At 37.5% G+C, this 123,702-nt stretch overlaps 1 protein-coding gene across 3 annotated transcripts; it reads right to left on the reverse strand.

Annotated features, from left to right (window-relative positions):
- Positions 1-22,233: 22,233 nt before the first annotated feature.
- On the reverse strand, positions 22,234-101,158 carry GABRA4 (gamma-aminobutyric acid type A receptor subunit alpha4). 3 transcript variants are annotated; one of them, XM_005892919.3, is made up of 9 exons: positions 101,130-101,158; positions 100,528-100,646; positions 85,288-85,355; positions 84,140-84,360; positions 83,897-83,979; positions 81,422-81,565; positions 79,834-79,986; positions 71,040-71,299; positions 22,234-24,646 (listed from the first exon to the last, which is right to left on the reverse strand). In XM_005892919.3, exons 1-9 carry the CDS (start codon positions 101,156-101,158, stop codon positions 24,113-24,115), a joined length of 1,611 nt encoding a protein of 536 aa, XP_005892981.1. In that variant the 3' UTR covers positions 22,234-24,112. The 3 variants fall into 3 exon arrangements, with proteins under 3 accessions (XP_005892981.1, XP_005892980.2, XP_005892982.1); XM_005892918.2 differs by having other exon boundaries at positions 101,062-101,147; XM_005892920.3 differs by lacking the exon at positions 79,834-79,986.
- Between the last annotated feature and the right edge of the window lie 22,544 nt (positions 101,159-123,702).

The following is a 123,702-nucleotide window of genomic DNA, read 5'->3' on the forward strand; positions in this document are numbered from 1 at the left end:
GCTCCTTCTCCTCATGCCCTCAGTCTTTTCCAACTTCAGGGTCTTTTCCAATGAGTTGGCTTTTCACATCAGGTGGCCAAAGTATTGAAGCTTCAGCTTCAGCATCAGTCCTTACAATGAATATTCCAGGACAAAACGTAGTCCGCTGGAGAAGGGAGTGGCAAATCACTTCAGTATTCTTGCCTTGAGAACTCCATGAACAGTAAGAAGAGACAAAAAGATATGACACTGGAAGATAAGGCCCCCAGGTCAGTAGGTGTCCAATATGCTACTGGGGAAGAGGAGAGAAATAGCTCCAGAAAGTGTGAAGAGGCTGAGCCAAAGCAGAAACGATGACCAGTTGTGCATGTGTCTGGTGGTGAAAGTAAAGTCTGATGCTTTGTTTTAAAGAACAATGGAATATGAAGAAGAAGCAAACTAGAGAGTTAGGCAGAAAGCTGTAAAAAAATGAGAGGTGAATGATATAGGTCCTTAAGGAGGCATTTATGAAGACTTTTGGAGGCAGGGAAATGGGAATGACTGTGGAATATGGGGAAAGGGATAGGACATAAGAGGAGATTTTAAGTGGTTCATTTTTATTATATGCATACACTTCAAGGTGTTTAAGAAATCCAAGTGAATAAATTAATTTACTTGGAAATTGATTTTTGAGTGCTGTGCTGTGATTCTACAACCATTCTACTGCAAATGTATGATTGCAGTAGAATCATACACTTGAAAAAAAAATCAAAAAAAATTTTTTTAATGAAACAAACAATGGAATTTAGTAGGAGATGTCATAAAATAATATATCTTCATCAAGAAGTGATTCAGGTTAAAAATAAATATCTAACTACATTAGTACCACATGAATGCTTGAGAGATTATGATTCCTGGCAAGTTTTTATTTTTATTTTCTTTATAGCTAATACTGTGCAGGATATTAGACAGAAATGACTTCTCCATTTATTTAGGTCATTGGAACCGCCTGTCTAAATTTGTGATACTGAACCTCAAAACGTGGAACAACAGGCTGGTTCCAAATAGGGAAAGGAGTCAAGGCTGTATATTGTCATCTTGCTTATTTAGCTTATATACAGAGGACATCATGCAAAATACTGGGCTGGATGAAGCACAATCTGGAATCCAGATTGCAGGAAGAAATATCAATAACCTCTCATATGCAGATGACACCACCCTTATGGCAGAAAGCAAAGAGGAACTAAAGAGCCTTTTGATGAAAGTGAAAGAGGAGAGTGAAAAAACTTAAAACTCTACATTCAAAAAAAGAAGATCATGGCATGGTATCCGGTCCCATCACTTCATGGCAAATAGATGGGGAAACAATGGAAACAGTGAGAGACTTTATTTTCTTGGGCTCCAAAATCACTGCAGATGGTGACTGTAGCCATGAAATTAAAAGATGCTTGCTCCTTGGAAGAAAAGCTATGACCAACTTAGCATATAAAAAGCAGAGACATTACTATGCTGACAAAGGTCCATCTAGTCAAAGCTAGGATTTTTCCGGTAGTCATGTATGGATGTGAGAGTTGGACCATAAAGAAAGCTGAGCACCGAAGAATTGAAGCTTTTGAACTGTGGTGTTGGAAAAGAATCTTAAGAGTCCCTTGGAGTGCAAGGAGATCTAACCAGTCAATCCCAAAGGAAATCATTCCTGAATATTCACTGGAAAGACTGATGCTGAAGCTGACACTCCAATACTTTGGCCACCTGATGGCAAGAATTGACTCATTGGAAAAGACCCTGATGCTAGGAGAGATAGAAGGCAGAAGGAGAAGTGGACCACAGAGGATGAGATGGCTGGATGGCATCACCGATTTGATGGACATGAGTTTGAGTATGCTCTGGGAATTGGTGATGAACAGATAGCCTGGCTGCTGCAGTCCATGGGGTCGCAAAGGGTCTGACACAACTGAGCGACTGAACTGAACTGAATTGAACCTCCAAAACTAATTTTAAAATTTCTTTGTTTCAAATTGCCACTTTAACTGGCTCAAGTGCCAGTTCACTAAGGTCTGGAGTCAATTAGCTAAATAAAGGGATGGTTAAGGGGCTGGTGCAACAGGAGCAGAAAAACATATCTCCACTGTCACAATCCCAAACTTTGAACTCCCTTTACTTAACTGTGCTGCCATTTTTAGCTAAGGTTTAGGAAGAAGCCACCCTGCCCCAGTAATTCTTTTCCCTGGAACCTGAATGGCCTCTAATTTTTATACCCTGTTGACAGCAACATATGTGACCCAGTTCTCTCACAATCTTGTTTCATGTTTTAAAACAGAGAGATGTATCCTCAATGGATTTTATGGAAAAACAAATGTTTCTTCTCTGAATTGATCTTTAACTATTAGGTAATGGTGGTATACACAACAGCACTCCACATGATGCAAGCCAATGGGGGATAAAGCTGGGGTTGTCTTTTTCATAGGTTGGAATTCTCCAGTGATTATAATACTAATTGTTCAAATACCTTTTTTTTTTAACATTGTAATATTGAGAATCTAGGGCAAATGTATCTAAATTCCACAGAGGTCATCAACTGCCAAGAAGTCATGAAATGTTGGTATTCATTAAATAGGCCACTGAATAATGTTAATATATGTGATAGATTAAAGATGGCTATAATCCTTTGACACACATCCCACTGAGAGGTAAGGTTTGAGTCCCCTCTTCTTGAATCTGAAAGGACTCCATTTTGACCTAGAGAACATGGCACAAGCACCATATTTGTGCCAGTTTGTAGGATGGACATTGATAGACGTGCTGCTTCTACTTCCTATCTCTTGGAATGCTTGCTCCAGGGAAAGCTAGCTGCCCTATATAAAATCTAATTAATGAAACTGCCTTGTCATGGGAAGGCACAAAATGGCCACATACAGACAGGAATCCTCAAATAACCACCATAATTGTGGGCCTCTCAGTCCAAGAATTAGGTCTGGGAGTATAAAAACTTCCCTATGGCCCCATCTTCACCTGCCATTTGACTGCAACTGTATCTGAGACTGCAAGTGAGAACCACTCAGTTGAGCCAAAAGAACAACAAAGGTAAATAATAAATTGATGTTTTTAAGCCACCAAATGTCAGGGAAGTTTGTTAGGCTCAATTGATAACTGAGAATAAAACCCATCATTTATTGAGCATTTAACTATGAGCCAGGTATTTTTCAAAACATATTCACATGAATCAACTCATGAGGTGAGTTGATTCACATCAAAATCACTCTTCAGGTGATTATTCTTATTTGACTGATGAGACTAAACAGCAATGAGATTAAATGACAAGTCTAATGTCACACACTACTAAGTGATCTATGAACCTAGAGCCCCTGAACTAGCACTATATTAACCTACTTCTAGGTAGTAGATTGTCACCTTAAATATCTTAGTTTGTTGTCTCTCATTTACAATATTGTGTTTGTATGTATATGTGTGTCCCTGCTTAATAATTTGTGCCAGCATGCATTGACTTAATTAAAAATATTTTCAGCTTCATCATATCAGATGACAAGACATATATAAACTCTGAAGACACTGTAAATCTTAAATTTAAAAGTAAAATCATTAGTATTGATACAAAAATATACCTATATCAGTACACATATGTTTCCATTACTTACATAGTTCCAGACATGTTTCTTTCCTCAAATGAGTAAAGTAAGTGAATAAAAATCACGGGTATATAAGTGCTCATCCATCCATATATCATGTAGACTTAAAAGTAATATAAACACATTGAAAGTAAAATACTGGATCAGCCTGGCATGCTACAGTTCATGGGGTCACAAAGAGTCAGACGTGACTGTGAAACAAACATTTCATTTTATTTTCTTCTCTGCCCTTACTCTGTCTTTATTTCCACAGTTTCTTTTCTATCTTTGAGTGTGTGTGCTCAGTCACGTCTGACTTTTTGTGACACCGTGGACTGGAGCCTGCCAGGCTCCTGTCCCTGGGATTATCCTGGCAAGAATAATGGTGCAAGTTGCCATTTCCTCCTCCAAATGGGCAGCAGATCTGAACATTGTTTCAAACAAGATATACACATGGCCAACAGACACATGAAAAGATGCTCAACATCACTAATCACCAGGGAAATGCAAATCAAAACTGCAATGAGATACCACCTCATACCTGTTAGATTGACTATTGTCAAAAAAAAAAAAAAACATAAAAAGTGTTGACCAAGATGTAGAGAAAAGGGAATCCTCTTGCTTTGTTGGTGGGAACATAAATTGGTGCAGCCACCATGGAAAACAGTATGGAGACTCCTCAAAAAAGTAAAAATAGAATGACCATATGATCCAGCAATTCCACACATGGGTATTTATCCAAAGACATGAAAACAAAAATTAGAAAAGACATACACACTCCTCTGTTCATTATACCACAGTTTATAATAGCCAAGACATGGAAGCAGCCTAAATGCTTATCAACAAACAAATCGATTTAGAAGATATGAGATATGTAATTATATATAGATACATATATCAATCTACACACAATGGAATATAAGTCAGCCATAAACCATAAAAAAGAATGAAATCTTGCATTTGGTGACAACATGTATGGACCCAGAGGATATTATGATAAGTGAAGTAACTCAGACAGAAAGACAAATACTATATGATTTAATTTATATGTAGATTCTGAATGACAAAGCAAATGAAAAAATATAAAGGAGAAAAAAAGTTGTACGTACAGAGAACAAAAAGGTGACTGTCAGAGGAGAGAAACATGAGGAGAAAGGTACAAATTTCCAGTTGCAAAATAAATGAGTCATGATTATAAAATACACAGTATGGGAAATATAATCAATAACTTTGTAATATCTTTATATGGTGACATAACCACACTTTTCATGGTGATTATTTTGAAATGTATAGAAATATCAAATCACTATGTTGTATAATAGAAACTAACATGTTTCAGGTCAATTATACTTCAAAACAAGACTGAGAAACAAGATCAAAAGAAGGCAGAAAAAGAGGTCACATTTGTGGTTACCAGGAGTGGAGAGTGCGGTGGAGTGAGAATTGGATGAAAGCATTCAAAAGGTACAAACTAGGTACATAGAATAAACAAATAAGTACTAGGGATATAATGTAAAACATAATAAATGTAATTAACATTCCTATTAATTCATTATATTTATAGAAAATTCTTAAAGAGATGGGAATACCAGACCACCTTACCTTCCTCCTGAGAAACCTGTATGCAGGTCAAGAAGCAACAGTTAGAACTAGACATGGAACAACAGACTGGTTCCAAATTGAGAAAGGAGTACGTCAAGGCTGTATATTGTCACCCTGCTTATTTAAATTATATGCAGAGTACATCATGCAAAATGCAGGATAGATGAAGCCCAAGCTGGAATCAAGATTGCCGGGAGAAATATCAATAATCTCAGATATGCAGATGATGCCACCCTTATGGCAGAAGGTGAAGAAGAACTAAAGAGACTCTTAATGAAAGTGAAAGAGGAGAGTGAAAAACCTGGCTTAAAACTCAACATTCAAAAAACTAAGATCATGGCATCCAGTCCCATCACATCATGGCAAATAGATGGGGAAACAGTGGAAACAGTGACAGACTTTATTTTCTTGGGCTCCAAAATCAATGCAGATGGTGACTGTAGCCATGAAATTAAAAGATGTTTGCTCCTTGGAAGAAAAGCTATGACAAACATAGACAGCATATTAAAAAGCAGAGACATTTCTTTGCCAACAAAGGTCTGTCTAGACAAAGCTATGGTTTTTTCAGTAGTCATGTATGGATGTGAGAGTTGGACCATACAGAAGGCTGAGTGCCGAAGAATTGATGCCTTTGAACTGTGACATTGGAGAAGACTCTTGAGACTCCCTTGGACTGCAAGGAGATCAAACCAGTCCACCCTAAAGGAAATCAATCTTGAATATTCATTGGAAGAACTGATGCTTTAGATGAAGCTCCAATACTTTGGCCACCTGATTCAAAGAGCCAACTCATTAGAAAAGACCCTGATGGTGGGAGAGAGAGAAGGCAGGAGGAGAAGGGGATGACAGTGGATGAGATGGTTAGATGGCATCACCAACTCAATGGACATGAGTTTGAACAAGCTCTGGAAGATGGTGAAGGACAGAGAAGACTAGCATGCTGCAGTGAATGGGATGGCAAAAGTCGGACATGACTGAGCGACTGAACAACACTGCTATTTGTTGTAGATCAACGTTAAGAGTTCTCATCACAAGTAAAAATACGTTTTCTATTTCTTCAGTTTTGTGTCTTTATGAGATAATGGCTATTCACTAAAATTTTTGTGGTAATCATTTAATGGTGTATGTAAGTTAAATCATTATACATACACCTTAAATTTATACAGTCATGTACATCAATTATACTTCAATAAAACTGGGGGAGAAGTTTTCAACATTAAAAAAGGGTGTTTTCATCATAGTACACAACCTTACATTGGAATTATATGAAGGAATTTGTTTTATCCTACTTTTTTTAGATAAATATTTTATCATTATGTATATAAAAAGTGAAATCTATTGTTGGCTTACTGTCCTCTTTGGCAATCAACTAATTCAAATTATTGAATGAAACAAATCTATCAGTTGCTGAGAGGAGCATTGGCAAACCCCAAGGGTTTAGCAATGACTTCAGCCTCTGAAGTTTGAGGAGTTTGGCAGACACCAGAGAAAAGCTCCTTTCATCTCTTAAGTTGTTTGCATGCTATGGCAACTACAGCCTTAAAGACTTGAGAGTGAGGTTTGTTTTATGGCCCAGAATATGGTCTATCTTGAATCAAGCCCTGAGCCTTTGGAGTGGGAGCACTGATTCCAAGACCCTAGACTTCCAGAGAACTAACCCTAGGGAGTATCAAATATCAAAAGTATCACACAAAGGAAACCACTTCAATACAAGACCAGGCATCACCCAACCAAGACCTGCACATCACCCTGTGCAGGACTCCTCATCTAAACAACAAACAAAACAAAAATACAAATCCAGTCACCAGTAGACAAGATTACCACCTCACTCAGTCTTGCCCATCAGAAGAAAAACAAACAAACAAAAACTCAGCACAAATCTCACCCTATATGAAGCTTACACAAATCACTGGACAAACCTTAGGAGGGCAGAAACCAAATGGAAGAAAGAATTGAACTTTGAAGCCTCAGATAAGGAGACATCAAACACAGTAAGTTTTAAAAAATAATGAAAAGTCAGAGAAATACTACACAAATGAAGAAACAAACTAGAAACACAGAAGTCCAAATAAATGAAGAGGAAATAGGCAAACTCCTGAAAAAGAATTCAGAATAATGATAGTAAAGATGATTAAAAACATTGAAAACAAAATTGAGAAAATGCAAGAATCAATTAACAAAAACCTAGGAGAATTAAAGAATAAACATACAGAGACAAACAACACAACTACTGAAATTAAAAATACTGTAGAAGGAATCAATAGCAGAATATCTGAAGCAGTGGGACAAATCAGTGAGCTGGAAGATAAACTGGTGGAAATAACTTTTGAAGAGCAGAATAAAGTACAAGAATGAAAGGAACTGAGGATAGTCTCAGAGACCTCTGGAACAATATCAAATGTAGCAACATTTGAATAATAGGGGTCCCAGAGGAAGAAGAGAAAAACAAAGGGTATGAGAAAATTTTTAAAGAGATTATAGTTGTAAATTTCCCCAACATGGAAAAGGAAATAGTCAATCAAGTCCAACAGGCACAAAGAGTCCCATAAAGGATAAACCCAAGGAGAAACACACCAAGACATATACTAATCAAACTAACAAAGACTAAACACAAAGAAAGAATATTAAAAGCAGCAAGAGAAAAGCAGCAAGTAACATACAAGGGAAATCCCATATGCTTAACAGCTGATCTTTCAGCAGAAATTGCAGGCCAGAAAGGAATGGCAGGATATATTTAAAGTACTGAAGGGAAAAAATCTACAACCAAGATTAGTGTACCTGGCAAAGATCTCATTCAAAATTGATGGAGAAATCAAAAGCTTATCAAACAAGCAAAAGTTAAGAGAATTCAGTACCACCAAATCAACTTTACAACAAATGTTAAAGGGACTTATATAGCCAAGAAATACAAGAGAAGAAAAAAGATCTACAAAATCAACCCCAATTAAGAAAATGACAATAGGAACATATATATCAATAATTACTTTAAATGTAAATGGATTAAATGCTCCAATCAAAAGACAGACTGGCTGAATGGATACAAAAACAAGACCCATATATATGCTGTCTACAAGAAACCCCACTTCAGACCTCAAGACACATACAGACTGAAAGTGAGAGGATGGAAAAATATATTCCATGCAAATGGGAAGCAAAAGAAAGCTGGAGTAACAATCCTCATATCAGACAAAAAAGACCTTAAAGATTACAAGAGATAAGGAAGGACACTACATAATGATCAAGGGATCAATCCAAGAGGAAGGCATAACAATTGTAAATATCTAGGCACCCAACATAGGAGCAGCTCAATACATAAGACAAACACTAACAGACATAGAAGGAGAAATTGACAGGAACACAATAATAGTAGGAGAATTTAACATCCCACTCACACCAATGGACAGATCATCAAAACAGAAAATTAATAAGGAAACACAAGTCTTAAATGATACATTAGATGAGATGCATCTCACTGATATCTTCAGGAGATTCCATCCAAAGCAGAAGAATATACCTTCTTCTCAAGTGCACATGGACTATTCTCCAAGATAGACCACATCTTGGGTCACAAATCAAACCTCAGTAAATTTAAGAAAATTGAAATCATAACATGCATCTTCTCTGACCACAATGCTATGAGACTAGATATCAATTATAAGAAAAAACTGTAAGAAACACAAACACATGTGTTTAAACAACACATTTTAAAATAACTAACAGGTTACTGAAGAAATCGAAAGGGAAATAAAAAAATTCTAAAAACAAATGACAATGAAAACACAACAACTCGAAACATATGGGATGCAGCAAAAGCAGTTCTAAGAGGGAAGTTTATAGCAATACAATCCTACCTAAAGAAACAAGAAAAACATCAAATAGACAACCTAACTTTATACCTAAAACAATTGGAAAAAGAAGAACAAAAAACCCCCCAAAATTAGTAAAAACAAAGAAATCATAAAGATCTGAGCCTAAACATCTGAAAAAGAAATGAAAGAAACAAAAGTAAAGATTAATAAAACTAAAAACTGGTTCTTCGAGAAGATAAAATTGACAAACCTTCGGCCAGACTAATCAAGGAAAAAGAGAAGAACCAAATCAATAAAATTAGAAATGAAAAAGGAGAGTTTACAACAGACAGTACAGAAATACAAAAGATTATAAAAGACTATTATGAACAGCTATATGGCAATAAAATGGATAACCTGGAAGAAATGGACAGATTCTTTAAAAAGTTCAATGTTCTAAGACTGAACCAGGAAGATATAGAAATCATGAACAACCCAGTTGCAAGCACTGAAATTGAAGCTATGATCAAAACTCTCCCAAAAAACAAAAGCTCAGGACCAGATGGCTTCACAGGAGAATTCTATCAAACATGTAGAGAAGAGCTAATGCCTATCCTTCTAAAACTCTTTCAAAAATTGCAGAGGAAGGAACACTTCCAAACTCATTCTACAGGATCACCATCACCCTGATCCCAAAACCAGACAAAGACAACACAGAAAAAGAAAACTATAGGCCAATATCACTGAGGAACATAGATGTAAAAATCCTCAACAAAATTTTAACAAACTGAATTCAGCAACACATCAAAAATCTCCAACAGCATGATCAAGTTGGGTTTGTTCCAGCAATGCAAGGATACTTCAATATACACAAATCAATCAATGTGATACACCATATTAACATATTGAAAGATAAAAAAAACCATATGAGCATCTCAATAGATGCAAAAAAAGCCCTTGACAAAATCAGCACCATTTATGATTAAAACTCTTCAAAAGATGGTCATAGAAGGAACCTACTTCAACACAGTAAAGGCCATATATGATAGAAAGAAAGAAAGAAAGTGAAGTCGAACTCTTTGCAAACTCTTTGCAAAGTCCAACTCTTTGCAACCCCATGGAATGTAGCCTACCATGCTCCTCCATCCATGAGATTTTCCAGGCAAGAATACTGGAGTGGGTTACCATTTCCTTCTCCAGGAGATCTTCCCGACCCGGGGTTTGAACCTGGGTCTTCCACATCGTAGGCAGACGCTTTACCATCTGAGCCACCAGGGAAGTCTCATAAATGATAAACCTACAGCAAACATTATTCTCAGTGGTGAAACACTGAAAGCATTCCCCCTAAGATCAGGAACCAGACAAGGGTGTCCACTTTCACCACTATTATTCAACATAGTTCTGAAAGTCCTAGCTTTGGCAATCAGAAGAAAAAGAAATAAAAGGAATCCAGATCAGAAAAGAAGTAAATCTCTCACTGTTTGCAGATGACATGATATGTACATAGAAAACCCTAAAGATAGTATCAGAAAATTACTAGAGCTAATCAGTGAATTTAGCAAAAGTTGCAGGATACAAAATCAATACACAGAAATCATCTGCATTTCTATATACTAATAATGAAAAATCAGAAAGAGAAATCAAGGAATCAATCCCATTCACCATTGCAAAAAAAAAAGAATAATAATTAAATATATAGGAAGAAACTTACCTAAGAAGACAAAAGAACTGTACACAGAAAATTATATGACACTAATGAAAGAAATAAAAGACTACATAAACAGAAGGAGAGATATTCCATGTTACTGGGTAAGATGAATCAATATTGTGAAAATGACTATAATACCAAATGCAATCTACAGATTCAATGTGATCCCTATCAAATTACCAGTGGCAATTTTCACAGAACTACAACAAAAAATTTCCAAGTCATATGGAAACACAAATGACCCCAAATAGCCAAACAGTCTTGAGAAAGAAGAATGGAGCTGGAGGAATCAACCTTCGTGACTTCAGATTATACTACAAAGCCACAGTCATCAAGACAGTATGGTACTGGCACAAAAACACAAATATAGACCAATGGAACAAGACAGAAAGCCCAGAAATAAACCCATGCACCTATCAGTACCTTGTTTTTGACAAAGGAGGCAAGACTATACAATGGGGAGAAGACAACCTCTTCAATAAATGGTGCTGGGAAAACTGGACAGCTACATGGTAAAGGATGAAATTAGAACACTTCTTAACACCATACAGAAAGATAAATTCAAAAGTGGATTAAAGACCTAAATGTAAGACCAGAAACTATAAAATGCTTAGAGGAAAACAGAGGCAGAATACTTGAAGACATAAATCAAAGCAAGATCCTCTATGACCCACCTCCTAGAGTAATGGAAATAAAAACAAGTAAACAAGTGGGACCTAATTAAACTTAAAAGCTTTTGCACAGCTTTTAAGCTTTTAAAAACCTTGCACACCTACAAGCAAGGTGAAAAGACAACCTTCAGAATGGGAGAAAATAATAGCAAATGAAACAACTGACAAAGGATTAATTTCCAAAATATACAAGCAGCTCATACAACTCAATGCCAGAAACACAAACAACCCATCAAAAACTGGGAAAAAGACATTTCTCCAAAGAAGACATACAGATGGCTTACAAACACATGAAAAGATGTTCAACATCACTCATTATTAGAGAAATGCAAATCAAAACAACAATATATGACCTCACACCAGTCAGAATGGCCATCATCAAAAAGTCTACAAACAATAAATGCTGGAGAGGGTGTGGAGAAAAGGGAATGCTCTTGCACTGTTGCTGGGAATGTGAACTGATACACCAACTATGGAAGATGGTATGGGGATTCCTTAAAAAACTAGGAATAAAACCATCATATGACCCAGAAATCCCACTCCTAGGCATATACCCTGAGGAAACCAAAATTTAAAAAGACACATGTATCCCATTGTTCACTGCAGCACTATTTACAATAGCTAGAACATGGAAGCAACCTAGATGCCCATTGACAGATGAATGGATAAAGAAGTTGTGGTGCATACACACAATGGAATATAACTCAGCCATAAAAAGGAACACATCTGAGTCAGTTCTAATGAGGTGGATAAAACTAGAATCTATTATACAGAGTGAAGTGAGTCAGAAAGAGAAAGATAAATATCATATTCTAACACACATACATGGAATCTAGAAAATGGTACTAAAGAATTTATTTATAGGGAAGCAATGGAGAAACAGACATTGAGAATAAACTTATGGACATGGGTAGAGGGGAGGAGAGGGTGAGATATATGGAAAGAGTAACATGGAAACTTACATTACCATATGTAAAATAGATAGCCAATGGGAATTTGCTGTATGGCTCAGGAAACTCAAAGAAAGGCTCCATATCAACCTAGAGGGGTGGGATGGGGAGGGAGATGGGAGGGAGGTTCAAGAGGGAGGGGATATATGTATGCCTATGGCTGATTCATGTTGCAGTTTGACAGAAAACAAAATTCTGTAAAGCAATTATCCCTCAAAAAAATAAGGTAAAAGAAAAAAAAAAAAAAAACCTATGAATTACCAACCAATATGCTATGATCCTGTTTGTTATAAGGCAATAAGCATGTGTGCATGCTAAGTTGCTTCAGTCGTGTCTGACTCTTGGCTACCCCATGGACTCTTTGCAGGCTCCTCTGTCCATGAGATTCTCTAGGCAAGAATACTGGAGTGGATTGCTGTGCCCTCCTCCAAGGGATCTTCCCAATCCAGGGATCGAACTCACATCTCTTACGCCTCCTACATCGGCCGGTCGGTTCTTTACCTAGTGCCACATGGGAAGTCCATAAGACAATATACACATTAATTTTAATCCTGTTACACTGATGAGATAAGATTGAACTTGTGATCAAGGAGCCAAGCCCCTTCACACCATTATCTAAATGTAGTTAATTTATAAATTAAACACAGAAATTAAAAACAAATATTATCAAATAATCATAATTCCATATGAAAGTTACTACAAAAATAGATGTAGGAAATATGGGGAAGTGCCATGAATTAATTCTACTAATGAGAATGAGAAATGGACTTCCTTGTGTTTCTTACATGTATTTTTGATGTTAGAGCTAATACTTATAAGAGGTCATCAACAAGACAAGAGCATAAGAAAGGCAATCAGAACAAAGGATTTAGGTTGAAAAGAGACCAATGCATATATGTCCAGAGAATTCCATGTTGTCCTGGGTGGCTGGATGGTAGAATAGGTGGAAGGAGAGGATAAAGGCGACATCAGAACTGGAACCTGAATGTCATGGTCAGTATTAATATTTTTTCACACAGGTGATGAACCAGCCAATAGCAACTTAAAGTGAAGTGAAGTGAAAGTGGCTTAGTTGTGTCTGACTCTTTGTGACCCCATAGACTTTACAGTCCATGGAATTCTCCAGGGCAGAATACTGAAATGAGTGACATTTCCTTCTCCAAGGGATCTTCCCAACCCAGGGATTGAACCCAAGTCTCCCACATTGCAGGCAGATTCTTTACCAGCTGAGCTACCAGGGAAGCCAGAGGTAAATGTAAAATGAGCTGAAATATTCTGACATCAGCATGTAGAAGGGTGAGACTATATAGACATTACAGACTATATAGACATTAAGATCAAGGAGCTTAAATAAGGCCATCACTTAGGCAGAAATGCAGGAGTAATTGTGTAATGAAAAATGGATTATGTATCACTCAACTTTTATGATGAATGCCAGCATTTTAGATCTTCTCTTTAAAGGATGTATTTGAATAATTCAGTTAGCACAAGTCTCTACAGGGCATTTTCAATTCTATGGTTTATTCTTAGAGTGGCCAGAAGGTATTATTCTATTCACAATGCAACCTTTTCCAAAATAAAAAGCGATAGCTTTCCCCCTCACATTTGCTTTTCTGCTAAAAGAAACATTAAACCAAGTTTTACTTCTGAATAAAAATGTATTGGTCTCATTTATGGGGGAGTATTATATGATGTATTGGTTAAACAATTATGCACACAAAAATAGAATGATGCCTATACCCTTTCCATTTTGCATTCAGGAGAAAAATATTTTTTTAATCTCTTCTCTCTATGACACTAGTCGGAACACCATAAACTTGAGGGAAGGAGTTTGGGTACCATAAGTTTACAGTAACGAGCAAGGAGGCAAAATATAGGAGACTGAAGGAAGAAATGGAAATGTATCAGAATGTTGGAGTAAATGCCAATTCAGAGATTTCCTTCTGTTAAAAGTACCTATGTATAAGTCTGTTTAGTTTTCAGCTGATAGATGCATGTGGGCATTTTAACAATATTATAATTTCAAAAGCAGACATAAGGGTCTTACTTAATAAATGATACCACTGATTAGCATTTATCTTAATGCTAATGATACAGATTCCTGAATTCATTTGCTTAGAATACCAAGTTGATGAATGTTACCCTAAAGAGTTTTTAAATGAGAACATAATCCAAAACAACATTAAATGAATGACATTATTTTACATTCTCTGGAATAAAATGAGAGGGATAACATTTAAGAACTCACATGATGGATGCATATTTGACATCAAGAAAACATATGAGAATATAATAGCAAGAATTTAATATAATTTTCCTCAGGAGAGAGATTAATTTTCAAAATGCACAGAGAATGATAATACGGATTAGGTAATATTGTAAACAAGCTCACAATTACTGAATTGCCCCAGGGTGTATTTTCATATCCACGTGGCCAGCATTGAGCTTCTGCTTCCAATTAGTCAGAAAGAAAATTAACCTTTAAATATAAGCTATGTAGAAATTATTCATAGAAGATTCAAACAAACAAAATTGGTATAATTTAAACAACTGATGCCATAACAATTGAAAAGTCATAAACTCTATATGTGGCATTATCACCTTGTGTTTCAGAATAGCTTTGTTTGTTTGATTTTGACTTTGACTTTTTTTACATTAGCTGTACTTCTCTATGATCAATATTAACTGTAAAAGGCAGGTATTTTCTAATGCAAATTAATTTCAATTGGAAATCGGATCTGGTGATCAATATAACTTTCAATTTTTTTTTTTAAAGCAGAACACAAATCACTACACAACAAAGGGGCTACATATTTAAATATTGGGCTTCTCAGGTGGCTCAGTAGTGAAGGATCCACCTACCAATGCAGGAGATGCAGGAAACATGTATGCGCTCCATCCCTGGGTGGGGAAGCTACCCTGGAGACGGAAATGGCAACCCACTCCAATATTCTTGCCTGGAAAATCCCATGGACAGAGGAGCCTAGAGAGTTACAGTCCATGGGGTCTCAAAGAGTCGGACATGATGGAGAGACTGAACAACCACTCACACAAATCTAAATATTAAAAATTTAATAGAAATATTCTCCCAAGAGTAAAGAATTGCCTTAGTCAGATTAGGCAGCCATAACAGAATAACATAGATTGTGTAAAGAATCTGCATACAATGCAGGAGACCCGAGTTTCATCTCTGGATCCCCTGGAGAAGGGAATAGCTTACCCACTCCAGAATTCTTGCCTGGAGAATTCCATGGATAGAGGAGCCTGGCGGGCTGTAGTCCATGGGGGTCACAAGAGTTGGACATGATTGAAGAACTGGGTAGCTTAAACAACAGAGATGTATTCCTCACAGTTACAGAGGCTGGAAGTCCATGATCAGGTGCCCACATAGACCAACAGACTGCCAAATTCTTAATGTATCTTCATGTAACAGCAGAGAGAGGAAATAAACTCATCTGACTCTTATAAGGGCACTAATCCCATTCATAAGGGTTCCACTCTTACAACCTTATGTAAGCCAAATTCTCTCTCCATAACCCCATCTCCTAACACCATCACATGGAAGGTCAAGGTTCAACATATGCATCTTGGGTGACACAAATATTCAGTCCACAACAAGAATCACATTTAACTGAATAAATACAGTTAAGTATGAAGGGACTAAATTAATATCTTGTAAAAGTGAAGGAGGTCCAAACCAGTCCATCCTAAAGGAGATCAGTCCTGGGTGTTCATTGGAAGGACTGATGCTGAAGCTGAAACTCGAGTACTTTGGCCACCTCATGCAAAGAGTTGACTCATTAGAAAAGACCTTGATGCTGGGAGGGATTGGGGGCAGGAGGAGAAGGGGACGACAGAGAATGAGATGGCTGGATGGCATCACTGACTGCATGGACATGAGTTTGGGTAAACTCCGGGAGTTGGTGATGGACAGGGAGGCCTGGCGTGCTGTGATTCATGGGGTTGCAAAGAGTCAGACACAACTGAGCAACTGAACTGAACTGAAAAGTAAACAACCAAAACAAAAATACTATGTAATTTATTAGTATGCATTCAGATATGCACATGTGCTTGTACATCACGGAAAATTTGTGGTCAACTTTTTATCTCTCAGGTGTTCTCCTTTTTAAAAGGTATAATTCAGAAAGCTGAATTTTTCTTCAGAAAACAGTTGCTTTAGAGTAAGAAGGGTTACATAAAAAGTGCTTCAAAATACATTATATTTTTTAAAAATTTCATTAAAGACCATCAGAACGTTCAAAGTGCTTCATCTCATCAAAGTAATTACACTATTATTCTGAGCTATATATTTAAAAACATAAACACATATTTTTATAAGTTAGCATTGTTTAGGTTCTCAGAATTTTATTTTGTTTTCACAAGTTAGTATTAAACCATGGACAGCTATACATTATTTTGACTTAGAAAATTTGATACCTCTTTAATCAAAACCAGCTAGTTACAGGCTTTTATTGTGCTATATCAGATCTCATGGGCCTTATAAATTACCTTCAACCACATCACCCACGAATAAATTCCCCAATTATGAGAGCTTGGCAAAACTATAACCTAGATGATGGTATGGGTTATGCAGGGAATTAAAGGTAAGAAAAACTAGAAATACTCATGATACGGGCAGGGCTTCAAAAGTGACATATCTTGTCACTAACGGTACTGTGACCAATTTAAAGAAAACATATTACAAACAGAAGAAAAGTTCTTAAGCACCCCCCCAAATATTCCAAAGATATTTATATTTATTGTTTTAAATAGAAAACTGCATTAGAGAGATACAATGTTTGTATTTTAATGATTCCAGAGTTCAACTCCAAAATATGTCTCTTAAGACATAAGTATCTGTGATCAAATTTTATGGAAATTTTAATCCTTAATATTTTAAATACTCACTCTCCAGTGAAAATTGAAAACTGAATTATTCACCATGCCATGCTCAAGTATATTCTTTTTAAGAAGCAAAGGAAAAGTACCTCTAGTAACAAGTTAAACTTTGAGAAGCAAGGGAAGTTTGCTTAAAGAGAGTTTTAAAAACTCATCTCCTGATGAATTATTTAAAATACTAAACCAGTATTTGATATCCCTTTTTCAAAAGAAATCTGCCCAAGCAAAATCATAATGACTATGTGCTCTTCCTTGTATTATACTCATTAAAATATATAATATGCTTACAGGAATAAAATCATCAGTTTCACAGGGGCAAATGTGGTTGCTAAAAGCTCCAGAACTGGGTACTTTGTAAGAAAACTGCATCCCCATGAAATCAAAACATGTGTATCTATTACAGAATTTTGAGCTGTTTTAATACCACACTTAACTATCTGCTATTCTGATTAAAAAAGAATAATGAAGCTCAAAGGAGGACAAATTTAGTTTTTTATGATAAAATAAAATATGTGTTATTACTGTTCTTTACTTTCATGATAAGGAATATTTTCAATTGTACAATTAAGGAAACAAAATCAGTCAGAGGGCAAGCAGATAAGCTTTTATTCCTCAATTTGTGCAACATTCCAATTGAAAAGCCAGACAGAATACTTAATTTCTTCTTCAGTTAATTGTTAAGAGGTTTTCATCATTAAGGATAAACCAATGGAAAATTTAGCTTCTTATTTACTATGGCCATTCAATGTCTTATAACACAGAGTACAGTTTGGCATGAACACTTTGGATTTTAATTCAATTTACAGTAACGCTTCCTTAAAATCATAGACCCTTACCTCATCGACCAATACTAATTTATATGTATGTTAAAAAATGAAAGCTCTGGTTTATTGTATATTAAATTGGAATACAGTGTATGGAATCAGTAAAATGACAACAAACATGTTCCATTATATCAGCAAACCTGCAAAGCTGGAATGTAGACTACTGTTCACAAATATAGATGGCTGAGAAAGACTATGTCAGTCAATGGTTAACTGCAATAATATTTATTTTCTAGTATTATAGTTTCTTTTCCTTCCCCAAAGGGAAGTGTTTTCTATCAACACTGTCATAACAGATTTAATGTAGGTTGAATACCTGATTCCAATGACACCTGATAAGCAGAAGGGAAAACCAGGTAGCTCTGGTTGTCAGTAAATGATATCAGCAAATGATAATCTGGTCAACCTTAATCTAATGGAAATAAAAATGATAGATGGATTCAATTTAAAAGGGTGAAATACAGACATTTATAATGCACTTTGCTCCTAAGAAATCCTTCCCAAAAATATAATAATGAAAAACTGGGATGAAAAACACATCTATAATTACAAGTAATTGACCATAAACTATAATAAATAGCTTTCAAATGGAGAGACATTTGTACTTACAGTAGAAAGAATATTGACTGGCACACATATCTTAACAGGATGTGGATTTCACTGAATGTTACAGTCCTACACTGTCCTCCAAAGACTGAAATAACCATAATATAGAGTGTGAAAAAGTAAGAGAAAAACAATCCTGTCTTCATGAGTTTCCAGTTGTTTATTCCCAGATGGTAGAATATGGGGGTAAAGACAAAATTGCTGGTAGACTCTGATAGCTGTGACACAGACTGCAGCATAATACGGACCACTGGCATTACAGTGGGAAAGCTGGGGAAAGCAGCAATAACCACTAAAATACTAACAACATGGAGAAAGTAAAACCGAGAGTTCTACACTATGAGCCACATTGACCCCCGCAAATGTCAACAGCAGAGAAATAATATGGTCTCTAGGCAGAAGATAAACCAAATCTGGGGAGATGAGCTTGAAACCTGAGATTTAAAAAGCTGCTGTGGGCTAATCATTCTCCTACCACTTCCCACACTGCTGCTGCTAAGTCGCTTCAGTCGTGTCCGACTCTGTGCAACCCTATAGACAGCAGCCCACCAGACTCCCCCGTCCCTGGGATTCTCCAGGCAAGAACACTGGAGTGGGTTGCCATTTCCTTCTCCAATGCATGAAAGTGAAAAGTGAAAGTGAAGTCGCTCAGTCGTGTCCGACTCTTCACGATCCCATGGACTGCAGCCCACCTGGCTCCTCCGTCCATGGGATTTTCCAGGCAATAGTACTAGAGTGGGGTGCCATTGCCTTCTCCAACTTCCCACACTGTAGTTGGCTAAATACCTGACTTCATTCAGTGATTAACAGAAATCAGCCCAGAAGGCAAAGAACAAAAACACAATGAAAATGCAGATGAGGTTCATACTAGAGAAAACATTTTTGGGGTGGAAATGAAGGAAAAGTTTGTATAAATAATTCTCTATAGCCTCAAATAAATTATAGACATGATCTCATTAAGAAAGTCAAAAGCTCAAAAAGAAAAATTTAACAGAGACTATAAAAACAAGAAGAGAGAAATGAAAAATTGAAATGACACAGAGTGGGAAAGGAAGGGAAAAGAAGAAAACCAAAACCATTATGAAGTTGAAAATTACAACAGAGGGTTAAAAAACAAACACAAACAAAACTAAACACTTTTAGAGAAACAAAAGAACACTTTGAAAAAATGCGATTTAGACCCATAATAGGGGGAAAAATCCTGAAATAAATTCTGAAATCTGGGGTAAAAAGATATGGTATCTTTCAAACCTTTTGCTTTGACTATCTAAATTTCAATAATTTCTTCGGTCTTATCCTTGTATTTCTATCTTAAGTTGAGATAAAGATAAACGGAATATTTTAAAAATTATTTAAGAGCATTCATTTATGGAACATTTGGCTCAAATTTACAGGATTCTGTCTTTTAATCGGTCTTTCTAGTCTTCAATACAAACACTTGTACAAAAGTATCTGGCACAATATTCATGAAATATTAACAATTTCTCTGCAGTGGGATTTTGAGATGGTTCTTAATTTTCTGTGATACCTATATTTATTTTTTAAAAATCACATATTTTTATGAATGACAATGAACTCATTGGGGTACAAAAAAAAGAATTAGAAGGCAAAGACTGAGAGAAAAGAAAAATGAGATATCACCATTCTGTTACTAATTCTAGATTTATGGCCGTCTATTTCATAGCTCTTACGGCAATTAGATAATTTCTCTGAAACAGAAGCATAGCATGTTCATTTTCATCTTATTATCCTGCAAGATTTTCATTAAACTCCCACTAATCCAGGATCATATCTATTCTCTTTAGTAATTTACACAAAACTCTCTCTGTCCCAGCAGGTCTTTCCAACATCAGCAACTCTCACTTCCTCATGTTTACCTTGCTTCCCAGTACTGTGAACAATCTGTTGAAAGAGTTTCCTCTTGAAGTTCAAAATCTGTATCTCTTTTCATGCCTCAGAGGGTGGTGAAAATATGCTTTTGTTGTTTGTGGGAGTAGGCAGAGGGATAAGAACTCCCAGTTATTCTACAAAATTCAGTTTAAGATCTCTGTGAAGCCTTCCCTGCCATCACTCTTTTTTTCTCTCCATCAACAGACATACAATTACTTGCATTCTTTTTTCACTGTCTATACCAGTGCCATGCCAAGCAATATTAGAGGCTGATGCAAAAAGATAAATTATTAATACCAATCCCATATTTATTTAAAATTTAAGCATTTTGTTCATCATCAATTTTTGCATTAATTTTGATTTTAAATGATGGAAAAATGACCTTTCAGAGTTCTTTCCAGCACTTTGCTTTTATCTTGGTCACTAACTTCTCTATGATTCATGTCCATTTGTAAAACAGGGTGATTCTACTCTCTGCCAACTCAAATTCAAGGTTTGTGAGGTTCAATTTAAAGTACACATTATTCAAATACTCTATATATACACAAAATGCAAGCCCTTTTCAACTGTGGATTAATCATGTAAGTATATATTATCATCCCTAGTCATACCTGGAAGTTGGAAGTAATTACGTAGCAGTTAGTGAATATAGATCCTGTTACTGAAGGAAACAATTCTGAATTTCATCTTTAAATGACAGAGATAAGTACTTCCTTGGTGGTCCAGTGGTTAAGAATCTGCCTTGCAATGCAGAGGATGTGGGTTTGATTCCTGGTCAGGGAACTAAGATCCCACAGCCCGCAGCACACTGAAGCCTGTTTGCCACAAATGTATAGTCTGTGCACTGCAACAAAAGTTCCTGCACAATGCAATGACGATCCTGAGTGCCGCAAATAAGATGCAGCCAAAAATAAAAAGATAGAGACATAAAAAGGTACCATTTATAGTCATTCTTTTCCACAAACTGCCAGGATTTGGGCTCTCCTAATAACTTGTGATATTTTCTCATGGTGAAATGTGACTGGTTCTTCACAAGAATGTTCCATTAATGCATCTCTGAGTTATTGAAAAGATAGAAAAGATCATTTTAAAAAGTTAGCTTTGAATTAATTTGATGGAATTGAGTTAAGAAAAACAAACTGTATATTTTTACTACTCACATTGTGGGCAATAGAAATAATTCCTTTTCACAAGAATGATTAAACATTCTGGTCAATTTATTCTTCCATTTAACAACTAAGAATCTTTGGTTAGTTTTGTCCTTTCTCTTTGCTTGGCTACCTGAATTATTTTAAAAATCTTCTTCACATACAAAGGTAAAGACAAAATTATGAATCCACCTGTATCACTGATCTACAAATCTAAAACCATTTCTTTTTATTCCCTAAAAATCTGCAAGAATTGATAGGAGAAGAATTTCTTTAAAAAAAAAAAAAGAAAGCCAATGAACTATACTTAAGAATAGGCCAACTGACAAGCAAGGAGCATTTTCCTCACCAAAAAAATACAGTCATTTTGTTGGAATAAAGAACAATCATAGCTTCTGACCACAATTTCAAACATCATCCTGAAGGCTATAAATCTACTCACATTCATGAAATAATTTATTATCAGCTTTTTTGTTATAAGTATTCTTTATTAAATATATACACATATACAAATTTTACTGGGCTTCATACTACTGGCATCAATTTGTAACTGAGGAGTTTGGATTGGATGATTTCTAAAATATTCTTCAGCCTTAAAATTATTGATGATTCTAAGAAACACCTAGAGACATAGCCAAGAAGGAATTCTCAGATATGATTCAAATTAATATTTAGTATTTGCACGTTTTATAGGTCTCATATACAACCATTTCAAGGCAATTCAACAACTAAAAAACTAATGCAAATTAATATATATATTTTCTAAAAAAATAAGAAATACTGTTGACAAGGTGGCCATTTCTATCAAAATAGTCCCCAAACATCCAGAACACATTCATTCACATACCCCAGATCAGGAAGAGAGAAGTACAGAAGAAAAATCTTGGAAGTAACACAACAAAAAAGACTAGGCCTAGATTTAGAGGCATAGGACTGCTGAAAGAAAATTAATTAAGCTGTTAAGCCTACCTAATAAAAAAAAAGGAAAATCAGCACATGAAAATCCTGATAAACTGCATAACAGCCTCAGTAGCATCTTACCCCCAAGTCATGATTTTTTTTCCCTTTACTCCATTCTTTTACTGTTCTTATAATTTTAAAATACTCACCTTTGTTATGAAACTATATAAAAACTCCCCCAAGAATAAACATAAAACTTCCCAGATATATGAACTATGGACACAAAAACTCCCTAGAAGCTTAGTATTTCACCAGCTGATATAGCTCTATGTTGGGAAAAGTATCTAAAAGGCTTTGTACTGAATTCCTGATTCTGATGATTCTGTGATTCTAATCAAATTCTATTCTGCTTCTATTCAAATTCTATATGTGATTCTGATCAAGTTTGAGACAGGTAATCTATAGGGTCCTACAGTGCCCAGATTACTACTTTGAGGTACACAGTGCTTTTCACTAAGAGAACAATCTTTACCACATTTTAAGTATACATTGAAGTCACTTGCTGAAGTTGCGTTAATGTGTACTAATCTCAAAAGTGGCTATGTGAATAATACACTTGTAATCCTCTATCAATATAGCAGAAATGAATATTATGTCATCAGACTCTAAATAAACCTCCTACACTAAAGAAAGCAATGTCCTCTGCTAGTTGATGGCTCATTAGCATGCACTCACTCTCCTATTTGAGTAAAAGTGCAGGTAAAGGTGAAAGAGCTTTTCTAGAGAGACAGTGTCTAACATAGTGCCTGGAACATGGTAGGCTCTGAATAACTATATGTTGAAAGGATATATAACTGAATGAACTATTATCAAAAGGAATTCATACAATAAGTTAAACTTTGGCTCAAAATACAGATTTTCTAGTCAACTGTTAACTCTTGTTTGGCCAGCACATGGCAGGAACACATTTCTCCTGGTCTCTGTCTTTGTTGCAGCAGAGGTTTCACTCTATTGGTCAGTATTTGTTGTGTTCCATTTGCCTTTTAAAATTGTTTCATATAAGAGGAAAAGTCCTTTTCTTGCAGATACTAAGAGGATCTCCAGAAGTTACTGTGGCATATCATATCCAACGATTCTGATTAAGAGCAGTGCCACTGGGAAATTTAGGGTGGTTGGTTGATATTCATAGTGTGCATTAGAAAATATCATAGACTATTTTCAAAATTCAATGCATAAATATGCACCATGGATCTCTAATAGCCCTGTTTCGCTTGTCCCAACTTTTCAGGATAGTCTGTATTCCATCTAATTTGAATACTGAATTGATTCTATTTAAATCATCTTTCTGAAATGAAAGATAGCTCACTTTCCCTTCACTAAGGAATTAATTAACTCTCCCAATGACTGGCTTGAATTTTTTAAATGGAAAAATTACATGGAATTTTTATTTTAGTAAAGAACAATTGTTTATCTTTAAAAACATTTAAAAAGACATTCTGTGTGAAGTTCATCATCTTTTAGGAAACTACTATAGCAACAAAATTACATTAGACTTTCTGATTTCTCCATAGTGTCCTTAGATAAGTAAACAACCCAATAGACCATATTAAATGCCCCAAATGTTACTGGAAAGAGAATGCGGGCATATTTGTCTATTTTACTTGTGCCAGATCCAGAAGGTGGTGGAGCAGAGGGAGTAGTAGTGGCTGATAACTTCCCCGAAGTCCCTATGCTATTAACTGTGGTCTTAATTCGCTGCAGTCTTGATCCAAACACATGCTGGGTAGAAGCAGATCCAACTGGGACTTGTCGGGGCACATACCCAGTTCTACTAGGAGTAGAAGGAAGAGCAGATGGAATTGCTCTTGCGGCAGATATAGTTTCAGCTGCATTTGCACGGCTAAATGGGTTTGGACTGGAAGCTAAGTAAGACTGTGGTGTGGCTTCAGAAGATCCTTGAACAACCGTGGAAGACTTGCTAGAATGGTTTCCCACATCAGTTCTGCTGCCAACATCAGATTCAGAGTGAACCAAGGCGTTGGCTCTTTTTCTCATGCTCAAATTGGCATTTGTGTTCTGAAAAGGTATATTAAAAATTATATTGGTTACATAATTTTATGCAATTATACAAAATTTAAATGGATCAAATACTTACAAATTAGCTGTTTTCATAAGCCTTTATTAATGTGCTACAGTCATTCAGCTTTTTGTGAAAGCTTAAGAATATCTAACTTAAAAAGGACACATATATATATTTGAAACTCTGAATGAAGCATCTTCTATTTCAAAATATTTTCCATTCTTATGAATAATTAGAATTTAAATCTATGGAAAGATTAGGCTTTTAGAACTTTGAACTAGAGTTATACTTGACTTGACTTTAAGGGTTCATGATGATAACTGTACAACATCTTTCTACAGTTTTACTGATATGCTGTATACATTTCAATGAGTTTAGTAAATGTTTGCTTTATAAACAAGAATGATATCTATTTTTGTGCACAGAATAAAAACAATAGCCATCTATATGTGTATAATATTCCTTTAAAAAGACAGGAACTCCAAAACCTTACTTTCTAAATCTCTGGGAATTATTTTCATAATCTTACATTGACATTATTATATAAAATCTAGAAGTCCTAATGCATTTTAGTTTTTCACCACAATTAATAATGTGAATAGAAAGGAAAATAATTTTTAAATAAACTGTTGTATTATAATATAAATATCATCACCATATCATTCATTAATATCTGAGTTCAAACTATTTACCAATAGTGTTTAAATCAAAATGGAATTCACCATTTTCCATAAAATGATTTTATGTATAGAATAAGACTGTATCTGAATACAGATGGTAAGCATTAAAATTCTTATATTTTGACAGGCATGATAAATAACCATAGAGCCAACTATAGATTGTCCATACTAATGAAGGAAAGCAATTGCTCAAACAATTCCCAAAATAATCATGTCTATCTTTAGAAGATACTGTGACTTTTTGCAACAATCTTTCCTCTTTGATTATGTTTATTCTAAGTTATACTAAAGGTATATTGTAATTGCTTTTTCCACCCTCTTTTACCACCATTTTATGAAATAAATGGTGGGTAAGGAGATGGAGAAGTACAGAGGAGAGAGACACATGATGAAGAAAAGCTCACAAGTGGATGATTAGAAGGAGCCAACTTGCAAGGAACTTTATGGATAATATTATACAAAATTACTTGTGAGCTCCCTTTACAGAGAAATATTTATTTTACATGTAAAATATTTTTCCAATACTACACTTATTGAACAAGTTGAAAGCGTTCAGTCCATACATATCTCATAGACTTGTGAATTATGGCCTCAAGTTCCCTGAGTAGAGAGAGAAGAAAAAGCCTTACAACAGGCAGAGCCAAAGCAGGATCTGAAAAGGTTTAGGAAGTATTTTTCATGTCAGCCTGGAGTATTCTTCTAAACAGGTTGCAGCTGAACTCATGAAAAACTGTAGTTTCACATATGTCACATAATTTGAGTGGAAACAAGTGAAACCAAAATTAACATCAACCTAAAAGCTAAAGGTATCATTATTTGCCTTGTGCTTTTCCTGTACAAGATACATTATAAACATCACCTGATTTGCATTTCTCTGATAATGAGTGATGTTGAGCATGGCATTGAAACATGTATAATATCATGTATGAAACGAGTTGCCAGTCCAGGTTCAATGCAGGATACTGGATGCTTGGGGCTGGTGCACTGGGACAACCCAGAGGGATGGTATGGGGAGGGAGGAGGGAGGAGGGTTCAGGATGGGGAACACATGTATACCTGTGGCGGATCCATTTTGATATTTGGCAAAACTAATACAATATTGTAAAATTTAAAAATAAAATAAAATTAAAAAAAATAAACATCACCTGATTAATCCTCAGATTTTGAATCCCTTTTACAGAATTAATTTTAAGATGTTACATTCAAGATGAAAAATATAAATAATAAGGTATATCCACAACATTTAAAGAGTTTATACTATCATTGGGAAGATAATATGCACTCCCACACACATGATGCAATCAAAAATATAAGAAAAAGTAAAATAGAATGAAGGGTCAAGCTGTGGCAAAATATTAAATATACTAAAAAAAGAAGGGAAGAAAGTAATAAAGGGCTGATTGGAGAAGCAAGAGAGAAATACATCTTTTCAAATACAGCATGATATTTGCATACTGCCTTCTTCCACCAAAAATTGGGTTGCCCATAATCTTTAGAAACTCCTATTTTCCCTCAGACTAAATTCTAAGAATTGGAGATTTCTGCTTCTGGCCAAAATGGAGCAACAGGAACTGAATTTACTGTCTCATAGGAAATGACAAAAAAAAAATTTGTAAAACAACTGTTTTTTAAGAGATTGAGCATTAGAGAACACAGGACACAATCACTGAGAGAGAAAAAACAAAACTCAGTTTACATGCTGTGGTGGAGGAAAGAATACACGAGCAATCTGACAGACCCCCTACATTGAGGAGATGAAGCTGAGAACGTGATGAAATCAAGGTGGCTAGAATTCACAGGAAAAAATAGCAGAGAATTTGATACTGGGAAAAAAAATACCCCAAAATCCCGAAGAGTCCCCAGTGAGAATTTTGCTTGCAGATCCACTTTTGAGCATGAGTTAACTACCCAAGGCAAAAAGAACCACCTGACAGGATTAGAAAAAACAGTGCACAGCACATACCAAGCCAGGAAGAGTGCATGTTCCCTCCAGACATAGTGGAAAATCTCAACATTTAGGTAGCATTTGGTGGAGTCCTCAGAAGAGCCTTGCCTCAGTAATATGGAATAGTTAGCTCCACAGACTGTTTCAATCCTGCCTAATGAATTTTAAAAGTGAGATCTTAAAAGGCGAAACTATAAGTGACTAACTGTGCCTCAGAAGGAAGCACAAGAACATTTGTAGGACCCTGTCTTCCTTTCTTCCAGATTAGAATCCTTCTGAAATATTCTGAAATACCAACTGTGAGTTATGTTCTAATATAACTGATTGCTTCCCACGTGGCACTCGTTGTAAAGAACCCGCCTGCCAATGCTGGAGATGTAAGAGATGCGGATTCAATTCCTTGGTCGGGAAGATCCCCTGGAGGAGTAAATGGTAACCCACTCCAGTATTATTGCTGGGAAATCCCATAGACAGAATTGCTTGGCGGGCCCCAGTCCATGGGACACAACCGAGCATGCATGCAGTTCACAGCAGTAGAAAAGAATCACAGAAGAAGGGTTATGGTGCATGAAAGTCACAGAGTGAGTGACTAACTGAGTCTTCTGCCATGTTGTACAGCCTCTGGATACTCAAATATGGGGGAGACATTAAAGAACTTCATAAACTACACCTACAGGAGTTAGTCAAGTATTTTAATAGTCAAGTATATTGTTTAAAAATTATTCAAGACTTGGAAATCAGAAAGGAATACAGCATGTCCCTGCAATGTCATTGTGGAGCATGGTTTAAAAAGTCTGCCCAAGGATTATCAAGTCTCGTGGAGAGTATACTTGAGTTTGATTCTGCTATTTAATATTGAATTTGACCCCAAACACTGTGAGTTACATATTAACTTCTAGATTACTGTTCAGTAGAAAGAAGCACCAAAGGTTATGGCTTTGACTCCCTGAAGGATATTAACTAATTCTGTATCTAATCTAGCAGTCTCATTCTAGTATTCTTTTCAAATGACAATAATAATGGTTACTTATAGGCATTCCTCCCAAAAAGATTTTGAGCCAGTTTTACTAATAAGTGAAGCAACTTATCAGCAGCAGCAGCATCAGTATCCCCCTTAATTAATGAATTAGACAAAACCTTGACATAGATTAATTCCATATTTGTATGACTCATGTTTTTGATGTTTTGAAAATTATATTGACACTACCCACTACCTGGCAAGTTTTAAATATCAAAGTAATATAAGCACAGACTTGAAGAATATGTCTCGAGAAAACAGTGAGTTCAAGTCAAAGACGCAGAATCAGTCTGTGACTGGAAAAAAGAATCAATGAAGCATGAGACTTTATGAAAGTAGAGGAAGCAGTATGAAGTATGCCACTAGGATTACCATCTGAAAAAAAATCAAATCTTTTTATTCCCAGTTTTACAGTATTAGTGAACTTCTAGGATAGAAAGCTATCTTATTAATCATAGTAAGCTAATGCACATAGCAGGCATCTACTTCATTTTTAATAAATTTCACTGAAATGGATATAATACAGAGTCAAGATTCCTTTTCAGATTAAAGAGCAAGTTTCAGAAACTTTCTATCTGACCTTCAGATGACTATCTCTTTGTTTATGCACATATGTCCATAATATTGCAGATAACACCTAAGGTGTATAAATTATCTGGACTTGAACCCAGGTCTGACTAAGAATGCCTAAGAAGTCTCAATACTCTAAATATCATAACCTACAAAAGCAGAGAAGAACTAGACTGATTCAAGGCTTAAATCTTTGCTCTTTGCCAGGCAGTCAAATGATACTGAAGTTATTTTGCATTGATGTCTAAAGGTCCTCAATGTAAAAAGTAGTTGTCATTTTCCCTGATGACAAACTCTAAAAGGATTGAGAAATCTGCTGACCTAACTGGCACAGGACTCGCTAGGAATAATATCCACACAGCCTTCAAGTATTGGAGCCACCAATGTGTCAGTCAGAGTGAGGTTATGTTTCATGCACAGGGTTGAGTATGTCTATCAGTATTCAGCAGATGTACAGTGGTTACAAACAAGAAAAGCACCTAAGCTTCACTTGAATTTTAAAAAATGATTTAGTTTGAGATCATTTTGTCATTAGTCACAATAGCCTGAAGCAAGGGAAACTGTCGGATAGAGATGTGAGGTGGCAGATTTAAACATTACCAACAAATTAAAGCAGCAACATGCAAACAGGAGCAAATCCAAGCAATTCGTCAATCATGACTGTGATCTGACACGATTTCTAAAGAAGTATTATCAACTGCAAAGAGAAAATTCATCTCAACTTATTACTCTAGCAGCAATGAGATAAAGTGACTATGCAGAACGCAAGCCACATTCATCTTGCTTATTTGAAAAGCTAATGAAGTTTAATAAAATGTAATTTAACCCTTCTAAATTAAAAACAAACAAGGCTAATAATGAACAGGTTTATCTTCTAGAATATCAATGAGTCACGTACCAAAAAAAAAAAAAAAATCCAATCATGCAAAGACATTTATTCAAGGCCTGTTCTGACAGGGCTTCAGGGGTTAGACACACATCTTATTTAATAAAGAAATAAACAATAAATGGTAAGAGCAGATGAAAAACTAAATCCCAAGGTAATGATTCATGGAAGACCCTCAGTAGTGTTTTTTTTTTTTAAATGTTACCGAATAGAAATGAAAAACATTCCCTACAAATAAACATGTTAAATATTTCATCAGTTGTTACCAGGGGATTCCAACACACACTGAACAACAAAATGTAGAAATGAAAATGCCGAGTTCTCTATTTATTGTATTTCATTTCCTCCCAATGTTAGCTTTTAATTCAGTGTTTGCATTTCCATAAGCTGTAGAAATATTACTTTCAATATCAGGCACTGGGATAAGAAATTTATGTTTTCAATTTGGAATTACCAGAGAATATGGTCTTACAGAATTCATTCATGTTGTCTTGCATATTTAGAAGTTGAAAGAAGTAGGGTTTCTTGAAGATAAGTGATCTTTGGTTAGTTTTATTTCACAGTGGTTCCTAGTGCTTCTTTTTATTTGCCAAGACTTTGTAGGTTAAATAGATGGCTGTTGCTGCTGCTGCTGCTAAGTCGCTTCAGTCGTGTCCAACTCTGTGTGACCCCATAGAGGGCAGCCCACCAGGCTCCCCCGTCCCTGGGATTCTCCAGGCAAGAACACTGGAGTGGGTTGCCATTTCCTTCTCCAGTGCATGAAAGGCAAAAGTGAAAGTGAAGTCGCTCAGTCCTGTCCGACCCTCAGCGACCCCATGGACTGCAGCCTTCCAGGCTCCTCCGTCCATGGGATTTTCCAGGCAAGAGTACTGGAGTGGGGTGCCATTGCCTTCTCCGACCCTATTTGGAGGACGTGTTATTTATTAGTTATGCTACCGCCAGTCATCAGGGATTAGAAAATGGGAAACGTTGGCTAAACTGAATTGTGAGTCATCAAATCAGACTGTCCTGGACTCAAACACTGAATTTGCCATTTATCAGCTGTGGGATATTTGACAACTTACTAAATCTCTTGAAACCTCAAAGTTCTTACTAAAGCAGGAGTAATAATGGTCCTTCCTCATAAGGAATAAATAAGACAATGCATGCAAGGCACTCAGTACCTAGTAGGCATCAAAGGATATTGTATAGAAATAATTCAGAAGGCAGATAACAAGATCCTGTTTCTGAAATAAAAAGATATGTCATTCAAGAACAAATCATTACAGACAACAAGATTTTAGAAAATTTTTTCTATGTTTCTATAAAAGTAATGTGCCTGCTTTGAATAATCAGAAAGGTAGAGGGAGCTGAAGACAGTCTGTGATGAAGTCAGCCATGAAAAGGATGTTGCTGGCAAAAATTAGAATAAATACAAGGAAATATAAAATGCAATAATGAAATTAAAACAGATTTTAGACATAATAAAGGTAAGAATTAATTCTAGAGTAAATCCTATGGTATAAGACAAATATAAAAAGCTCATCTGGGAAAACAGCAACAGCAGTAATAATGGTTAATTTTTACCGAGTGGTTCTTCTGCACCTGACACTTACCTAACATGCTTTTAATTAACCAACTACCACAACCAATCCTGGGCTTCCCTGGTGGCTCAGACAGTAAAGAATCTGACTGTAATGCAGGAGACCTGGGTTCGACCCCTGAGTCAGGAAGATCCCCTGGAGAAGGGAATAACAACTCACTCCAGTATTCTTGCCTGGGAAATCCCATGGACAGAGGACCCTGGTGGCCTACAGTCCATGGGGTCACAGAGTTGGACATGACTGAGTGACTCACACAGCCAATCCTAAAGGAAATCAACCCTGAATATTAATTGGAAGGACTGATGTGGAAGATGAAACTCCAATACTTCAGCCACCTGATGCAAAGAGCCAGCTCATTGGAAAAGATCCTCATGCTGGGAAAGATTGAAGGCAGGAGGAAAAGGGAGCGACAGAGGATGAGTTGGTTGAATGGCATCACCGATTTGATGGACATGAGTTTGAGCAAACTCTGGGAGATGGTGAGGGACAGGGAAGCCTGGCATGCTATAATCCTTGGGGTTGCAGAGTCGAAAATGACTTACTGACTGAACAACAACCACAAACACAACCATATGCCAAAGCTATATGTAAGAAAAACAATAGCCACAAGTATTTCAATGTCCAGAAAAGATGTGAATTATATTTTTTAAAAAGCGTCTCATGTATTAACATATCAGTTCACTGATCTCTTTCTGAAACATTCCAACTACCAGTAAAGTCTAGAAACTGGTAACCAGGGAAAAGACTGGAGGAACTGTTGTAATCCAACCTATAGGATGATATTCACACTTCACTATGCTATGAAAAGACATACCCAGAATGTTGGCTCACAATTAGAACTTTGGCAACTCAGTTTGGCTGGCCCACTTTCTCAATATAATGGAATATTAAAAAGAGTTGTATCTGTGGAAATACTGGTCTGGCATTATAGTATCACTCTTTTTATTTTTTTTTATTTAAATGACAGTAGCCAAAGGACTTTTTTCCACATTTAAATTAGAAGAAATGAGACAATGAAAGACACCAAACTGGGGATAGCAGAAGGCAACAAATGTCAAAAAAGGTAAAGAGTGAAACATTAAAAAGTTGTAATCATTGCTATGGACTGAATTATGGCCCCTCAAAATTCATATGTTGGAAGCCTAACTCCTCAAGGTCCTATACTGGAGATAGGATCTTTAAGGAAGTTATATTAAATGAGGTCATAAGAATGAAGCCCTGATCAGACAGAACTAATGTCCTTACGAAAGAGAAAGAGACACCAGCAAACCCTTTCTCTGTGTCATCTGAGGACACAGCAGGAAGACAGTCGTCTGCAAACAGAAAAAGAGCTCTCATCAGAAACCTGAATGGCCAGAACCTTGATCTTGGATTTTCTAGTCCTTAGAAATATGAAAATAAATTTCTGTTATTTAATTCAACTGATCTATGTTATTTGGCTATGGCAACCTCAGGAATCTAAGATAATCATCTAACTTTAATACATTTAAGACATACATCTTAATATTTTAAAATAATGAATGTTAACTTTTTCTCATAGGAAAAAAAAAAAAACAAAACCTAAACAGTTCTCTCTTCTCAGGTATTTTGTTTCTAGTTTGTTCTCTCTTCTCCACTGAGTGAGTATCCTCTTTTGATAACCCCCCAAATCCTAGGTTGAGTTAAGATATGTAGAGAAATTGAGATGCTTTTAACAGGAATTAAGCATGGATTTCTTTGTAACATTTTTAATTTTGTCCTTAACGAATGAAAACACTTCCATATATCCACCAGGGGGGCATCGACATCATCTTTCTAAACTGGTCAAAGTTGCTTAGATATGAATTCTCCACGATATCTCTTGAGTTCCTTTCAGTTTTCCTTAATCCTAATCAGAGGACTTGAGTCAACCAGGATTTTCATTTAAGCTTCTAATTTGGACTTAGCTCCAGGTCCTTCTTTAACTACTCAATATTTTTCATAAAATATTTTTATTTTCCTTTCAGATGATGATTTTCATGTGACAATGTATGTACATGTATCGTGGATTTCAAAACATACATGTGTTTAAGTATTGAAAAAATGTCATTAAAAATAATTTATAACTTTTGCTCATATTTTATATTAAGGATATTTTTAATACTTAAAATTAAAGGTAATATATGTAGATACCTGATAAAATATTACAAAAGAAATCTTACCATGGTTTTTAATTTCTAATTTGGGTGTCCAAACAAATTCATTTTTTTAATAAACCACATCATCCTATGAAAATGATTTGTTTCAGCTTGAAAATATTCAGAAAATTGTATTTGAACTTAGAAAACATTTGGACAATGCTTTTCTTAATATAGACTTCATATGATTTGATCAAAATGAAATTGTGCTATAATAAATAGCCACGCAGAAAAATTCAGATCCCTGCCAATCCTATAGGAGGCTGGCATAGCAAGCAGTCTGAGTCACAATTTTATCTGCATCAGCAAAGACAACAGGGGCAATGTCTAAAAAGAAATAATTTATCAGGACTAGATCTGCAGTGTACTTCTGCTTGGGGAGAAAGTTCTAAAGCTGAAGAATTAGCAGCCAAGTCATTTAGTAAAATCACAACCATTCTGCATTAAGGAAGCCTTTGATGAGCCAAGAGCCTTACCTAAAGGAAGCCGACTTTCTCTGGAACATTAGATAATGTTTACCCACTGAATCTAAACATTCATGATGACTTTAACAGATTTATTTTTAGGAAAAAAGGCTCAGGTTGCATGCTTCCTCTCTCGTTGGAAATGAGTAACAGAATATCTACATTTAAGTTGAAAAGCAATGAAGGACTTATCAAAGGCACTGATCTACCCAATTCATTCATTCATTGAACAATATGTATTGAGTGTCTAAATTTTCAAGTATCTTGTTGGGCATGGGGAGTACAGAGGTGAAAAGGCACAGGCCTTACAACTTCTACCAGGAATTATTAAGAAGTTATAATAAGCAATAAATTCTATCATGGAAAAAATTTTTAATTAGGGAGTACATGACATAGCCTGACTGCTGGGAAAGTCTCTTTGTAAAAGTAACACATAAGCTGAAATTTAGGGATGATTAAGTCTTAACCACATTCCTGGATGGCAGTTAAGACTTGGTAAACTTTGGTAAACAATCCACCTGTCAATGCAGGAGACACAAGCTCAGTCCCTGGGTTGGGAAAATCTCCTGCAGAAGGAAATGGCAACCCACTCCAGTATTCTTACCTGGGAAATCCCATAGACAGAGGAGCCTGGCGGGCTACAGTCCATGGGGTCGCAAAGAGTTGGACTAGACCGAACACGCACGCATGCACAAGTATTAACCATAGGGAAGAGGGATGCTAGAGGAAGGAAAATTGGCCTGCCTGCTGGCAGGAGGACAATTTTCAAAGATTTCTCTCTATGGTGTAAGGATAAAGAAGGCCAATAACCTTCTTTGTCAGTTAAAATTTGAAATCCCTTGAGGACGTTCTAAAATCTTCCTTTTCTTTTTTTACCCTTGTATTTTCTTGAAATAGACTGTTAAAGCAATGCTTCACATTCACGGGCTACTCTAAATAATTAATGTCTGATATTAGCACTTGCCAAACAGAAGTCTTGAATCTTTATCAACATCTCTACCATGTATTGAGCACTTACATAGACCAAGCCCTACACTAATAACCTAAAACATTATCTACAGCCACCCAGGTAATATAATAGTATTAATATTCTTATTTTCCCAATAAGGACACTGAAGCCTTGGAAAGTTGGTTACTTCTAAGACCAGACAGTCAAAATGAGCTACAGTCATAATCTGCATCCCAAAGCAACAATTTTAGCCACTTCAGGAAGTTGCTTACAGAATATATGTTAATTTGCCATGTTAGAAAGCTACCATAATGGAGTTGGAAGAAAGCATAACTTATCTGAAATATGTGCACACAACCCAAACCAGGTTAAGCAACATTTATAAACAGCTTGGTTTTTCAGATTTGGATTTTAGTTACATTAATCCAATTTCTATTATAAGGTAACTACTGTACTAATGTTTGACCCACATTATCCCACAAAAAAATCTTCCTCTGATTAATCCTTCCTTTCCAGTATGTGTAAAAATTGTAAAATTCTTACGAATTTTTCTGTTCTTCCTAATATTTGCCCTACTTCTTTGGTGCTTAGTTGTCATAATATGCTTACAGATAATAGTTTCCCATATACCTTCTATAGTCTACAGTCAGACCCAAATAAATATTTACAAATAGGTCCACATTTTGGTGATTTACTGTATAGAAAATTTTATCTTAACCACAAAGGTAAACTAGCAGTGCAAAATTTCTTTTTAATTGAAGAAAACTTCTCTTTGGGTTGTGTGAAAAATGAACCATCACCGTCATTCAAAATACACATCTTCTGTATGATGAACCATTTTTATGAAGTTCTTCTGCAAAAAGGAAGCTGTGTTCCAACTTCCTTCCATAGACTTTACGTTCGGTTTGAATATATAATTTTCGAAAGATGCTTATAAAATTGCTACTCAAAATTATGGAAAAACTAAAACATCTCCCCCTCGGGTTCATAGGACACTGCAATTTCAACTTTAATTGTAATCCAGGGAAGATATCAACATAAACACTAGCTCTAGTTTCTGACTTGAAAATGATTCTTCAAACTGTGCTTAGTTGTTCAGTTGTGTCCAACTCTTTGTGATCCCATGGACTGTCAGGCTCCCATCCCTGTCAGTCTCCTCTTGTCCATGGGGATTCTCTAGGCAAGAATACTGGAATGGGTTGCCATGCCCTCCTCCAGGGGATCTTCCCAAACCCAGGTCTCCCACGTTGCAAGAGAAATTTTTACCATCTGAACCACAAGGGAAGAGAACATGTAATTATCTGCAAATAATTAAAGTAAATGAAGTTCAACAATGCATGTGCCAAATTATATATAAAGTAAATGTGTGCACACATGTGCATGTAGCAGAAAAGGACTCATTAAGTACCTATTGCATATGCTTTTGTATTTTAAACATCAATCCCATTCCCTAGACTTTATGAATGGAAGCACAGTCAATTGGTCATAAAAGCGTATGTTGAATTACCTTTTAAACACAATTCATTACAAATCTCCATCTATAGTAAAACAGCATATTCAGTCAGCAGAACAAATTGATATTCTACCACAACACCAGTTGTCAAACAGATAACCCCACAAATCGCTGAGGCCATTTGGACTTTCTCCAGGAAATAATGTGACTTATCCTGAGGAGGAAGTGCCATGCTATTACCTGCAGTTTTCAATGAGGTATTAGCAAGACCATTTGGTGTTTAATAAGGCTCTCATGTTGAAACAGCTGTTCATCCAAAGTGAAAATTTTAAAACTTTCTCTGAGCCTAGATAATCTTACTTGAGCTAGAAAATAAGGTATTAGACTCTTTTGCATGTTCTACCACTTTAGGACAAGAAAGCCAATTTTGCACTTCAGTAAAGGCAGATTGCAAATTTAGCAGGAATTAAACCAGTAGCTGAGTTGCAATTTATGGTAAATGGCTCATCAGCACATTAATGTATATCACCAACATAACCACTTCAGCCTAGCAGGCCAGAAACTAAAAGACACAAATATCTGGTATGCAGCAAGGGAAATGTGCCCTTTATTTGTTGTTGTTTCGTTGCTAAGACGTGTCCAACTCTTCTGGGTCCCCATGAACTGTAGCCTACCAGATTCCTCTGTCCATGGGATTTCCCAGGCAAGAATACTGGAGTGGGTTGCTGTACACTTCTCCAAGGGATCTTCCTGACCCAGAGTTGGAACCCACATCTCCTACATTAGCAGGCAGATTCTTTACCACTGAGCCACCAGGGAAGCCCTTGCCCTCTACAGACATCTACAAAATAAATTCTAAAACTGAAAGCTGCCAAATATCTATCCTCATTTTTATCCTTGTTGGCAGTATATTGAAAGTTAAAAACCAATGTCAGAACTGTAGGTTCTAAATACTAGCTGGGTTACCTTGGAGAAATTATTTAGCCTCTCTGTGCTACATATTTCTCCTGGCTAAAATGAAGATAATAATGATAACTTCTTAGAGTTATTGATGGAGTAGTATTCATAAAGTGCTTAACACTTTACCTGAAGTTGGTAAGTGATCAATACTTGTGAAATATCATTTTGATATTGCTATTCATATTCTAGAACAAAAATGTAGATAGTCCCTGTGAGATAAATTATTATAATAGAAGTTTCCATTATTTCTATACTCAGATATTCATTGTATTTTTTTCAATAGAACTAATGTTGAATGAATACTGTAAATATCTACCTCAGAAAATGTTGGAAATATATGGGAACACTACATTGGGTGTCCTTTTCAAAATTCATGCTATTTCCTATTCCTCGGTGAAGACAATCATCTCCATTCCTCAGAGCAATGCTGCTACTGCTGCTAAGTCACTTCAGTCACGTCCGACTCTGTGTGACCCCAGAGACGGCAGCCAACCAGGTTCCCCTGTCCCTGGGATTCTCCAGGCAAGAACACTGGAGTGGGTTGCCATTTTCTCCTCAATGCGTGAAAGTGAAAAGTGAAAGTGAAGTCGCTCAGTTGTGTCTGACTCTTCACAACCCCATGGATGCAGCCCACCAGGCTCCCCCGTCCCTGGGATTCTCCAGGCAAGAGTACTGGAGTGGGGTGCCATTGCCTTCTCTAAGCATCAGCTAAAACCCAATTTGCCTTGATCTGACAGTTATAGGAAGAGATAAGTAAGGACTCCCATTTAAAAGGTTTCCTTCTGGGCTGATGGATGTTTGAGGAGAGCATAAAATCAACAATCCTGGGAATATTGTTTTACTTAATCATGCTAGCAATTAAAAAATATTTGCACTTTCCCAACATAGAACATACTAAAATTTATCTCATGTTACAAAGAAGGGGATGAAAATATCAAGTCCCACAACTCCTTAACCTTTGATCCCTTCCAGATTCCACTCTATCATTGCCAGTTTAGGGAAACATCTTCTACACTTAATGTTTCCACTTCTCCATGGTCATTTACTCTTCAACCCACTGTTTATTAATTTCCCTTCCTATCTTTCCCTTGCAACTTTTTGTATTTTAATCCAATAAGAACTTTTAAATATCTGCATCTTACATACTGCCTTGGCAGCATCTAACACTGCTGATTATTTCTTTCTCTGTTAAATGGGTCCAATAAATTCCACAATCCAGGCATGTTCCATTTACATACTCTCTTCAGTGTGGAATACTCTTCCTCAAATACGAATCCTAAAATGTTACATTTCCAGAGGGCTCAACCCTCAGACATTTCAGTTCTTCCAGTCTTCAGGAAATGAATAAACTAGTCCAGAGGCTTAGATTACCATCTTTATATGTGTATCATAAAATCAATGTCTATTTCTCAAATTTTTATCCAACTTGAAGACCCATACAGCAACAGGATTCAGGAACATAACAAAGTTTTAAATTTATCCATTCATATATTCATTCAATTCAGTTCAGTTCAGTCACTCAGTCATGTACGACTTTTTGCGACCCCATGGACTGCAGCAGGCCAGGCCTCCCTGTCCATAACCAACTCCTGGAGTTTACTCAAAACTCATGTCCATTAAGTCAGTGATGCGATCCAACCATCTCATCCTCTGTCGTCCCCTTCTCCTCCCACCTTCAATCTTTCCTAGCATCAGGGGCTTTTCAAATGAGTCATTTCTTCACATCAGGTGGCCAAAGTATTGGAGTTTCAGCTTCAACATCAGTCCTTCCAATGAATATTCAGGACTGATTTCCTTTAGGATGGACTGGTTGGACCTCTTCTCTGTCCAAGGGACTCTCAAGAGTCTTCTTCAATACCACAGTTCAAAAGCATCAATTATTCGGTGCTCAGCTTTCTTTAAGTCCGACCCTCACATCCATACATGACTACTGGAAAAACCATAGCCTTGACTAGACGGACCTTGTTGACAAAATGATGTCTCTGCTTTTTAACAGCCCATCTATGTTGTCATAACTTTTATTCCAAGGAGCAAGTGTATCTTAATTTCATGGCTGCAGTCACCATCTGCAGTGATTTTGGAGCCTCAAAAATAAAGTCTATTCTGTTTCCATTGTTCCCCCATATATTTGCCATGAAGTGATGGGACCAGATGCCATGATCTTAGTTTTCTGAATGTTAAGTTTTAAGCCAACTTTTTCTCTCTCCTCTTTTACTTTTATCAAGAGGCTCTTTAGTTCTTCTTCGCTTTCTGCCATAACGATGGTGTCATCTGCATATCTGAGGTGTTTGATATTTCTCCCGGCAATCTTGATTTCAGCTTGTGCTTCATCCAGCCCAGGGTTTCTCATGATGTACTGTGCAGAGAAATTAAATAAGCAGAGTGACAATATACAGCTTTGATATACTCCTTTTCCTATTTGGAACCAGTCTGTTGTTCCATGTCCAGTTCTAACTGTTGCTTCCTGACCTGCATACAGGTTTCTTAAGAGGCAGATCAGGTGGTCTGGTATTCCCATCTCTTTCAGAATTTTCCACAGTTTATTGTGATCCACACAGTCAAAGGCTTTGGCATAGTCAATAAAGCAGAAATAGATGTTTTTCTGGAACTCTCTTGCTTTTTCCATGATCCGATGGATGTTGGCAATTTGATCTCTGGTTCTTCTACCTTTTCTAAAACCAGCTTGAACATATGGAATTTCATGGGTCATGTACAGCTGAAGCCTGGCTTGGAGACTTTTGAGCATTACTTTACTAGAGTGTGAGATGAGTACAATTGTGCAGTAGTTTGAGCATTTTTTGGCATTGCCTTTCTTTGGGATTGGAATGAAAACTGATCTTTTCCAGTCCTGTGGCCACTGCTGAGTTTTCCAAATTTGCTGGCATATTGAGTGCAGCACTTTCACAGCATCATTTTTAGGATTTGAAATAGCTCAACTGGAATTCCATCACCTCCACTAGCTTTGTTCATAGTGATGCTTCCCAAGGCCCACTTGACCTTGCATTCCAGGATGTCTGGCTCTAGGTGAGTGATCATACCATCATGATTATCTGGGTCATGAAGATCTTTTTTGTACAGTTCTTCTGTGTATTCTTGCCACCTTTTCTTAATATCTTCTGCTTCTGTTAGGTCCATACCATTTCTATCCTTTATTGAGCCCATCTTTGCATGAAATGTTCTCTTGGTATGTCTAATGTTCTTGAAGAGATCTCTAGTCTTTCCCATTCTATTGTTTTCCTCTATTTCTTTGAACTGATCACTGAGGAACGCTTTCTTATCTCTCCTTGCTATTCTTTGGAACTCTGCATTCAAATGGGTATATCTTTCCTTTTCCCTTTTGCTTTTCACTTCTCTTCTTTTCACAGCTATTTGTAAGGCCTCCTCAGACAGCCATTTTGTCTTTTTGCATTTCTTTTTCTTGGGGATGATCTTGATTCCTGTCTCCTGTACAGTGTCACAAACCTCCGTCCATAGTTCTTCAGGCACTCTGTCTATCAGTTCTAATCCCTTGAATCTATTTCTCACTTCCACTGTATAATTGTAAGGGGTTTGATTTAGGCCATACTTGAATGGTCTAGTGGTTTTCCCCACTTTCTACAATTTAAGTCTGAATTTGTCAATAAGGAGTTCATGATCTGAGCACAGTCAGCTCCCAGTCTTGTTTTTGCTGACTGTATAGAGCTTCTCCATCTTTGGCTGCAAAGAATATAATCAATCTGATTTCGATATTGACACTCTGATGATGTCCATGTGTAGAGTCTTCTTTTGTGTTGTTGGAAGAGCGTGTTTGCTATGACCAGTGCATTCTCTTGGCAGAACTCTATTAGCCTTTGCCCTGCTTCATTCTGTATTCCAAGGCCAAATTTGCCTGTTACTCCAGGTGTTTCTTGACTTCTTATTTTGCATTCCTGTCCCCTAAAATGAAAAGGACATCTTTTTTGGGTGTTAGTTCTAGAAGGTCTTGTAGGTCTTCTTAGAACCGTTCAACTTCAGCTTCTTCAGCGTTACTGGTCGAGGCATAGACTTGGATTATTGTGATATTGAATTGTTTGCCTTGGAAATGAACAGAGATCATTCTGTCATTTTTGAGATTGCATCCAACCAAGTACTGCATTTCAAAGTCTTTTGTTGACTCTGATGGCTACTCCATTTCTTCTAAGGGATTCTTGCCCACAGTGGTAGATATAATGGTCATGTGAGTTAAATTCACCCATTCCAGTCCATGTTAGTTCTCTGATTCCTAAAATGTCGATGTTCACTCTTGCCATCTCCTGTTTGACCACTTCCAATTTGCCTTGATTCATGGACCTAACATTCCAGTTTCCTATGGAATATTGCTCTTTACAGCATCGGATTTTGCTTCTATCACCAGTCACATCCACAACTGGGTGTTGTTTTTGCTTTGGCTCTCTCTCTTCATTCTTTCTGGTCTTATTTCTCTACTGATCTCCAGTAGCATTTTGGGCACCTACCAACCTGGGGAGTTCATCTTTCGGTGTTCCTATCATTTTGCCTTTTCATACTGTTCATGGGGTTCTCAAGGCAAGAATACTTGAAGTGGTTTGCCATTCCCTTCTCCAGTGGACCACACTCTGTCAGAACTCTCCACCATGATCCCTCTGTCTTGGGTGGCCCTACACAGCATGGCTCATAGTTTCATTGAGTTAGACAAGACTGTGGTCCATATGATCATATTGGATTGTTTTCTGTGATTGCGGTTTTCAGTCTGTCTGCCCTCTGATGGAGAAGGATAAGAGGCTTATGGAACACAAGAGGCATTAGTCAAGAAATATTTAAGTGCCTATTTATATTTCCTGTGGTCATGTATGGATGTGAGAGTTGGACTGTGAAGAAGGCTGAGCGCCGAAGAATTGATGCTTTTGAACTGTGATGTTGGAGAACACTCTTGAGAGGCCCTTGGACTGCAAGGAGATCCAACCAGTCCATTCTGATGGAGATCAGCCCTGGGTGTTCTTTGGAAGGAATGATGCTAAAGCTGAAACTCCAGTACTTTGGCCACCTCATGCGAAGAGTTGACTCATTGGAAAAGACTGTGATGGTGGGAGGGATTGGGGGCAGGAGAAGAAGGGGACGACAGAGGATGAGATGGCTGGATGGCATCACTGACTCGATGGATGTGAGTCTCAGTGAACTCCGGGAGTTGGTGATGGACAGGGAGGCCTGGCGTGCTGCGATTCATGGGGTTTCAAAGAGTCGGACATGACTGAGCGACTGATCTGATCTGATTTGTATGTCAGGCACTGTTCTGACTCTGGTGATATGAAAGGTAGAGAAAAGCCCCAAATTCTTACCCTTAAGAAACCCTCGTGACCAAAGTCAAACCAGGTACAAATTTATTCATATCCAAGGAGTTCAGTGTATTTATCCAAACAAACACAAACTTCGTACTCTATGCTAGATCTTAGAGACTAGCACACAATCCAGTTAACTTTGCAAGCCACAAAACTTTGATTTTTGCCTCTCTCTGTGTTATTCCTTTCCATCCAACTTCCTCAGGATTTTTCCAATCTGCCTATTTTTCTTCAAAGCCACAGAATAGCATTCAACATCTCTCACTTAGCTACCACACAGGCTATTAAAGTTCTCAGAACTAACATCCTTATGAACCTATTGTTTTCCTGAAACAAGCACACTTATATAACAAAACATTCTCCCTGACCTGGTCCTGCCTCCAAGTCCAGGTACATCTCCCCATTTATTCCCAAACCCTCCTCTGGACCCACTCCAGGGATCCTGGTGTAGCATAGGCTATGAGTACCTGGTCTGTATTTGTTTGGTTTACTTAGACATCACTGATGGCTTCCTACCTTTTTCTGCTCTAAGTAATGATCTGTCTACAGGAGCTTGACTGGAATGGGAGAGAGGGTTTGACCAGAAGTAGAAGAAAGTTAATATCTCCTGAATAAACATAATGAACAAGAGGCAAGAGCTGATAAATAAGTACCTCAACTTCTCTGCCCCGCAACAGGACAATTCTGAGGTGTGTTCCACACATATTCTGGGAGAGCCTCTGGCGATGAGCACATAGTGCTAAATCTGTTCCATTAGTCATACTTTATTGGATTGTCTTCCTTGACATCTCATTTTCTTTGCAGTGCTTCTTGGGATCACCTCAAATATGAATTGCCTGCACACAAATTCTTGAAACAGAGTCTGGTCTGGGGGAAACCCAATTAAAACACCTGGGTTCTAGCCAGGATGTCTTCATTTAGTTCTACAAGGATGAGCTGTATTGTCTTGCTTCTGGGTCTTGGCACGTTTTCTTCTCACTCTGCTTCCTCATCTCCTTTGCCTCCATTCTCTGTTTTCTGATATCATACTTAGTCATTGCTTCCTCTGAGAAATTTAACCTGACAGCCCCACCACCCTCTTCAGAATCTCCCACCACAGAGATGGCTCATCTGGGCTGTGACATCTTCACACAGCATTTGATGTTTCTTCCCAGCCTAGCAATGCAGCATGCTGTATGAGAGCCCATCTCTACTGTTTCTTTGGGGTTGCAATATGGTCTTATCATTTTCTTCCCCCCAGTGACTAGCACAGTACTAAGCACTATGAATATTCAATAAAAATAAGTCCGATGAAGAAATAATAAATAATGAATAAACTGTATTGAAATAAATAAACAACATAATCATTCCCTCCTGTACACTCAAAACAGCAAAGATGAGTCTCACACAATATGTCTCGAGAGATAAGTAGTTGGCAAAGCTATATAGCCAAAAGCAGCCCATTTAAATCCACTTGAAAACCAGATGACAGTCATTTATTCTATCCAGATTATACTTCCTGGACCACTACAGTAGTTAATGGACTGCTTAATGAGTCAATCCTGGAATATTAACTGATAACCAGAATTAAATGCCTTTCCTCTCCCATTTCATGAATTTGCCTGTTTAAAAGTAGGGCTAAGTGATTGCTATGGAGCAGCAGAGTCATCTCCCAGATCCAGCCCCACCTTCTTCTTGCCTTCTGCTCCCACACAGAAAATGCATGAGGGCCATGGGCACCAACCTGCCTCTCTGGGAGCAAAGTGATGAGGTGATGTGAGCCTCTCTTCCTTCAAACGGTTTGAAGCATGCATCCAGTAGCTGAAATAGCTTGTTTAACAAGGACTGGATTTTTTCTCTCAATCACAGTTCTAAAGCTATCAGTTATTGAAAAGCTGATTTTCAAAGCACACACGAGAACAGCTTTTCTGTACAGCTGCAATGCTATTTAAATCTTCCATGAATATATCCACAAATCCAAGAAAATTCTAAGCTAAAATATTGCTCTTAGAGAGGGACATAGTAAAATAAGACCCTAGGGAAGAAGAATCCAGGAAGTGAAATTTGGTTTTTAATTTTAATGCTGAAATTATAAAATCAGCCATATGGCTTCAACTCCTTAGAGCTAAAAGAACACCTGAAATCACTATTTAGTATAGTCAGCCTAGAAGGCTTTTCCTGTGAGACTCTTTGGTGGACATTAGCTGTCTATTTCATAGTCATTCTTTAATAGGTTTCAGAAATGTGAATAAATGCACATAACCTTCTGCTGTGATGAGGTAGGGAGCGAATATAGAATTAGCAGGAAAGGCCACGTTCTGGAGATACTGGATAGATTAATGAAAAGCAAGATCATCCTTGGAAAGAACAGACTCTGGAATCCAGGTTTCTGTTCCACAGTCCTTCTCTCCAGCACCACTGTGGACAAATTCCCAAGAGCCCCTTGGTGATCCTGGCAGCATCGATGTCAGGCTTTAATCTCATGTCACCGGTGTATCATTCTCCTGCAGTGATCAAGCAGTCCACTGCAACGGTGTTGGCTGCCCCTGCAGCATTCTATAATGTTGATAACTCTTTGAATGTCATCAAGGTGGAAACTACGACTTTAGCCAGCTATATTGCAATCTGAATTTCCTTCATTTAAGACATTCAGTTTCATCAAATTACCTACCAAATGAAATTATATTGAGCATGAGTCACTATCATAAATATTTTGGAGCCATTTACTTGGAAGTTGGTGATGAAAACAAGCTGACTGCACCTAGGAAAGTTCCCCGAAATCACTGACCAAAGAAAAGCCATGATGAGATCCCATCAATAGTGTGAGGCCATGCGGTTCATTTCGCTATCTCTTAGCTCCTATGTAATAATAACCTCTCCAGGCTGAGGCTAAATGAATGCTGGCTAAATTATTGAGTCACTTCAAGCAAAGAACTACCACAATATCCCGTGAATATGGCAGAATAATGTCATAAGACGTAAGGCAAGGGGTTTATGGAACTTCAGTACCCAGCACAATGCCTGGCACAAATTAGACAGTCCACAAATATTTGTTGAATGAATAGATAAATGAACATGAATAATGCTGACATCCTAATGTTTATGAAAGACTTACTACACGCCAGGGCATTGAAACTTCCACACAAATGTTTGGAGTCATCATTTGATCACAAAGCATGAATAAAAAGTTCAGTGCGATCAAAACAAATTTGGATCTCACTCATATTCTAAAGCACTAAGGAATTAATAAATGAAAATTGAATGCCACTTTGAGTTCTGGTTCTGCTGTGGAAGCCTGCTGGTCCCTCAGTTTTAAAATACTTTCTCAGCATACTAAAATCAGAACTCTTTTTCTCATGTTGTTCTTTCCTTTGTTTCCATAGGAAACAGTGACTTCCAGGCATCCGAGATGACACAACGGAGAGCGCCAAATTGCATGCCACCCTGCAGTTGCCAAGGAGATAATGTATGTCATTCCTACAAATAACATGTTGCTCATGCCTTCATTTCCTTTATCTAGCTTTTTAAGATATTCTTCGCCTGAACTGAATTCAGATAATGTTCACTGTGAACTGATGGAAACATTTCTTTTTTAAAAAATGTGTTTACCCCACTCCCCCAAGGCACTTGATCATACCACACGCACTGTCTGTGGAAGGTCTGAGCATATTTTCTGCCAATTTTGGAACCAGTGATTCAGCAGTTTTCACCAAAGGAAAAAAAAAAAAAATCCTGAATTCTGTCTGCTTGCGTTTTAAGTAAGGGTCCAATTAAATCCACACCTGGCACTAAGATATTCCAATCTAAAATGGCCTACCACCAAAGCAGCTGCACTCCGTTAAATTTACATGGTTTACATGGGAAGGAAAGGAAAGAAAAGGAGTAAGCAAGCAAAAAGGAAAAGATGGAAGGAAGACAAGAAAGAAGGAAGGGAAGGAGGGAGAGAGGGAGGGAAGGAAAAAGGGAGGGAAAGAAGGGAGGAAAACCAGAAGGGGAGGTGGAGGGGAAACTCATGTTCATTGAACACCTGCAATATTCCAGATTAAACATCTGTAACAGGAAGAAAAAGAATTAGAGAAACTTGAGATCTTGGCTGACACATCTCACTAGCAGGAAGTAGGGTCAATATTCAAACTTGAGTAGGTCTGACTTAAAAGCATGTGTTTTCTAGCCATTTAGAGCTGCATAACAAATCACTCCAAATGATCATGTCTTTCTTTAAACAATGGCAATCATCTTAACACCATCTTTCACAGGTTTGGAGGTTGGCTGGACTCAGGCTGCTCTCCGTCATTCAGCACCTCTCACCTGGTTTCAGTCAAAGCAGCTGGTACTGGAGTCTCCTTCCTCACATGTCTGGCCACTGATGCTGGGACTGTCAGCTGGCAGGCCCTACCTGTGCTCTCTGCATGTGGACTGGATTTCCCTAGAGCACAGCATGTTGGCTGGATCCAAGAAAGCAGTCCCAAGACAGCCAGCCTCAGAGTCATAAAGCACCACTTCTACTGTGGCCACAGGTCCGCCCAGGTTTTAAGGAGAAGGGAACAAAGAGTCCACCATACATTGTAAGAAATGCATGTGGGATGGATGGCCAGTAGTGGGGGTGGGGAATGGGGTTCTCATTACAACCATCTTGAAAAATGATTTCTGGCCCAACACAATTTTTGCAATATTCATTAATGTCTCAAAAAGCCTGGGAGTGAGTCTTCACAGGCTCTTTTTGTCTGCATGGTGGAGTAATTAAGGATGGAACAGTTAAAATGATCAGTCTAAAAAGAGGAATGGAACAACTTTTAATGCCATCTTGATGAATTATGGAGGGAAGAAGCTGAACACTGAAATTAAACTTTGGAATGAGTTTCTGATTAATTTTTTTGTTCTTAACAGAGAGTCTTTTTGCTCATGCATTGTCACCTTTCAAAGCATTTGGATATAAACACTAACTGCACTAAAATTATATTGTGGCATATTTACATATGTTAGCACTCTACAACATTACCAAAAAGTTGCTTTTACCTAATTTAGCTTTTTGGGCTTTTTGGTACCTGAATAGATGTGAGTTTACTACATGAATTACAGGTATACCTGCTTGGCATAGGGCTGTCCTGGTGGCACAATTGTAAAGGATCCTCCTGCCAATGCAGGAGACACAAGAGATACAAGTTCCATCCCTAGGCCAGGAAGATCCCCTGGAGGAGGGCATGACAACCTACTCCAGTATTCATGCCTGGAAAATGTCATGGGCAAAGGAGCCTGATGGGTTATACTTCATGGGGTTGCAAAGGATCAGACACGACTGAGCGACTGAGTATGCATGCACTGCTGAGCTTGGGAGTGCATACATGGAAATGGTATCACCAAACGAATTGTTACAAAGGATAACATAGTCCACTTGGTCATTTGTTCTTGTCATCTTTATCATCTACCATCAATATATCAAGAGGCTTCTAGCTAATGTCTTTATCTTTTTACTGGATAGTAACCAAGAAGTTAACTGTAGCCAATGATTATCTCAAACTGTCTCATCAGATTCTGAAATTCCTTACGGGTTGTAACTTTAACCTTTAACTCCATTTTAGCATGCCTATTATATTTGTTATACTGCAAGACCAAACCAGTCAATCCTAAAGGAAATCAATCCTGAATATTCATTGGAACAATTGAGGCTGAAGCTGAAGCTCCAATACTTTGGCCATCTGATGTGAAGAGCTGACTCATTGAAAAAGACCCTGCTGCTGGGAAAGATTGAAGGCAAAAGGAAAAGAGGGCGACAGAGGACAAGATGGTTGGATGGTATCACTGATTCAGTGGATATGAATTTGAGCAAACTTCGGGAGACAGTGAAGAACAGGGAAGCCTGGTTTGCTGCAGTCCATGAGGTCGCAAAGAGTCAGACATGACTTAGCGACTGAACAACAACAAAATACTAACTCAACATATGTCATATATACTAAGATTGCCGTTTGGTAACATTTAACTGAAATACATTACAAGTTTTCAATCCTAGAGGAAGACTGCTTTTTATATTTGCTTTTATCATTAGGGTAACTATCCACTCTATTGGACAAAAGCCAGGATACTTCTGTCCTAAACAAATGTTAGCTGGTAGGTCAAAAGGTATAAATGTAGGTTGTTACAAGCAAAGACAATCTATCCATCATAGGTTAACTGCAAAAAATAATCAAAAATTCCAATCTATCACATGGAACTTGAAGGTCACACAGGAAATAATTGCAAGTTTCACTTAAAAAGTTATTTTTAAATCATCCCAAATTTTATAGAATTTGGTGCTTCTGTACACATCTTTAAAGTATATGTAATAATGAATTTGATCAAATAAATGTGACTATTGTACAAATCCATCTGCTGCTGCTGCTGCTAAGTCACTTCAGTCGTGTCTGACTCTGTGCGACCCCATAGACAGCAGCCCACCAGGCTTCCCCGTCCCTGGGATTCTCCAGGCAAGAACACTGGAGTGGGTTGCCATTTCCTTCTCCAATGCATGAAAGTGAAAAGTGAAAGGGAAGTCGCTCAGTCGTGTCCGACTCTTCGCGACCCCATGGACTGCAGCCTACCAGGCTCCTCTGCCCATGGGATTTTCCAGGCAAGAGTACTGAAGTGGGGGTGCCATTGACAAACCCATCACACGTGCAAAAATGAACGATTTATGGAGTTTTGAACCATGAATGCATATGAATTCAATAAAGAAAACTGAAAAAATAAGAAAAAAAAATATTGAAAGCTACTAAAGGAGAGAGTCTTTGTTTAATTAAAAAAAAAAAAACAAAAAAACAAGATTCACCACATAAAAATCTCTTCCTATTTTTATGAATTGCTCAGGGATACTAATATAACTTCCTGTCAGCAAATCAAGTCTCCATTGACCATAATCTATTTCAGTCCTGAAATGTATTCTTGTTCTGTGGATAATAGGTAACCTCCTTGGTGCCATTTTTAGATCAGCCCGTTGGCAAACATTAAGCAGAAAGCATGTTAACATTTTTCAGGATCAGCTAAGGCTTTAGCAAAGTGGTTTCTTGCTTGCAGAAGCAGCCAGAGTGAGTTCAGCACAGGGGAAAGTGACTGTTGAAGCTCCTCCTCTGCACAAGCCTGAACAGCTTCAAGTCAAAATCAAATAAACAAACTAACAAAACAATCCTACTGAGAGCATTAAGATGCCCACAGAGGATGTATCCCCATCAGCCCCAGGCACACTGAGTACAGCTCCAAGGTTTTGACATCCTTAGCTCCAAACTCAAGCTTTGTCCTAAAAACAAACTAATACATTTTAAAATGCTAATCACCATAATCACTAGCACAATTTCTTATTAATTACCTGTTTTGCTATCAGAAAGAGACAGCTGGTAAAGGAAATTAAAAGCCAGATCTTGGCTTCATCTTCACTTCAAAAGATCATTTTTGACTTGCTAAAAATCATTCTGTTTTTTTAAATTTCTTTTTAATTGAAGGATAATTGCTTTACAATATTGTGTTAGCGTCCCCTATACAACAATGTGAACCAGCCATAAGTATACACATGCCCCCTCCCTCTTGAGCTTCCCCAATCCCTCAGCCAATCCTACCCCTCTAAATTATCACTGAGCACCAGGTTGAGCTCCCTGTACTATACAGCAACCTCCAATCAGCTACCCACTCCACACATGGTAATGTATATGTTTCATTACTACTCTCTTAATCCATCCCACCTTCTCCTTCCCCAGCTGCCGCCAAAGTTTGTTCTCTGTGTCTGCATCTCTATTTGTACCCTGAAAATAGGTACATCAGTACCATTTTCCTAGATTCCATATATATGCATTAATATAAGAAATTTGTTTCTCTCTTTCTCACTTACTTCATTCTGTATAACAGGCTCTAGGTTCTTCCACTCATGAGAACTGACCCAAATGTGTCCCTTTTTATGGCTATGAGTAATATCCCATTGTATGCATGGATCCATAACTTCTTCATCCATTCATCATCCATCAATGGACATCTAGGTGGCTTCCTAGATGTCCTAGCTATTGTAAATAGTGCTGCTATGAACATTGGGGTGCCTGTGTCTTATCTCAAGTATGGTTTTCCCAGGGTATATGCCCATAGTGAAATTGCTGGGTCACATGCAGTTTTATTCCTAGTTTTTTAAGGATTCTTCATACTGTTCTATTCCAACCAAGAGGACCCCCTATTCTCCATACACTCCCTAGCATTTATTGTTTGTAGATTTTTTTTTGATGATGACTATTCTGACTGGTGTGAGGTGAATCTCAATGTAGTTTTGAAAGCTATAGCAATCAAGACAGTATGGTACTGGCACAAAAACAGAACTATAGATCAATGGAACAAGTCAAAAAGCCCAGAGATAAACCCATACACCTATGGGTACCTTATGTTTGACAAAGGAGGCACAAATATACAATGGAGAAAAGATAGCCTCTTCAATAAGTGGTGCTGGGAAAACTGGACAGTTACATGTAAAAGAATGAAGTCAGAACACTTCCTAACACCATACAGATAGATAAACTCAAAATGGATTAAAGACCTAAATGTAACACCAGAAACTATAAAACTCTTGGAGAAAAACAGAGGCAGAATACTTGAAGACATAAATCAAAGCAAGATCCTCTATAACCCACCTCCTAGAGTAATGGAAATAAAAACAAAAGTAAACAAGTGGGACCTAATCAAACTTAAAAGTTTTTGCACAGCTTTTAAGCTTTTAAAAACCTTGCACACCTACAAGCAAGGTGAAAAGACAGTCTTCAGAATGGGAGAAAATAATAGCAAATGAAACAACTGACAAAGGATTAATTTCCAAAATATATAAGCAGCTCATACAACTCAATGCCAGAAACACAAACAACCCGTCAAAAACTGGGAAAATGACATTTCTCCAAAGAAGATGTACAGATGGCTAACAAACACATGAAAAGTACCCAACATTGCTCATTATTAGAGAAATGGAAATCAAAACAACAATGAGATATCACCTCACACCAGTCAGAATGGCCATCGTCAAAAAGTCTACAAGCAATAAATGCTGGAGAGGGTGTGGAGAAAAGGGAACGCTCTTGCACTGTTGGTGGGAATGTAAACTGATACACCAACTATGGAAGATGGTATGGAGATTCCTTAAAAAACTAGGAATAAAACCACCATATGACCCAGCAATCCCACTCCTAGGCATATACAAAATTGAACCCTAGGAACCCAAAATTGAAAAAGACACATGTATCCCAATGTTCATTGCAGCACTCTTTACAATAGCTAGAACATGGAAGCAACTTAGATGCCCATCAATAGATGAATGGATAAAGAAGTTGTGGTGCATACACACAATGGAATATAACTCAGCCATAAAAAAGGAGTGCATTTGAGTCAGTTCTAATGAGGTGGATGAACCTAGAACCTATTATACAGAGTGAAGTAAGTCAGAAAGAGAAAAATATATATTGTATACTAATACATCTATATGGAATCTAGAAAGATGGTGTGATGAAATGTATTTGTAAGGCAGCAATGGAGAAACAGACATAGAGAACAGACTTATGGACACAGGGAGAGGGGAGGAAGAGGGTGAGATGTATGGAGAAAGTAACATGGAAACTTACATTACGGCATGTAAAATACATAGCCGATGGGAATTGCTGTATGGCTCAGGAAACTCAAAGAGGGGCTCTGTATCAACCTAGAGGGGAGGGATAGGGAGGGAGTTGGGAGGGAGGTTCAACAAGGAGGGGACATATGTACACCTATTGCTGATTCATGTTGATGCTTGACAGAAAACAGCAAAATTCTGTAAAACAATTATCCTTCAATTAAAAAATAAATATTTTTTAAAATAATGAAATTAGAACATTTTGTAACACCATACACAAAAATAAACTCAAAATGGATCAAAGACCTAAATGTAAGACCAGAAACTATAAAATTCTTAGAGGAAAACATAGAATACTCTGACATAAATCACATAAATATCCTCTTTGATCCAACTCCTGGAAAATGGAAATAAAAACAAAAATAAACAATTAAATTTAAAAGCTTTTGCACAGCAAAGGAAACTATAAACAAAATGAAAAGACAACCCTCAGAATGGGAGAAAATGATTGCAAATTAAACAACTGACAAAGGATTAATCTTCAAAATATACTAGCGGCTCATGCAGCTCAATATTAGAAAAGCAAACAACCAAATCAAAAAGTGGGAGGAAGACCTAAAGAGACATTTCTCCAAAAAAGACATACAGATGGCCAATGAACACATGAAAAGATACTCAACATCGCCAATTATTAAAAATCATTTTAAACCAAGCAAAAACAGTGCTTTTACATGGTTCAAACAAATAAAACCTGGCTTTTCTCAAAACAAACCACAGGCTCATTGCTTCATGGAAGAGACAGCCAGGGAAGGTCAAGTGCCCAGCTGTCAACTCATTGCTGCTGTTAATGCTGCTTTAGTTAAGGATCAGCTCTTGAGACTATAGCTAGCAAGTTTCTAAATGGTTGTTAGACTCTTGCTCACTTTCCAGGGAAGTACCTTCCAAGCTCCACAGAGGCTTCTTTTTATCACTTTCCAAGCAAAATGCTCTTCCCAGAGCTTCTCCATTTAAACCAGTTCTCAGAAGAGTATTGATTATTCCCTTTTTCCATAGGCAACCAGAGAACATGCCTAATTTAGCCTAAACAGCAGAGTTGAGCACGATTCTCATCTCCCCTCTAGCAGCCCATCTACATTAGGACACAAAGAAAACCCAACAACAAAACTAAGAATCAAACAAATGGACAATTAAAAGGCAGGGATAAGCAGCTCCTTCACAGGGAAGAGTTCCAAAGAAATCAGGTAGTTTGAGGTCGTGTTATCCAGATTTCCTTCAGTAATCCCAAAGCTCTGTGTGAACCTCAAAAAATGAAAAAAGCAATGCTGGGATGGTTTTATGGGATTTTTCTCTATTATTGTTATCATCTAGGACTTCTCTTTCCTATCATTACTAGCAGTAACAATATTTCATAGAGACTATATTGCATTCATTCTTTCATTCATTAACTCAGTATACAAAGGTTGGAAGGTCATTTACTGGGTGCCAGGCTCTGTGTTAAGCATTTGTCTTATGATTTGTATTCTTCAAATTGCTTCTTTAAAAGAAAATCTGTTCAACAGACTAATCCCAGATGTACACAAATGTCCACAGTTTGATAAGCTGGAGAGGATAACATGCTTGTTTTTATATATGAAGAGTTGACTTTCTGCTCCTTGGCTACAGAGGTCTCACCACCTTTGGCTAAGTCCTCTTTGGGAATGTTAATCCTCAGGTGCCAACAAACTGGGGGCTTCCCAGGTGGCACAGGCAGTAAAGAATCTGCCTACCAGTGCCAGAGATGCGGGTTCAATTCCTTTGTGGGGAAGATCCCCTGGAGTAGGAAATGATAATCCACTCTAGTGGATTCCATGGAAAATTCCATGGACAAAGGAGCCTGGAGGTCTACAGTCCATGGGATCTCAAAGAATCAAACAGGACTGAGCTCCCACGCATGCCAACAAACTGGCCAAAAAGGAAATGCAGATGTCCTAAACAGTGGAGTACTCCCTCCCTCTTTCCTTTGTCTAATATTTTCATGGTATGAGATTTTCTACTTTTAAGTGATCCCTTGATATCTATACTAAACTGCCTGGACTCAGTAAAAATTTTTTAAGGAGGCAAAAATAGAAGCACTCTCAGGGAAACTAACCCCCATCCTTACTTGCAAACCCCTAACCTTCTTGATGAAAGTGAAAGAGGAGAGTGAAAAAGTTGGCTTAAAGCTCAACATTCAGAAAACGAAGATCATGGCATCTGGTCCCATCACTTCATGGGAAATAGATGGGGAAACAGTGGAAACAGTGTCAGACTTTATTTTTGGGGGCTCCAAAATCACTGCAGATGGTGATTGCAGCCATGAAATTAAAAGATGCTTACTCCTTGGAAAGAAAGTTATGACCAACCTAGATAGCATACTCAAAAGCAGAGACATTACTTTGCCAACAAAGGTCCATCTAGTCAAGGCTATGGTTTTTCCAGTAGTCATGTATGGATGTAAGAATTGGACTGTGAAGAAAGCTGAGCGCTAAAGAATTGATGCTTTTAAACTGTGGTGTTGGAGAAGACTCTTGAGAGTCCCTTGGACTGCAAGGAGATCCAACCAGTCCATCCTAAAGGAGATCAGTCCTGGATGTTCATTGGAAGGACTGATGCTGAAGGTGAAACTCCAATACTTTGGCCACCTCATGCGAAGAGTTAACTCATTGGAAAAGACCCTGATGCTGGGAGGGATTGGGGGCAGGAGGAGAAGGGGACGACAGAGGATGAGATAGGATGGATGGCATCACCGACTTGATGGACATGAGTTTGGGTGAACTCTAGGAGTTGGTGATGGACAGGGAGGCCTGGCGTGCTGCGATTCATGGGGTCGCAAAGAGTCGGACATGACTGAGCGACTGGACTGAACTGAACTGAACCTTCTTTTAGAATTCCTTATAAGCAAACTTTTCTTTGAAAGGAATCTACAACTGTTTTCAATTAGCCAAACAAAAAGTAAGTAAAAAAGGTGGCTTCAGCAAAACTACTCCTAAAAGAGGGAGAGAGTTTGAGAAAGAAGCAAAATTCACTGGACTACATTGTTAGGGAGTCATGAGACTGGAGGGAATAAAGAAATGCCCAAGCTAGTTGTCTACATGAAAACATTAGATTTTTAAAAATTACTCGTCATAAAAAAGAACAAAATAATTCAATTTACAGTAACATGGAGGAACCTAAAAACTATTATACTGAGTGAAGTAAATCAGATGCAGAAAGACAAATATATATGATATTGCTTATATGTGGAATCTAAAAAAAAGTGTATAGATGAACTTATTTACAGAACAGAAGTAAAATCACAGATGTACAAAACAAACTTAGGTTACCAGGGGATAAGCAAGGGAAGGGATAAATGGGGAGTTTGGAATTGATATATATACACTACTGTATATAAAATAGATAACTAATAAGAACGTACTGTATAGCAGAGAGAGCTCTACTATATAAATATATATATATATAATATATATATTATATTATATATATAATATAAATATATTATAAATATAATATAAATAAAATATAAATATATAATATAAATAAAATATAAATATATAATATATATATATATATATATTTGGATATATCTCATTAACTCTGCTGTATACCTGAAACTAACACAACATGGTAAATCAGCTATAGTTCAATAAAAATTTAAAACTAAAAGAAAACTAAAAAAACTAAAAAATTAAAGATAGAGCAAATGAAGGGGAAAGAATAGTTCTACAGAATAATTAAGCAAGAGGAATGTGAAAATTCAGGCTCACTAATAAAAGCACCAAAAAAGACATTGGGAAAGAATTTGACACATTATTCAAACAAAGAAGTTAGGTAGGGTAAGAGTCTCCTGGAAGATGAGATAGTAGCAAATATTAAGAAAAACACACCATCCCACACAATCTGAAAAGAAAATGCCCTCTCCTTTAATTGGCCAAAATACATAACAATTTTCCTCTACCAAAGACATTTATATGCATAATATCCTCTCATTTATTTAAATGAAATGAAACAAGTAATACCCAAACTGATGCACCTTGAAACTTCTAAATTATCACAGGCTGAGAGAAAGGCTGGAGATTTAGCGATGTATATTATGTTGTGGGGAAATTAGCCCCTCAAAATAGCAGAAGGGAAATTGGCCGCTTAGCCAAATAAACCAGAAGGAACGAATACTCTTACTCAGTAGCTGAGGGATGAGAACTTGCTGGATAATACAGCCAAATATTGAGGGAATTTGTTTCAAGCATCTGCATATTTTTTTTTATTCTTCCAATTTTATTTTATTTTTAAACTTTACATAATTGTATTAGTTTTGCCAAATATCAAAATGAATCCGCCACAGGTATACATGTGTTCCCCATCCCGAACCCTCCTCCCTCCTCCCTCCCCATACCATCCCTCTGGGCCGTCCCAGTGCACCAGCCCCAAGCATCCAGCATCATGCATCGAACCTGGACTGGCAACTCATTTCCTACATGATATTTTACATGTTTCATTGTCATTCTCCCAAATCTTCCCACCCTCTCCCTCTCCCACAGAGTCCATAAGACTGTTCTATACATCAGTGTCTCTTTTGCTGTCTCGCATAATCGGGTTATTGTTACCATCTTTCTAAATTCCATATATATGCGTTAGTATACTGTATTTATGTTTTTCCTTCTGGCTTACTTCACTCTGTATAATAGGCTCCAGTTTCATCCACCTCATTAGAACTGATTCAAATGTATTCTTTTTAATGGCTGAGTAATACTCCATTGTGTATATGTACCACAGCTTTCTTATCCATTCATCTGCTGATGGACATCTAGGTTGCTTCCATGTCTTGGCTATTATAAACAGGCGATGAACATTGGGGTACACGTGTCTCTTTCCCTTCTGGTTTCCTCAGTGTGTATGCCCAGCAGTGGGTTGCTGGATCATAAGGCAGTTCTATTTCCAGTTTTTTAAGGAATCTCCACACTGTTCTCCATAGTGGCTGTACTAGTTTGCATTCCCACCAACAGTGTAAGAGGGTTCCTTTTCTCCACACCTCTCCAGCATTTATTATTTGTAGACTTTTGGATCGCAGCCATTCTGACTGGTGTGAAATGGTAAAGTGGTTTTGATTTGCATTTCTCTGATAATGAGTGATGTTGAGCATCTTTTCATGTGTTTGTTAGCCATCTGTATGTCTTTTTTGGAGAAATGTCTCTTTAGTTCTTTGGCCCATTTTTGATTGGGTCGTTTATTTTTCTGGAGTTGAGCTGTAGGAGTTGCTTGTATATTTTTGAGATTAGTTGTTTGTCGGTTGCTTCATTTTATTATTTTCTCCCATTCTGAAGGCTGTCTTTTCACCTTGCTGATAGTTTCCTTTGATGTGCAGAAGCTTTTAAGGTTAATTAGGTCCCATTTGTTTATTTTTGCTTTTATTTCCAATATTCTGGGAGGTGGGTCATAGAGGATCCTGCTGTGATGTATGTCAGAGAGTGTTTTTGCCTATGTTCTCCTCTAGGAGTTTTATAGTTTCTGGTCTTACGTTTAGATCTTTAATCCATTTTGAGTTTATTTTTGTGTATGGTGTTAGAAAGTGGTCCAGTTTCATTCTTTTACAAGTGGTTGACCAGATTTCCCAGCACCACTTGTTAAAGAGATTGTCTTTAATCCATTGTATATTCTTGCCTCCTTTGTCAAGATAAGGTGTCCATATGTGCGTGGATTTATCTCTGGGCTTTCTATTTTATTCCATTGATCAATATTTCTGTCTTTGTGCCAGTACCATACTGTCTTGATAACTGTGGCTTTGTAGTAGAGCCTGAAGTCAGGTAGGTTGATTCCTCCAGTTCCATGCTTCTTTCTCAAGATCGCTTTGGCTATTCGAGGTTTTTTGTATTTCCATACAAACTGTGAAATTATTTGTTCTAGCTCTGTGAAGAATACTGTTGGTAGCTTGATAGGGATTGCATTGAATCTATAAATTGCTTTGGGTAGTATACTCATTTTCACTATATTGATTCTTCCAATCCATGAACATGGTATATTTCTCCATCTATTAGTGTCCTCTTTGATTTCTTTCACCAGTGTTTTATAGTTTTTTCTATATATAGGTCTTTAGTTTCTTTAGGTAGATATATTCCTAAGTATTTTATTCTTTCCGTTGCAATGGTGAATGGAGTTGTTTCTTAATTTTCTCTCTGTTTTCTCATTATTAGTGTATAGGAATGCCAGGGATTTCTGTGTGTTGATTTTATATCCTGCAACTTTACTATAGTCATTGATTATTTCTAGTAATTTTCTGGTGGACTCTTTAGGGTTTTCTATGTAGAGGATCATGTCATCTGCAAATAGTGAGAGTTTTACTTCTTCTTTTCCAATTTGGATTCCTTTTATTTCTTTTTCTGCTCTGATTGCTGTGGCCAAAACTTCCAAAACTATGTTGAATAGTAATGGTGAAAGTGGGCACCCTTGTCTTGTTCCTGACTTTAGAGGAAATGCTTTCAATTTTTCACCATTGAGGATAATGTTTGCTGTGGGTTTGTCATATATAGCTTTTATTATGTTGAGGTATGTTCCTTCTATTCCTGCTTTCTGGAGAGTTTTATCATAAATGGATGTTGAATTTTGTCAAAGGCTTTCTCTGCATCTATTGAGATAATCATATGGTTTTATTTTTCAATTTGTTAATGTGGTGTATTACATTGATTGATTTGCGGATATTGAAGAATCCTTGCATCCCTGGGATAAAGCCCACTTGATCATGGTGTATGATCTTTTTAATGTGTTGTTGGATTCTGATTGCTAGAATTTTGTTAAGGATTTTTGCATCTATGTTCATCAGTGATATTGGCCTGTAGTTTTTTTTTTTGTGGGATCTTTGTCAGGTTTTGGTATTAGGGTGATGGTGGCCTCATAGAATGAGTTTGAAGTTTACCTTCCTCTGCAATTTTCTGGAAGAGTTTGAGCAGGATAGGTGTCAGCTCTTCTCTAAATTTTTGGTAGAATTCAGCTGTGAAGCCGTCTGGACCGGGCTTTTGTTTGCTGGAAGATTTTTGATTACAGTTTCAATTTCCATGCTTGTGATGGGTCTGTTAAGATTTTCTATTTCTTCCTGGTCCAGTTTTGGAAAGTTGTACTTTTCTAAGAATTTGTCCATTTCTTCCACGTTGTCCATTTTATTGGCATATAATTGTTGATAGTAGTCTCTTATGATCCTTTGTATTTCTGTGTTGTCTGTTGTGATCTCTCCATTTTCGTTTCTAATTTTGTTGATTTGATTTTTCTCCCTTTGTTTCTTGATGAGTCTGGCTAATGGTTTGTCAATTTTATTTATCCTTTCAAAGAACCAGCTTTTGGTTTTGTTGATTTTTGCTATGGTCTCTTTTGTTTCTTTTGCATTTATTTCTGCTCTAATTTTTAAGATTTCTTTCCTTCTACTAACCCTGGGGTTCTTCATTTCTTCCTTTTCTAGTTGCTTTAGGTGTAGAGTTAGGTTATTTATTTGACTTTTTCTTGTTTCTTGAGGTGTGCCTGTATTGCTATGAACTTTCCCCTTAGGACTGCTTTTACAGTGTCCCACAGGTTTTGGGTTGTTGTGTTTTCATTTTCATTCGTTTCTATGCAAATTTTGATTTCTTTTTGATTTCTTCTGTGATTTGTTGGTTATTCAGCAGCGTGTTGTTCAGCCTCCATATGTTGGAATTTTTAATAGTTTTTCTCCTGTAATTGAGATCTAATCTTATTGCATTGTGGTCAGAAATCAAGCATCTGCATATTTTTGGAGCTGACAGTGTTCCCCCTAAAAAGAAGTGCTGGCCCACTCACGTAGTAACACAGAAAAAGATTCACCAAGTTAATAATAATGGGAAACACCATTAAGAAAAAAACTGAGCAAAAATTTCACGTGGGGAAATGGATGGCTCCTTCATGTATTGCTCTCCCTGACAACTGAACACCTATCTCAGTTATATGAGAAGTGAAATCAATCAGTAGCTGTTTCTTGAGCACCTGCTAGATTCTTAGCAAATCTGTGCCAGATGTACTGGAGAAGGAACAGAGTAAATGGAGAAGTAATAAAAATATCAACAACGTGACAGAAGTTTACTAATTATAGAGCAATTCTACAGCAATCCTTAAGCTAACGCATAAAAATCACAAACTAAACTAATGATATTTATAGTAATGAGGTGGCTCATTTCTTTGATACTCTCCTTTATCTGCTGACCATCAGTAAAATACACCTCACTGCCAGGCTAGGTTCTCTCACCAGCTCCTCCCAAAATTCACCACATTTTTTACATCTCTTGGCCCCTACAGAATACCTATGCTGTCACCTGACATAGTATAAATTCAGTAAGGGCAAAAACTCTCTTTTAAGATCCTTTAAAATTTTCCTCTCCACCTTTACAATAGAATTCTTTTGAAATATATTATAAATAAATATTGTTAATTGAATGTACTAGTACATATCAGGCAGGTTATTTCAAACCAAAAATTCAAAGACATACCTTTTAACATTTTTTAGATGTTTAAAATGTCAAAAAATTGGAAAAACTATGGATTGGCCTATAGTCAAAGTGACTGAGCTAAATCAATTGGTGATTTTTAGCATTGAGGAAATCCACATATATTTTGTGCAAAGCTAGAAATTTGGAGAGTGTGTCTAATTTTCTGAGACTTTAGCTTCTATGTAAACTGAACTGCCAGCCCTGAACTGCTTGGGCTTCATTATAAATGGGATAGAGTTTTATTGTCTGGCTTACACTTTCAACAATATAAACATTGACAACCTTCAGAAAAATGAGGAATGGGGTGGGGAGTGAAGCTGTGGGGGTAGGCACAGGAAAGAGTCACCAGTCGTGGTATTTGGTTACAAGAGAGGGGAAACAATTTATACAGGTTGTAAATCTAGACTTTGGAGCCGGACTATTGGGTTTAAATCCTGGCTCAGTTATTTAGGAGGTGTGTGCTTGGACGAATCACTTACACCTCTCTGTGTCTCAGTTAGTCATCTATAAAAGAGGATGAAACTAGAACAGGATTGCTATGCCAATTATATAAGGTAATATATGCAAAATATTTAAAATACTCCCTGGTGCTACTAAACACAGGATCAGTTGATGTTCTTATTGCTTTTGGAACAGTATGGACTTTTGCTATGTAAGAGTACATAAAATAACCTGAATATTTAGTTTGACCTGACTCAGTGAACCCAAAAAGAACCATCCTTCTTTGTAGCCATGCTTATGAAAGTAAACATATGTTAAAGAGTATAAAGCAAGCTAGCATTGGTTACAGATATGGATGAGTTTGTAGTAACAGGTTTTTAAATTAGAAGGGAATTTGGATATAATCTTGGTTAACATCATCAGGTAACAGACAGAGAAATGTACACTCAGATATTAGGTTGTGTGATCAAAGAAAAGCCAGAAAACTGAGAGTAGAGACAAAAATCCCTCAATGCCTGGCTGGTTTCTCTAGTTGAGAGTCAGCACAGTGCACCTGAAAGCATCCAAAACACTTCACCAAGGCTCAGTGTCCTCAACCATAAAACTGTATATGTAACAACATGACTTATCTTAGGGTGTTTGTGGAAATCAGAGATAACACACATAAAGTAACTAGCACAATATATATATATACGGCACATGTGTGTGTGTGCTAAGTCGTGTCGGTTGTGATCAACTCTTTGCAACTCCATGGATGCATCTCTTATGTCTCTGCATTGGTAGGTGGGTTCTTCACCACTATGGCCACCTGGGAAGCCCTATAGGGCACAGAAGTAACAATGACGGGGACTTCTCTGGTGGTCCAGTGGCTAAGAATCCACTTCCCAATGCAGGGGATGTGGTTTTGATTCTTGGTCAGGGAACTAAAGATCCCGATGCTGGATGCTTGGGGCTGGTGCACTGGGACGACCCAGAGGGATGGTATGGGGAGGGAGGAGGGAGGAGGGTTCGGGATGGGGAACACATGTATACCTGTGGCGGATTCATTTTGATATTTGGCAAAACTAATACAATTATGTAAGGTTTAAAAATAAAATAAAATTAGAAAAAAAAATAATAAATAAATAAAAATAAAGATCCCACATACCAAGGGGCAACTGAACCCATGTGCCACAATTAAAACCTGACATCAAAAATAAATAAATAAAATTTTAAAAATAACAATGAGGATTGTGATGGTGACAAGCTACTTACTAAATCCCAAAATTCTACATATTGTATAAATACACTTCCAGCTTCTTCCTTTGTCATATTTGCAAACATAGAATACATGAAAATAAATGGAAAAGTTTACTAGTAATCTATATCCATACCACATACACACACTCCTACATTGTATTATACTAGGTTTACAAGATGCCTTAATACTTCCTTAAATACTAGCTAATATATTAATATCTAGCCTTCCTAATGCAGCATTGAAATTATGGCATTTCCCCTTCTGGAGGAGAAAATAGCCTAAATTTTCAATTATGATGCTAATGTTGGCATTTTTCTTCCCATGTGATGTTATTACAAATAATTACCAAGATATGCATAGTATTACTTCAATAAGCTACTAAAACTGATCGCTTCTCCTCCCTTTGTCATTTTGAATAATGTCTCTTACCTTGTCACTTTTTGCATTTCAAAGGCTAATTTGAAGTCTCAGCTTAACTCTTTCTGATTTAATTTATCATCACCCTCTCAAACATCCTTCAAAGCATTTTTCACTTTTATTCATTCACGTTCACATTCATTTATTCACATTCACATACATATCATTATTTAAATATTTGAAGTCAAGTGATGAATGTCACCCCCTACACTACCCTCAGAGTATTCCCAAACTACTACACTTAACAAGTGTTCCATTAATATAGCCATAAATAAATAGGTTCCCAGTAGGAAATTGAATTCATAGATCCATATTTCAGCACATAGGTCTAAAGTAGCAGTGAATATTTGAGAGTAAGCTTATACTACTACAAACATACTTGAATTATTCTAAAACCAAGATTCTACATATTACATATAGTCAATTATAAGAATAATATCCTGTCTCCTTCACTTTAAGACTATTCTCCCAGGTTTTCTATTCTTTGACTCCTCAGCACCTTGCATGATGACTAGTGCACAGTAGTTGCTCTGGAAACAGTTGTTAAATTGCTAACGGAGATTTGGCTCTCTTGCTTTAGCAAAATGACAATTTCTCATGAGTCAGCATGTGACACATAATAAAAGTAACAGATGAAAAACATGGTTGGAAATTAAACAAAATTCTGATACTCATGACACTTAAATCATCCAGTTTAATAACTGTGCGATTAAACAATTACTCATTGCCTAAAGAGCATTACTAACTACAGAACATTCAGTACAGAAAAAAGTATGGCTTCAGAGAGGTACAACTTATATAAGACTTAAAGAAGTCATTAAACTACTACTGTCACCAACAAACTGAAATGTCAAGTGGAATGACAGTACCTCTTCACATCCTTATTCAAACTGCCACGGAAAGAGATTTTAAACTAAGTTAAGAAGTGAAAGAAATAAGGATAAATGAGAAAACGAGGTGTTTTTTTTTTTTGCATGCTAGCTTAAACTATTTAAAGCACAGCATTTCTAAGAGGAATTTTGAGAATGATTGAGATGAAAATCTGAAACTGGCCTAGTTTATAGAGCCTGTTAGAATGCAATGAGGTTTGTGATTACCAAGCACTGGGAAATCATTGTACTTAACACTGGTGTTGCTCACAGACACCGATATCTGTGTGGGCTTCCCTGGTAGCTCAGCTCGTAAAGAATCCACCTGCGATGCAGGAGACCCCAGTTCAATTCCTGGGCTGGGAATGTCCTCTGGAGAAGGGATAGGCTATGCACTCCGATATTCTTGGGCTTCCCTGGTGGCTCAGCAGGTAAAGAATCCACCTGCAATGCAGGAGACCTGGCTTTGATCCCTGGGTTGGGAAGATCCCCTGGAGAAGGGAAAGGCTACCTACTCCAACATTCTGGCCAGAAGAATTCCATGCATGGTATACTCCATAGAGTCGCAAAGAATTGGACAAGACTGAGCGACTTTCACTTTCAGTGAAAGAGATGACAAAAATGATCCAAGAACAACAAACTGTACTCTCCTCATAATGCATGGCTGCACTTATAGATTTACAGAGACTTTTCATTTTGCTTGATTTTGTTTTCAAAGTGTCCTCCTCAGTTCCCTGTTGTTGTCCACTAGCTAAGTCCAACTGTTGACATGCATGTCTCAGAATGACTATCTGCTGTTCCTGGTCCTCACAGTGACCTGATTCTAGCTCACCACTTAATATCCACCTAAAGTTCACACTTAACTGTGGTAAGGAGGAATTTTACATAAAAATGCAAGTGCTTTTGGAAATTGGTGATAAATGTATTGGTTTTTAGAGGCACCACATTTCCTACTGTCTGATTACTATAGTTGGCTGATTATAATAAACAACTGTGACTATTAGACACTGTGCTATGTGCTGTATGGGAAGACAGAATGAAGCCATAATCAATTTTATTAAGGAGTTCACCATCCATGTAGGTAAACAAAGTAATCACATATGAAATAATTTATTCAAAATACTTTAGAATATTACAGATGATAACTTATGTGTGGTGCATGCATTAGATATCAAAGATGCTTCAAGGAAATAAACAATGATAATGATCACAGCTACTGTGACCATCAGGGAAATGCAAATCAAAACCATCTGAGATAGCACCTCACACTTGTCAGATGGCTATCATCATAAAGACCACAAATAACAAACGCTGGAGAGCGTGTGGAGACCCTGTTTAGTGAGGGGCCCTGTACACCATTGGAGGGAATGTAAATTGGTATAGCCACTATGAAGAACAAGAAGGTTTCTCAAGAAACTAAAAATAGAACTACCATATGATCCAGTAATTCCACTCCTGAGTATATTTCCAAAGGAAATAAAAACACTAACACATGTATACCTGTGGTGGATTCATTTTGATATTTGGCAAAACTAATACAATTATGTAAAGTTTAAAAATAAAATAAAATTAAAAAAAAAAAGAAAAACTATATATACCCCCATGTTCATTGCAGCTCTATTCACAGTTGCCATGATATGGAAGCAACCTAAGTGTCCATCAATAGATTAATGGATTAAAAAGATGTAGTATATATGTGTATGTTTATTTATATATATATATATATATACACACACACACACACACACACAATGAAACACTACTTAACCACCAAAAGAATGTTGCCATTTGCTATAGCATGGCTTGGTCTGGAGGGTATTCTTAGTGAAATAAGTCATACAGAGAAAGACAAATAGTTCCTATTTTTTCTATTCTTTTTTCTCTTATTTTGTTATTACCCACATTATGTAGATGTGGACTCTTGCCACAATGTTCTTGAGATCCTTAAGTTTGGTCAAAATGATCCTCATCTGGGAAATAGGGCTAGAGTTTGACTTTGAAGAATAGACAGTAAAGAAGGAGATTTTCAGGAATGCACTTGAATTACTAAATTCAAGGTGCATCTTGAATTATTTATATACTCTTTTAATATCATCTTTTTCTTAAAGATTCTAAGTGGAGCAAATAGCTATTTAATTTACAAATATCCTTGTAAGAATCTATGAGCACTTTAACAGTGAAAAGTCCATGAAGAATAGCTACAGTGAAATGTAAACAGACAAAGCAATTAGATAGATGGGACAGGAAAGGTGCACAGTGGAGATGTATGCACTTGTATTCAGAAAAGTACCCATTTACATTCCATCCTATCACGGGTTAGGAGAAAATGTCCCACTATGGAAAAGTCCACCTGTCTAAACTTGAACTAAGTATCGTCTTCATTAAACGTGCTTCACTGCTCTTCTCTGTTCTAATGAATGATGCCACCACCATCTATCTCATCCTTCATTTCCCTGTCCCAACATCTAATCAGCCATTAAGATGTGAAATGAGAAGTTTGAGGTTTGCAAGCCCAGTCCTACCACTTACCAGATAAATAACTCTGGGCAGATTGCTTGATCCCTAACTAGCAATATCCTCATTGGTAAAACATGGACAAAAATAGAATGTATTTTATAAGTTGTTAAAATTAAAATGTATCTACAATGTCTGTAAAAGTTCTTACTAAAAGCATTTGGAATATTTTGCTGTTGTTATTTAATCATAGAAACACAAACAAAAGACTCTGTGTTAGGCTCATCATTTTATACACATGTATTATACACACACACACATACATTCTAATGTCTATCTGTATAGCTATATTATAAATTAAATACTATAAAACAGAATTTAAGAGAACAAACCCTACACTCAGACACAACTAAATTAAGCTAAATATTGGGTCTACCATTTTCTAGTTTTGTTATCTTGAATATATCACTTAACAACTTCAAGGGTCACTTCCTTCATCTGTCAAATAGTTATTGTGAGTTTGCAACTAATTAGCACATGTTAAGCATATCACACAGTACCTGACACAATATAAAAGTCCAAGGAATTTTAGTCATTGTATCATGGGATATTTTTAACAATATATAATGTGCATACATTAATGTATACTTTCTGACTGAACAAGAACTGTGAAATATATTTTCAAATAATTGTTAAAATATGATTTTATTAAGAAATCTCCACATTTTATAGTTACTTATTGTCCAAACCATCCTATTAGTCCAGATCACCTGTGTCAGCGAGCAAGTAGGTACTCTAAGAAGCAGTAAGGATATGGAAAGATAGAACCACAAAAACAGAGCTCAGCTTAAATACTGGAAGGGCAAAGTCAAAGTCAGAATTACAGTAATGTCGCAGAAGCAAAACATCCACTTTCCCTCCTGAGATGCCTAAAAACATACTCAGGCTGCCCGTAGCTGCTCTTAGAGTCTGCCAATCGGCCTTTTCTCCTTGCTTCATGAATATTCCATAAAGCATAAGCTTTCCAATTCCCAAGAAATAAAAATGGTAACCATAATACTCTGCTAGGCCATTAAGAGTCCATAGGTCACATATAGTGACAATGAATCAAACGACTAGTGAGCTTACCCAAAGGACCGGTGAACTATCAAATATTGTGCAGACTGAAGGCAATTTTAAATGAGGAGTTTAAACACATTTTAAACAAAGGCAGCGTTATTCAAATAAGCAAATAGCTACACAAGTTGGAACACGTTAGAATAATAAAATTTCAACTTACTAAGATAATTAGAATATTTCCTACCAGGAACATATTTTAAAACTTTGCTCTTAACACACTCTTTCCCCTTCTTGATTTCCTTCTCCTTATTTATCTATGTTTTTCTCTGTCTCCTTCCCTTCCTCAATTTTAATGCATTCTCAACCTTCAAAGCTAAACTTAATACTGAAAGTATTCAATGACAACTGAAGCCCCAAAGCCAGGTGTGTTCTGGCAGCAATATGTACTCTGGAGGATGGATGGTCAATTCATTAATCACTGTCCTTAGAACACAGATTCTTCAAGGAAACTGCTCTGGAGATCTAAGTTGTAATACATACATGGTTACACACTGTAGAGGATGTGAAACACATATTTTGATGAAATTTATTATAAATTCCTTCCAAACCTGTAAAGACTGTGACTCTATGCCCTTCACAAACAAATTTCATCATCTTATTCTTTATTATGCCATTTGCACACAGCATGAGGCCCATGCTGCCAAGAGGAGTTACTGAATCCAAGCGGACTTAGCCAACTGGACACACCAAACCTAGCATTCATCAGTGATAACAACTGTTACAGTCAAAAAATGTTTCAAGGAGGTATTAGTTCTCATCCCAACTTTGGAAATTCTGCAGAATAGTTTTATGCTAGTTAAGCAGTACTTTCAAGTAAATACAATAACACTATGCAAGGAGTCTTATCACCTTGCAAAAATGAAAAGAGAACCACATTAACTCATTATAAACAGAAAAAAACTACATATTTATATATGTGTGTGTGTGTGTGTATTTATATATATATGTCTCCAAATGCATAATCTTTACACTTTAGCAATCCTGGGATCAGGGCGAGTTACTAGCTACAAGGAAAAGTCAATATATTTAATAACTTCCACAATATTAGAAAATGAGAAGTTGAAATATGTTGTTTTAAAAGTTAAACACTGGTTATAATAGGACAGATAGCTTTCAAAGTATATGAAAAAATAAAGAATGTGAAAATTAAGCAATAAAAATGTATTACAAAAGTTAATATTAAGAAAGAATGTAAAAGTTAATGAAATCAGACCAAATAGAATTCAAGGGGTACTATATGGAATCTCCCCAAAGAGGTTATTTTATGATCAAATTCACAGAGTTCAATGAAAATAGAGCTGTTATAAATCTTTACATGTTGAGTATCATAGCATCAAGATGCATAAAACAAAACTAGTTAAAATGCAAAACTAAAACAATCTCATTTTTGGAGAATTTTTCTTAACGTTTTTGGTATTTGAAAGATCAAGAAGACAAGAAGTGACTAGAGGTGACATAATAATGTTTTAGGTAAAATTAGTAACTAGTAGTCAACTCCTTAATTTCCATCAAACATTTATAAGCTTTAGTATAATTCAGACCACAATGAAAATATCAATAACATTCAAATCTATACAGGTAACATTTCTGAATATAAGGTGGTTCAGCTAAAAATACAATGAAGCTAGATAAACAAACAATATCCCATTTGGAACTTATAATATTATCTTCCAAATAATTACGAGCTTATATAGAAAAATAGCAGCATAATTGCAGAATATTTAGCAAATAATTATGATAATACATCACCAAAAAGTTATGAATTATGGCCAAAGCTGTATGCAAAGGAAATCTCATTGCAATAAAGGAAACTTTATTATTAAATAAGAAACAGTGAAAATAAATTAAGAACTAAACTCAAAATGCTAGAAAAAGAGTAACAAAATTAATCTGCAGAAAGATGAAATTAAAATAAATCTTAAGTCAACAATAAGAATAAAAAGCAAATAAATAAAGACAGGATAATTTTTTAAAGGAACGGTAGATAGAATTATTCTACCAAGGCCTCAATACAACAAAGCAAAACAACAAACACAACAAAACAACAATAAAAGGCAGAAAGGACACAAAATTACTTATGGGGAAAGGGAAAGGGAATAAATAATGAGTTTTTTATCTGACAATAGTAAACAAAATTCATTTTAATAATTTTGAAAATCTTGATGAAATTGATTTCTTTAGAAGAAAATGTAAGCTATCCAAACTTACTTTAATGGAAGGACAATAATTTTTTCTATCAGCTCATATGTCATTCTTAGAGAACCAGTGCCCTTATCCCTGCACTGGGAAAGACAGCTATAAAGTGAAGGACCCTTAACAGTTTATACCTACCAGGGTAAAGTGAAAGTGAAAGTGAAGTCGTATCCGACTCTTTGCGACCCCATGGACTGTAGCCTATCAGGCTCCTCCGTCCATGGGATTTTCCAGGCAAGAGTGCTGGAGTGGATTGCCATTTCCTTCTCCAGGGGCTCTTCCCGACCCAGGAATCAATCTGGGTCTCCCGCATTGCAGGTAGACGCTTTACCGTCTGAGCCACCAGGGAAGCCCAGGGTAAACAGCTAACCTAATTTGTTCTACTGGCATCTTCTCTGGGAGGACTTCCTGGTCCCAGAACTGAATTCTACTATTGTCACAATGCCCTAACATTTTCTTCCCACTTTGGTGATTCAGCACTATCAAAGCAATGCACCATCTAATGTACCGGTTTTGCTATATATATATACATTTTTTGTAAATTTTCTGTCTCCCCTGTCCTACATACTTAAATCTAAGTCCATAGAGTAAGATAATTGTCAGAGGGCTTTGTGTGCCCTTGTTTCTCAGATCATCAACAGTGTCTGGTGCATAGTTGATGCTAAATGTGTATTTGGTGAATGAGTGAAAAAAAAGAATGAATGCATGTTTGAATAATTAAGGGGATGAGTTATTACCATAGAGAATAGAGTTGGTGACTTTCATACACTTTGATTTGGGTACATGCAAACAAAAGGAGCTTTTGACTCATTTGTGGCAACTACAATAAGGCTGTGTATAACTGACCATAGATACTTCTTTGATTCAGGAAAGAAAAAGAGAGAGAGATAGTAGAGTATCAGAGGAGGAGGAAGAGAAAGAAGAGAAGGAGGAGGAGGAAGAGGAGGTGATGATTGCTTGCTTTCTCATTTTCATGATGGTTTGCTATTTTTGTACAACTGGTATCCAAAAGTCACTTTTTAATTTTTTTTAATTTGCAGAATCACTCATGTGCCCAATGTAAATTACAGTAGCTCTTATATACTTTCATATCCTTTTAGATCTGTCTCTTTAGGACAAAAATTCTCAGTCTTGGAAGGATATCACCTGCACCTATGAGTCTTCTTGTTCATTGGTTTTCTTTTCTTTTTTCATACAAGGGCACATCCCCATGGGGGCAGTTCTAATGTGGAGCCATGCTAAGAATCACTGTTTTATTTTGTTCAATGAACTCTACTAAGATGCTTTTCCGACCTACTTAAGGGTATCCACAGGTTTCTCTTAAGTGCATACGTAAGATTTTGCCCCCTAAAAATTAAAATTTTTTAAATTCTGAACTTTCATTTGAACAGGTCTGTGTACATCTATCTCATCCAGAGCTGTTTAATTTTTAAGCCATTAATCATAGTTTCAAAGTTGAAATTTATGATTATCCTTTAACATTTTTTTTGAATTTTTAAATGAGTTACAAATTGTCATTGGGATTTTCAACAACTTCCTAGCTTTTCCCCTGGCAATGGAAATTTGACCAAGATGCTAAAATCATGAGCTAAAGGATATTAAGTCAAATACCTGCAGAGGTGTTTCAGGATGCTTTTCTCTCAGCACTGGAGCAGCTGAAATTTCCTGGGGGGCTTTTGATGTCTTCCTTTTGGCTTTTTCCATTTGAACATTGGTAAAGTAGTTGACGGCAGCAAACTCAATAAGGGCCGAAAATACAAAAGCAAAGCAGACAGCTATGAACCAATCCATGGCAGTTGCATAGGACACTTTGGGTAAAGAATGCCGTGCACTGATGCTCAGTGTGGTCATGGTCAGGACTGTGGTTATTCCTTCAAGGGAAAAGAACAAAGAGACAAAATACTTTATGGTTATTTCTATGCAAAAAAACAAACAAACAAACAAACAAAAAGATCTGGAAATTTGGTGGGATGGCAGTAACAAAGTTTATAACTCAAAACAAACCATCTTTGATATGATTCCAATCCTAATGGTTCAGTGAAAGTAGCACAGGCTTTGGAGTGAGAGACAGATGTGGTTCAAATACTTACTCCTCCAATCACTGGCTCAGTGTGAGTTGGATTAAGTTAGGAAAACACACTGGGTTTCACTTGATGCCCACTTACTGAGCTTACTATGAAGACTTAAAGTATGTAAGGCAACTAACATATACTGGGTTGATATTAGTACCCAGGCCAATATACCTGAGAAACTCAACACCTAACAAAAAGTGTGACTCACTGAAGCACTGATTCTCAACCAGGAGTGGGAAGATGGTAGCACTGAAAATTAAAGGATCAGAATTTCATGTCTGGGGTAGGCATGGCCCATGTTATTGAAACTCTCTACCAGAAAAATCACAAGTTATATACACTCAAAATCTTTACCTGAATATTACCTATTTAATTAAAATAATAAATGTACTAGTTATAAAATAGCTCAATTTATATAAAACAGAAGGATGCTCCCAAGAAATAGATTTCTAGAACAATTTGGTTTTAAAAATATTGGACATCTCAGTTCAGTTCAGTCACTCAGTGATGTCCAACTCTTTGCAACCCCATGGACTGCACCAAGCCAGGCTTCCTTGTCCATCACCAACTCCTGGAGCTTGTTCAAACTCATGTCCCTTGAGTTGGTGATGCCATCCAACCATCTCATTCTCTGTCGTCCCCTTTTCTTCTTGCCTTCAATCTTTCCCAGCATCAGAGTCTTTTCTAATGAGTCAGTTCTTCAAATTAGGTGGCCAAAGTATTGGAGCTTCAACATCAGTCCTTCCAATAAATATTCAGGACTGATTTCCTCTGATTGGACATCTACTGCCCTTCAGTTTATGGTTGGCAGGAAAATACTGGTAACAAGAATAACAGTATTTCTCTCCCATCAATAAGCTTCTGAAGCATATCATCTCCAGAAAAACCTTTTCTGCAGAGCCTGGAAAAATGTCATTCCCCATTCTCAATGGAAAAATCCCACTTGCTACTGAAACTATAGAGAAATGCATTATTTAAGAATGCTAAATATTTGCACAATTGCCCCTTTCTGCATCTTTGTTTCTCTGTGGATCTAATCCATGTTATGTAGTTAAGTTTGGAAATTTATTTGGAGATTTACCATATCCATTTAAATCATTCTATGTAATACCTAGGAAATCTCCTGAATTGATACACTCAGATGTTTGGGAATGATGATGATGAAGACAATAACAATGATGAAGGCATAAACTATTTATTCCAATCCATGCCAATCCCTAGCCTAAAGTCACATGTTAAACTGAAGGGACAGTGAGCCCCATGCAATAATGAAGGAATAAAAATATTTTGACGCAGGGAGAAATTACATTGTCTCTTCAACTCAGCACTTAATTATATTCTACCTTGTATTGTTTCTTAATTTTTCCATTTGTGTGAGCTTTGTTTCCACAACTTCATTAAGCATTGACTCCTTAAGGGCTGAAATATTTAACACCGCTTTGGAATTTACCGTATTTCACATAGTGCCAAGCACATGATAAATGTGTAATAAATAAAAATACATTTTTCAGCTCTTCAGGAATCCATTTTCTTTCTAATCCTTTCTGAATCGTCAGTTTTAAAACATGAGAAATTAGAACAACTTCTGAGCTATGGATTTTTCAAAAATATTCCATAAACTATACAGAGGGAACAAGTTGAGAATTTGGTTGTATTCTTTTTGAAAAGAAATGTTTGTGATATTTTTAATATTTTATAAGTTTAAAACAGACTTAAAATATGTTTATTCAATCAAATATATAAATACTTAAACGCCTATGAAAATGAAATATTGTGAATTTATTAGACTTTGTTTTGGAAAGAGACTGCAGGATTTTTAGGCCTCTTTTTTATTTTATTTTTATTTTTAGGCTTCTATTTTTTTTTTAACTAATTTTATTTTATTTTTAAACTTTACAATATTGTATTAGTTTTGCCAAATATCGAAATGAATCCGCCACAGGTATACCTGTGTTCCCCATCCTGAACCCTCCTCCCTCCTCCCTCCCCATACCCTCCCTCTGGGTCGTCCCAGTGCACCAGCCCCAAGCATCCAGTATCATGCATTGAACCTGGACTGGAGTATACTAACGCATATATATGGAATTTAGAAAGATGGTAACAATAACCCTGTGTACGAGACAGCAAAAGAAACACTGATGTATAGGCTTCTATTTTAAATCTCAGGAAAATGGCACCATCCCTATGGTCATTATGAGATAGTGAATAAACCCTAAATTAATTCTGAAAACTTCTAGCTGCAAAATTTAAATATAAATCAAAGTTTTTCTTCTTATTCATAGCAGGTTAAATGACCTATTAAGAATTCAAAACTGTTCTACAACTTTATTAGGTATATTTCCTCTAATAGCATAGAAATTATACTGAAAGAGCTTGAAAATAAAATATAAACAATGCCATTTAACTAAGAATACTACTCAGAAATCAGAAAGTTTTACAGAGACCATAATGTAATCAAAAAGGTATCTGAAACTCAAATATAAGTTTATTTAAGATTATTTCAGACAATTTAAGATTATTTATTTAAGATTATTTAAGACAATTTAAGATTATTCAGGTTGCTTTGAACATTTTTTTGGCAATAGAGCAATTTCTCCTGAGGATAAGCAGTAATGGTCTTTTTCTCTCCTGCAGTATGAGAAGAAATTTCATCATTAATGACAAGTAAGCAGAATATTAATGCAATTATTGAGTTGTGAATCCAAAAATGACTTTCTGATTGTTAAGGAGGGTACATCACCAAGTTTATGAACATGTTCAACAATATATGGCTATGTGGCTGCTTTGCATTTCTTTTTTATTGTCTAGAGTACACTTGATTTAAAAGTTTGCAGAACGGTCTTTCAGATATTATGGTTCCTATTTTATGACTTGGCAAAATTAAGAAAGTAACTGGCATAAACAGTTGGCTGAGTGTTTGAAATTGCCATCCCTTTAGACATTAAAACGTTTCTCTGTCTGGAGTTCAATTCTAAGAAAGAACTAGCACAACAGGAATGGGCTTCTTACACCTGTGTCTAGGTGAAGCAGTTGGTTAAATGGACACCAACAAAACAGCAAACAGACGTAACCTCTCAGATAAGAAGCCATGCTCCTTCTGCATCTAGGAAGGCAGTATATCTGTCACCACATCTATCCTGAAAATACTTTAATAACCATGGAACTTTTTTGACAAGTTCAGATATTGATGCCAGACCCCGTTTTTAGAATGCTGAATATGCACCATATTGGCTGGCCCAGGAGCTGGAAGAGGACATTTAAAAGTAGGCTAAGACTATACACAGGAGTGAATTTGGGGTTAGCTACTCCTAGAAAACGAACTAGTAATGATGTAGATGTGCCAGCTGGCATTTACGCAGATTTCATGTTTTACTACACTGGAATAATTAGAAAACTTAAGAGGCATACATCTTTAGTAATAGACCTTTCCAGAAAATTTGGCACATGCTACTTCTCATATTTACACTAATTTTTATTAGTTTTTCTTTTTGCGTGATCTCGAGTGATGTCTCTTACTCAGCAAATTCTTCCTTGAGTAAAGAGAAAAATGAGAATTGGGACAGATAAATGCTAGCCCAGAATTATTTCTTTTTATTTGAATCTCATATGAAATAGACTGTTCACTCCCCACTCCCCACATACTTAAAACTTAACTTCCTTAAGAAAATACCATTGAAAATCTCAACAAACAATTAAATAGTTACTGTTCTGGCACATCTTAGGTCTTAGAAGACTTCATTATTGGGCATAATTTTCCTGGTCAATCCAAACCAGTATCTTGGTGCCTGAGCACAATCAGAAGCAAACGGAAGAGTTCCCACAAAGCATGCAGAGCACACAGCCATACACATCCACTCAGCAGCTCTGAAATCATCCACAAGCTCCCAGGTCCCCAGACTGCCTCCCCCACCCCACCCCTACCACATAAGGACAGAATGGTAGAGTGGACATGAGGGAGTTCTCAAAGTCAGGCAGAAATTGTTTGGGGTTTATCACTTCAATATATGATTTTATACAAGTTTCTTAATCTCTTTGTGTCTATATCCTTATCCATATAAAATTACTAATGCCTAACTTGCTGAGTTATTCTGAAGATTAAATAAGATGATCTCTATCAGTACATGGCAAATTTTATTATCATTATTATTAGTGTTACCAGGGCTGCCATCTATGGGCTCACACGGTCGGACACACAACTGAAGCGACTTAGCAGCAGCAGTATCCTTACTGTATGATACATAATGTCCTTACGCTGGCTTATCTGGATAGGAAATATTGGATGGATACAGCTATAACTAATGCTCTCCCCCCACACACGCATACCACTGGAAATTTCTATTATTTGGGGACAAATGAGACAGAACAGTGGCTATGAGTTTGTAATCAACCAAGAAAGCATTCAAAGCTCATCAAGCAATCACAATAACTATAAAATAAAGAGAACATTCACATGATAGTATCAAGTAGCGAGTCTCAAAATGAGAGAGAGAAGGCAGCACGGACTGTCATAATAGTCAATGACACTAACAACAGTATTCACTGTGGTAGTCTTTGTATCCAAATAAACTCATTGAATCCTCACAGCCACCTTATGCAGTAGTGACAATTCACCCTGTTGTGACACTTGAGGAAACCGGCAGAAATACCTCACTGAAGGCTCCCAGCTAATAAACGGTAGACTTTAGGTTACAACCTAGGCCATCTTGCTCCGAAGTCTGCACTTTTTGACGTGGATGCCTCTTAATCAAAGGCATCATTAATGGGGCAATATTTTCTGTTGCAGAAATTATTTAGGAGCATAAGATAAAGATGGTAATACATGTGGAAGTGATTTTATTTTTATTTTCAATGATGATAGTTCCGGAAACATTAATATTATTTGTACAAGGGAAAGTTCAGGGACTTTGACCTTATTCTCAGCCCCTAACTTTCTGCCCAGTTAGGTTGTCTTTATAGATGATGCATACAGCCAAGGTTAACTGAGTGTTCACTGCACTTAATGAGACAATAAACACCAAGCATTTAGCAAATTAATCTTTTGTTGGTAACACAGATAGACCTAGAGGTTATCATACTGAGGGGAAGTAAACCAGACTGAGAAAGAAAACTATATATTAATAGGATATCACTTACATGTAGAATCTAAACACTGATAAAAATGAACTTATTTATAAAACAGAAACAGATGCATAGACAGAAAGGAAACTTATGGTTACCAAAGGAGAAGAAGATGTGGGAGGAACAACTTAAGAGTTTGGGATTAACATATACACTACATACATAAAATAGATAAACAACAAGAATTTATTGTATACTCAGTATTTTGTAATAATCTATAAGGGAAAAGAATCTAAAAAAATATACATATATATTTTTATATGTGTCTACATATATATATCTGAGTAACTGTGCTATATAACTGAAACTAACACAATGTTGTAATAATGTTGTAATAATGCTGTAAAGAGCAATGTTGGATAGGAAGCTGGAATGTTAGGTCCATGAATCAAGGCAAATTGGAAGTGGTCAAACAGGAGATGGCAGAGTGAACATCGACATTCTAGGAATCAGCGAACTAAGATGGACTGGAATGGGTGAATTTAACCCAGATGACAATTATATCAACTACTGTGGGCAGAAATCCCTTAGAAAAAATGGAGTAGCTATTATGGTCAACAAAAGAGTCCGAAATGCAGTACTTGGATGCAATCTCAAAAATGACAGAATGATCTCTGTTCATTTCCAAGGCAAACCATTCAAGATCACAGTAATCCAACTCTGTGCCCCGACCAGTAACACTGAAGAAGCTGAAGTTGAACAGTTCTATGAAGACCTACAAGAGCTTCTGGAACTAACACCCAAAAAAGATGTCCTTTTCACTATAGGGGACTGGAATGCAAAACAAGGAAGTCAAGAAACACCTGGAGTAACAGGTAAATTTGGCCTTGGAGAACAGAATGAAGCAGGGCAAAGGCTAATAGAGTTCTGCCAAGAGAACGCACTGGTCATAGCAAACACCCTCTTCCAACAACACAAGAGAAGACTCTACACATGGACATCACCAGATGGTCAACACCAAAATCAGATTGATTATATTCTTTGCAGCCAAAGATGGAGAAGCTCTATACAGTCAGCAAAAACAAGACTGGGAGCTGACTGTGGCTCAGATCATGAACTCCCTATTGGCAAATTCAGACTTAAATTGAACAAAGTGGGGAAAACCACTAGACCATTCAAGTATGACCTAAATCAAATCCCTTATGATTATACAGTGGAAGTGAGAAATAGATTTAAGGGACTAGATCTGATAGACAGAGTGCCTGATGAACTACGGACAGAGGTTCGCGACATTGAACTATAAAGAAAGCTGAGAACCAAAAAACTAATGCTTTTGAACTGTGGTGTTGGAGAAGACTCTTGAGAGTCCCTTGGACTGCAAGGAGATCCAACGAGTGTATCCTAAAGGAGATCAGTCCTGAGTGCTCATTGGAAGGACTGTTGTTGAAGCTGAAACTCCAATACTTTGGCCACCTGATGTGAAGAGCTGACTCATTTGAAAAGACCCTGTTGCTGGGAAAGATTGAGGGCAGGAGGAAAAGGGGACAACAGAGGATGAGATGGTTGGATGGCATCACTGACTCAGCGGACATGAGTTTGGGTAGACTCTGGGAGTTGGTGATGGACAGGGAGGCCTAGCGTGATGCGGTTCATGGGGTCACAAACTGAACTGAACTGAACACAGTGTTGCAAATCAACTGTACTTCAATTTAAAGAAAAGAATTTAGCAGAGTGTATGGCATTACATAATGGAAAGATGCATGTTTTCTTTTAAAAGCAGTTAATAATCAAGGCAACAAAGTCAAAGCAGAATTATTCTCCCCTGTATAGTAGAACATCTGGGAGTAACAAGTATGTGCTAAGTGTGCTATGTACCCTGTAATGACCACCACACATTACTCTACATCTTCACTAGTCTAGGAAGGAGAGACATTTTATCACAATGTTATGGATGGAGAAAATAAGTGGCAAATGTGGGTTTTAAAACCTGACCTACTGGAAAATAAACTTCACTACATTGTTTTCTCTCTTCATTTTCCCATCTATTTTCAATAGCTGAATTTTTCAACACATGCAATGTGCAGTTATTCTTTAATTGAACCCTCACAACTCTATGAAGTAGACAGTCCCACTACACCTGCTCAACGCCTTCTTGGGGTCACACTCTGCCTGGAGCACTAACCCTCCTCTAAGAGTTTCCCCAGTAGGATTCCAAAACCTCCTTGAGTGAACCTAAGCTTAAGGCGGTGGGGGTGTCCGTGGAATATGTCCCCACATTCAGGTCCTCTGAGAACACTAAGACGGCCCTCATCAGAAAGTCTCTCAATGGATTGGGGTTGAGTGAGAAGTCCCCACGCTCTTCAGCTCCTTCTTACCAGCATTCTTTCAGCTTCTGTGTGATGAGGGGTATTATATCATGGCTTTCTACCAAAGAGAAAAAAGCAATGGGAAGTTGGCATCTTTCATGGGGACTATACCTCCATTCCAGAGCAATTCTGATCATTTTCTTTTTTGTCCTACAACTGAATGCCTTTTCCACTCACAATCAATAGAAAAAGAATAGAAAAATATTAAATTAAATATTATTATAACTAATTGTAATATTTTACAATCAGCCAAAAAGCATGGCTGATATGCAAAGGCTTATTAACAGCTAAAAAAATTAAAACTCAAGTGTTCTGGATTTGATACAATGACGAATGATATATAGGAAGCCAGTATATAAACAAAAAGAAAAAATGTGGCATATTCAGAAAATAAAGTGTAGATAGACTACAACAATGAGTTAACAAACTAAGCATATAATACTTTCAATTCAATGCATTTAAACCTTTTGTTCCTCTTCATTAAAAGGCAAATATTTCTAAGGCTTTCATATTCATTCATCCATGACTTTTATTTTAAACTCCCGGTGCATTTCATTTTAACACCTAGACATGATTTTAATTCAATTACACAGCATTAAGCTAGGTACCCAAGAATATCACCCACAGTGAAATTATATCCAGATTCATACTTGGTCTTCACCTGCCAGTTTACAATAAAGTAAATCTGATAGGGACCCAAATGAAGGAATGGAATGCACTTATCCTCTCAAGCTTTATTACTTTGTATTAGCTGATAAGAATGAAATCTTTTGTGATTCTTTACTTAGCACAGCTAGATATATTACTGTTTAATATCTTCTCAGAGATGATATATCTAAAGGCTAGTCCCATGAATCACAATCAAAATGTAAAGTGAAGAAAAATAACCAAGAAATGAATTATAATTACCAAATACAGTCCTAGCTGGAACTGATTCCTTATTTATCCAGAATGAAACTTGAGAAAGAATTACTGTCATAATACATGGAATGTATGTTTGAATCATAAAATAACCCATCTTCCGTCTGAGGTGAAAATAAACCGTCATAACAATATATTCACCTGTGAACGAAGCATGAGGAAAATTGTTATATTAATAGGTTCTGTGAGCAAATATTCAATGGTTTTATAATCATATTTCAGAATAACAAACAGTATTCTAGGCAAAGAAAGTATCTGCTCTGCATGACAGCACAAGCATTGAGAAATATGAAGTTCCCAACAAGGGGAAAACAATACTGAGCATCATTACATAGAAAAACATTTCTGTTGTTACATTGTGATTAAGCAATTTAGTAAGTTGGGCTATAATTTTATAAAAATTCTTGCAGTGCCTTCTATTTTAAAGATCTAACACTGCAAAAGCAATTAGACTTCATTTGCAGCATTTGTAAGAGCAGATTTTAGAGTTAACTTTTATGGAAAATCACTTGGAAAAAAACCATGAAAATACACACACCTGTATGAAAATATAAAGCCTCATTTTAGAAAGAATTGTAATACACAGCTATACATTGTATATACATATATGCTTAGAGAAAGGTTGTCTTACTGTCTTAGTTTCAGGAAAAAACTTTCTTTCTAAATGTGATATATATGAAAAAAATATATAAAGAAACACATATAGACCCATCCATAACATCCCTGAGTTCAGGTATGTTTTATTAGCATTTAGACAAAAACCTAAAAAAGATAATAAGTAAATATATCATAAGATTTCTCGTAGCTCTTGATAAAATATTTAATATTACATCTGAAAGTAACATGCTAAGAAAGTAACTCAGGAAGCAGTAGCCTTATTCTCAGATTGAAGACTCAAATCTTCCCAAAACATATTTTTATAATCACTTACAGGCTGGAAAATAAATGTTTTCAAAAAATACTTTTCCTGGTGATACATATACATAAGGAATAGTTTAAGAACAAGCAATAATCAGCTATTTTTCTCACACTGAATATGACAAAAACTAAGTCCTATGATTCTTTCCATTCACATCCCCAAAACAAATACAGACCAAGAATCCTCAATAATAATCATCCATCTACTCACATGACAGCTTTAATATATGCCCTTAACATATTTTATAATTAAATTTTATATTTTGCCTTTATTTTTGAAAAGAGGATAGAGTAGCACCATAAAAATTGGCAAGATATAAAAAACAGACTTGGAGAAAGTACTAAAAAAGAAAATTCAGTGTTCAAAAAATCAATGATCAGATTTCCTATCTGAGAATTCTGTTGAAAATAGTTTTGATATATTTGATCATTGACTTTTTTATGAAAAAGAAAACCAACTCATTTCTTGCATCTCACCAACTCAGAATTTATTTCAAACTAAAATAAGATTTAAATATAAATAAAGAGAATTCTCAACTGTGAGCTATGCATCAACTCTATTTCTGGAAACTTTTAGCTGGACCCTGAAAACACAAGATATTTCAATGAAGAAGCTAGTGCCAAGTTGCATATTGGTTTAAATTACTGAATGTCTCACCTGTGATGGATTTGATAGTTTCACTGGATACAGTTTGCCCAATCAAGTCATACTGAACTAAGCTGGAAGACTCCTTTGGAACTTCTACTGATTTCTCAGGACCTTTCGTCCAGGTATAAATCATCTCACTCTTCGGATAGGCATCTGGAGGACAGCAGAGAAGGTGGTTAGAGTCAGGGCTCCTTTTCCATCTGCACTGACAGTCAATGATTAAGAATATTACACATGTTCAAGAAAGATGGAATAAATGAAAACAAGAATCATTATGATTTATTCAAACATGTTTAAGATTGAGAAAACTGTAGAGATTAAATAAGCAGTCTTGCAACTGGGCATATTTCTCATTTTTATGCCAGAGGTTTACAGGAGGAGAGACTAAAACTAAGGCAACTAAAATGTGATCTATGCATCAGTGCCCTTGGATATGTTTCCATACTAATAAGATAAACAGGTGAAAAGCAGAAAAAATAACCCCCACCCAAAGTACTGTCCAACTGCTATTCCTTTCCCTTCTAACTCACTTCTAATACTTGACCAATATTGACATCTTCCTTCCTCATACAGCTCTCTCAATTAGAAACATACCAGATGCTGCCTATAATAATACAACAACAAAAACAAAAGCAAATCCTACTTTGGAAGCGCTCTCCATAGGTCACCTATTCCAGACTCTGCCTCTGGGCAATACCCATGCTGTTTGGGAACCATTCTGCGGGTGACAACTGGCTCTGCAGTTTGTAAAGCTCTCCAGGGAACATACTTACAGAACCAATTCCACTACCTTTAAACTCTCACAATCAGAACATTTTCCCTTCCATCTTCAGCAAATCCCTCCCAGCGGCAATTCAAGCCCATTTTCTATTATTTGGTGTTCAGTGCACATGGAGACCAGCTGCTTGCTTACCAGCCTACCCAGAACAGATAGCTTGGCTCATACACAAATGAGTTCAAAAGAACCAAGATGAATTGTGTGCTGCCCTCTGCAAAGATTCCTAAAATGGCTAGAGCACAGTAGGCCCTCAGTGAAAATGTTTAATTCTGCAAAAGAGGTTGGTACCTAGGGAGACTATCTCTACAAACAACTTTGCAAAACAAGCTATAAGGCTTGTGTTGTCATTTAGTGGTGTACAATCAGGTCTCAAGGTTTATCTTCTGAAGTATATTCATGCTTAAATTATACATTTAAAGTCTCAGAATGCTAAGACCCTGTCCATGATATATTAAGTCAGGTATCCTTTCTGTCCGTGTATTTTTCTGTTTTTATCTTTTCTCATCAAATCACTGGTTGGAGAGCAAAGGACTCACTTTAGTTTCAAGTTAACCCAACTTGAATATTGTGATTACTGAGGGTTATAAAAAGAATGACGACTGCCAAGTCTCATTAAGTTAAGCAATAAGCAATAATAACAGCAGGCAACGGTTTCACAATCATTGTGACTGAGAATCTGAAGCAATAGTAAAAGTCAGCATCTATTTTTGGTAGCTTCTGATTGAGTCAAATATTTGAGGCAGACGTGAGAAGAGGCAAGCACATTTTGCTGCCATCTCTGAGAGGGGAGCTTGGGTAAAAGAGATTCCTTATTCTGTCCTACCCATTCATTTCATCCTTTTGCCTTCACCACCACAAAATATCCCAAATCCATGTGTCTTACACCTCCTCTGATACTATAATCTAGTCTACATCATCACCAAGACACAGCCTCCAGCTCGTCTCTGTTTCTACAATCCATTCTCCCTAGAATGAACAGAAAGCATGATCTTACTGGGGCCAGAACTGAAAACTATTTGTACTATAATAATTTACATTTCACTCAAGATAGCTCTAATCTAGGTAAAGTCCTTTCTCAACCACCCTTAGTAAAACCTTCCAAAGGCATCCAATAGCACTTAGAATAATATCTAAACAAATTAATGTAGTCCATAAGGTACTATACCATCTTGTTCTGCCTACATATCAGACCATCCCTCCTAATCTGCGTTGGTCATGCTTCAGCCATTTTTATACTAATAGCGCTGCTTATGTTATTCTAACCCATGTCATGTCAGGAAGCCCTGAACCTTCTTTTGCTTTTTTTCAAGTCTGCCATAAAGGTTTCTGGTTGTAACAGAAGCTGTTAAATTTAAAAAATGAAAAAAATCATTTACTCTTTCTCTGATACACTACCAACACAAGGAGTTCAGTGGTCCCTAAATTTCACCACTGATCACCAACCTATTAACTATGACTCAATCTACCTAGGCTATCTAGGTAGCAAATAGAAATAATTTTTGCTTCTGGTGAGGGGAAAGGGGTTGTTTTTACCTCTTAACTTAAATATATTAGGTAATAAACTGTCTCCTAAAAGTCAAACCTCAGACAAGTCATTGTCATGGACAATGATTTAAATGTTAGACTATGGAAAATCATGAACATACAAAAACATCAGCTTGCATGAGGTAACCATAAATCCTAACCACAATCTGATTGTAACTTACAACTCCCAAATTTCAAAGGGCAGGCATGGCCATCCATGGGGAAGTCCACCAATCTCATGGGACATTCTGCACTTATGGTGAGTCTATGATCGAAAAAAGGCAATTAAATAAAATCAAAACTAAAAAAAAATAATTTTATAGATTCCTCAATGAGGAAGAAGGAAGAAAGGAAGGAAAAAGAAAGACAGGAAGGAAGGAAGGGAAGAAAGAAAAAACAGTTAAAAAATTTTTTTAAAAGACTACCTCATTGTGTATAAAATTGTGCCATTTCTCATAATTCTAAAAAGTTTATTTGGAGCTGTCATATTATGTGAGACAGATTTCTTTCCATTCCTGAAGAAAGTATCAGGAGTCCACACTTTTGTTACCATCATATTGTTCAATCTCAAAATTTCAATGGGGCCATCATATTTTAGTCTTTTGTCAATCCATGTCTGTCTGAAGAACACATCCATTGTGTATTCCTAGGGAAGTTAGTTTGTGACATAATCAATCACAGATGATTACACATAAATATGCAGAAAAATTCATTAAATTCTAGATTTGCCCTCAGAAAAGACTACCCCAGATGAAAACAAATAAGAGCAAATTAAAAAAAAAAAAATCAATGGAGCAAAAGGAGTGTCAGCAATTAAAGCATGTTATGTCCATCTGATACGTTAATCTTCTACATTTGTTAGATAAATAAATTATCATACATATTAATCATTCCAGAATAATTACTCTAAATTAATAAAACTGCCAGCCACCAGGTAATTACAGTTGTACTTTGTTTTAAATCAAGTGGCAAAATTACTTTATGTGTAACAAATAACATTGCATAATTAATCATGAAATTATAGGCATCTCTTTAAGACAAAGTATGTAAAGTATGTAAAAGAGAAATCTTATATCCACAGATTTTATTAACGTTCACCTAGGGTCATTTCTTTGACCTGGAAACTGAAAATATTTAATATTAGAAAGCAAAACTGAATTTATACTGACCAGGGCTTAATGTTCTATGGAAGTGGGAGGAGGGGTGGTGAGCAAGAGGGCCAACAAGGAATTCTAAATGCAATTAGGACTACAATATAGTTTCATACCAAAACTAATTACACTCTCTAATTTTCTCCTCCGCAATAACTTTCTAAGGGAAAAAATATTACACACAACATTGTATTGTGGGGACAGAATGTTCTTTTCTTTGTTGAGAATGACTCCAAACCAGAAAAAAACCTCAACTATTACAGCTGAAATGCAAATTAAATGTCTCACTTTTTTAAACTTTTTAGGCTGTTCTTTCACTTTCTAGTTCTGTGTAATCGATTATAAGATAAATGTTAATTGCCCTCTTTTCTGCATATTTTCTCCAAACCTCAAAAAGTACATTTAATTTCCCAGATACCTACCATTTCAACATCGGAAACAGGTCCAAAGCTAGTGACATATATGTCAGTTTTCACTTCTGTAACAGGACCTAGTAGGCATGAATTAAACAAGTGTGAAAAGATAATTACCAATCCTACAGGCAAGGAGGGTTTGATAATTAAAAAGACAGATAAACCATGTTTTTACAAGCATCTTATGTTTTCAGTGAGATTATGTATCTCTCCAAAAAATGTAGACAAAAGAACAACAAAACCAGAAAGCAATATTTACTTACAGGCAAAAAGAAACCCCAATTACTTACTGTGATTCTTAGTTCTTCAAAGATACATCACCCCCGGGCACTGTTACAACAGGCAGTGCAGGGAACAAAAGCTTTTAGCTTTTGTGATTTTTTTTTTATAGCTCATCATCTGATTGGCTTTTAGTAAAGAAGTGAGCTGTTAAAAAGAGGGAACTTAACCACAAGAGTAAAGTAGAGAAAAACCATAATGGCTGTAAGGAACACATTTTCAGTGAGTTGAGGATATTGGTAAATAAACACAAAAATGATTCAGGTCACTTTTAACAATAGGAAGATCATCCACTGGTAATTAGGATCAAAAACAAGCTCTCCTAAAAGTCAAACTCATGTATGTTCTGCCATTTACTTGTTGTGTGATCTTGGGCAAGTTACTTAACTCCTCAATGACAGCAACCTCACCTATCAGACAAGACTATTGATGGGGATCAGATGAAATTTCTCCTATGAGACCCTGAACACAGTTACACTTTCATGAAAGTATTTATCAAGTATTAGCTTTTCTTTGCTATTGAGGGTCTTTCCTAGTCTAAATAAGACTGTTTCAGGAACAAGTGTATGGGTGTGTTTGGCAGAAGCAAAATATGGGAGCATCATGACAATAGGGTTGACACAGATTCTAGAGGAAACTGCTGCAATCCAGGTTTAGCATGTTGCTTAAAATGAGAAATTCCATAGTTTAAATTTGGCTCTAATAATTTCTAATCGCATGATCTTAGTCAAGTCATACATCATCAGATACAGAGGAGGTTTTAATGGGTATTAGCTGAAATAATACATGTAAATCACTTGTCCCAGTCTCCAGAACATAACATGCTCAATAATGATAGTAATTATTATTGTACATAATAGCAATTTTAATTACTAATAAAAATTTTAAATTGCTGCACTCTTGAACATCATTTCTTATATGATGGTTTATAACACTGGATGGCCAGGGGCTACCTATTCCATACTGGAAAGAACAACATCTGTTATCAAGATGGACTGTTTCTCTTGAATACTGGGTAGGCAATTGGATTTATGCCAAAAAGAACACAGAGCAATTGGAATAGCTTTATGCCCTAGGTCTAAAGTTATCTTCATAAAACAAATGAGAGTATTTCTCCCTCTACATGGTGAAGACTGAACCACAGAAAGAAAAATAGTCTGAAGGAGAAAGAAAATTCTTTCTTAAATAAGTATCCTAAGAAAAATATATCCTTTGGAAGTACAGTGAGAGAAAAAGTATAAATAATGCTGATCTGCCACGAGTTTTCATTTTGTAAAAATAATATTTTCTAAAATGTTAAAAAATTTTTTCATTTTTTAAAAAGTAACAAAAAAAACAGAGAATAAGTGTGAGAAGTTGACTGAGAAATTGAAAACAGCAACAACAAAAATATGATAGTAATAAGCTTATGAAAGCCAAAGTGCTTCAGAAATAGGTAATCCAGGAAGCAAATAATGTGTGTCAAACCCTACTAGATGGAGATTTCATCCAAAAAAATTCAAAAGTGAGAGAAATCACTCTGCTAGCTTCTTAAGGACAATTGCTAAAGTGTTAAAAACATTACTTCAGTGCAAGTCAGGACAAGGAGTGATAAGTTACCCAGAACAATTAAGGCTGAGTAGATCTCGACAATGAGACTGTTTGATGAGAATCTTGAGAAATTCAGTTACTTTGAAGATCAATTTAGGAAACTGGTTCTAAAACTTTAACTGGATCAGAACCACCCAGAAGGTTTATTAAAGCACACATGGCTGGAGCCTACCTCAGACTTGCCGTAAAGTAGGTCTAAAGTAGGGCTTGAAAATTTACATTTCTAACAAGTTCCTAGGTGATGCTGTTCACTTTAGTTCACAGAAAATGTTTATCTGTTTCCTAGAACAGTATTTATTTAGCTAATTGTGTCCTGTAAAACATTAATACCACAGGTGTTCTATTGACATGCAGGAAAGGTAGGAAAGGGAGGGATTAAGCCAATCATATTTTTCCTTATACATTTATTTTAAGGTGTGTGGGTTTATGTTAATTCTTAAAGTTATAATGACTCCATGATAACCAATCTTTTCAAATTCTGACATAACATTGTTACTTTTTCAATGATTCTTGAAAAATGCTTTATGTTCAGAATTACAACCTTGATTATTTGTGACATTATTCAGTATTTACTTTACACAATCAAAAAGGTCTTTGAGATTGAATGAGAGCCTAAAAATATATAATTGGTAGAAAAATTGCATTTGGACACCCATTCATTCAACATTTATTGAGTGACCACCTGATGTACACCATTCCATGCTAGGTTCTGGTGTTACAGTGGTAAATCTGAAGTTTCCTGCCTCAGGCACTTAACATGCTATTGGGGGAGTCAAAGAATAAATAATAAGGAAATGAATTAAATGAAAGAATGCTATCATTCATAAAAGAAACAAAACAGGCTGGTAATAGTCTGGGAAAGCCATTGTAGATTTTTTAGCCACTCTTCAATGCAGTGACTTATTTTTAATTTCTAAATTCTATTTTTCTATTAAGGTATAATTGATTTCCTGTATAGTGGGCTTCCCTGGTGGCTCAGATGGTAAAGAATCCACCTGCAGTGCAGGAGACCTGGGTTCGATCCATGTTGGAAGGATCCCCTGGAGGAGGACATGGCAACCCTCTCCAGTATTCTTGCCTCGAGAATCCCCATGGACAGAGGAGCCTGGTAGGCTACAATCAATGGGGTTGCAAAGAGTCAGACATGACTGAACGACTAAGCACACAGCACATAGTTGATTTACAATGTCATACCAATCTCCAAAGCAGTGACTTTCAAACAGAGCTGAAGAATGATCACAAGACATTGGAAAAGCTGAGAAAATGCATTTCAGGTAGGAGAACTTCAAGGGGAAAAACTCAGACAGAACACCTCCTTCGCTGTCCATATTCTGAAAGTGGTATCTTTTAAGCAACTTATTTATATGTTAAGTTCACTGTTTTAAACTTGTAGAAATCCCAGTGAAAGAGATTGTTATGAGCTGAATTATATTCTCCTAAAATCATATGTTGAGCATCTAGTACTTCAGAATGTGATTATGTTTTGAGATAGGGTCTTTACAAGGGGAATAAACTTAAAATGAAGTCATTAGGCTGGGCCTGAATTTAATATAACTGGTGTCCTTATAAAAAGAGGAAATAGAACACAGAAACACACAGAAGAAAAACTAAGATACAAAGAGAAGACAACCACCTACAAGCCAAGGGGAAAGAGCTTAGAAGAAATCAACCTTACTGACACATTGATCTTGGGCTTCTAGCTTAAGGAATTGTGAAAAAAATGAATTTACTGTTATTGAAGCCCCTCTGTCCATGGCACTTTGTTATGGCAGCTGAAGCGAATGAATACAGAGGTTAATCATTTGTCCTCTTTTTTTTCCCCCGAGTTTTCTCCCTCTGATAGGCAGTCCAGCTCTGCCTCTGTTTATAGGCTATGGTAAGAAGTTTGATTTGTATTCCTTAATCACTGGGAGACCACTGAAAAGTTTGATGTGAGGAAAATATATGATCTGAATCACTCTGGCATTTGTATGGGCACTGAATTATAGGGAAGCAGGAGTAGAAGGAGGTTTCCCTGGTGGCTCAGGCAGTAGAGAATCTACCTTCAATGCAGTAGTGCGTGTGAAGTCGCTCAGTCGTGTCCAACTCTTTGCGACCCCGTGGACTGTAGCCCAGCAGGCTCCTCCATCCATGAGATTCTCCAGGCAAGAATACTGGAGTGGGTTGCCATTTCCTTCTCCAGTGCAATAGACCCATGTTCAATCCTGGGGTCGGGAAGATCCCCTAGAGAAGGGAATGGCAGCCCACTCTAGTAACCTTGTCGGAGAAATTCATGGACAAAGGAGCCTGGCGGGTTACAGTCCATGGGATTACAAAGAGTTGGACATACCTGAGTGACTAACACACACACACACACAACCAGCTGAAGAAATCTCTTCTAAGAGGCTGCTGTACTAAGTCAGGTGACGGGTGACAGTGTCCTGGACAAGGGATGTGGCAGTAGGGATGGAGAGTGGACGAATCAAGGGGCATGTATGTGTGGAACTGCTCCCAAGCGACGGGGCTGTTTCCAAAGAACAATAAGCAAACATACTAGTATTTATTTAAGGCCTACTATGTGCCAGTGGGCTACCCTGGTGGCTCAGTGGTAAAGAATCCACCTGCAATGCAAGAGATGCAAGAGATACAAGTTTGATCCCTGGATCAGGAATACCCCTGGAAGAAGGCATGGACCCACTCCAGATTTGTTACCTTGGAGAATCCCATGGACAGAGGAGCCTAGTGGGTTATAGTTCATGGGGTCACAAAGAGTCGGACACAAATGAGAGACTGAGCAGGTATGCCTGCATGTGCCAAGCAGGGTACTAAATTCTTCCCATATGCTCTTTCATTCAATCTTCATAATATTCTCCAGGAATGATATTTTAAGAGAATTTTATGGATATGCAAACTGAGCTCACAGAGGTTAAATGTTATATTCCAGAGCCAGAATTATAACCTTCCTGTGTTGATCTACAAGACATATTCTAGATTTACTATGTTAATGATGTCATTAAATAGTAAATCCATTGTTAATAATATACATATAATTTTCTATCTAGTACATAACATGCCATACCTATCTTTCTTGTTTTGTTTCATAAGTAGTTTCTGAACTATATTCTTGTAGCTCTTTGTATGCATTTGCTCTTCTTCTTATTACAGCCTGCTTGAGTCTTTCTCTCCTTAACAGCAAAGGTGAATCTTAATTCTCTTGGAAATCCCAAACGAGCACAGTGTTTTTCACATACCAGGTGGTGAATAACTATGTGTTTGATTGTGTTCCCAGTTATCACCCTAGTAGTGGTTTAAAATCTCACCAAAGGAAAAAAATTCTGGGATTCATTCGTTACATTAGCTAAGCTACAAATGTTTCCTGATTAAAGTAGAATCCATGTTTTATTTATATTTGTATCCTCTTCCTGAACAGATTTTAGGCCTTAAATGTAATAGATTTCTAATAAATCAGTGCTCAATGAACAACGGTCGCTATGCAATTAAGAATAATTCTTAGAGACGCTTCCTCTAACACTGCAGTTTAGGATGTTCAGATCAATGTTCCTAAGAGTATAATTACATAGAAACCAGATAATTTTGATCTTGGAAGGACTTCTCATAATTTTATATGCATTTGTGTAACATAAAGGAATCTTTTAAAATCTTGCTTCTTTGATAATAAGGAAATAGTTTTTATTCCCCCCAACATAGTGGACAATTCCTAAGGCAAAGGGATCTTCAACAGTTTTGAAAGGAACCAAGACCACCAGGATCAAATTCATAGGAATACTCCCATCATACTAATGAATCCAACTTGCTTGGAAAGTGGGAAAGCAATTAACAAGGTCTTAGACAATTTCCCACTCTTTAGCTTTAGAGACCTGGACAAAAATATCACTTTTTAATTTCTTCTCTAGTAAAAGGGTCCAACTTGCTGTCATACCCAGGAAAAAACACTTAAGCTGTTTTGCAGATACGTTTGAGTCAACTCCTGTTCTCCAAATCGCCTTCTGAGCTGTGCACTTGAAAGTTTTCTGGGTTTTCAGTCACCTAAATCCGTGCACCAGGTACATCTCATAAAACACTATTAATGTCTCCCCAAATCAAGAGACTTAAAATATTTAAGATGTATGATAACAACAATGAATCTCAGTGTAATATGTAAAGAAATCTCTAATTCTCTGTCACCTACAAAATATAGAAAAACTAGCCTTCCTGTATATTAAAGAAGGAACAGATGTCTATTGATACTGTTGAGAAAGCAAACAAGTATAGAGCTTTACTTAGATGACATTAAAGATTAGTGCCTCCTTTATGCTATGATCCTTCCATGAATCCAGCTCTACTTCTTAAATATTAAAGCTATCAAATAAACAAATAACAGTACCTAAACAAAAAAAATATGAGCAAAAGATGAAAATGCTATTCATAGAAGGAAAATTCTTGTGAGCAATAACATTTTGAAAAGATGTTCAATCAGAGTAGAAATCAGGAAAATACAAGTCATTTCACATTAAAATACCATTTCTTTTCTAAAGTGTTGAAAGGTTTGTGGATCCTGAATCTCATATTCACTGTAAATGGATTTGAATTTGTAAAACTACCACAGAAAACAGTTTGGCATTATCTCATCAAATTGAACTCCCACTTACACTAAGATCCAGAAAAATCCACTTTTGGATATATATGCAAAAGCAACTCTTGCACATTTACAGCAGGGAATTTGGGCCAGAATATTCACAGAAACACAATCTTGGAAACAAGCAAAATGCCTACTGCCAACAGAGCAGCAGATGAATCAGCTAGTTCCTATGCAATGGGAATATCACACAGCAGTTAAAATGAATGATCTATAGCAAGACACGATGGTAAGAATAGATTTTAGAAATACACAAGTGAAAAAGCATCAAAAGATAATAGCATGTTCAAAACAAATGAAAATTTTTAAATCTCAGTGTCTTTATTAAAAGAGTAAATTTGAGCTAAAGCAATATTCAAATAAAGCTATGGAATAACTTAAAAAGGTCTCAGAATCATGGTTATTTTGGGTGGGGAAAACAGGCAAATAGGATGAGGGAGACCATATAGCAGAGTAAGTTATCAAGGTTGTGCTGTTTAGTTATTTAAGTGGGTGTTTATTTTATTAGAGCAAATGAACGAATAGATGGATAGATATAAAGGCTATCTGTGGACCAATGATGAAAATGTATCATGAACCAAGGATTTTTAATCCAGAATCTTATTATGTGTAGCAGAAGCTTTTTAAAACAAATACATAAAAAGGCCTAGATAATAAAACAGCTATTTGCTTAATGATATATAAAATAAAGTTGATGCAATTTTTCATCTAAGAGAAAATGAACAGTTATTAATAACCAGGTTTTTAGTGCCTATCTTAGGAAACAAAAAAATACATTTTGCATATTCTTGTCCTAAGGAACCTATGTGTATATTAGCACCAGTACATCTTTTTTGTTAAATCAAGAGCATAAGAAAGTAAATTTGTGATTTGGATTCTACAGTCTCTTGCTGTCTCAAGGGCATCTTTCTTTCAGTTATCCTTTCCCTCCACTCTAATATTAAGTTATTCTCTCCTTGTCTGTTTCCAGTGGTACACAAACAGCTTATGGTATTTCTAATTATTTGGAAAAGGTAACCTTCCCTCTTCCTCTTCTCTTTCATATGTAAACTTTGAGGGGAAAAGAAGGCTATGCTGACTGCCTGGAATTTTATTTTTATTCACTCCATCATCTATTACAATCTAGTTTTCATGTTTAGGATCCACTAAAATTGCTTTTGTCAGTATTATAAGGTTTTTTTTCCCTATCTACAGCATCATTCCCTCAAAGTTTTAAAATAATCTTATTTCTCTCATTTTTAAAAAAGATCTCTTGATGCTACTTCTCCCGTTTACCAGCTCATTTCTCTGCTCCCCTGTACAGATCCCAGAAAGAAACTCCTCTCATTCTTTCCAGAACACACGCAATCAGACTTTCACTTTCATCACGTCACCAAAGCTGCCTTTGTCAAAATCACTGGAGATGTAGATACTGCTAAATCTAGAGGTCCACTTGATGTTCTTATCTTTCTTTATCTGTCAGAAGCATTAGATATAATTGATCAGTCTTGCCTCCACTTTGAAATACCTTTTTTTTTCTTTACATCCAATCTAAACACTCTCTTGGATATTTTCTTTTGACCTCAAAGGCCATTCCTTTTCAGTCTTCCTGAGACAGAAATTCCTCCTCCTCTTTCCCTACCTCTTAACACTGGGGACTTTGGAGCTCAATATTTGTACTTCTTCTCTATCGCCATTAATTCCTTGGTTTTCTCTGCAGTCTTATGGCCTTATATACCATACACATTGACATATCCAATATCCCTGCATTCCAAGACTATCTTCATTTTACAGCCAATAAGCAGCTCAAATGTAACATATCCACATGCAAATTGTTCAACTACATCCCCAAGCTGCTTCAGCCAGTTTTGGCAGCTCCATTTTTCTAGCTGTTCAAGTCTAAAACTCCTGAGTCAGACCTGATGTGTCCCTTTTTTCTCACATCTCATAGCCTAGCTGTCACCAGTAGACTATAACTTTGAAAAATAGCCAAAAGCCAACCATTTCTTACAATTTTACAGGCTCCTCTGCCACCAACTTGGTCAAAATGGCCATCAGTTTTTGCCTGGTTGATCATAAAAACCTTTCTGCCCTTGACCCTGACTTAACTGTTCTCAATCCAGCAACCAAGGTGAGCATTTGAAAATTAGCTAGTTCAGGTCTCACCCCTAGTGGAATCCTTCCAAATACTTCTGATATGATTCAGAGTAAAAGCAAAGCTCTCACCAGTCTGCGAAGCTTTATACAACCTCATCCTTGTATCACACTGACCCCTTCTTACTCCTCAGCCATGCAGTGACATACTCCACTCCTTCATGCAGTGACACTTCCATTCTCAGCAAGTCTGCATCTGTAGTTCCTTGTCACCAGAAGCCCCCACCTAAAGACAACTTAGGCTCTTTTCTACTTAGGAGCATAGTTCAAATATCCACACATGATCTCTAAATTTCACCCTTCTCCCCTTACTGTTCCTCCTCCAATCCTCTCCAATTTAAATAACACTATTCCCTGTCCATTTTCTCAAAATAAAAAATCCAGGACTCATTTCTTGTTTCTCCCTCTCCTTTACCACCATTATAGGAATCCATCACCAATTTTTTGTTGAATTATACCTCCAATATATATCTCACCTTTATCTATTCATATTCATCTTTGTTGCATTTACCATCTTATTCCAAGCCATCATTAACTAAATGGAGACAACCAGAGAATAAAAGGTTTTTTTTTCCCCCCCATTGGTCTCCTTGCTTCTAATATCGTCTCAACTCCATATCTAGGCCTTTCTTTTCTTTATGCAGCAGCCAGAGATATCATATTACAATCTAAGTCATACCATGTCATTCCCTCTACCTAAAAAACTCCAATAGAATTGAGGTTCATAAAAGAAAACTCCTTTATGAAAGACCTTACATAATGCGACCTCCTCTAACAGCACTAAGCTAGGCCTATGAGATTCTTCCTCTTGCTTTCTGACTCCAGGCACACTGGACACCCTTCACTGTCTGAATCACATTATTATTTAACTTAGAATCTTTGCGTTTGTTTTTTGTTTTCTTTTTTTCTGCCTGAGACAAGTTTTATTTACTCTTCCCAAGTCTGTCACCTTTAGGTCTCAGCTTAAACATCTACCTCATCCACTATATCTGAAATAGATCTCTCACTCAACTTATTCTTTATCTTAGCATTTGGATTGTTCCATAGCATTATCTTTAATTATTTGTTTCCCTGTTATTTTTCTCTCTCTACACTGCTTAGCCTGTGTCTGATTCAGAATTATATCTTTACAACTTTCCATTGTTCTTAGCTCGTAACAATTTCTCACTATCTATTGATTTAACCAATGAATGAAAGTGACAAGTTTGAAGAGAATGAAGCTTTATTTTTCTTTTTCCCTGTGGATTTCAACAAAAGCCCCTCGATAAAAGTGAAAGAGGAGAGTGAAAAAGTTGGCTTAAAGCTCAACATTCAGAAAACTAAGATCATGGCATCTGGTCCCATCACTTCATGGGAAATAGATAGGGAAATAGTGGAAACAGTGTCAGACTTTATTTTTGGGGGCTCCAAAATCATTGCAGATGGTGATTGCAGCCATGAAATTAAAAGACGCTTACTCCTTGGAAGGAAAGTTATGACCAACCTAGGCAGCATATTCAAAAAGCAGAGACATTACTTTGCCAACAAAGGTCCATCTAGTCAAGGCTATGGTTTTTCCTGTGGTCATGTATGGATGTGAGAATTGGACTGTGAAGAAAGCTGAGCGCTGAAGAATCGATGCTTTTGAACTGTGGTGTTGGAGAAGACTCTTGAGAGTCCCTTGGACTGCAAGGAGATCCAACCAGTCCATTCTAAAGGAGATCAGCCCTGGGTGTTCTTTGGAAGGAATGATGCTAAAGCTGAGACTCCAGTACTTTGGCCACCTCATGAGAAGAGTTGACTCATTGGAAAAGACCCTGATGCTGGGAGGGATTGGGGGCAGGAGGAGAAGGGGACGACAGAGGATGAGATGGCTGGATGGCATCACGGACTCGATGGACATGAGTTTGAGTGAACTCCGGGAGTTGGTGATGGACAGGGAGGCCTGGCATGCTGCAATTCATGGGGTCGCAAAGAGTCGGACACGACTGAACAACTGAACTGAACTGTGGACTTCAAATGTTCTTTTCATTTATATATTTTTAAAAATATATTCTCTGTCAACATTCAATTAATAAAGCTGGCATGATATATCAATTTAATTTTTAGCTTGAGATATAGGGTTGCAAAGATTCGGACACAACTTAGCGACTGAACAACAATAGATCATTTTAAAACATTTCAAGCATATTTGCATTTCTGTGGGAAAATTATTCCAAATTTACCTAATGTATATCAATCCTAAAGGATATCAATCCTGAATATTCATTGGAAGGACTGATGCTGAAGCTGAAGCTCCAATACTTTGGCCACCTGAAGCGAAGAGCCAACTCATTAGAAAAGATTCTGATGCTAGGAAAGATTGAAGGCAGGAGAAGGGGAAAACAAAGGACAAGATGGTTGGATGGCATCACCAACTCAATGGACATGACTTTGAGCAAGCTCCAGGAGATGGTGAAGGACAGGGAATCCAGGTGTGCTTCAGTCCATGGGGTCACAAAGAGTCGGACACAGCTGAGTGACTGAACAACAACGATATATTCCCCCAATGTTTACTTTTCCATTTAAAACTGTTATTAAGTCTTTAAAATAAAAGTTCTCATTTTACTCCTCTGGGGGCAATGGCGTTTTGCTTACTGTAATGACCTACTTTGTAACAGGAAGGTATGTTCATGAAAATTTGACTCTTGGTCAACAGAAGGATGCAAAAAATGTCTTAGAAGTGGTTGAAGCAAAAGACCAGCTGCCTGACTAAGGTTTTAAAGAGTGAAGTGTGAGTTCTGATCTTGTCTTGTCAACTATAAGACGCAGGATTCTTGGGTAATTCACTGCAATTTTCCCAGCCTCCTCTCTAAGAGAAGAAAAAAGCATGCCCTGCTTATCTTTTTGCATTGGTTGTGATCATCTTATTAGAAATCGTATGTGAAAATGTTTTCAAAAGTGCAGAAAACCCTACTCACATGAAGTCTTACAGTGTTGATGAACAACCTTGCAAAACCCTAGTGCTCCACTGCCGTTTCAGAGAGATTGTGGAAGATGAACCAAGGCAATTATCTCTATCTGTATGTCTCTGGAAGCATTTATTATTCCAGATCATGTGCCTCATTTATTCCAGATTTTGTGCAGAGATGCACGAAAGGATTGTGTAATCCTTCGATCAATGGAAGTGGATAAGGACTGGCTTCCTACAGGTGGTTAGTACCTTAGCTATGCATTTTAAGAAGGTGTATAACAGTGCTGAAGTGGCTAGAGGCCCAGGGGATGCTCTTTACTGTGGAATGGTTTACTGTATGCTGCTTCTAGGTTGGTGCAAGCTCCTTCCAGATGGTAGCAGGCTGGAAGAACTCTGCCTTTTCAGATGTCCCAGTCTAGGTGCCCTCACTCTGCCCCCATCCTTCCCTTTTCACCTTTCTCCTTTCCTCTTCACCTTTCTCCTTTCCTCTTCCAACAGAGACAAAGGAGAGGGAATCCTGGAGGGACGAAAAGAAAGAACCATTTCAGTTCCTTTTACTTCCCCATTGCAAGCTGTGCTGCTGAGTTAAAAATATGTAATTTCATTTCCAAGTCTATTTCAACCCTTGCCTGGCCTACTGAGCAATCACAAACCCTCCCATCTCAGTTCAGATCTTTGCTTTTAGCTTTATTTTAAAGGGAACACTGCTAAGCTGTATAAACAGATATAAAGTAAATGATCTACAAAGAGCAGAAGTAGGATTAAGGGAACCAGGAAGTAAATCTGTATTTATAGCACAATGGTCAAAATCTGAATTATTTTCATTTCATTTCAAAAATGCCAAATTTTCCACAAGATATAAGATGTCCAGGAAGGCATCAAACCTGTGGCATTCAAGAGTTTCTGCTAACAATGAATGTTCTTATTATTTTCTGTGATGCTCATTTATAACACCATGTAAACAGATTACACATTTTTCTGCAGGTGAGAATTACTGTTCCTCTGTTACATCTGGAATACTACATATTTACAGAGAATGACCCACTTCTAATTAATGAATCACATTTACCACAAATATTTATGAGCAACAACCCCCAAAATTGTGCTACATGGTAAATTATTAATAATGAATTGACTACTAACACTTAAAATAATGCAAATTCAACCCCTTCCCATAAAGCTATAAAAGAACCTCCAAGTGGGCAACGAATATCACTTGGCAGAGACAAACAAGATGACTAATGCCCTTGAAACATTTTAGCAGTCCTGCAGCTAACCAAAATCGAGCAATGGCTTCTATAGGTGGATTTCATTTATTTTATTGTCTATATACTATCATGGGAGAAGGTAGCTGGTAAAAAAATGATGCATCTACAATGGATCCCTTCTCCCTTTTGAATTACAACTTGCATTACAACCAACTGGGCAGATGTGATTTTAATTTTCCACATTTAATAATAAAATCATACAGTTTCAATAATTTTGTGCTTTAATTTATGTTCAGGGACATCAATTCACTAATGAATATTTAAACTACATGTGATTTGATACTTCTATTATTTTTTTCCTTTACTTAAAATGTCAAGTTTAAAAACTTTATGGGCAGATAAATCCTTTTTTATTGATATAATACAGCCTTAAATGGCATCACATCATCTGAAACTTTCTCCACACAGTTATTTTTGATCTAAAGTGATAATTTCCCAGTCACTTATGAAAGATCGTGCATTGACAAATGATTCACTTCTGTAAGGAAGCCTTTTTTCAGATTTGCATGAAGGCAAATGCAGGGCTAAGCATCCTACCCCTAGAGAGGCAACATGAGAAGAACTGGGAGAATCTTTCATCCTCTGACCCATCTTTATCACTGTCAAAATGCAAAAACAAACAAAAAAATGAATTAAATCCCTCAATGGCTCCCAGTAACCTTCTCAATAAAATCCAGGAATAAGGAATAAAGTGGGCTCCTGGTTTCAGAAGACTGGATTCCAGTCTATCATTAATATGCTATGTTAGTCTTTCAGTCGTGTTTGACTCTTAAGGAACCCAAGGACTACAGCCTGCCAGGCTCCTCTGTCTATGGAATTCTCCAAGCAAGAATACTGCAGTGGGTTGCCATTCCCTTCCTCCAGAGGATCTTCCCAACCCAGGGATTGAACCTGAGTCTCCTGTGTCCTTTGCATTGCAGGCGGATTCTTCACCACCTGAGCCACCAGAGAAGCCTAATATGCTGTTTCTCAGTATAAATCACTTTCTCTTTCAAACATTCTCCTTTGTTACATGAGAAAAACGAGACTGGTTAGACTCCTAAAACCCATACAATTCTCTTTTATTTTCAACAATTCTTTCTAAGCTGGGACCAAACACCTCTGGAATAATATCTAATTCTGTTCTTTTTCCCAGAAACATCCTGCTCCCATTTACCTTCTACACTCCCCATCCTTATCTCCTAAAACCCTCAAAAGGAAGCACAAATGCCTCAGTGCTTCTAATACTATGATATTCATCAGAAAGTATCTGATGGCATCCCAATCTTTGTGGGTTTGTCTTTTAAGTACACAACTTGATGTGGGTTCCAATATTGCCCATGCCATTTATTAAGTCTGAACTTGGACCAGTTGGTTATCTTCCCAAGCCTCAACTTCTACACCTGTAAAGCAAGGATAGTAATACCTTTCTCTCGGGGTTGTTGTAAGGTTAAACAGTAAGGTTCCTTATCCTTTAAGGTAGAGCCTATGTCTTATTCGACTCATTTCCCAAGAAGTAACTAGATCAGACTAGTGGAAAGAACAGGAACTTGGTGGTCAGGAGACATGGGCTGAGGCTTTAGGTGAAGATTGTTCTCACTGAACTGGACTGAGAGGGTTTTTGAGGTTAAGAATAGTATCTTGAGATTTCTGTGAACCTGGTGCCTAGCACAATGCTTGAGATTCTCATTACATAAGCAAAGGGACTATGAATACGAAAAAGAGAGCAACGATGCTGTGAATGGATGTGCCTCTATTAGACCCTTTATACATATTTACTTTAGGAAGAAATATAGCAGAAACATCCCTGACTTCAAAGTCTTAGGAGGGAAGTAAACAGCCACCTCTCCAAATAAAGTAAAATTTGATCCCAGGGTAGAAAAGAATAGGCAAGGACTGGGTTCTCTAGGAGAGCAGACAGCTTCGTGCCCTAGATTCGTGTCCTAGGTAGAACAGGGTCGAGGTTTTGGCTGAGGAACTAACACCACGTGGGGGGACAGGGGACTTAGAATCAGCTGTCCAAGTGCAACCTGCTCGGAGCAAAGTGGCCAAGTTGGGAGAAGTCCATTCTCAGGGCGCAGAGCAGCGGGCCAATTGAGCCCCGGGTTCCCATTTTTGACTCTTTCCCTTCACCCTCCCCCGCCCAGCAGTCAGGTCCCAGGAGGTAATTAGTGTGGGGGAGACGCAAAGCTGCTGAGGGGGCAGGGAGATGGGAAAGTACCGGTGGGGGCGGTCTTCTTGTCAGAGGTCTTGTCAAACGAGGGGAGAGGGAGAGAGAAGAGACGGGGAGGGAAAGGCGGAGGGGGGGGGGGAGGTGGCGAGAAAGAGAGAGAGACTAACAGATTTTTCATTTTTGCATTCCAGGCATACCTAATGATATTCCCACAGACAGACAGGCAGACGCAGAGAGAGACATACACAGGACACACTTGCGCGTTTGAAATCGTTCATACCCCCAAATCCAGGACGCAGCCTGTTGTCATAACCATCGAGTAAACTGTCCAGGATGCGGGTAAAATTTTCTGGGCATAATTTCTCCTCCTTTTGGTTCTGTCCTGGGGATTCGTTTAAACTGCAAATGCACACGCACACACATACACAAAAAAACAAAAACAAAAACAAAAAAAACAGGCGGAGGGGTTATTTTAAGAATTGATCAACGAACAGGTGGAAACAGGTTTATGTTCTAGGAAAAGAGTCTCTCGCTCCAAACTATAGGAGTCAGGGCTGAGGGATGGAGGAGAGAGAAATGGCCCGGGGAGGCGCAGCCCGCACACACGGACCCCAGTATCCACACTCTTCTCGGACCCCGCGCCCCTGCTGCTCTTGGCGTTTACGCGTTCAGAGCAAAGCCGGGCTCCGCGACCCTGACGTTACAGCGGAGACCAGAGGGTCTGGTTCGCCTTGGGAGGGGCAGGTGGCCATAGGAGACCCAGAACTGGCCCCTTCTTCATCTTCCCCTGACCCCAGCACCCCGGGGAACTCACCAAGTCGCCAGGCACAGGAAGTGCAGGAGGGCGAAACTGACCCCGAAGGACATCGCGATCGCGGGTACCTTCTTGGCAGAAACCATCTTTGCAACATGCCATACTTTAAGCCTGTTCAGGTTTCCAGGCTCTCCAGATGCCCTGAGCAGGGTGCGAGGCGAGGGCAGAGGCTCTCCGCGGCGTGCGCACACTCGCGCTCACACTCGCCCGCGCTCACACTCGCCCGCGCTCAGCCAGCCCCAGCCGCGGTGGGCGCGTGTGTGCACGCGGGCCGGGGAGGCGGATCCTGCCTTTCCTCGCCCCCTCCTTTTCTCGCCGAGCTCTCTAGTGTATGAAGAGCTGTGTATACCGCTCACACTCTTTCTTGCCCGCACCCCGAAGCGGCCAGAGTTAACACCTGGAGCACTGATACCGAAAGGCTGAGCCGAGTTCTTTCCGACGTTTAACTCCTGGGCGTGAGACAGGGGCTGCAGCCTCTTCTCGAGCTCTGGAGCCCCGGCGCCAAGTGTGTCCCCGCCCACGGCTAAGCTTAGCCTCGGCTTCTCCCTCCGGTGGCATTTGGATTTAACCCCTGAAGCCCTTCTCTCTTTAGGTTGTCGAGGACCTGTCTGTACCCATTTTTAAGGCTGGAGGTGGAGAAATGGCGAGATGGATGGGCTTTCTGGGCGAAGGGGTGGGACATCTTGATGGGGAGGAGGAAATCAAGTCTGGACAGAAACAACCTCTGGGACTCTCCCCTTCAGGTGTTGTGGGGCGGCGGAGGAAAGAAAAATCTTCCTAGTAAAAGGGATTGCAACTCACTGGTGCTCTCTCGCCAAACTGTTAGAAGGTGGACTTGAGCCTCATTGTGTTGTCAACTCCTTTGCCAAGCTGTTGCTGCAAAGATAACAAATTCCTTTATGCTACCCGCCGCCGCCTGGCACGCGCATGCCCCCTGCTTCGCTGCTCCATCCTTTCCCTGCAGGGAAGAGAAGTGGAAACAAGGGATAGCAGGTCAAAATCACTTTCACTTTTTGAGACACTTGACACTTTTTCTTTCACTGCAGAGCTGACTCCACATCCAGAACGCATCCGGGAGGAGGGAAAGGATGTCTGGAGAAAGGGAGAGGAGAGAGTAGGAAAAGAGTGTGTGTGTGTGTGTGTGTGTGTGTGTGTGTGTGTGTGTGTGTCTGAGAGAGAGAGCCGATAATCAAGGGACGCCTCAAAGTTCACTCATGACTTGAAAACACTTGGCAGTATAACTTTAGTGTTGTATTGAACAGAGATAAGCACTTTCAGGAGAACTTTTAAAAACTTTAGTTATTGATTCCAAGAAGGAAAGGTGTCTGTCATCTTAATAGTGATTCCTATGGAAATACTTACATGTTGAATCAGTGACCTAAGTAAATTTCTGTATAGGTCCCTAGAACCACCAATAATTATGTTCTGTTTAGACCTTTGATGATTTGTTCACAATTTGATGACTGGTGGACTTATTTGATATGGAAACAATCAAACCAAGGGAGTTTGGGGTTTTTGTGTGTGTGTGTGTAAAATGCAAATTTCTCCTGCCATATTAATCAACAAGAAATGTCACAGCCATCAGCGACTTCTGGCCTCCAAATGAGAATGCAAGCTCCACTAGCTTCAAGGCTTTGGATGCTGCCACCCCCAGGGTGATTGCTGAGGAGCCCGGGGAATGCTAGAAGCTAGGTGACTAAGGAAAACAGGATGGCTCCAGATAGTTGAGATGCATATGAAAGGAAAGAATTCAGGGAGCCTAGAGGGTTGCGTCTTCCTATACGTAGAATGCTAAATTCCTTAATACCTGATCTTTGATGTTCAGACTGCCTGCTCCTTTTGTTGCAAACTAGTGTATAGACTGACTTTCCCCCTGCCCCCTTGGAGCAGTTTTCTCAGAGCTACTGAGATGCTGTCTCCTAGGATCAGAGTCCCAAACATTCCCACCAAATAAAATAACTCTCTAGTTTCAGGTTGTATTTATATTTTTTAAATACAAAACTGAAACTTGTTTGTTTCAGTCTTCTAGTTAAATTTTTTCTTACAAAGAGGAAGACTTTCTTGATTGCCAAAAATGCAGAAGAGCCAGAGGTATACACTCTCACTATATTCTGTACTACTTCCTTCCTGGCTTTTATTACATCTCACTCTAATTCGGTCTGTATCTTTCTCTTAAAGACTGTAATCTCCTGGAGGTCCGGAGCTGGGTAACTTTTCTTATCTGAGTTTACTTTTTTCTATTACAGTGAATGACACCTAGTACAAGGACAAAAAATATTTATTGAATGAACAATTAAATGAATGAATAGCTTGTTTCCAAGTCCATCTTAATTAACTTGGAAGAAACTCAAGTTCAGGCAAGCTCTTGGGGAAAAAAAATGGAAATACTAGTGTATTTCCCAAATAAGCCATGAAAACATTTGTCTCCTCAGATTATTTACATAAAAGATGCTAATACATTATATTATTATTATATCAAACTGTATTATTATATCAAACTATATTACTTCTCCAATCTTAGTGCTTTCCTACACTTTCTAAAATCTAATTCAGTATTCTTTACTTTTCTTTACAATTGCCATTAAATATGCATATACAAAACCGCAGGGCTTCCCTTGTAGCTCACTTGGTAAAGAATCTGCCTGCAGTACAGGAGACCAGGGTTCCATCCCTGGGTTGGGAAGAGCCTTGGAGAAGGAAATGGCAACCCACTCAAGTATCCTTGCCCAGAAAATCTCATGGACAGAGGAGCCTGGTGGGCTGCAGTCCATGGGATCGCAAAGAGTCGGGCATGACTGAGTGACTAACACTTACTTGCTTATATATAAAATAAACAATAGAAAACTATGACCTTGGGGAAAAGAAGTTCCATATTGTTAAAACAAATCATCTTAAAATATTAATTTTAAGTACGTAAAACTAAAACCTCACAAAATATAAAAAGAAGATTTCCCTTCATATAGCTATTTCCAATTTTATTTTTGCTGACTGACGTCTAGTACTTAAAATCAACTAAAGATAATAGTAGAGACATTTATATTTCATTTTTTTACATCACAGACTTTTATTTACACTATCTAAGGGCTTCCCACAACTGGGTATTGTTTTTGCTTTGGCTTCATCCCTTCATTCTTTCTGGCGTTATTTCTCCACTGATCTCCAGTAGCATATTGGGCACCTACTGACCCGGGGAGTTCCTCTTTCAGTATCCTATCATTTTGCCTTTTCATACTGTTCATGGGGTTCTCAAGGCAAGAATGCTGAAGTGGTTTGCCATTCCCTTCTCCAGTGGACCACATTCTGTCAGACTTCTCCACCATGACCCGCCCGCCCTGGGTGGCCCCACATGGTGTGGCTTGGTTTCAAGAGTTAAACAAGGCTGTGGTCTGTGTGATCAGATTGGCTAGTTTACTGTGATTATGGTTTCAGTGTGTCTGCTCTCTGATGCCCTCTCACAACACCTACCATCTTACTTGAGTTTCTCTGATCTTGGATGTGGAGTATCTCTTCACGGCTGCTCCAGCAAAGCACAGCAACTGCTCCTTACCTTGGACAAGGGGTATCTCCTCCCAGCTGCCCCTCCTGACCTTGAACGTGGAGTAGCTCCTCTCAGCCCTCGTAAGCTCGCACAGCCACCGCTCCTTGGACCTGGAGTTGCACCTCTCGGCTGCCGCCCCTGACATTGGGCGTGTGGTAGCTCCTCTTGGCCGCCGCCCTGAAGTGACTGGTGATAGAAGCAAGGTCCGATGCTGTAAAGAGACATATTGCATAGGAACCTGGTATGTCAGGTCCATGAATCAAGGCAAATTGGAAGTGGTCAAACAGGAGTTGGCAAGAGTGAACGTCGATTTTCTAGGAATCAGTGAACTAAAATGGACTGGAATGGGTGAATTTAACTCAGATGACAATTATATCTGCTACTGTAGGCAGGAATCCCTTAGAAGAAATGGAGTAGCCATCATGGTCAACAAAAGAGTCTGAAATGCAGTACTTGGATGCAATCTCAAAAAGGACAGAATGATCTCTGTTCGTTTCCAAGGCAAACCATTCAATATCACGGTAATCCAAGTCTATGCCCCAACCAGTAACACTGAAAAAGCTGAAGTTGAATGGTTCTATGAAGACCTACAAGACCTTCTAGAACTAACACCCCCAAACGATGTCCTTTCCACATAGGGGACTGGAATGCAAAACCAGGAAGTCAAGAAACACCTGGAGTAATGCAAATTTGGCCTTGGAGAACAGATTGAATCAGGGCAAAGGCTAATAGAGTTTTGCCAAGAGAATGCACTGGTCATAGCAAACACCCTCTTTCAACAACACAAGAGAAGACTCTACACATGGACATCACCAGATGACCAACACCGAAATCAGATTGATTATATTCTTTGCAGCCAAAGATGGAGAAGCTCTATACAGTCAGCAAAAACAAGACCGGGAGCAGACTGTGGCTCAGATCATGAGCTCCTTATTGCCAAATTCAGACTGAAATTGAAGAAAGTGTGGAAAACCACTAGACCATTCAAGTATGACCTAAATCAAATCCCTTATGATTATACAGTGGAAGTGAGAAATAGATTTAAGGGACTAGATCTGATAGACAGAGTGCCTGGTGAACTGTGGATGGAGGTTCGTGACATTGTACAGGAGGCAGGGATCAAGACCATCCCCATGGAAAAGAAATGCAAAAAAGCAAAACGGCTTTCTGGGGAAGCCTTACAAATTGCTGTGAAAAGAAGAAAAGTGAAAAGCAAAGGAGAAAAGGAAAGATATAAGCATCTGAATGCTTATATTCAGTTCCAAAGAATAGCAAGGAGAGATAAGAAAGCCTTCCTCAGTGATCAATGCAAAGAAATAAAGGAAAACAAGAGAATGGGAAAGACCAGAGATCTCTTAAAGAAAATTAGAGATACCAAGAGAACATTTCATGCAAAGATGGGCTTGATAAAGGACAAAAATGGTACGGACCTAACAGAAGAAGATATTAAGAAGAGGTGACAAGAATACACAGGAGAACTGTACAAAAAAGAGCTTCACGACCCAGATAATCATGATGGTGTGATCACTGACCTAGAGCCAGACATCCTGGAATGTGAAGTCAAGTGGGCCTTAGAAAGCATCACTATGAACAATGCTAGTGGAGGTGATGGAAATCCAGTGGAGCTATTTCAAATCCTGAAAGATGATGCTGTGAAAGTGCTGCACTCAACACGCCAGCAAATTTGGAAAACTCAGCAGTGGCCACAGGACTGGAAAAGGTCAGTTTTCATTCCAATCCCAAAGAAAGGCAAGGCCAAAGAACGCTCAAACTACTGCACAATTGCACTCATCTCACATGCTAGTAAAGTAATGTTCAAAATTCTCCAAGCCAGGCTTCAGCAATACATGAACCATGAACTTCCAGATGTTTAAGCTGGTTTTAGAAAAGGCAGAGGAACCAGAGACCAAATTGCCAACATCCGCTGCATCATCAAAAAAGGAAGAGAGTTCCAGAAAAACATCTATTTCTGCTGTGTTGACTACGCCAAAGCCTTTGTGTGGATCACAATAAACTGTGGAAAATTCTGAAAGAGATGGGAATACCAGACCACCTGACCTGCCTCATGAGAAACCTGTATACAGGTCAGGAAGCAACAGTTAGAACTGGACATGGAACAACAGACTGGTTCCAAATAAGAAAAGGAGTTCGTCAAGGCTGTATATTGTCACCCTGCTTATTTAACTTATATGCAGAGTACATCATGAGAAATGCTGGGCTGGAAGAAGCACAAGCTGGAATCAAGATTGCCGGGAGAAATCTCAATAACCTCAGATATGCAGATGACACCACCCTTATGGCAGAAAGTGAAGAGGAACTCAAAAGCCTCTTGATGAAAGTGAAAGAGGAGAGTGAAAAAGTTGGCTTAAGGCTCAACATTCAGAAAACGAAGATCATGGCATCCGGTCCCATCACTTCATGGGAAATAGATGGGGAAACAGTGGAAATAGTGTCAGATTTTATTTTTGGGGGCTCCAAAATCACTGCAGATGGTGACTGCAGCCATGAAATTAAAAGACGCTTACTCCTTGAAGGAAAGTTTTGACCAACCTAGATAGCATATTGAAAAGCAGAGACATTACTTTGCCAACAAAGGTTTGTCTAGTCAAGGCTATGGTTTTTCCAGTGGTCATGTATGGATGTGAGAATTGAGCTATGAAGAAAACTGAGCACCAAAGAATTGATGTTTTTGAATTGTGGTGTTGGAGAAGACTCTTGAGAGTCCCTTGGACTGCAAGGAGGTCCAACCAGTCCATCATAAAGGAGATCAGTCCTGGGTATTCATTGGAAGGACCTATGCTAAAGCTTAAACTCCAATACTTTGGCCACCTCATGAGAAGAGTTGACTCATTGGAAAAGACTCTGATGCTGAGAGGGATTGGGGGCAGGAGGAGAAGGGGCGACAGAGGATGAGATGGCTGGATGGCATCACCAACTTGATGGACATGAGTTTGAGTGAACTCAGGGAGTTGGTGATGGACAGGGAGGCCTGGAGTGCTGCAATTCATGGGGTCACAATGATTTGGACACAACTGAGCGACTGAACTCAACTGAACTGAACTGAAGGGCTTCCCTCTTGGCTCAGATGGTAAAGAATCCGTCTGCAGTGCGGGAGACCTCGGTGGATCCCAGACTTGGGAAAATCCCCTGGAGAAGGGAAAGATTAACCACTCCAGTATTCTTGCCTGGAGAATTTGATGGACAGAATAGCCTGGCAGGCTACAGTCCATAGGGTCCCAAGAGTCAGACACGACCGAGCATCTTTCAGTTTCACCTTTTTCATATATTATTAAAGAGGTTACATGTTGGATTTACAGTCTAAATGTTTAAAATATATGTATCTATACACATGTATATTGTGGTGTTGGAGAAGACTCTTGAGAGTCCCTTGGATTGCAAGGAGATCCAACCAGGCCATTCTGAAGGAGATCAGCCCTGGGATTTCTTTGGAAGGAATGATGCTAAAGCTGAAACCCCAGTACTCTGGCCACCTCATGAGAAGAGTTGACTCATTGGAAAAGACCCTGATGCTGGGAGGGATTGGGGGCAGGAGGAGAAGGGGACGACAAAGAATGAGATGTCTGGATGGCATAACTGACTCGATGTACGTGAGTTTGAGTGAACTCCGGGAGTTGGTGATGGACAGGGAGGCCTGGCGTGCTGAGATTCATGGGGTCGCAAAGAGTCAGACATGACTGAGCGACTGAACTGAACTGAACTGATACACATGTATGTATCATCAGTTTAGTCGCTCACTTGGGTCTGGCTCTTTGTGATCCCATGTATTGCAGCATGCCAGGCTTCTCTGTCCATCACCAACTCCCAGAGCCTGCTTAAACTCATGTCCATTGTGTTGGTGATGCCATCCAACCCTCTCATCCTCTGTCGTCCCCTTCTCTTCTAACCTTCAATCTTTTGCAGCATCAGGGTCTTTTCCAATGAGTCAGTTCTTCACATCAGGTGGACAAATTACTGAAGCTTCAGCTTCAGCATCAGTCCTTCCAATGAATACCCAGGACTGATTTCCTTTAGGATGGACTGGTTTGTTCTCCTTGCTGTCCAAGAGACTCTCAAGAGTCTTCTCCAACATCATAGTTCAAAAGCATTAATTCTTTGGCACTCAGCTTTCTTTTTAGTCCAACTATCCCACCCATACATGACTACTGGAAAAACCATATCTTTGACTAGATGTTGGTAAAGTAATATCTTTGTTTTTTAATATGCTATCTAGGTGGGTCATAGCTTTTCTTCCAAGGAGCAAGTGTCTTTTAATTTCATGGCTGCAATCACCATCTGCAGTGATTTTGGAGCACACCCAAAAATAAAGTCTGACACTCTTTTCATTTTTTCCCCATCTATTTCCCATGAAGTGATGGGAGCAGATGCCATGATCTTAGTTTTCTGAATGCTGAATTTTAAGCCAACTTTTTCACTCTCCTATTTCACTTTCATCAGGAGGCTCTTTAGTTCTTATTCGCTTTCTGCCATAAAGGTTGTGTCATCTGATATCTGAGGTTATTGGTATTTCTCCCAGGAATCTTGATTCCAGTTTGTGCTTCATCCAGCCTGGCATTAGATATAGATATATATATATATATATATATATATATATAGTCGTGGTCTGGGGCAAGTTGGAAAAGAATTTCCAGACAATAGACAGAATGAGAGGGAAATAAAGTTTATTACAGTGGGAGACTCTATTAGAACAATGGGCCAGCTCAAGGCAGAACCGATATTGAACAGGGGTCCTTAATCCACTTTTATGCCCAGGGTACAAGGAGTGGGATAGGGGTCTTGTGGGCCATTTGCTGATTGGATGAGGTACATATCCTGTGTTGGGTGGGGGAGTAAGGAAAATATCTTCTCCCTATGGGGTAGGAGGGGAGACAGGTTATACGGCTCAGGAGAACCTGAAATCTGTTCATAGTGACAACATGGGGAAGGGAAGGATGATAAGGGTCTATTTTTTCCATTCCTGCATTCCAAGACCGTCCTTGGTTTTATCTGCTCTTTCTTCCTTGGGTCCCCACATATATCTTGTCACTATGAACTTTAAAATAAATCCAGTATTCAAAAATTACAATTTACTCCTGTAAATATCACTCAATATGCTATTATTTGGGGCTTTCCTGTTAGCTCAGCTAGTAAAGAATCCTCTTGCAATACAGGAGACCCAGGTTTGATTCCTGGGTCAGGAAGTTTACCTGGAGAAAGGATAGGCTACCCACTCCAGTATTCTTGGGCTTCCCTGGTGGCTTAGACAGTAAAGAATCTGTCTGCAATATAGGAGACCTGGGTTTGATCTGAGTTGAGAAGATCCGCTGGAGGAGGGCATGGCAACCCACTCCAGTATTGTTGCCTGGAGAATCCCCATGGACAGAGGAGCCTGGAGGGCTACAGTCCACAGGGCTACAGTCCATTCTCAGTCGGACATGACTGAGCAAGTAAGAACATCACAGCACATGATATTATGTGCTATATTATGAACATGATATAATGTTCCTATCCATTAAGATCCAGGCTGTAAATAATTTTTTCTTATAAATAGCTGTGTAGAAATATGAAGAAATTAAAATTATACCCATAATTTCCTTCTTTAAAGTTAACCTAAGTCTCTGATTGCTATATTCAAATGCACTACCCCCTAAACATCATGACGTTAAGCCAGCAACATATTATAAATGTATCATAAAGGTTTACATTTGGTATGGAGGGATGCAAATAATGCGTATCACCTTACTGTTAAAGTCTTAGGATGGATACTTTGTCTATGATGCCTAAAAAATGTCCAGAAAATTAATAAAAAATTTTGTATTCATGTAAATATGTGCATTTTTCTGTGTGCTCTTCATAACTTTTATTAGATTCTCAAAGCCTGTAAAAAACTACAGTATGGACTAATATTTTCACATAAGAGATGACATATATAATAGAAAAATTAACCAAAGAAATGAATATCCATTTGTAGGTAATGTGTGACAAACATCTCTACCTCATTTGATAAACAACAACCAGTTTCTATAGACTATTATGTAGACTTTGAGTCTACATTGAAAGTGCTTGGCCCAATTTTTGTCAATTTATTCAATGGTCTTAATTGGTACACAGAGTTTTGAGCAATAATAAAAAGTATAATTTGAAAAGTTTCAATCTGTTTCTCTTTCTTTCTGTTAATTATTTCTGGTAAAATATTGAACCAATTTAAACTATTTGAAGAGGGTAATGGTGTGAATTACTGTAAATTCTGAAGGAATGGATATCCACCTAGCTGAAACATTTCAGTTTTGAGAACGTAAAAGCTATTCACTATTTTTACATTAATGCATTTCTCTGCACTAAATATTTAGAATAGGTGAGAAGAATTGTTTGATGCTCTCTGGTCATGTCTTTCCTTATTTGTATTAAAACAGTGATCTTACAAAAATTGACCAGCATGCTGGCCTGTTGTTATTGTCTAGTTGTAGATTTGTATTTCTGCTCTTAAGGCATCTCAAAACTGTGTCTATTGTTTTAATAGTTATTACTTTAAAAATGGCATAATCTGGGGTATCTTAACAGAATCTATTTGAACAAATAAATCATAAAATTAATTATTTCTCCCAAAATATTTATTTTTCTTTGCCATATAGTTAATGCAGGTTTAGTTGTTTCAATGTGATTACTTGAAAGAGAAAATAATTTAAGCAATATGTGTATCTTATCTGAATAATTTCTATACATGAAATTTGGAAAGTCAGCTATTATATTAAAATTATAAAATTATTGATTAAATATTTTTGTGATTGTCCATGATGAAGTTGGACAATGAAGAGAGTGTGCATGCATACTAATTGCTTCAAACCTGTCCCACTCTTTGCGACCCTATGGACCATAGCTGGCCAGGCTTCTCTGTCCATGGGATTCTCCTGGCAAGAATACTGGAGTGGGTTGAGGTGCCCTCCTCCAGGGGATCTTCCCAACCCAGGGAGATCAAACCTAAGTTTTTTGTTTCTTATGTCTCTTGCATTGGCAGGTGAGTTCTTTATCACTGGGGCCACCTGGGAAGCCCATGATAGTATCAATTAGTTATTAATAGTTAATCTAATTTGAATATTCAAAAAAATTTTTTGGTTAGGTATTATTTCCCACATCTTATAGATAAGGAAACCAAAGCTTAAAAATGCTAAAAAATTTTGCTTGTACTTACATGACCAGAAAATGGAAAGGTCAAGATTTTATTCTATTTCCTTGTGGAACTACTTAATAAAATTTACTTTTGTAGTTTTATTTGATATATGTGTATATTGTAAAATGATTACCACAATGATGTTAGTTAACACATCCATCACCTCACATAGTTACCTTTTGTGTGTGTATGTGTGTGATAAGATCTACTCTCAGCATATTTCATGTATACAATACAGCATTGTTAATTATAGTTATCACACTATACTTTAGATCCTTAAAACATATTTTTAATTCAAAGCTTGAAATCCCTTTGACCAATGCCTTCCCATTTCCCTCACCCCCAGCCCTAGACAGTCACTAATCCACTTTGCTTCTATGAGTTCAATTTTTAAATTTTACATATAAGTGAGATTATACAGCATTTGTCTTTCTCTGTCTGAATTATCTTGTTTCAAGAGTAACACAGGATTAATGCAACAATTTGGGAAGTCACTTAGTGATACATATACACACATTGAACATGATCATAACGTATGATCAGGCCATCCCATTCCTATTTTATAGCCCACTGAAGCTGTGTATATCACAACATACTGGAAAATTCTTAAAGAGATGGGCTTCCATGCTAGCTCAGATGGTAAAGAATCTGCCTACCAATGCAGGAGATGCAGATTCAATCCCTGGGTCAGGAAGATCCCCTGGATAAGAGAATGGCAACCCACTGTAGTATTCTTGCCTGGAGAATTCCATGGACAGAGGAACCTGGAGGGCTATAGTCCATGGGGCTGCAAAGAGTCAGACAGGACTGAGTGACTAACTGAGAAATATGTATGCAGGTCAAGAAGCAACAGTTAGAACTGCACATGGAACAACGGACTGGTTCCAAATTGGGAAAGGAGTACATCAAGGCTGTATATTGCCACCTTGCTTACTTAATTTACACGCAGAGTATATCATGTGAAATGCCAGGCTGGATGAAGCACAAGCTGGAATCAAGATTGCTGGGAGAAATATCAATAACTTCAGATATGCAGGTGACACCACCCTTATTACAGAAAGCAAAGAGGAACTGAAGTGCCTCTTGATGAAGTGAAAGAGGAGAGTGGAAAAGTTGGCTTAAAACTCAACATTCAAAAAACTAATATCATGGCAGCCAGTCCCATCACTTCACGGTAAATAGATGGGGAAACAATGGAAACAGTGACAGATTTTATTTTGGGGGGCTCAAAAATCACTGCAGATGGTGACTGCAGCCATGAAATTTAAAAATGCTTGCTATGACAAACCTAGATAGCATATTAAAAAGCATTGTTTTGCTTTTTAATATTTTTGACATTATTTTGCTGACAAAGTCCATCTAGTCAAAGCTATGGTTTTTCCAGTAGTCATGTATGGATGGGAGAGTTGGACTATAAAGAAAGCTGAGTGCCGAAGAATTGATGCTTTTGAGCTGTGGTGTGGGAGAAGACTCTTGAGAGTCCCTTGGATTGCAGGGAGATCAAGCCAGTCAATCCTAAAAGAAATCAGTCCTAAATATTCATTGGAAGGACTGATGCTGAAGCTGAAGCTACAATAATTTGGCCACCTGACATGAAAAACCAACTCACTGGAAAAGACCTTGATGCTGGGAAAGATTGAAGGCAGAAGGAGAAGGGGATGACAGAGGATGAGATGGTTGGATGGCATCACCGACTCAATGGACATGAGTTTAAGCAGGCTCTGGGAGTTGGTGATGGACAGAGAAGCCTGGCCTGCTGCAGTTCATGGGGTCGCAAAGAGTCGGACACAGCTGAGCAACTGAACTGAACTGAAGCTCTCAAACGAGACCTACAAAACAGTGTATTGCTTGTAACAATGAAGACTGTTAAATGTTAGTTGTTCAGTTGTGTCTGATTTCTGCAACCTCATGAACTATATAGCCCGCCAGGCTTATCTGTCCATGGAATTCTTTAAGAAAGAGTACTTAAGTAGGTAGTCATTCCCTTCTCCCGAGGATCTTCCTGACCCAGGGATGGAACCCAGATCTCCTGTATTGAAGGCAGATTCTTTACTATCTGAGACATGAAATACCAACTAATTAAATGTCCTTTAACAGGGAAATGGATGCATTGTATTGTGGTGTAAATGAAGCGCAATAAAGAAATTAAAATTAAGAAAATCAGGTGCATATATATATATATATCAATTTAGATATATGCCAAGAATACGTTGTATGCTATTATGCATGTAGTCATAAACTTGCATGAAAAAATAAATACCAAATTAGAGATAATGGCTGTCTGTGGAGGAGAGGAACAGAATAGAACATTGGCTACTTCAATTATTATTTATCTAATGAAGCACATATGGCAAAATGTTACATATTGACAAATTCAGTGGTAAAGACCTGAGCCTCCATATTTTTACTTTTAGGTATTGTTCTGACCATCTATTGCTATATAAAAAACCATTACAGAACTCGTTGATTGGAAACAAGAAATTTATGACTATCTCTCAGCGTTCATGGTTTGACCAGGCTCATCTGGCAGTTCTCCCAGAACATCTGGCACTTCTGGAAGTGCCTCACCTTGTTGCAGTAACTGGGCTGCAGTTAGATTGCTAACTGGGGCTGTGGTTATCTAAAGGTTTGACTGAGCTGGCTATGAAGATAACTTATGGCTTCACATCACTGACACAACATTCAGAATACCTGAAGCAGTTGGAGGGCTGACTGGATCCCTCTCTTCCTCTATCTTTTGCTTCACTACTTACTTAGCTTGGATTTCCCCACAACATGATGGTCTCAGGACAGTCAAACTTTTTTACATGGCAATTGGCTGCTGTGAGACTTAAAAACAAGCCTTAGAAGACAGAGTGTCACCACAATTGCATTCTTTTGGTCAAATCAAGTTACAGGACCAAACCACATCATGCAAATAGGATACCCATGGGAGGCATGGTTCACTGAATGGCCATCTTTGAAGACTAGCTACCATATATACTTTTCTCGAGGCCTGAAATAGTTCATGGAAAAACTGAATAGCATTTTACACCAGTGGTGAAGATTAATTTCCTGTGTCAACTTGGCTTGGCTACAATTCCCAGATATTTGGCCAAAAATTATTCTAGATGTTTCTGTGAAAGTACTTTTTAGATGAGGTTAATATTTATTTATTTTTTTTTTTAGTTTTTGAATTTTTTTAATCAGGTCTAAATATTTGTGAGAATTAACATTTAATAACTTTTATTCTTACTTAAATTTTTCCTGGTATCAGAGAGAAATTTTACTCATTTTGCAAAACACGAAGGTTAATATTTAAATCAGAAGTTTTGAGTAAATCACCCAATCAGTTGAAAGCCTTAAAGAAAAAAAGACTGACCTACCCAGAGGAAGAGAGGATTCAGCCAGGAGACCTTCAAATTTAAACTGTAACTCTTCCCTGGATTGCCAACTTGCCAACCTATCCTATAGATTTTGAACTTGCCAGCTTCCATTATTGTGTGAGCCAATTTCTTAAAATCAATCTCTCTCTGTCTCTCTCAGTTCCTATTGGTTCTGTTTCTCTGCGGAACCCTAATCTAACACAAGTGGTATGGTGATACAAGACTAAATGCTTGTTGAACCTCTGCAGTATGAGAAATATTTAATGTTGTATCCATTCAACAAGTAAACATATTCTTGCCTTTCAAATGCCACTAAATCCTTCCCCAAATAAGTAGTATGAAATGATTTTAGAGTCCTGAATATTATCTTATAATATGATATATTATTGCCATTGTTGTTCTTAAGATGGAGAGTTTTTTTGTGATGCAGGTAAGGGTTCACTCGTGATATGTGAACACATATAAATCTTAAACATGCTGCTGCTGCTGCTGCTGCTAAGTCGCTTCAGTCATGTCCGACTCTGTGCGACCCATAGACGGCAGCCCACCAGGCTCCCCCATCCCTGGGATTCTCCAGGCAAGAACACTGGAGTGGGTTGCCATTTCCTTCTCCAATGCATGAAAGTGAAAAGTGAAAGTGAAGTCGCTCAGTGTGTTCGGCTCCTACCGACCCCATGGACTGCAGCCCACCAGGCCCCTCCATCCATGGGATTTTCCAGGCAAGAGTACTGGAGTGGGGTGCCGTTGCCTTCTCCGAATCTTAAAAATAGATGAGTCATAATTGAGGCTTTAGATAAATCACTCTATTTGAATTTTGTCTTTTTGATTTTTAAGTCAGTCAAATAACACATGAAATTTTGGAGAATACAAAGAACTAGCAAACCCCCCCAAAATTATGTAAAATACAATTATTCAAATAAGGCACTTCTTAACTTGGTTTAAGGAAAAAAAGGGCTTAACTCTTTGAAAAAATTATTGCCATCTGCTTTATAAACTTTAACAAAAACTGTATATAGTGAATATATTTAGCAACTGAATAAGTCCAGGTAGTAAAGATGTGGAATACATTGTGTATCTTATGCAATTTATTGTATGTACTTACATTACTTTTATTTTATCAATTTTTTACTAGTGATATGAGGAGACCTGCTACTTAAAATATATTCATAACTAGAAGAAAAATTAAATTAACCTAAAGGATGTATTTATTTTCACTAATCATTGTAGACACAAATATATTAGCTTTTTAAAATGCTTAATACCAAAAACCTTTGAAGACAGGCATAATGTCAGATATTTGTATGTCTTTTTCAGTGCTTTTTTAAACTTCAGTACAGAATCTAACACATAAATCAGATTCACACAAAGTAAACAATTAAAGTATCACAGGTGTATACTGACTGGCCATCAACCCAGCATTTGGAACTAAATTTTCCAAACAAACCTAGGAACGCGTAACATGACACAATAGCAATATTACTATATTTGGTCCACAGAAGACTACGAAGCTAGACTGCTCTTCATTACCATCTGGTGGCTACTGCATGGAGTGGCATTAACCATAATTTTAAAAGAAAGTTAGAAGAACTAAATACTTTAGAGAAAACCTTAGTATTATTGATGAATATTAAGAATGAATGAGGATAAAAACCAAAGAAGGATTTGGAACTTTCTTTACAATAAAAAAGTATACCATAAAAAGTTATTTTTTGGAAACAATCTATAATGGACAAAAGTTAAATATATGCTAAATAATACTTTGAACAGCATAAGAACTCCATATCACCCAGTTGTTTTACAGCACAAAAGACAATGTACTTTTTTTCTTCTAGTGGTAAATTAGATGTAATCATTTTTCTGAATTTACTACATATTTTGGTCATCCATGTATCTTCACATGCCATTTGCCAAGAAATACTCTTCTATTTTATCTACCTGGCAAACACTTGTATACCTTTAGAAATTTAGCTTAAATGGTACCTCACTGGAGAAGTCCATCTGTGCAGTCCTAGTTGAAGGCTCAGTTATCCATCCCTAGAAACTGCTGTTGCTAGTCTGTTATCATTTACATAATGTTTTTATTCATGACTGGTTGACTTCCTCAGGAGAGGTGATGGTGCCCTACTTATCCTTTTAAGATCCGAGTTCTAAGCATTTAATATATATTTAAGTAAATATATCCAGGAAGGAATAAATCCAGGAAGGAATAAATATTCCAGTAAGGAATGAATCCAGGAAGTTCATTGTTCTTTAGGAAATTTAAACCGAAGGAAACCTTCCCCATTTTACACTCAACAGATGAGACAAGGACAGAAGGAGATTTTGGAGAAAGAAAATGGACATATTGATGTTTTAAATTTCCCACTTCCATCACAAATCACAAAGCCAAACTAGAACCAGAAAATCACCTAGTTATGCTACAAAATTTTAAGTATGAGACAGGCTCAGAAAGAATCTTGGACTTTCCCAAGTTTCTACAACTAATAACTACTGGAATTAGTATTTGGACCCCCTATCAACTGACACTTCATCAGCGAGGTTTTTACTCTACTGGTTTAATCCCCGACTTCTTTTAGGAGAAATCTTAGTTCTAGAGAACTGGATTGTAAAAATTAAATACTCTTTTAGGGATCTGAATTCTGTACTTGATCCATGACCTGTGCTGTGCTGTGCTTAGTCGCTCAGTCGTGTGCGACTCTTTGCGACCCCATGGACTGTAACCTGCCAGGCTCCTCTGTCCATGGGGATTCTCCAGGCAAGAATACGGGAGTGGGTTGCCATGTCCTCCTCCAGGGGTTGAACCCAGGTCTCCCGCACTGCAAGTGGATTCTTTACCATCTGAGCCACCAGGGAAGCCCTGATTCATGACCTAAACTATACATATTTACAGGCAACTTAAGAAATCGTTAATTATGTTATACGACAATATGAAATTCAGCTGAACCTTGAACAATATAGTGTGAACTGCACCGATTTTATGCAGATTTTTTTTCCATAAATACATTCTATAGTTCTGTAAGATCTACAGTTGATTGAATCTGAAGATATGGCACTGCCATTAAGGAGGGCCGACTCTAAAGTAATAAAGGAATTTTTCACTACGTGAGGGTGTCCATGCCTCCAAACCTCTCTACTGCATTTCATTGTTCAAAGATCAACTGTATATTTAAATTTCTTAAGTGCTTGATTTTGTGCCAACTGTTGTGTGAATTTACCCTAAGGAAACAGCAAGTCATGCGTGTCAAGATTATGAGCACAATAAGCATTAGGTTATCATCATTATTAATACCTTTTTCTTTTTTGGCCACACTGCACAGGATGTAGGATCTTAGTTCCCCAACCAGGGATTGAACCCATGGCCTCTAGAGTGGAAGCATGGAGTCTTAACCACTGACCCTCCGGCTAAGTCCCCATTATTAATATTTCTGAAAAGTATAGACTCTCTAATATAATTTCTGTTATCTTTCTTTGACTATTAAGGGATATCCTTTAGAGCTGAGTAGGAGGTTTTTGAGATTCTCCAAACGTACCTTGCTTTTGCTGTTTTTTTTTTTCTTTAATTTATTTATTTTTGGCTGCACTGTGTCTTCCTTGCCACATGAGGGCTTTCTCTAGTTGTGGCAAGCAGGGGCTACTCTATTTGCAGTGTGTGGATTTCTCCTTTCAGTGGCTTCTCTTGTTTCAGTGGCGCATGGGCTATAGGGTGCTAGGGCTTCAGTAATTGTGGTGCACAGGCCCAGCTGCCCCATGGCATGTGGAATCCTCCTGATTCAGGGATTAAACTTGTGTTCCCTGCATTGGTAGGCCAGTTCCTAACCACTGAACCACCAGGGAAGTCCATACCTTGTTTTTTAACCAAATCCACAGAATGTCACTATAAAAATAAATGACATAGTCTTTTGGAATGTGTTTTTAATAAGATATGCAGGTTAAAATCCAGAATCAGTTTACATCTTTGAATGTATATTTGCTGCCATATCATCCAGTTGTTTTGTTTTTTTCTTCATCTTCGAAAACTACATTTCTAGGGAAAAAATGTTTTGGCATTTTCAGCCTTAACATTTATAGTTTCACTAATTTTGGCATTTCCCATGGTGTCTGGCACACAGTTATTTGTAATTTCTGTTAAAGTGTAAACATAAATAGTGGATGCTGAGAGGCCAGGAAGCAGGCAGAGCCAGTCACTTTGTTGGTCTAAGCCAAGCATAGTCCTCAGCTGAGGCCAAACAACATCTGACTTCGTGTTGCCAAGGGTTAATATCTCATAGACAGAAACACTCCCCAAGTGATTAAAAGTAAAAAAAGTGGTTCTTGGTAAAGAATAAAATTCACTAAGATTTTAAATTTTAGTGAATGCTAGAAATGTAGCAAATGTGATTTGAACAGAATCTCTGGGAAGGAACTCTTTGATACTGAAAGAAACAGGAAAGTGAGAGTAGTGAAGCAGCACATTCAGTATTTATAAAGTAGAGACTGACAATGGTCCAGCTTAACTTATGCTCTGTGTTTGCTGTGCTCAGTTGCTCAGTCATGTTGGACTCTTTATGACCCCCTGTAGCCCTCCAGGCTCCTCTGTCCAAGAGATTCTCCAGGAAGAATACTGGAGTGGGTTGTCATTCCCTTCTCCAGGGGATCTTCTCAAACCAGGATCAAACCCAAGTCTACTGTATCTCCTGCATTGGCAAGTGGATTCTTTACCTGAGAACTCCTATCTTACCTTATAGTCAGCTTTTAAAAGGCTTTCTAAAGATACAAGAACCAAAAGTGCCTTTTTAAATTTTCCGTCAAAGAGAACTTTACTTCTCCCTCTGCAAATTTTCTAAAATTAGGAGCCGATGTCTCTGTGATGACTATCAGTTCTTCTACCGAAAACTGACCGTGGGCAAGCTGTAGCATATGGAGCTCAGTTAAGAGATGTTGTCATTTAATTTGCCCTCTACTCAACTTATTTGCGGCTTCTCAGGTGGCACAGTGGTAAAGAATCTGCCTGTCAATGCAGGAGGCAAGAGACATGGGTTCCATCCCTGGGTCAGGAAGATCCTCTAGAGTAGGTAACGGCAACCCACTCCAGTACTCTTGCTGGGAGAATTCCCTGGACAGAGGAGCCTGGCGAGCTACGGTTCATGGCGTCACAAAGAGTCAGACATGATGGAGGACACACACACACACACACACACAAAACTTATTTACAACTGCATTTTGGTTTTCTAAGAGTAAAGCTGGCTATTAACTCAACAATCAAAAATCTAAGATCATGGCATCTGGTCCCATCACTTCATGGCAAATAGATGGAGGAACAGTGGAGAAACAGTGACAGACTTTATTTTCCTGGGCTCCAAAATCACTGCAGATGGTGACTGCAGCCATGAAATTAAAAGACACTTGCTCCTTGGAAGAAAAGCTATGACCAACCTAGACAGCATATTAAAAAGCAGAGACATTGTTTTGCCAACAAAGGTCTATGTCTAGTCAAAGCTATGGTTTTTCCAATAGTCATGTATGGATGGGAGAGTTGGACTATAAAGAAAGCTGAGCACCAAAGAATTCATGCTTTTGAACTGCGGTGTTGGAGAAGACTCTTGAGAGTCCCTTGGACTGCAAGGAGATCCAACCAGTCCATCCTAAAGGAGATCAGCCCTGAATATTCACTGGAAGGACTGATGCTGAAGCTGAAGCTACAATAATTTGGCCACCTGATGCGAGGAACTGACTCCTTGGAAAAGACCCTGATGCTGGGAAAGACTGAGGGCAGAAGGAGAAGGGGACAATAGAGGACAAGTTGGTTGGATGGCATCACTGACTCAATGGACATAAGTTTGAGTGAGCTCTGGGAGATGGTGATGGACAGGGAAGCCTGGCATCCTGTAGTCCATGGGGTCGCAAAGAGTCAGACACAACTGAGCGACTGAACAACAACAAAGAGAATAAATGTTCTCTCCTTTCTTCTTGCTGTTTTTTAAAAATTATTTGAAACTTGGAAGTATCTGATTCGGGGAGACTTTTGTTATGTTTTTTAAGTCATCTAATAAAAAAGTAGTGATTTCTTTTTGTCTTCTCCTTCCTGGGTAAAATAAAAACTATTTTTCTAACTCCTTTAGATGTTCTTTGAAATGGAGTCCTTTCAATTGAGTTGTTTACAACAGAATTATAATAAAAACTGTGTTATTGCTGTTCCCTTCCATATCGAATAATGACCATACATTTTAATTTTAGGTCAGGATTGGCTTCCAGAAATTTCATAAGGCTTCCTAATCCTCACAAACAGCCCCCTCATTATATTATACTGAAATAGTCTGGCTCTTGGAAAAGATATTTAACATATTATAATTTATTTCATTATTCCAGATTGTATATTCCCACAAAGTTTGCAGTAAAAAATGAAAATGTATAAAAATTACCCAGTTATAATCATAAAGATAGAATACTGTAATTTTATGGGTCTGGCACATCTACTATATCTATACTTTGTCTTGGATCATGAATACAAAATCAGTCCAAAATCAAATTGCTTCACTTGGTTCTGATTACATTGACTTTAGTTATGATAAAGCCTGTATCCCGTAGGCAAACGTCTTCTGAAATATGGAATTATAAAGGCTAAGTGTTAAAAAGTACTATATATATGTGTTTGGCATAAGATTCTATAATTAATATGCTGTTTTCAGCATATTTGACTTTGCCTGTAAAACAAAATTTTGTGACATGTGAACTCAAGCAGAAACATACAATATGTGAGGCAGATAGAAAAGGTAGTAAGATGTTAAATTTTAACCAAATACTCCAATAATTACATTAAAATTTTAAAGTAAATATGGTAACTAAAAGATAAGGGTGCTGATTCATGTTGATGTATGGCAGAGGCCATCACAATATGTAATTATCCTCCAATTAATACAAACAAATATCTCTTTAAAAAAGATAAAAGTTGTTAGACTGAATAACAAAAAGAGCTTAAGTATATGCCACTTAAAAAAAAGGCTTACTTTGAAGGTAAAACACAAATAATTTTAAGGTAAAGTATACCCCCATGTTTTCAAGTGTCATTATATCAAATAAAAGAAACCTAATCTCCAAGAAACATCATTAGAAATAAAGGTGAATGTTTCATATTGAAAAAAGACATATACACACCAGAATGATATAATAATTCTGAATTTGTTTGTACTTCAATTTACAGGCTTAAAAACACCGTAGGAAACATTGACAAAATCAAAATTTTGAATCATAGTGGGAGATTTTAACATACTTTCTCTCCAAAACTAATGGAACTGACAAAATACATAATAAGCATGTAGATGATTTCAATAGCACACTTAAGAAACTGGATCTTAAAAACATAGGGGACCGTTTCACCTAACAACTGCAAAGTATATATTCTTTTCAAATGACATGGGACACCACCCCCAGTGGCCACATGCTGGGGTTTAAAGCAAACCAAAACAAATGTCAAGAGACTGAAATCGTATCAACTGTACTCTTTGATGGGTATGAAATTAAGGTAGAAGTTAATAGTAAATAGATAACTAGAAACTCCGTCTAGAGAAAGGAGAAAAATTAGGGAGATGGAACAAGAAACCAGAGAGATGGGCAGAATCTAGATTATAAGAAGGCTTAAGTCATCCTAAGGTATTCATATCCTAACAGCATTGGGAGAGCAATAAAGGATATATATCTTGGGATTGATGTAATCAAGTTTGCATTTTAAAATGGTCATTCTGGTTATGTCTGTGTTGATGGGAGGTGAGGAGAGTTAGACTGAACAACAGTTTGGAGTAAGGAAATGCTAGAGGCCAGGAGGCCTGTTGGGGAGTGCTTGCTATATAATATTTAGATGAGGCTGGTTTTCTGAACTAGAACAGTGGCATGGTACACCTCTCAGCATGACACCTTGGACCTTTGATGCTGTTTGCCTTTCAGCCTCACAAGGACGTCCCCTGATCACTTGTGTGAGGACACTCTTCTTGATGTTAGATTTCACTAAGATGCTTGGCATTACTATTTGCCGAGACTAGTTTGTTCTTTACACTTCCCAGTCTCCTTGTTCTCTTCCTGGTATCTGGGTTTTCTTTCCATCTCTGCCCATAAGCCTCTTTCCACTTTCAAGGTTTTCTAAGCTTTGATACTTCATTGCTGCCAGGTGAGCTGTTCTTAGCCCTTTCTTCTGGCTCCGGATGCCTCACATCTGTATACACACTATTCTTTCCAGAATTGAATCAGACAGGAGTCCCTGGGGGGCTCCAAAATCACTGCAGATGGTGACTGCAGCCATGAAATTAAAAGATGCTTGCTCCTTGGAAGAAAAGCTATCACCAACTTAGCATATTAAAAAGCAGAGACATAACTCTGCCAACAAAGGTCCATCTAGTCAAAGCTATGGCTTTTCCAGTAGTCAGGTATGGATGTGAGAGTTGGACTATAAAGAAAGCTGAACACCAAAGAATAGATGCTTTTGAACTGTGGTGTTGCAGAAGACTCTTGAAAGGCCCTTGGACAGCAAGGAGATCCAACCAGTCCATCCAAAGAAAATCAGTCCTGAATATTCATTGGAAGAACTGATACTGAAGCTGAAACTC

This window comes from Bos mutus, chromosome 6 (genome assembly GCF_027580195.1).
Source record: "Bos mutus isolate GX-2022 chromosome 6, NWIPB_WYAK_1.1, whole genome shotgun sequence".
NCBI lineage: Eukaryota > Metazoa > Chordata > Mammalia > Artiodactyla > Bovidae > Bos > Bos mutus.

What these genes read in the sequence shown, in the direction of transcription:
- GABRA4 (XM_005892918.2), bottom strand. Translation starts at nt 101,147, where the DNA reads ATGGTTTCTGCCAAGAAGGTACCCGCGATCGCGATGTCCTTCGGGGTC. An exon ending in CTGTTTCCGATGTTGAAATG is followed by an intron (nt 84,361 to 85,287) that starts GTAGGTATCTGG and finishes TAACTTCCCTAG; the next exon opens with GAATACACAATGGATGTGTT. An exon ending in TCCAGCTAGGACTGTATTTG is followed by an intron (nt 71,300 to 79,833) that starts GTAATTATAATT and finishes TTTCCCTTGAAG; the next exon opens with GAATAACCACAGTCCTGACC.